This window comes from Staurois parvus, unplaced genomic scaffold, assembly GCF_062004578.1.
Source record: "Staurois parvus isolate SC_StPar_1 unplaced genomic scaffold, SC_StPar_1.0 ptg001181l, whole genome shotgun sequence".
Classification (NCBI taxonomy): Eukaryota; Metazoa; Chordata; class Amphibia; order Anura; family Ranidae; genus Staurois; species Staurois parvus.
In genome coordinates this window covers 507391-651569 of record NW_028318977.1, presented here as the reverse complement: position 1 = coordinate 651569, position 144179 = coordinate 507391, and the positions used below count along the sequence as shown (strand labels likewise).

At 46.2% G+C, this 144179-nt stretch overlaps 3 protein-coding genes and 1 pseudogene across 4 annotated transcripts; 3 read left to right on the top strand and 1 right to left on the bottom strand.

The window, feature by feature from the left end:
- Positions 1 to 16936: 16936 nt before the first annotated feature.
- Positions 16937 to 18710, top strand: LOC149438545 (E3 ubiquitin/ISG15 ligase TRIM25-like). The gene has a single exon (XM_089659707.1). The coding sequence runs from the start codon at positions 16957 to 16959 to the stop codon at positions 18505 to 18507; it is 1551 nt and encodes a 516-aa protein (XP_089515833.1). The 5' UTR covers positions 16937 to 16956; the 3' UTR covers positions 18508 to 18710.
- Positions 18711 to 56600: 37890 nt separating this feature from the next.
- LOC149438544 (antigen WC1.1-like) lies at positions 56601 to 107393 on the bottom strand. Of its 2 annotated transcripts, XM_089659668.1 has the most exons (7): positions 107329 to 107393; positions 105076 to 105636; positions 90323 to 90643; positions 89937 to 90248; positions 86304 to 86630; positions 62714 to 63028; positions 56601 to 57226 (listed from the first exon to the last, which is right to left on the bottom strand). In XM_089659668.1, the coding sequence occupies exons 1-7, from the start codon at positions 107384 to 107386 to the stop codon at positions 57210 to 57212; spliced, it is 1911 nt and encodes a 636-aa protein (XP_089515794.1). In that variant the 5' UTR covers positions 107387 to 107393; the 3' UTR covers positions 56601 to 57209. The 2 variants fall into 2 exon arrangements, with proteins under 2 accessions (XP_089515794.1, XP_089515795.1); XM_089659669.1 differs by lacking the exons at positions 105076 to 105636; positions 107329 to 107393 and adding an exon at positions 98275 to 98788.
- Positions 107394 to 119605: 12212 nt separating this feature from the next.
- LOC149438543 (E3 ubiquitin-protein ligase TRIM11-like) lies at positions 119606 to 121538 on the top strand. Its single transcript, XM_089659705.1, has one exon. It carries the CDS (start codon positions 119606 to 119608, stop codon positions 121172 to 121174), a length of 1569 nt encoding a protein of 522 aa, XP_089515831.1. The 3' UTR covers positions 121175 to 121538.
- A 12866-nt stretch (positions 121539 to 134404) lies between these two features.
- LOC149438542 (E3 ubiquitin-protein ligase TRIM11-like) lies at positions 134405 to 138440 on the top strand (annotated as a pseudogene).
- The last annotated feature ends 5739 nt before the right edge of the window (positions 138441 to 144179 follow it).

Sequence of the window (144179 nt, the reverse complement as noted above, 5' to 3'; positions counted from 1 at the left end):
TCTGTGTTATGACCTAGACTTTTTCATGACAGGACCAATGACCTCATCTTTTCTATGACATAACCTAGATATTTCCATAATATGACCACATTACATGAGGGCAGGGCACATTACCTGGGAACAGGGCACATTACATGGTAGCAGGGCACATTACAGGAGAGCACGGCACATTACATGAGGGAAAGGCATATTAAATGGGAGCAGGGCACATTAAAGGAAAGGAGGCCATATTACGTGGGATTAGGGCGCACTACAGGAGAGGAGGGCATATTACGTGGCAGCAGGGCACATTACAGGAGAGGAGGGTATAGTACGTGAGAACAGGGTACATTACATGAGGACAATGTACATTACATGAGAGCAGGGCACATTACAGGAGAACAGGACACATTACTTGAGAGCAGGGCACATTATAGGAGTCTATAGCACATTATGGTGGAGCAGGGTACATTATATGAGGGCAGGACACACTATGTAGGAGCAGGGCACATAAGAAGAGGAAAAAGAGCACATTACGTGGGAGCAGGGTGCATAAAAGGAGAGAAGGGCACATTACATGGAAGCAGTACACATTACTGGAGAGTAGGGCACATTATGTGGGAATAGGACACATCACAGGAGACTTTTCCATCATATGACCTTGATTTTTCCATGATATGACCAATGACCTAGAATGTTCTAAGATATGACCTAGACTTTTCCATGGTATGACCAGTAACCTAGACTTTTGTATGCTATGACCAATGACCTAGACTTTTCCATGATAAGACTGTTGACATGTACTTTTTTTATATGACCTAGATTTTTCCATGATATGGCCAATGACCTACTTTTCTATGTTACGACCTAGACTTTTCCATGATGTGCCTAATGAACTACACTTTTCTATGATATGACCAATAACTTAGATTTTTCTATGATAAAACCAATTACTTTGAATTTTCCATGATATGACCAATGACCTAGACCAGGGGTGTCAAACTGGCGGCCCTCCAGCTGTTGCAAAACTACAAGTCCCCACATGCCTTTGCATTCTTGTAACTGTCAATCTTGTAACGCCTCACGGGACTTGTAGTTTCGCAACAGCTGGAGGGCTGCCAGTTTGACAGCCATGACCTAGACTTTTCTGTGATATGACCTAGATTTTTCCGTAACATGACCGATGACCTACTCTTTTCCGTGACATAACCAATGGCCTAGACTTTTCCATGATAAGACCAGTGACCTAGACATTTTCATGATATGATCAATGACCTAGATTTTTCCATGATATGACTGATGACCAGTGGTGTATTTTGGTTTTGTGCTGCCCTAGGCAACACTTAATGGGTTGCCCTCCCCCCATCTAAATTGGAGCCAAAGGAGCAAAGGATGTATTGGAACGTAATAATATTTTATGAGAGAGAAAGACTTTGCCCATGCCATTCAATGTTTCAATGTAGAACAGCTGATGGAATGGTATAGGGCAGTATCCCTGGGCATTGGCAAAGATCTCCCAGCAGTGTGGATGATATTCCCAAAAAGGCCTATCTGGCACAGAAGAAATGCCGATTTTTTGCAGCCAGTGCTCCCCATCCCCAACACATACCCAGGGAGTGCCCATAAGGATGTGATAGGCAGGCCACATTGTCAGGGCTGGGCTCCTACTTAACGAGCAGATGTTTTCTTTCAGTGCTCAGAAGCTGCTCAGCTGTTGATTAATTCCAGCCACTTGTCTCTACAGTGACTCACTTGGATACCATTACTTGCCTCATTAGTCCAGCCTACAGCCAGCCTTTTTTACGATTTTAGAAGCTTAGCTCATTTCCTTATTGCTCTTGCATGGTCTGTGAACTCCAGTGTACAACTCGGTCTGGTTGACTTCTTTTTAGATTCCAGTTCCTCGTTTTTGCTCCTGGCTATGCTGACATCTGGCTTCCTGACCGTGGCTCGTCTGATTGCCCTCTCTGGCTTCTGTTTTTGACTTTGTTCCTGAACTGTGTTATTTTTGCTGTTAATTTCTTGAGCTCCAGAGGATTTACCCCCCTTAATGACCAGGCCTCTTTTTGCTACTCGGCGCTGCACTAATTCAACTGATAATTGCGCGGTCATGCAATGCTGCACCCAAACTAAATTTACGTCCTTTTTTTCACACAAATAGAGCTTTCTTTCGGTGTAATTTGATCACCTGTGCGCTTTTTATTTTTCACGCTATAAACAAAAAAAGGTCAAATATTTTGAAGAAAAACAATATTTTTTACTTTCAGCTATAAAAAATATATAGTAAACTCAAAGATGGTTATAAATTTAGGCCAAAATGTATTCTGCTCCATGTTTTTGGTAAATAAAATCCCAATAAGTGTATATTGATTGCTTTGTGTGAAGTTATAGCGTCTACAAACTATGGGATAGTTACTGCAATTTACGCCATTTTTTTGCTATACAGTGCTGCGCTAGTTTAACGGACAATTGCGCGATCATGCAATATGGTACATAAATGAAATTTACATCCTTTTTTTCCCCACAAATTGAGCTTTCTTTTGGTGGTATTTGATTGCCTGTGCGGTTTTTATTTTTTGCGCTATAAAAAAAAAGGCTGACAATTTTGAGAACAAAAAACAATATTTTGGACTTTTTCCTATAAAACATGTCCAGTAAAAAAAAAAATGCAAAAATCAAATTTAGTCATAAATTTCTGCCAAAATGCATTCTGCGACATGTCTTTGCTAAAAAAAAAACCCAATACGTGTAAATTAATTGGTTTACGTGAAAGTTATAGCGTTTACAAATGGCGGGAAAGATACTGGAATTTTTAGGGTTTTTTTATACTAATAATGGCGGCGATCAGCGAATTATGGTGGCGATCAGGGACTTATGGCAGCGACCAGCGACTTATGGCGGGACTGCGGCGGACATTCTGACATTGGGGGGTACTGACTTGGGGTCACTGACATCCCCAAAAACACTAATACAGTGATCAGTGCAAAAAAAAAAAAACACTGACACTGTACTAATGGCACTGGGGAGGAAGGGGTTAACTTTATTTTGCAGGGAAGGGTTATAGGAGTGAGGGGAGTGTTTTACTAGGGGGCGGGGTGTGTGCTGGGCGGGACAAGGCTGATCGAGAAAGAGAAACTGTTCTTTCTCGATCAGCTCATCCTCGAGCTGACAGGGAAGTGACAGACAGCACAGCTACTGCAGCTGTGCTGTCTGTCACTGTTTGCCGCCGATCGCCGGGAAACAGCCGCTAAGGAGCGGCTGTGACCCAGCGACTCACATCTGCGGCAGTGATCGGCGGGAGAGATAGGGCTGTGGCGCGCCTCGCGCGCGCCCCCTATTTGTTTACAAAACACGCGTTTTAAAACGTGGTTTTGCCTGCGAGTGCCGCCCTGCCACTGTATATGTACAGTGGCTGGGCGGCAAGTGGTTAAAGGTGTGATTTTAACTGTACTTTCTGTCCCGTCTTGTTTATGGTTCCTGACACACAGCCAACCTACTGGATCCTGTGCAAAATCTGCGATGGCCACTGATGCCCGCCTGCCTTACTCTGCTCAATTCATCACCTCTTGCTCCAAGCTGTGGCTCAGTCACCAGCCTCAGGATGTATGAGAGAGAGATATCACTGCTGCTGGTGCCACACTACTGAAAAATGCAACCCTAGGCAAATGCCTTGTTTGCCTCGCAGTAAATATGCCCCTGCCAATGACTTAAACACCCAGCTGAGGATGCGGAGATCACTCATGTGTGCAGAGTACAAACAGCAGGAGACAAAAGGAAATCCAAGAGACAAGCCAAGGTCAGGGTTGGCAGCAAACAGGCACAGATGGTAAACTAAGTCGGGGTCAGTACACAGGTAGTTAGGCACAGGCTACACATATAACAAGCAACCGGGAGCTCAGAGAACTATGAAGTTCCTCAGGCAATGTGGCCTGCAATGAGCATGTCTTATATAGGCAAGCAAACTAAGAGGCAGACCAAGAAGTGATGTAAGGGAAGGAAATAAAAGCCCACAGAATAGCAGGCGATGCCCAAAGGTGAGCACAGCTAACTACATGTGTTTAGGGACTAGGAAAAGCACTGCACCAAGGAGGTAGGAACACACAAGCAGAAAACTGCAATCTAACTTATGACACATGACCTAGACTATCCATGATATAACCAATGACCTAAATTTTTGTATGATATCACCAGTGACCTAAACTTTTCCATGATATGACCAATAACCTAGAATTTTCTATGATATGATCAAGACTTTTCTCCAGGATATGACTAATGACCTAGACTTTTCTTTCTTATAACCAATGACTTAGACTTTTCTATTATACCACCAATGACCTAGACTTCTCCGTGATATGACCAATGACCTAGATTTTTCTATTATACCACCAATGACCTATACTTTTATATTACACCACCAATGACCTAGACTTTCCCATGATATGACCAATGACCTTGACTTCCCCATGAGATGACCAATGACCTAGACATTTCTATTACACCACCAATGATCTAGACTTCTCCCTGATATGACCAATGACCTAGACTTTTCTATTATACAACCAATGACCTAGACTTTTCTATTATACCACCAATGACCTAGACTTCTCTGTGATATGACCAATGACCTAGACTTTTCTATTATACCACCAATGACCTATACTTTTATATTACACCACCAATGACCTAGACTTTCCCATGATATGACCAATGACCTAGACTTTTCTATTATACCACCAATGACCTATACTTTAATATTACACCACCAATGACCTAGACTTTCCCATGATATGACCAATGACCTAGACTTTTTTATTATACCACCAATGACCTAGACTTTTCTATTACACCACCAATGACCTAAACTTTTCTATTACACCACCAATGACCTAGACTTTCCCATGATATGACCAATGACCTAGACTTTTCTATTATACCACCAATGACCTAGACTTTTCTATTACACCACCAATGACCTAGACTTTTCTATTATACCACCAATGACCTAGACTTTTCTATTATACCACCAATGACCTAGACTTCCCCATGATATGACCAATGACCTAGACTTTTCTATTATACCACCAATGACCTAGACTTCCCCATGATATGACCAATGACCTAGACTTTTCTATTATATCACCAGTGACCTAGACTTCCCCATGATATGACCAATGACCTAGACTTTTCTATTACACCACCAATGACCTAGACTTTTCTATTATACCACCAATGACCTAGACTTTTCTATTATACCACCAATGACCTAGACTTCCCCATGATATGACCAATGACCTAGACTTTTCTATTATATCACCAGTGACCTAGACTTCCCCATGATAAGACCAATGACCTAGACTTTTCTATTATACCAGCAATCACCTAGACATTTCTATCATACCACCAATGACCTAGACTGTTCCATGATATGACCAATGACCTAGACTTTTCTATTATACCACCAATGACCTAGACTTTTCTATTATACCACCAATGACCTAGACTTCCCCATGATATGACCAATGACCTAGACTTTTCTATTATACCACCAGTGACCTAGACTTCCCCATGATAAGACCAATGACCTAGACTTTTCTATTATACCAGCAATGACCTAGACATTTCTATTATACCACCAATGACCTAGACTGTTCCATGATATGACCAATGACCTAGACTTTTCTATTATACCACCAATGACCTAGACTTCTTCGTGATATGACCAATGACCTAGACTTTTCTATGATATGAAGACTTTTCTGTGATATGACCTAGACTTTTCTATAATATGATTTTGACTGTCCTTGATATAACCAATGACCTAGAGTATTCTATATTATGACCTGGACTTTTTCCTGATATGGCCAATGACCTAGACTTTCCATGATATGACCAATGACCTAGTGAAGGGGAGTAGAGGAGAACTCTGGCTGCTATGGGAGCATCAGCTAAGTAAAACCATTTTTTCGTGGCCCCCTTGATCTAAATGAACATTGCAGTGGCAGCCCCAATGCAAGGGAGAAATGTGTATACCTACCCAGCAAAAACAAATAAATAATAAAATAAATAATCATGTAAAAAATTGAAAAGCACCCCCGTCATCCCATGCACACACTCACACAAGCATAGGGAGCACACATGTATGTAAACAGCAACTGCACAACACCTGTGAGGTATCACCGTGAAGGTTGAAGTGAGGTCAACAATTCTAGGGCCATCATTCACACTTAAATCTAAATTGGCAACCTGTGAAGGATTTGAAATTGTTACCTATGGACAATTTTGGGTACCATAGTTTTTTTTCCATTTCACAGGCATGTGCAGTTTTAAGGCTTGACATGTGTGTGGTATCTATTTCCTCAACCCAACCTAATCTTTTATATTATACCAAAAAATGAGGCATTATGTTGTGTTTACTAAATTTAATTTTAGTGTATTTTGTCCCTGAAAATATGTTTATGATAAAAAAAAAGTTGTGCAAATGTCATGTGACTGAGAAGATCTAAGTCCAAGGAACAACAAGGTACTGAAGCCTAGACTTTCCATGATATAACCAATGACCTAGATTTTTGTATGATATCACCAGTGACCTAGACTTTTCCATGATATGACCAATGACCAAGAATTTTCTAAGATACGATTAAGACTTTTCTCCAAGATATGACTAATGACCTAGACTTTTCTTATAACCAATGACCTAGACTTTTCTATTATACCGGCTGCGGACAGTACAAGAACAATGCTACAGTAAGCAATGGGCACATAAATGGAGTTAGAGCAAAACATGGTGTCAGGAATGGAAATTTTGTTTATTGATGATCTATCAACCAACAAACACAAAAAATTTTTCTAAAAAAGTACAAAAGTAGAAAAAGCAATAATATATGTAAAATTACATTACTCACATGTAACTGCAGAAATCAAACTCAAAGTGCAACAAAAAGTCCATAAGGTAAATATATACTTAGACCTATGTGGTCAATAAAGGACTTGCATACCTTAAATAATAGACTTTACAAGCACAAAGGGCCTTCATGGCCTCATCAGAAAAAAAACTGTGAAACATAGCATAGATACAAAACGTTACATAACAGAGACTAAGGAACATAGATCTTCAGGTCCATGTAGCCTTTCTTCAAAAAGCAGCTTCCAACAAACCTAGGGAGTGTCAGAGGAGAAACAAAGGATAGCCCCAGCACCCAGAGGTCAACAAGCAGCGACAACAGGCCTGATACTCCTCCACGCCTCTCGCCTCCACCTGTCTCTCTCAAGACCCCCAAATTTTACCCACCTCACCAAGGATGCCACACACCACCACCGGGACAGGAAGGACTTTCTGCCGCAGGGACACCTGGCACCGTGCATTCCACGTGAAGTAACGGACAACTAGGCTGGCTAAAAACAGAGTGTCCAAATCAAAAGCCTGGTGGTCTTGCAATGCCCCATACACCCACTCTGCATAAGACAAGCAGTGCAGGAAGGGGACATCAAGGGCCCTCCCCACCTCTTTATAGACTTCCACATTGAAGGGGCACCGAAGCAAGAAGTGGTCCATAGTTTCCACTTCACCCTGACACTCCGCCCTTGGACAACCACGGTCGTCCAGAGAGCGGTACTTCAGGTTCCCCCTCACGTACAGTCTACCATGAAAGCCGAGCCAGGCCTGGTCCCTAAACTTGAAGGGAATCCACTCAGAATTTATTAAACATAAGCCCTCCCGCATAGTATGGCCTGGGCAATCCCTCAAGGCCAGCGGTGCGTGGAAGATAGTGGACACAATCCTCTCGCCCAAGGACCTCCTGGGGAGGGACCTGATGTCCTCTGCCGACACACACCACCGCCTGAGTATTTTCAGACTCGGGGCAACGTAAGCCGGGAGCTTACCATGCTTAACCCTCAAGATTTTCACTGGCCCACCAATTTTCCCAACAGCACAGAAAAGGCCTAAACCAGTTCCGAAAGAGACTTACCCATGCAGACAGTCTCTCTGCCAGCAGATTACCAAAATTGTGCTTTAAGAACACCAGAGAGAAAAAAACCACTGGGTTGACCATACCTAGGCCAGCCTTCCGCCTGGATAGATATGTCACATCCTGCTTCACAAGGTTCAGCCTGTTTCCCCATAATAGCTGGAAAAAACAGCTGTAAATCCTCGTATAGAGAGATTCCGGTAAGATGCAGACAGTACTGACATACAAAAAAATGGGGATCAGGTAAGTCTTGATCAAATCCACCCTTTCCCTCAAGGAGAGCCGCCACCCCTTCCAGCACTTCACCTTGATCTCGGCATCAGACAACCTGGCCTCCCAATTTGATTTGCCATAATCAGCACAGCCAAAATCGATGCCTAACACTTTAACTGCCTGCTGGGGCTCCGGGAAGGTATCCGGAAGTGAGAAGCGATCACCCTCCCCACCTAGCCAGAGAACTTCAGACTTGTCCTGAATAACCTTGGATCCCGTCACCTCAGAATACTCTCCTATCTCCGAGACTACCACCTGTGCCTCTTCAGCCCCGGAGACAAAGACAGAAACGTCATCGGCGTAGGCAATGACCCTGAAAGGCGGCTCCCCAGGAATGCCCACCGGCACCCCACCCAATGCTCCGCCATCCAACCTCCTTACGAAGGGGGTCGACCGTGAAAACACAAAGTAAAGAGCTCAGAGGACATCCCTGGCGCACCCCTGACCCAACCTCAAAGGGCTGCCCAATCCAACCATTCACCAGCATGAAGCTCTCCGCCCCGCTATACAAGGTCTTAAGCCAGCCAATGAACCTCCCCTCCAGGCCACATTTATCAAGGAGAAGCCACAGGTACTCGTGGTCTACCCGATCAAAGGCCTTAGCCTGATCCAATGTCTGCAAGTACTTTCCCCAGCCTTCAGCCCCGCATCGCTCCAAGGCCGCCAGGACAGCTAACACCGCTGAGAATGTACTTCTGCCCTGAACCGAGCAGTGCTGCTGACGGGAAAGCAAAGTGTCTGCGACTCACACCAAGCGCCAAAAAAGAATCTTAGCCAGGATCTTCCTATCAACATTGAGAAGGCTGATGGGGCGCCAGTTCCCAATCATCGAAGGATCCTTACCCTTTGACAGCAGGATTACAGCAGATTTCCTCATGGAGGGAGGAAGCAAGCCTTCCTCCAGACAGCCATTAAAAACCTCCACCAGGTAAGGCACCAAGCTAGACTTAAAACATTTATAAAATTCTGCTGTCAACCCGTCCGGCCCAGGCGTCTTTTTAGGGGCCAGACTCTCTATGGCTTTGACCACCTCTGCCACTTTAATCCCGCCTGTCAAACTCGGAAGCGGAACATCACTCCCCAGACCTGGTGTAGAATCCAAGAAACCCAACATCCTCACTCGGTCAAGATGCTTCTTCCCAAGAAGTTCCTTATAAAAGGACCTTGAGACCTCCAAGATGCCCGATCTGGATTTCATCAGAGATCCTGTACTGTCTCTCAAGCCTAAGACCGTCTAAATCGCTACACCATGCTTGCATTTCTGGTAAGGGCCGGGCAAGTGGTACTTCCCGTAGTCCCTCTCCAGAACCAAGGAGGCATGCCGGTCATACTGATGCTTCCTGAGAAGAAGTTTCACCTCAGAGATCGCCCCAGGATCTCCACCACATGAGACAAGGCGGTCGAGCCTCCTTCGCAACCGCTGGTAGGCGACATACCTATCAAGCTGTTTCCTTTTCCCTAGGGCCTTTAAAAACATGCTGGTTCACTGCTTAGTAAGCTCCCACCACTCCAACTTACTGTTACAGAAATTCAGAAGAGTCACCTGAGCCTGGAAAATGTCCTCAAAGGATCGTCTCACATCCTCGTCTTCCAGTAAGGCCGGATTCATCTTCCAGACGCACCTCCCTTTCAGTGGCGCATCTGAAACACTCAAGACCACAGATAGCATAAGGTGATCGGAAAACTCCACCGCCTGACACTCAGGTGCCGAAAAAGCAGAGTCCCCCTTCAAAAAAAACTTATCTAACCTGCTCTCACTATTGCCACGCCTATACGTGTACCCCGTGCTGTCCGGGCTGAACTTAATCAGTGCGTCCACCAGACCTGCATCCCTAACCGCTGCATTAAGAAAAACGCTATCATAGCCCAGCCTGTCAGTGGTGCCTTTCATGTCTTTGGGCCTAGTGATGGTGTTAAAGTCACCTCCAAAGAAAACTTGCCGGGCCGTAAAAAGGAAAGGCTTAATCTTTGTAAAGAGGCATTTCCTTTCCCACTTGGACTGCGGGCCATACATGTTAATCAAATGCAGGTCTTGCCCCTTCACAGAGACGTCCAGGACCATGCACCTTCCAATCTCCACTTCAATAACCCGCCGGCACGTTACCATACCAGTAAAAAGGACCGCAACCCCACTGTAAGGCTCAGCCGCAAGAGACCAGAAGGAGGGGCCACGTCTCCACTCCCTCTTTGCCAGGTGGATATCAGCAAGGCTGTTCAGCCGGGTCTCCTGCAAAAATAAAATGTCAGCGTCAATTTAACTGAGAAAAAATAAAGCTATATTACAAGCACTCACAGACTTCAAGCTGGCAACATTAATGGTTGCCACTTTCATTGGGGTGGGAACTGCCATCAGGGCGATTAAGATGGGCATTCCTTAACCTGACATTCCACCACCTGGGACCCCTGCAAATCCTGGGGATCCTGGGTAAGGACTACAACCTCCTCTATCTGCTCCATGGAATCTGCAGAATCCTCACCATGGTCAGACAGAGTCCCAAAATAATTTCCTACAGAGATGTCTGACAGATCCAAAGAACTGGAAGACACTGCCGGAGAGAGGACCACTTTATTCCTCCTAACCTTTTTTCTCCCAGCCAGAACCCACCCCTCCGCACCCTCAACAGAAGGGGCCACCTTGCTCACCTCCTGAACCTGCGAGGACACCATCCTTTCCACCGCCCTACTCCCACTCATACTAGCCCCCCTCCATCCCACCGTCCTGGAACCCCTACCCACAGCCAGGGGGTGCTTGAACTCTGACACCTTAAAGCTGCACCCACCACCATCCGCCCCACGGGCGGCTTCCGCCAACAGAGAGCCCTTAATGGGTACAATACACACATGAGGATTAAGGTTGGACATTGACAAGGATGCAGGTAACACATTTGGCTGGACAGATGACACAGACAAGAGGGGCCCCGAGGAACCCACCGACACAGGGGAAGGCACACTAGACAAAACTGACACAGTAGGATCAGACACGGAAATAAGACTCTGTAACCTGAACTGGGGAACCTGTAGGGGGGGGAAACCAGGGCAGCCACCTGGCCAACAGAAGAAACCACAGGGGGGAGACAGAGTCCTCCGCCTCCATCCTCAGTAGCTCCTCCACCAGCTCCCCCTGGTTATGAAGGGCCTCCGGGCACAAGCTGTAAGGGTGCCCCAGCTCATTGCACAAATTACAACAAATGATGTTACAACTTTTAGCCTGGTGACCAAGGTCCTGACACAAGGAACATCTCTGGGTAGGGCACGAGGAAGAAAAATGGCCCTTATCACCACACCTGTGGCACAGCTTCGGCTATCCCTGATAAAAAATAACTATATGGTCTCTACCGATGAAAGCAGAGGATGGAATGTACTGTACTACATTCTCGTACACTCTAAGCTTAACATGGGCAGTCCACCCACCTGTCCATATGCCCTTCTCATCAAGCACTTTGCCCAAGGGACCCAACACCTCACCATACCTCTTAAACCATACCATCAAGTCTTCAGGGGGAATGGATTCATTTCCAACTAAAATAGTTATCTTTTTAGTAAGAGGCTGCCTAGATATCACTCTAGGGGACAGACCCTCCCACTCCTTGGACCGTTTGTAGATATGATCATATCTCTCCCAAAATAAATGGAGACTTTCCGGTTTAACAAAGGATAAATCAAACTCAACAGACCCAACTGGGTTAATCAGGGCAAAAATATCTGCTACTTTGAATCCCATTCCCAGAATTTTATCTGCCACAGAGGCCCTGGTGGGGGGAGTACCACCCCCCATCCACCTCAACTGAACTACATATCTTCCTGACAAAGGAGCCCCCCAACATTGGCCGGGCACCCAAAGGAGTACCCTGCAGGGGGGCCCCCCTCTTACCCCACCAAGAGCAGCCACATAACTAATCACGGGCTGTGCACCCCCTGACACCGCACCAGCGTATGAGGCCAAAGTAACCAGGGAACCCCCGGGAGCTACATTCCCCCCCCCACCACTAACTCCTGCTGCAGCTACACCTGGCTTAGCAGCCTTAGCACTCCCAGGCAGCACATCCAACCCACCACCCAGAGAACCAACGGCCAACACACCAACAGCCGCTGACACACCTGCATCCCCCCTTACTGACTTAGGGGGGTCAGATACCGGTGCGGGGACCGTATCCCCATTAGCACCTGAAACACCAGCATTAGATAAACATTCAATAGATGCAGATACAGTTCCATCCTTTATATCCACGCTCACGGCCTTCACTGCAGGCAGACAGGGAGCTGACTCACCCTGCTAGTCACACACATGTGTGGAAATGCCAACATCTGCAGCCTAGTCTGAACACAGTTTTTTCTTTAACCCTTTCCTTGGGCTTCCACAGGGTACTATCCATCCCTTCTTCATCTGAAGATTCCTCACTAAATTTGAATTTCCTTCCCCCCAATGGGGACTCCAACTCACGGATGAACTGCAGGGTCCCCACACCAGGTGTAAGTAAACCAGATCCGCTCACCTCCAGAGCTGATGCCACCGACACTTCCACTTGCGGTAAAGATTTTCCAGCAAGCTGGCCAACATCTCCTTCAGCAACATCCATGGATTCCCCTGAGCGGGACAAGCGCGCCTCAGCGTCAGGTGCCTCAGCATTTTTCCTCATTGCCATGAACCTGGCTTCATTGGAAAACTTTTCTTTAAAGCTGCCACTTGTTTCCTTCAAAGCTGTGACAAGCAACACTTGGTTCTTTACCTTCTCCTCCAAGCTGCTGACCTCCGGCTTGTGTAGAGATCTTTCGCTACTCCAAGCCTTGTCACAAGCGACATTTTTCTTCCTGAGATCCATCCTCAATTTGGCCAACTTCTCCTCCTCCTTTGCAATACACAGCAGCCTGGCCGCAATCTTGCTGTGATAAACCGACAGCGGTTCTCCCTTCTTGGGGCCACCACCAAGGTCTTCAAATGATGGCACCACCGGAGTCGCACCATGGCTAATGCCATCCAAAGTCTTAGACAGACTTTTCCCGGGACCTCCACCGGGGCCTCCTCCTGGGCCTCCCCCCAGGATCCTGCATGCTTTCTGGATTATAGCTGGGACTCTAGGTCCTGGCTTTGGGTCTACGCTTGGAGTTCAGCAGAGCACACTCCAATGCAACCACACCCACCGTCAGGAATGGACTCACCACTGGTGGTGCTGTGGCTCACTTGCTCTGTGGGCTGCAGTACCAGCTCCTACCAGAGGGTGCTTTCAGCAGCCAGGGTCTCACTCCTGCAATCAAGCCATCACCTGAGGCTGCAGGAGGTCTATTTAAGCAGGACCAGGCCTGCAATCAGTGTCTTGGTGTTTGTTTCCCATGAGCCCCTGTACCTGTTGTCTGCCTGCCTGGTTTCTCTGCTTGACCCTGACACTGATCGAACTCCGCCTGCACCGACCCCAGCTAATCCTGACCATTCTCCTGCCAGATCCTGTTGTACCTTGTCTGCCCGATTGTCCCTGACCCGGCCTGCCTGACCACTCCACCTCTCCAGCCCTGACGATACTTGTTCTTATTTATATTAGTTTAAGGTTTGGTTTTGTTTGCACTGCATTTGTTTATTTTGTTGCGGCTCTTAATAAATTCTATTATTATTTCATTTCTGAAGCCTGCTGTTCCCTGTGTCAGTCCACACATTTCTGGTCATACCTGGATCCCTAACACATGGGTTCATATAGCGGTCTAATCTCAGTTATGATGGGAAAGCAAACAAATACCAAGTAAGGGACATAAAAACTGAATGGAAGGCATTCCCAAAAAGTAGGGAGGATTGTATATAGAGGAGGAGAACAGGGAGAACAGGCTGAACTTATAGGAGCTTCCCAAGAAAAAGAAGGAAAAGAGAAAGGGGTGGTGACCCTCTTCTGGGTGATTGGCCAGGAGACAAGGAACTGACATCACTGAGTTTAGCCATATCCCTAAAGTAGGCATCTTTGTATATACACCGCGTTCCAAATTATTATGCAAATTCTAATTAAGTGTCACAAAGATGAAATATTTTGTTTTTTAGTGTAACTCATGGATGGCATTGTGTGTCAGGGCTCTTTTGATCACTGAAAACAATCTCGGACACCTGTGATAATTAGATTGGCCGGTGAGCCCAATTTAAGGAAAAACTACTAAAGGAGGGCGTTCCACATTATTAAGCAGAGCACCATTTTCAAGCAATATGGGGAAGAAAAAGGATCTCTCTGCTGCCGAAAAGAGTGAAATAGTTCAATGCCTTGGACGAGTTATGAAAACATTCGATATTTCACGAAAACTTAAGCGTGATCATCGCACTATTAAGAGATTTGTGGCTGATTCAGAGCACAGACGGGTTGGTGCAGATAAAGGCACATTGAGGAAGATTTCTGCCAGATTCATGCATCGGATCAAGAGAGCAGCTGCTAAAATACCATTACATAGCAGCAAACAGATATTTGAAGCTGCTGGTGCCTCTGGAGTCCCACGGACATCAAGGTGTAGAGTCCTCCAGAGTCTTGCAACTGTGCATAAACCTTCTATTCAGCCACAAATAACCAATGCTCACAAGCAGAAACGGTTGCATTGGGCAGAAAAATACATGAAGGCTAATTTTTAAACAGTCCTGTTCACTGATGAGTGCCGTACAAGCCTGGATGGTCCATATGGACGGAGTAGTGGATGGTTGGTGGATGGCCACCCTGTTCCAACAAGGCTGCGACGTCAGCAAGGCGGTGGTGGAGTCATGTTTTGGGCCGGAATTATGGGAACAGAGCTGGTCGACCCCTTTAGGGTCCCTGAAGGTGTAAAGATGACCTCTGCAAAGTATGTGGAGTTTATGACTGACCACTTTCTTCCCTGGTACAGAAGGAAGAACTAAGCTTTCCGTAATAACATCATCTTCTGCATGACAATGCACCATCCCATGCTGCAAAGAATACCTCTGCATCAATGGCTGCTATGGGGATAAAATTAGAGAAAGTCATGGTGTGGCCTCCATCCTCCCCTGACCTCAATCCTATTGAGAACCTTTGGAGCATCCTCAAGCAAAAGATCTATGAGGGTGGGAGGCAGTTTACATCCAAACAGCAGCTCTGGGAGGCTATTCTGACATCTTTCAAACAAATTCAAGCAGAAACTGTCCAAAAACTCACAAGTTCAATGGATGCAAGACTTGTGAAGCTGCTATCAAATAAGGGGTCCTATGTTACAATGTAACGTGACCTGGTAAAATGTTTAAAAAGTTAAAATGTTGTTAAAAGTTTGATTGAAATAGCTTTTGATTTCAGTAAATATGCTGCAAACAGAACAAATGACAATTTTCAGTTCTTTACAACCTATAAAGTGTTTTGAAACTTACTGTGCGGAATAATTTGGAACAAAAATCCTGTTATCATTAGGAGGTTTGTTCAATAAAATGTGAATTGTACTCTTAATAGTTGTAACCTGAGAATTATGCCGACTGTTATTTACATCAATTATTGAGGGAAATGAGAAAAATATAATTTGCATAATAATTTGGAACACGGTGTAAAATAGTGCCATGGCCTCCAAGTTTCAGTAAATACTTCTTCCGTGGCCGTAAGATCTTCCATGTCCCTGAGTTCATTAACTTTAGTGAACCATAATGCTTTCATTGGCGGGTAAACATCTCTCCATCGGAGTGGAATGCAAGCTTTAGCAGTATTCAAGAGTTGTATAGTGAGGGAGTGCCTATATTTTTTGGTGGGTCTCTCTGTCTGGTGCATATGTCAACATCAGTGAGTTGTTTAATGACGCTGAGCACTGCTTGCCAAAAGGGTGAATTAGTGGGCAACACCAAAAAATGTGGATCAAGGATCCCTCCCCCGTCCCACAGCGCCAGCAGGAGTCAGGAATCTGAGGGGAAATATGATCTACTGGGGACCCTATACCACCTGGTGAGTATTTTATAGCTGATCCCTAGAGGCAATTGAGGATTTATGGGAGAAATAAAGAATTTCCTCCCTCTGCTGCAGCGTGAGTCGTAGGTCCAGATCTGTCTCCCACTTAGTTAGAAAAGGCAGGACCTTGTTGGCACCTGGGTGGGTCAGGGAAGCAACTATCTCAGAGAGGGAATGGTGTACTGGTTCCCTCCTATGGCAAATGGCCTTGTATCGTGTAAGGGGTTTGGATACGCCGGGAATACGAGAGCAGTGGTGGAGAAAGAATCTCAACTAGAGCCCTCCCCAAAAGTTAAGGGGAGGATCCACGAGGCGAGAGAGGTCTGCGGAAATGAGAGTACCCCCTGAGGTCAAAAAGTCGGTCAGGTGAGTGTGGCCAGAGGTTTTAAGGTGAAGGAATCGGGAGTGACATAGACAAGGACCAAACTCTGGATTACCCAAGATAGGAATCATAGGGGAAGGCTGTGGGGAGACCCTGGAGGCAACCAGGGTCTCCCCACAGGGCCTCTCAATTCAGAAACTGTGTAATTGTTTGTGGAGAGCCTAAGTAATTTTCTAGAAAAAAAATGCAGATGTGTGCAACAAAATGAAAAATAGTCCCGGACACAAAATGGTTAAAGAGAACCAGTCAGTCTTAGTTTTAATTTTTTTGTTGTTGCTTTTTGGATATTTATGGGTATATTCATTATTTCTCACTTGGGTTTCAGTTGTGTTTGTGACTTTAAGTTTTCTTTGTGCTCGCACTGAACACATTCTTTGCCTCGCCCCGTGGAGGAAACTCCCTAACTGTAAAAACTAGTTTTGGAGAATAGGAAACTTCATTTCACTCTCTGCTGTCGGTGATGTCGTCCTCAGATCTCAGAGCGGATCTGGACTGTTCGCTCTGTCTGAACATTTATACGGATCCTGTGAACTTGAAATGTGGACACAGCTTCTGCCTGGTCTGCATTGACCGCGTGTTCGATACACAGGAGGAGTCTGGAGGTTATTCCTGTCCTCAATGCAATGAAGAGTTCCACGAGCGACCTGCACTGCACAGCAATTTATTTCTGCGTAACATCACACGGCGTTTCCTGTCTGCTCCACCAGATCCAGAGAAGACCGGCATCTCCTGTACTTACTGTATTCACACCTCTGTACCTGCTGTGAAGTCCTGTCTGCTTTGTGAGGCTTCTCTATGTGATGACCATCTGAAAGTCCACAGCAAGTCACCAGAACACGTCTTGTGTGATCCCACCACCACCCCAGAGAAGAGAAAATGCCCCGTCCATAAGAAGATCCTGGAGTATTGTTGCACCGAGGACTCTGCCTGTATCTGCATCTCCTGCAGTTTAACTGGAGAACATCGAGGACACCAGGTGGAGACTCTACAAGAGGCCTTCGTAAAGAAGAAGAGGAAACTAATAAATAATCTTCAGACAGTGATTACTAAGAGGAGGAAGACAGAAGAAGGAGTCCGGAGTCTGCAAGAAATCAGGAAAAAAGTACAAGGCAAAGCAGATGGTGAAACAAAGAAAGTCACTGCCCTGTTCAAAAGTCTGGAAGACCTGGAGAAGAAAGTCCTGAGTGAGATTTCTGGGCAGGCAGAGCAGATCTTAAGCCCCATCAATGATCTAAGCCAGCAGTTGGAATTAAAGATGGAGGAGCTGTCCAGGAAGATGCATCCATTAGAGGAGCTGTGTGCCATGACAGATCCATTGATCGTCCTACAGGAATCAGACACAGGTGATACTGAGGATGGAGATGAGGAGGACAGAAAGAAACATGATAAACTCCTCCATGATGGAGGACATCTGGATTTGACTAAAGTCTCACACACATTGAGACAAGGTTTATCTGATATAATAACTGGTGTAAAAGAGGGGATCTATTTTCAGAAAGCTGACATATTATTGGATGAGGACACAGCTCATGATTATGTATGTATCTCAAATGATAAGAAGACTGCATCCAGGTTGGGTAACTGCCAGTCTCATCCAGATACTTTTGAGAAATTTACAGATTATTATCAAGTTTTAGGCAATCAGAGTTTCTTTTCAGGGAGACATTACTGGGAAGTAGATGTCCGGAAATCCAATAACTGGAGAATCGGGATGTGTTATGACAGTATAGACAGGAAGGGGGATGACTCCTTGATTGGACGTAATGATGTGTCCTGGGGTTTGTGTAGGAAGGGTAAAAGGTATACAGCAATGCATGATGATGATAAGACCGAACTCCCTGACTATATTCCTGGTAGCCGAGTCCGGGTATATCTGGATTATGAGGAGGGGAACATCTCCTTCTATATGTGTGGTGACCCCATCTGCCACCTCCACACCTTCACCGCCACCTTCACCGAGCCCCTCTATCCTGTGTTGGGTGTATGGCATTCATCTATTTCATTACCTTAACCACTTGACCTCCAGAGGATTTACCCCCCTTAATGACCACGCCTCTTTTTGCTACTCGGCGCTGCACTAATTCAACTGATAATTGCGCGGTCATGCAATGCTGCACCCAAACGAAATTTACGTCCTTTTTTTCACGCAAATAGAGCTTTCTTTCTGTGTAATTTGATCACCTGTGCGCTTTTTATTTTTCACGCTATAAAAAAAAAAAGCCAAAAATTTTGAAGAAAAACAATATTTTTTATTTTCAGCTATAAAAAATATATAGTAAACTCAAAGTTGGTTATAAATTTAGGCCAAAATGTATTCTGCTCCATGTTTTTGGTAAAAAAAATTCCCAATAAGTGTCTATTGATTGCTTTGTGTGGAAGTTATAGCGTCTACAAACTATGGTATAGATACTGCAATTTACACCATTTTTCTGCTATACAGCGCTGCGCTTGTTTAACGGACAATTGCGCGGTCATGCAATACGGTACATAAATGAAATTTACATCCTTTTTTCCCCACAAATTGAGCTTTCTTTCGGTGGTATTTGATCGCCTGTGCAGTTTTTATTTTTTGCGCTATAAAAAAAAAAGCCTGACAATTTTGAGGAAAAAAAAACAATATTTTGGACTTTTTGCTATAAAACATGTCCAGTAAAAAAAAAAAATGCAAAAATCAAATTTAGTCATAAATTTCTGCCAAAATGTATTCTGCGACGTCTTTGCTAAAAAAAAAACCCAATACGTGTAAATTAATTGGTTTACGTGAAAGTTATAGCGTTTACAAATGGCGGGAAAGATACTGGGATTTTTAGTTTTTTTTTTATACTAATAATGGTGCCGATCAGTGAATTATGGCAGCGACCAGCGACTTATGGCGGGACTGCGGCGGACATTCTGACATTGGGGGGTACTGACTTGGGGTCACCGACATCCCCAAAAACACTAATACAGTGATCAGTGCAAAAAAAAAAACCACTGACACTGTACTAATGGCAATGGGGAGGAAGGGGTTAACGTTATTTTGCAGGGAAGGGTTATAGGAGTGAGGGGAGTGTTTTACTAGGGGGGTGTGTACTGGGCGGGACAAGGCTGATCGAGAAAGAGAAACTGTTCTTTCTCGATCAGCTCATCCTCGAGCTGACAGGGAAGTGACAGACAGCACAGCTACTGCAGCTGTGCTCTCTGTCACTGTTTGCCGCCGATCGCCGGGAGATAGCCAGTAAGGACCGGCTGTGACCCGGCGACTCACATCTGCGGCGGTGATCCGCGGGACAGATAGGGCGGCGGCACGCCTCGCGCGCGCCCCCGATTTGTTTACAAAACACACGTTTTAAAACGTGGTTTTGCCTGCGAGTGCCGCCCTGCCGCCGTATATGTACAGTGGCTGGGCGGCATGCGGTTAAGGGGAGACGTAAATAAATAGCTTAGACACTCATCATATCATTCTGAATGGTGGAATATTGTGCATATGTTTCTGATATTTTTCCATCTTCCTCCCTCCCTGATCCCAGTGATAGGCTGTACCACAGTCCTATACCCTGGATGCAAATAGTTCTGACCAATAGACCTCTCTGTTGACACTGACACCATGCTCAGCAGCTTTGGACGTTTGGTCCTAGCAAACCTCTAAGCCAGGGGTCTCCAAACTTTCTAAACAAAGGGCCAGTTTACTGTCCTTAAGGCTTTAGGGGGGCCAGACTATGGCCAATGAGAGTAGAAAATTCCCTGGCATCAGAGGGAGTAAACAATGCCCCATCACTGGTTGTAATGGGAGGCAAAATGACCCGTTGTATCAGGGGGAAGAATAGTCCTCATTGGTGGCAGTGGATGGAATGGTGCCCCATAATTGGTGTCAATCAATGGAATGCAAGTGTACAATCCAAACGCACACGTTCCTGCATTAAAAATGGCGGTGTGTATAAGTGGGTGCTGCAACGATCGTTGGCAGGAACCGAACAGCATCAGCAAGGGAGAAGGTCACCAGCACACCGAGGATCACCAATATGGGTCCGAAAGTTTTAATGAACTATCACATTGTTACAGCAAGGCAACGTTTCGGAGTCTCCCAGGACATGCCAGGTGAAGGGGTCCTACGAGACTCCGAAACGTTGCCTTGCTGTAACTATGTGATCGTTCATTATAACTTCTGGAAACATATTGGTGATCCTCGGTGTGCTGGTGACATTCTCCCTTAATCAATGGAATGCGTCCCATCATTGGTGGATTGGTGCTTCATCCTTGGTGTCAATGGATGGAATGGAGCTCCAGGGGCCAGCAAGCAAGGTCCACATCCGGCCCACGGGCCACAGTTTGGAGACCACTGCTCTGAGCATTGACCCCTTGGTGCCGGCGCCTCCCGGGAGGTGGGGCGGGGTCTAGGGTCATGTGTCGCATGATCGGTAAAGGTCCCGATTGAAAGAGGAGATCGGGACCTTTCCGTGAGTGTGTGCTGGGCACGCTCAGGGCGTGCGCTCTGAGCACATTTTTTTTTTAATAGAACGCAAATGTGCGGCTGCTCGGCATCTAGGCCCAAATGCCGGAAGGCCGTACATTTGCATTTGGCCGGCGCCAAGAGGTTAAAGGTAATTCAATTTTGTGTGGATCCTACTTGGTTAAATCCATTCTCATTGACTCCAGTAGTCTTAATGCATGGGCACAGCCCAAGGGCCCAAAGTGCATGGGGGCCCCATGATAATCTTGCATTACATCATATTTGCCAACTGTCCCGGATTTGCCTGGATAGTCATGCTTTTTTACTAAGCTGTCCTAGAGTGCCTTGGGAAGCGTCTCAAAACCTCTATTGTGCCCTCCTGATCCCAGTATTGTGACCACCCCCCTCCCTCCGGTACTGAGCCCTTCTGCCCCCCCTATTATGTGCCCTACTGATCCCAGTATTGTGACCACCCCCCTCCCTCCGGTACTGAGCCCTTCTGCCCCCCCTATTCTGTGCCCTCCTGATCCCAGTATTGTGACCACCCCCCTCCCTTCGCTACTGAGCCCTTCTTCCCCCCATACTGTGCCCTCCTGATCCCAGTATTGTGACCACCCCCCTCCCTCCAGTACTGAGCCCTTCTTCCCCCCATACTGTGCCCTCCTGATCCCAGTATTGTGACCACCCCCCTCCCTCCGGTACTGAGCCCTTCTGCCCCCCCTATTCTGTGCCCTCCTGATCCCAGTATTGTGACCACCCCCCTCCCTTTGGTACTGAGCCTTTCTTTCCCCCCCCATACTGTGCCCTCCTGATCCCATTATTGTGACCAACCCCCTCCCTCTGGTACTGAGCCTTTCTGCCCCCCCTACTGTGCCCTCCTGATCCCAGTATTGTGACCACCCCCCTCCCTTCGCTACTGAGCCCTTCTTCCCCCCATACTGTGCCCTCCTGATCCCAGTATTGTGACCACCCCCCTCCCTCCAGTACTGAGCCCTTCTTCCCCCCATACTGTGCCCTCCTGATCCCAGTATTGTGACCACCCCCCTCCCTCCGGTACTGAGCCCTTCTGCCCCCCTTATTCTGTGCCCTCCTGATCCCAGTATTGTGACCACCCCCCTCCCTTTGGTACTGAGCCTTTCTTTCCCCCCCCATACTGTGCCCTCCTGATCCCATTATTGTGACCAACCCCCTCCCTCTGGTACTGAGCCTTTCTGCCCCCCCTACTGTGCCCTCCTGATCCCAGTATTGTGACCACCCCCCTCCCTTCGCTACTGAACCCTTCTTCCCCCCATACTGTGCCCTCCTGATCCCAGTATTGTGACCACCCCCCTCCCTCCAGTACTGAGCCCTTCTTCCCCCCATACTGTGCCCTCCTGATCCCAGTATTGTGACCACCCCCCTCCCTCCGGTACTGAGCCCTTCTGCCCCCCCTATTCTGTGCCCTCCTGATCCCAGTATTGTGACCACCCCCCTCCCTTTGGTACTGAGCCTTTCTTTCCCCCCCCATACTGTGCTCTCCTGATCCCATTATAGTGACCACCCCCCTCCCTCCAGTACTGAGCCCTTCTACCCCCCATACTGTGCCCTCCTGATCCCAGTATTGTGGCCACCCCCCTCCCTTCGCTACTGAGCCCTTCTGCCCCCCCATACTGTACCCTCCTGATCCCATTATTGTGACCACCCCCCTCCCTCCGGTACTGAGCCCTTCTGCCCCCCCTATTCTGTGCCCTCCTGATCCCAGTATTGTGACCACCCCCCTCCCTTTGCTACTGAGCCCTTCTACCCCCCATACTGTGCCCTCCTGATCCCAGTATTGTGACCACCCCCCTCCCTTCGGTACTGAGCCCTTCTGCCCCCCCATACTGTGCCCTCCTGATCCCATTATTGTGACCACTCCCCTCCCTCCGATACTGAGCCTTTATGCCCCCCCTACTATGCCCTCCTGATCCCAGTAATGTGACCACCCCCCTCCCTCCGGTACTGAGCCTTTATGCCCCCCCCAAACTGTGCCCTTTGTGTTGATTAGTCTTTGATTCACGGCATGTTTTCTTATGATCTAATATCAATGTTATTGAGCGTACTATTAAACATGTTTCATTCTATCAGTTATATATACAGTCATGGCCGAAATTGTTGGCACCCTTGATATTTTTCCTGAAAATCAAGTATTTCACACAAAAAAGGTATTGCATTAACACATGTTTTGCTATACACATGTTTATTCCCTTTGTATGTATTGGAACAAATATAAAACAGAGGCAGAAAAGCAAATATGACATAATGTCACACAAAACCCCAAAAATGGGCTGGACAAAAGTATTGGCACCCTTAACTTAATATTTGGTTGCACACCCTTTGGAAAACATAACTGAAATCAGTCGCTTCCTATAACCATCAATAAGCTTCTGACACCTCTCACCCGGAATTTTGGACCACTCTTCCTTTGCAAACAGCTCCAGGTCTCTCTTATTGGAAGGACACCTTTTCCCAACAGCAATTTTAAGATCTCTCCACAGGTGTTCAATGGGATTTAGATCTGGGCTCATTGCTGGCCACTTCAGAACTCTCCAGCGCTTCTTTGCCATCCATTTCTGAGTGCTTTTTGACGTATGTTTGGGGTCATTGTCCTGCTGGAAGACCCAGGATCTTGGACGCAAACCCAGCTTTCTGACACTGGGCCCTACAGTGCGACCCAAAATCCTTTGGTAATCCTCAGATTTCATGATGCCTTGCACACAGTCAAGGCACCCAGTGCCAGAGGCAGCAAAACAACCCCAAAACATCATTGAACCTCCACCATATTTTACCGTAGGTACTGTGTTTTGTTCTTTGTAGGCCTCATTCCGTTTTCGGTAAACAGTAGAATGATGTGCTTTACCGAAAAGCTCTATCTTGGTCTCATCTGTCCACAAGACGTTTTCCCAGAAGGCTTTTGGCTTACTCAAGTACATTTTGGCAAACTGTAGTCTTGCTTTTTTATGTCTCTGTGTCAGCAGTGGGGTCCTCCTGGGTCTCCTGCCATAGCGTTTCATTTCATTTAAATGTCGACGGATAGTTCGCGCTGACACTGATGCTCCCTGAGCCTGCAGGACAGCTTGAATGTCTTTGGAACATGTTTGGGGCTGCTTATCCACCATCCGGACTATTCTGCGTTGCAATCTTTCATCAATTTTCCTCATCCGTCCACGACCAGGGAGATTAGCTACAGTGCCATGGGTTGCAAACTTCTTGATAATGTTGCGCACTGTGGACAAAGGCAAATCTAGTTCTCTGGAGATGGACTTGTAACCTTGAGATTGTTGATATTTTGCCACAATTTTGGTTCTCAGGTCCTCAGACAGTTCTCGTCTCCTCTTTCTGTTGTCCATGCTTAGTGTGGCACAGACAGACACACAATGCAAAGGTTAAGTGAACGTCTCTCCTTTTTATCTGCTTTCAGGTGTGATTTCTATATTGCCCACACCTGTTACTTGCCCCAGGTGAGTTTACAGGAGCATCACATGCTTGTAACATTCTTATTTATCCGCAGTTGTGAAAGGGTGCCAATACTTTTGTCCAGCCCATTTTTGGAGGTTTGTGTGACATTATGTCGAATTTGCTTTCTTTCCTCCCTTTTTTTGTTTTGTCCCAATACACACAAAGGGAATAAACATGTGTATAGCAAAACATGTGTTAATGCAATACGTTTCGTGAGAAATACATGATTTCCTGGAGAAATATCAAGGGTGCCAACAATTTCGGCCATGACTGTACTTTTATTCTTGAGAGTAAGTGTGTAAATTGGGGCAGGCTGGTAGGGGCCCCAGGGCATCACTTCACCCAGGGGCCAATGATGCTATCAAGACAGCCCTGGTTCTGTGTACCTGAGTTCCCAGCTCCGCCCACCTACTACGGAGATAAGAAGGAAGATCCATTCTGTCTTTATTCTATAGTATGGGAATGAGAATCCATCACTAGTAAAAGGATCTCTGGTATAATGGGGTTTATTTTTTGTTTTTTTAAAGGGTTTCTATTTTAATTTTTTCGTTATTTCAGTGTGTCAGTAATGGAATCTGTCCATCATTCAATGTATCCCAGCTATAAAGAATGGCTATGATGAGGTTCACTGCTTGATTGTATCCCTTCTATAAAGTGTCATGATGACAATGTATCGCTGGTATCAGATATCAATATACCCTCCTATTAACAATAGATTCTGCCCAGCAACAATATACCCTCTAATTAACAATAGATCCTGCCCAGAAACAATATACCCTCCAATTAACAATAGATCCCTCCCAGGAACAATATACTCTCCTATTAACAATAGATCCTGCCCAGCAACAATATACTCCCCTATTAACAATAGATCCTGCCCAGCAACAATATACCCTCCTATTAACAATAGATCCTCTACAGAAACAATATACCGTCTAATTAACAATAGATCTACCCCAGCAACAATATACCCTCTTATTAACAATAGATCCTCCCCAGCAACAATAGATCCCCCTAACAACAATATATCCTCCCCAGCAACAGTATACCCTCCCACTATCAATAGATCCTCCCCAGCAACAATATACCCTCCCACTATCAATAGATCCTCCCCAGCAACAATATACCCTCCTATTAACAATAGATCCTCCCCAGCAAAAATATACCCTCCAATTAACAATAGATCTACCCCAGCAACAATATACCCTCCAATTAACAATAGATCCTGCCCAGCAACAATTTACCCTCTTATTAACAATAGATTTTCACCAGCAACAATATACCCTCCAATTAACAATGAATCACCCCCAGCAACAATACACCCTCTAATTAACAATAGATCCTCCCCAGCAACAATGTACCCCCTAGCAACAATAGATTCCCCCCAGCAACAAAAGATCCTCCTATTAACAATTGATCTTCCCCAGCAACAATATACCCTCCTATTAACAATAGATCCTCCCCAGAAACAATATATCCTCCTATTAACAATTGATCTTCCCTAGCAACAATATACCCTTTAATTAACAATAGATTTACCCCAGCAACAATATACCCTCCAATTAACAATAGATCCTGCCCACCAACAATTTACCCTCCTTTTAACAATAGATTTTCCCCAGCAACAATATACCCTCCAATTAACAATAGATTTTCCGAGCAACAATATACCCTCCAATTAACAATTGATCACCCCCAGCAACAATATACCCTCTAATTAACAATAGATCCTCCCCAGCAACAATATACCCCCTAGCAACAATAGATCCTTCCCAGCAACAATATACCCTCCTACTAACAATAGATCCTCCCCAGCAACAATATACCCTCCAATTAACAATTGATCACCCCCAGCAACAATATACCCTCTAATTAACAATAGATCCTCCCCAGCAACAATATACCCCCTAGCAACAATAGATCCTTCCCAGCAACAATATACCCTCCTACTAACAATAGATCCTCCCCAGCAACAATATACCCCCCTACTAACAATAGATCCTCCCCAGCAACAATATACCCTCCTATTAACAATTGATCTTCCCCAGCAACAATATACCCTCCTATTAACAATAGATCCTCCACAGAAACAATATACCCTCTAATTAACAATAAATCCTCCCCAGCAACAATATACCCTCCAATTAACAATAGATCCTCCCCAGCAACAATATATCCTCCTATTAACAATTGATCTTCCCCAGCAACAATATACCCTCCTATTAACAATAGATCCTCTACAGAAACAATATACCCTCTAATTAACAATAGATCCTCCCCAGCAACAATATACCCTCAAACTATCAATAGATCCTCCCCAGCAACAATATACCCTCCTATTAACAATAGATCCTCCCCAGCAACAATATACCCTCCTATTAACAATTGATCCTCCATAGCAACAATATACCCTCCTATTAACAATATATCCTCCTATTAACAATTGATCTTCCCCAGCAGAAATATACCCTCTAATTAACAATAGATCTTCCAAGCAACAATAGATCCTTCCCAGCAACAATATACACTCCCACTAACAATAGATCCTCCCCAGCAACAATATACCCTCCTATTAACAATAGATCCTCCCCAGCAACAATATACCCTCCTATTAACAATATATCCTCCTATTAACAATATACCCTCCAATTAACAATGGATCACCCCCAGTAACAATATACCCTCTAATTAACAATAGATCCTCCCCAGCAACAATATACCCCCTAGCAACAATAGATCCTTCCCAGCAACAATATACCCTCCTATTAACAATAGATCATCCCCAGCAACAATATACCCTCTTATTAACAATAGATCCTCCACAGAAACAATATACCCTCTAATTAACAATAGATCTACCCCAGCAACACTATACCCTCCAATTAACAATAGATCCTGCCCAGCAACAATTTACCGTCTTATTAACAATAGATCCTCCCAGCAACAATATACCCTCCAATTAACAATGGATCACCCCCCGCAGAAATTTACCCTCTAATTAACAATAGATCTTCCAAGCAACAATAGATCCCCCTAACAACAATATATCCTCCCCAGCAACAATATACCCTGCCACTATCAATAGATCCTCCCCAGCAACAATATACCCTCCTATTAACAATAGATCCTCCCCAGCAACAATATACCCTCCTATTAACAATTGATCTTCCCCAGCAACAATATACCCTCCTATTAACAATAGATCCTCCCCAGCAACAATATACCCTCCTATTAACAATTGATCTTCCCCAGCAACAATATACCCTCCAATTAACAATAGACCCTGCCCAGCAACAATTTACCCTCTTATTAACAATAGATCCTCCTATTAACAATAGATCCTCCCCAGCAACAATATACCCTCCAATTAACAATAGACCCTGCCCGGGCAACAATTTACCCTCTAATTAACAATAGATTTTCCCCAGCAACAATATACCCTCCAATTAACAATGGATCACCCCCAGCAACAATATACCCTCTAATTAACAATAGATCCTCCCCAGCAACAATATACCCCCTAGCAACAATAGATCATCCCCAGCAACAATATACCCTCCTATTAACAATAGATCCTCCACAGAAACAATATACCCTCTAATTAACAATAGATCTACCCCAGCAACACTATACCCTGCAATTAACAATAGATCCTGCCCAGCAACAATTCACCCTCTTATTAACAATAGATCCTCCCAGCAACAATACACCCTCCAATTAACAATGTTCACCCCCAGCAGAAATATACCCTCTAATTAACAATAGATCTTCCAAGCAACAATAGATCCCCCTAACAACAATATATCCTCCCCAGCAACAAGATACCCTCCAACTATCAATAGATCCTCCCCAGCAACAATATACCCTCCAACTATCAATAGATCCTCCCCAGAAACAATATACCCTCCTATTAACAATAGATCCTCCCCAGCAACAATATATCCTCCTATTAACAATTGATCTTCCCCAGCAACAATATACCCTCCTATTAACAATAGACCCTGTCCAGCAACAATTTACCCTCTTATTAACAATAGATCCTCCCAGCAACAATATACCATCCAATTAACAATAGATCTTCCAAGCAACAATAGATACTTCCCAGCAACAATATACCCTCCCACTAACAATAGATCCTCCCCAGCAACAATATACCCTCCTATTAACAATAGATCCTCCCCAGCAACAATATACCCTCCTATTAACAATAGATCCTCCCCAGCAACAATATATCCTCCTATTAACAATTGATTTTCCCCAGCAACAATATACCCTCCAATTAACAATAGAGCCTCCCCAGCAACAATATACCCTCCAATTAACAATAGATCCTCCCCAGCAACAATGTACCCTCAAATTAACAATAGATTTCCCCCAGCAACAATAGATCCCCCTAACAACAATATATTCTCCCCAGCAACAATATACCCCCTAGCAACAATAGATCTTCCTCAGCAACAATATACCCTCCAATTAACAATTGATCACCCCCAGCAACAATATACCCTCTAATTAACAATAGATCTTCTTAAGCGACAATAGATCTCCCTAACAACAATATATCCTCCCCAGTAACAATATGCCCCCCTAGCAACAATAGATCCTCCCCAGCAACAATATTCCTGCCCAGCAACAATATTCCCTCTTATTTACAATAGATCCCTCCCAGCAACAATATACCCTCCTATTTACAATAGATCCTGCCAAGCAACAATTTACCCTCTTATTAACAATAGATCCTCCCCAGCAACAGTGTACCCTCAAATTAACAATAGATCCTCCCCAGCAACAATATACCCTCCAATTAACAATTGATCTTCCCCAGCAACAATAGATCTCTCTAGTAACAATAGATCCTCCCCAGCAACAATATACCCCCTTGAAACAAAAGATCCTCCCCAGTAACAATAAACCCCCCTAGAAACAATAGATCCTCCCACAAGGGTCATAGGACATCATTCATAGTGCACTGGTGAGATCGAGGCTGCAAAAACATGGCGGAGGTAAGCATTAGAGGTACCCTGAAGATGACCTATTGGCTGAAACACTTTGGAGAGGGGACTCTGTGCTGACGTCATGCCGCTGCACTGTCCTGGTCAGCAGCAGGTATTAATGTGAGTTATACTGACCGGTCCTTTCATGTGGCATACTATGTATGTGTGATAAATGTTATAATTAAATACTACACTATTACTGTATCTGTTGGCTCTGGTGTGCAACTCAAATTGAGTCTGAGGACTTGAGAGGAAAGGACTGTGGATGGATGCATGTGGATGTATTACCTGTGATGATCCTAACCTGAGATGTCATGCTATCTAATAATTATACTTTAGGGGTTAAAGTGTTACTAAACCCACAACAGTAAGATCAGTCTGTATATGCAACACTGTCATACCCTCCACACTCCTCTCCTGTACATACATCCCACTGTCATACCCTCCACACTCCTCTCCTGTACATACATCCCACTGTCATACCCTCCACACTCCTCTCCTGTCCATACTGCCCACTGTCATACCCTCCACACTACTCTCCTGTACATACATCCCACTGTCATACCCTCCACACTCCTCTCCTGTCCATACTGCCCACTGTCATACCCTCCACACTCCTCTCCTGTACATACATCCCACTGTCATACCCTCCACACTCCTCTCCTGTACATACATCCCACTGTCATACCCTCCACACTCCTCTCCTGTACATACATCCCACTGTCATACCCTCCACACTCCTCTCTTGTACATACTACCCACTGTCATACCCTCCACACTCCTCTCCTGTACACACTGCCCACTGTCATACCCTCCACACTCCTCTCCTGTACATACTGCCCACTGTCATACCCTCCACACTCCTCTCCTGTACATACTGTATAGAGATGAGCGAAGTATTCAAAAATTCGATTCGGCTGATTCGGCGAATTCCAGGAAGAAATTCGATTCGATGCGAATTTATTCGCTACGAAGATGACTTATAAAAAGGGTTTCTAGGCTTCAGAGAGCCTTTAAATTAGTGCAGAACACTGTACCTTTAATTTAAATGCCCTTGGAGATGAGGAAGGAGAAGGAGAAGGAGAAGGAGAAGGAGAAGGATGAGAAGAAGGAGAAAGAGAAGGATGAGAAAAAGGAGAAGGAGAAGGATGAGAAGAAGGAGAAGGAGAAGGATGAGAAGAAGGAGAAGGATGAGAAGAAGGAGAAGGAGAAGGATGAGAAGAAGGAGAAGGAGAAGGATGAGAAGAAGGAGAAGGATGAGAAGAAGGAGAAGGAGAAGGATGAGAAGAAGGAGAAGGAGAAGGATGAGAAGAAGGAGAAGGAGAAGGATGAGAAGAAGGAGAAGGAGAAGGATGAGAAGATGGAGAAGGAGAAGGATGAGAAGAAGGAGAAGGATGAGAAGAAGGAGAAGGAGAAGGATGAGAAGAAGGAGAAGGATGAGAAGAAGGAGAAGGAGAAGGATGAGAAGAAGGAGAAGGATGAGAAGAAGGAGAAGGATGAGAAGAAGGATGAGAAGAAGGAGAAGGATGAGAAGAAGGATGAGAAGAAGGAGAAGGATGAGAAGAAGGAGAAGGAGAAGGATGAGAAGAAGGAGAAGGATGAGAAGAAGGAGAAGGATGAGAAGAAGGAGAAGGAGAAGCAGAAGGAGAAGGATGAGAAGAAGGAGAAGGAGAAGGATGAGAAGATGGAGAAGGAGAAGGATGAGAAGAAGGAGAAGGATGAGAAGAAGGAGAAGGAGAAGGATGAGAAGAAGGAGAAGGATGAGAAGAAGGAGAAGGAGAAGGATGAGAAGAAGGAGAAGGATGAGAAGAAGGAGAAGGATGAGAAGAAGGATGAGAAGAAGGAGAAGGATGAGAAGAAGGAGAAGGATGAGAAGAAGGAGAAGGATGAGAAGAAGGAGAAGGATGAGAAGAAGGATGAGAAGAAGGAGAAGGATGAGAAGAAGGACAGTTCTGTGACAGTTTCTGTCTATTTCTGACAGTTCTGGGACATTCACTCCATACAGCGGTTTCAACCGCTGTATGGAGGGAATGTCATAGAACTGTCAGAAATAGACTATTTCTGACAGTTCTGGGACATTCACTCCATACAGCGGTTGAAACATTGTATCTATTTTTTTCCATAAATGACATTCTGCAAATACACTTAGAGGAGCTCTGCACATACACTTTTTGCCGGCTTGGAATTAATCTTATTTTCATCCTACTTCTTCTTCTTCTTCTTCTTCATCCTCATCCTCAGAAGAAGAAGAGGATGAGGATGAGGATGAAGAAGAAGAAGAAGAAGAAGTAGGATGAAAATAAGAATAATTCCAAGCCGGCAAAAAGCGTATGTGCAGAGTTCCTCTATTTCTGACAGTTCTCTGACAGCTTCTTCACATGTACAGCGGTTGAAACATCTGTATCCTAAATGGAAACTAATAGATACAATGTTTCAACCGCTGTACATGTGAAGGAACTGTCTTAGAAATGTCAGAAATAGCGGAGCTCTCTGCAGGGACACTTTTGCCGGCTGATCGGGAAACTTTCGATTCGCGCACCCGAAGTAGGCAAAATTTCGGATTCGCCGCGAATCGAAAATTTTCTGAAATTCGTATCGAATTCCGGTTCGCCTGGTTCGATTCGCTCATCTCTAATACTGATCACTGTCATACCCTCCACACTCCTCTCCTGTACATACTGCCCACTGTCATACCCTCCACACTCCTCTCCTGTACATACATCCCACTGTCATACCCTCCACACTCCTCTCCTGTACATACTGCCCACTGTCATACCCTCCACACTCCTCTCCTGTACATACTGCCCACTGTCATACCCTCCACACTCCTCTCCTGTACATACATCCCACTGTCATACCCTCCACACTCCTCTCCTGTACACACTGCCCACTGTCATACCCTCCACACTCCTCTCCTGTACATACTGCCCACTGTCATACCCTCCACACTCCTCTCCTGTACATACATCCCACTGTCATACCCTCCACACTCCTCTCCTGTACATACTGATCACTGTCATACCCTCCACACTCCTATCCTGTACATACTGATCACTGTCATACCCTCCACACTCCTCTCCTGTACATACTGATCACTGTCATACCCTCCACACTCCTCTCCTGTACATACTGATCACTGTCATACCCTCCACACTCCTCTCCTGTACATACATCCCACTGTCATACCCTCCACACTCCTCTCCTGTACACACTGCCCACTGTCATACCCTCCACACTCCTCTCCTGTACATACTGCACACTGTCATACCCTCCACACTCCTCTCCTGTACATACTGCCCACTGTCATACCCTCCACACTCCTCTCCTGTACATACTGATCACTGTCATACCCTCCACACTCCCCTTCTGTACATACTGATCACTGTCATACCCTCCACACTCCCCTCCTGTACATACTGATCACTGTCATACCCTCCACACTCCTCTCCTGTACATACATCCCACTGTCATACCCTCCACACTCCTCTCCTGTACATACTGATCACTGTCATACCCTCCACACTCCTCTCCTGTACATACATCCCACTGTCATACCCTCCACACTCCTCTCCTGTACATACTGCACACTGTCATACCCTCCACACTCCTCTCCTGTACTTACTGCCCACTGTCATACCCTCCACACTCCTCTCCTGTACATACTGATCACTGTCATACCCTCCACACTCCCCTTCTGTACATACTGATCACTGTCATACCCTCCACACTCCCCTCCTGTACATACTGATCACTGTCATACCCTCCACACTCCTCTCCTGTACATACTGATCACTGTCATACCCTCCACACTCCTCTCCTGTACACACTGCCCACTGTCATACCCTCCACACTCCCCTCCTGTACACACTGCCCACTGTCATACCCTCCACACGCCTCTCCTGTACATACTGCCCACTTTCATTGTAAGGAGATATATCTTTAAGCTGGCATCCATTCTTTATAATGCCTTCATTTCTAGATGTGTAAACAGTTAACAATGTAAACAATTTCAGTTTTGAGTTTTGTTTTTTGTGTCAGATGTTTGGGACAAAGGCTCGGCTGATCAGTTAAGCTGAGAATGAGTCTTAGTCTTTACCTTGATTGTCCACCTTTGAAACCCGGGTATAGTAGCCAAATCGCTGGGTCTCTTGAGGAGTTTTTGAAGTTTAGAACCTCAAAGGGAAGTCAGATATTTGGAACCTCTGGGGAAAAATTGCCTAGGCAGAAATAATGTTGTGAATTCACAGGAGTCCTTGTTTATCTTTGCCATTTCAGAAGTATAAGTGCTTGCCCTCCAGAGGATCCCCCCCCCCCCCTTCCTGACAGGCCATTTTCTGTGTTATGGCGCTGCTTACTTTAACTGACAATTGCGCGGTCATGCAACGCTGTACCTAAATGAAACATATGTCCTTTTTTCCCACAAATAAAGCTTTCTTTAGGTGGCATTTGATCGCCTGTGTGTCTTTTATTTTTTGCGCTATAAAATTTTTTTGTTTAGAAAAAACAATATTTTTGACTTTTTGCTATTAAACATGTCCAGTAAAAAAACTTAAAAAAACAAATTTTGTCATAAATTTAGGCTAAAATGTACTGTGCTCCATGTCTTTGCTGAAAAAAAATCCCCATATCTGTAAATTAATTGGTTTATGTGAAAATTATAGCATTTACAAATGGCGGTATAGATACTGGGTTTTTATTTTTATTTTACTAGTGATGGCGGCGATCAGTGACTTATAGCGGGACTTTGGAACTGCGGCAGGCATTCTGACACTGGGGGCAATGACTTGGTGTCACTGAAAATCCCCAGTGACACCAATACAGTGATCAGTGCTAATAAAAAGCACTGACACTGTACTAATGACACTGGGCAGGAAGGGGTTATCATCTGGGACGATCAAAGTGTTAACTGTGTGCTGTTTTACTATGTGTGCTGTGTGTTAGCGCTTTACTGTAAGCACACTGCTTTGTACAAGCTGACAGGGGAGAGAACTATATTGTTTACAAGCAGTTCTCCCCCCTGTTGGAGATGCTCGGCAATCACCGGGTGCCGGCAAGTAATCACAGTGTGGGATGATTGACAGCCAAGGCTGCAAACGGCGTTGCAGGTAGGGCTCTGTCAGGGATCCGGGTATGACCAGAGATGTGTGGACTGACACAGGGAAACGCAGGCTTCAAGTAAGGTGTAAACAATATAATTTATTAAAAGGTTATACAATACACAAAACGCAGTGCAAACAAACCAAACCTAAACTAATATGAATATGTACAACGAAGTGCAAACAAAACCCAAACCTTAACTGATATAAATATGTATGGAGCACAAACGTAGTCAGGCAGGCCGGGTCGGTAGCTAATGGACAGACAAGGTACAACGGAGCAGGCAGAAGAGTGGTCAGGAATAGCCGGGATTGGTACAGGCACAGTTCAAGCAGTGTCAGAGTCCAGCAGGAGCGTCAGGCAGGAGGCAGGGCACAAGGGAGCAATACACCAAGGCACTGACTGCAGGCCTGGTCCTGCTTTAATACACCTCCTGCAATCAGCCTCAGGTGATGGCCTGATTGCAGGAGTGAGACACTGGCTGCTGAGAGCACCCGCTGGCCAGCACTGGTACTGCAGCCCACAAGGCAGGTAAGCCCCAGCACTACCAGAGATAAGACCATTCCTGACAGTACCCCCCTTCAAGGAGCGGCCTCAGGACGCTCCAAACAGTCCGTAATGGCCGAAATGTTCCACCGCCTGGGTCCGGTAACTGGCTGGACATCCCACTGCCGGAATCAAGCGATTGGCTGGGTCTCCTGCTGATAGGCCTATCTTTTTGCAGGAGACCGCAGGAAGGCAGGTTGCTGGACACAGGATTTCCAGAAGCAGGCTGAGCATCAGGAGCCGGCACGTCAGGCTGGGCAGCGGGCGGAGGCACGTCAGACTGGGCAGCGGGCGGAGGCACGTCAGGCTGGGCAGCGGGCAGAGGCACGTCAGGCTGGGCAGCGGGCGGAGGCACATCAGGCTGGGCAGCGGGCGGAGGCATGTCAGGCTGGGCAGGGGGCGGAGGCAAGTCAGGCTGGGCAGCGGGCGGAGGCACGTCAGGCTGGGCAGCAGACGGAGGCACGTCAGACTGGGCAGCGGACGGAGGCACGTCAGACTGGGCAGCGGACGGAGGCACGTCTGGCTGGGCAGCGGGCAGAGGCACATCAGGCTAGGCAGCAGGCACCGGGCCATCAGGCGAGGCAGCGGGCACCGGGCCATAAGGCGAGGCAGCGGGCACCGGGCCATCAGGCACGACAGCAGGCACCGAGTCACCTGGCATGACATCAGGCACCGAGTCACCTGGCACGACAGCGGGCACCAAGCCATCTGGCAGAACAGCGGGCACCGGGTCACCAAGCTCGACAGCGGGCACCGAGTCATCTGGCACGACAGCGGGCGTCGAGTCATCTGGCACGACAGCGGGCACCAGGACATCAGGCTGGACCACGGGCACCGGGTCATCTGGCACGACAGTGGGTACCGAGTCATCTGGCACGACAGCCTGCACCGGGTCATCTGGCTTGACAGCGGGCACCGGGTCATTCAGCTCGACAGCGGCCACCGGGTCATTCGGCCTGACTGCGGGCACCGGGTCATCCAGCAGGACAGATAAGACAGCAGGCACCGGGTCATCAGGCAGGACAGACAAGACAGCGGGCACCGGATCATCAGGCAGGACAGCGGGCACTGGGTCATCAGGCAGGACAGCGGGCACCGGGTCATCAGACAGGACAGCAGGCACCGGGTCATCAGACAGGACAGCGGGCACCGGGTCATCAGGCAGGACAGACAAGACAGCGGGCACCAGGTCATCAGACAGGACAGCGGACACCGGGTCATCAGACAGGACAGCCGACATCGGTTCCTCAGGCTGGACAGCAGACATTGGTTTCTCAGGCTGGACAGCGGAAGGTGGGTTCTCAGACAGCAGGCTGACCGGTTTGGATACTGGCAGGATGGTACTGGTTGGAAAGAATTTTTGCTTATTCTTGGGTTTAATTACTGAAGCATTGCAAGTAAATGCAGGGGTGTAAATGGAGGGAGCAGCTAAAAACAGAGAAGAGCTGAAGGATGGAACAGAGAAGGGAACAGTTTCTACAGAGGGATTCTTTACAGGGTTAAAGGCAGGATAGGTGCAGCGAGTGGGAACAGGGTACTGACATGTGGTTGATAGCAGGGTATACTGGGCTGTAACTGGGGGTGCTGTGGGAAATGGAGGAAGAGAGCTTTGAGCTGATTAGTAATAATTAGTGCTTTGCCTAACAGCTGTTTTGCTTCAAGATGGGCATAATCCATGATAAGGGACCTCTGCCCAACATTCCTAAGCCTCCACGGAAAGTGTTAGGTGATATTGCTAAGAGAAAGAAAAAAAAATAAAGACAATAGAATCCTGAATTGTCTAGATTAACTTGTAAGGAATATTTGATAAGGGTATCTCCTTGGGATGACTATTATGTGGTTCTTTTCATAGAGAATATTGCCAAGTGGTCCCTGGGTATGAAAAACAGTAGTCCCTTTCCTAGAGATGGGTCTAATGATAAGTTTCATATGAACATGATAAGAGGACTGTGTTTGAGAGATAAGGAAGTTTTCCCTGTGGTTTTCAGGAGACCCTAAAAACCAAATAGTCAGCAATATATACATAAGCTAAGCAAGTTTTAGGGAAAAAAAATTCTATTTCCTCATTTCCCTAGTTCTATTCTGGCCCTTTGTTGTTATTTGCAGGTAAACAATCTCTGCCCCTCCCCCCCTACAAAGGGGGTGAATACAAGTGCTGCTCTGAGTGAATATATGAAGATCATGAAAATATGAAGACCATGGTTGGCAAGTGTGTGGGGACTTGAAGGTCTTGTGCATGCTGCTCAGGCAACAAACTGGGTATACCAAATACCCTTGTTTTCTGTGTCTATGGGACAGTCGACATCGACAAAATCACTGGACCAAGAAGAGTTGGCAGCCGAGGGTGCTAATAGTCAGTGAAAAAAATGTCCTCCGAGAAACTTTGGTACCTTCCCATAAAGTTCTTCTACCACCTCTCCACATAAAATTGGGATTGATGAAGCAATTCGTAAAATCACTTCCAAGAGATGGAGAATGCTTCAAATACTTGGTCACCAAGTTTCCAGGGCTGTCGGAGGCAAAATTGAAGGAAGGTGTGTTCGTCGGACCAGACATTAGAAGGCTTATAGTTGATCAAGAGTTTGTCAATACCATGATGGATCCTCAAGAGAAGGGTGGATTGCATTGAAAGAAGTCCTACAGAAATTTTTAAGCAATAACAAAGATCCTCACTACAAAAAGATTGTCGGACGAATGCTGAAAGCATTTCAAGCTTTAGGTTGCCTGATAAGTTTGAAAGTACATTTCCTCCAGTCCCACCTTGACTACTTTCCTGAAAATTTGGGAGCTGTGAGTGAGGAACAAGGTGAACAATTCCACCAAGACATTAAAGAGATGGAAAGGAGATACCAGGGAAAATGGAGCATTACAATGATGGCAGACTACTGTTGGATGCTTCAGAGAGACATTCCAGATGCTACTCACAAGCGTAAATGCACCAAGAGGAGCCTCACAGGGAAGAAGAATCGAGTTTAGAGTGTGTAGGTGAGCTCATTTTATAAGTCTATTTCCATTTATTTTGGGGTATTGCCTTATTTAACATAGTTACCTAAATTGTCAGGAAACGTGATGTCCTATGACAAAATGGAGGTCATTTTCGGATTCAGCGCACCAAAAAACATAAAGATTACATGGAATAACCAAAACAGTTCTTGAAAAAAATTTTTTTGCAGACCTGTGTGTTGAAAGAGAGCCACACAAGGCAGTCAGTACTCACAGCAGGACATGAAGTTATTAATTGACGTAATTTTGTGATATGACATGGGCTCAAGGTTTGAACTCAGACTGGACAAAGGTATGGAAGGAGGTGACAGCTGAGATAAAGCGAATGTAGAAGAGTAGAACATTTTTAGCAACTGCTGTAGCTTGTAAGCAGGGAACAAAGAATACAGCGACAGAGTGTAAAAAGATTTAGAAAAGACTGGAAGGAAGAGGATGGCTATGAATAGTGCAGAAATGTGCGCCATATATATTCAACCCTCGATGACAGGATTCAGACCTGAAATCTTGCTGTTAATAAGACAGCTTATTTCAAACTGGACAGAGATGGACGCAGGTACGTTTGAAAAAACAAGTGATGGAGAAAGAGGTCACTGGATGTTTTGAGGTCTACAGATCTACCAACAAAGCACATTTTCAGGGGTTACAACAAAGTAATCCTGGAGAAAGAGGTAGTACCAGAAATATTGGAAGAGGAGGATAGCACCTATTGTCCCAGATGTGCCCTCGTTGATTACCTCCATTCCACACGATACACAATATTATACTGTGATCGATTTAAGCAAAGCTTTTTTATTTCATCCCAGTTGATGAAGAGACACAACTACTGTTAAGTTTAATTCTGGCCAACAAACAGTTAACCTGGGCCAGATTGCCCTAAGGCTACGTGAATTCTCAGGCTGTAAATCCCATGGCCCTCCGAGAATGTATATCCCATGGCCCTCCGAGAATCCTTAAAGGGTTGGGCACCCCGCCATGGTTCCACATTGCTCCAGTACGTGGATGACCCATTACTTTGTTCACCCAGCAGTAGGCAGGGCAGTATATCTCTGTTAGACTCTCTGAGTACAGAGGGACACAAGGAGGCAAGGCATAAGGCACAATATTGTCAAATTGTGGTGGATTACTTGGGTTTCACTCTGTCGCAAGGGCTAGTTGAGGATCCAGGGCTGCTGATAGAAACTACGGGGCCCCATAGAGCCAACCTCACAGCCCCCCCCCCTTAAAAAAACACTGTTTACTATGCTTTAGTTATAATTGAACACAGTGAGTGATCGGTACCAAACACCCATTGTGTTCATTCAGGAAACAAAGGGGCTGGTAAATGTGACATATTTACTGGGCCCTTCCCCCACTCTCCATCCTCTTGGATCCTATTGTGCGCTGCCAGTGGAAAGGAGAAGTGGAAGATGGTAGCACTGTGGGGGTGGTGGCACACAGTGGGGCCTTGGCAGCAGGGGAAAACGTATGGTTCACAGGGAGGGTGATGGGTGTGGAACAATTACTGGAACCGAGCCCCTGTATGGCTCTCTGCAGCAGCTGCCAGTGGGAGGGAGGGGAGAAGAATCCAGATTTCAGCCGCTGCAGAAGAGAGCCATACAGGGGATCGGTTCCAGTAATTGCCTCCTACACCGTGCTGATCACCCTCCCTGCCAACACCAGATTCACCCAGCTGCTTGGCCGCCCCTGCTAGCCTGGGCCTCGTACAGGAGGACTGGTGGTACCCCTTTATCCACGGCCCTGCGAGGATCCAACCCATTACGGGTTTGCCCACCCAAAAACTGAGAAGGAATGCTCTCCTTCCTTGGTATGGTTAACTATTGTCGCCAATGGATACCTGATTGATCCCATTATGACAACATACTCAGGCAGCACACTAAAACTGAGGCTCCATACCTCATTAAGTGGGACCAAGATTCCATCAATGCCTACCAAACCTTGAAGTCCTCACTAGTTTCCTCTCCTGCCCTGGCTTTAGCAAAGTACAATGTTGATTTTCATGTGTATGCTCGTGACAATTGTAAAACCAGGGGGCGGCTGTGGTTGCTTAGGATCTTGAAGGACATATGAGGCCAGTAACCTATTTTTCAAAAGTAGTGCCAAGGGCATGTTGGCATGTCTGAGAGCCCTGGATGTCTGTGCCATGGTGGTGGAGGACTCAATGAGTGTGACTCTGAGACATAAAACCATTCTTCACATCGCCCATCATGTACTGCATTTCCTTAAGAATTTTACTACGCAGCACATGACAGTACAAAGGGCAAGTGGTTATGAAGTGATTTTGACATCAACTGTTAATTTGGAAATGAAATTTGTAGGTTCTAACTCGGGTCCCTTAGCTATGCTAAATTCTTTGCTATGGATAAAGGGTGAAGCTGATAACCCACCGGAAGAACATGGTTGTGTTCAGGTAATACATGAGGACATCACTGCCAGAATAGACATGCAACAAAAGGGGTTAACATTAGATGCAAATGGTCCAATGTCAAAAGGGAGGTATAACAGGACTCCCACCTCACAGTGCACAGTTCCATGGCATAGGACATCGGGGTTGGCAGGTAGTGAGAAATGAAATAAAGAAAAGATTTTTAGCAAAGAAAATCATCCCTCGATGGAGATGTCCGGTAAGTATAGACTTGGACATAGGACCAACATTTACCTCAAAGGTTACACAACAGGTAGCCAAACTGATGAGCATTGACTGGAAGTTCCACATACCCTACCACCCACAGAGTTCTGCTCCGGTAGAATGGACAAATAGGACCCCAAAGGAAAAATCTAAGGAAGGCAACAGGTGGAACATTTAAGGGATGGGAGGTGTGCCTGCCAGCTGTTTTGGCTGAGATGAGGATGGCATCTAATAAAGTCACTAAATTTTCCCCTTAGTAATCCTTATGGGCAGGCCATTCCCTGGACAAGAGGCCCTTTGGTAGTTATGCCAGGAGATTTAGAATTCATCCAGGAAAGAAGTGTCTAGGAATTGATTAGGGTGTCGAATGGTGTATACAGTGATGTCTTTCTCTCTGGTTTTCTTTTTCCACAGATGATCCAACCCACCCATACAAGCTAGGAGATCAGGTAGTGGTTAACCACTTGCCGCCCAGCCACCGCATATAAACGGTGGCAGGGCGGCGCTCGTAGGCAAAAGCACGTTTTAAAACGGCTGCCTTCAAAACAGGTATGGGGCACGCGCGAGGCACGCGCCCGCCCTACCTGTCCCGCGGGTGTCAGCAGCGGGTGTCAGCTGACGGGTCACGGCCGGTTTTTACCGGCCGTTTTCCCGCGATTGCCGGTGATCGCTAACACAGAGCAGGGCTGCATTGTTTACACAGAGCCCTGTTCTGTGTCAGTTCTCTGACAGCTTGTGAGAAGCTGCAGAGTTTCTCTCCCTGGATCAGCTCCCTCCTCCCTCCCCCCCCCATCCAGTACACACCCCCGCCCCCTAGTAAAACACTCCCCTTACACTGCAAATTCTAAAAATGTTAACCCCTTCCTCCCCAGTGACATTAGTACAGTTTCAGTGGTTTTTTTTCACTGATCACTGTATTGGTGTCACTGGGGATGTCAGTGACCCCAAGTCTGTTCCCCCCCAGTGTCAAAATGTCTGCCGCTGTCGTGCAGTCCTGCCATAAGTCGCTGGTCGCCGCCATATGTCGCTGATTGCCGCCAAAAGTCGCTGATCGCAGCCATTATTAGTATAAATAAAAATTAAAAATCCCAGTATCTTTCCCGCCATTTGTAAACGCTATAACTTTCACGTAAACCAATTAATTTACACGTATTGGGTTTTTTTTTAGCAAAGACATGTCGCAGAATGCATTTTGGCAGAAATTTATGACTAAATTTGATTTTTGCATTTTTTTTTACTGGACATGTTTTATAGCAAAAAGTCCAAAATATTGTTTTTTTTTCCTCAAAATTGTCAGCCTTTTTTTTATAGCACAAAAAATAAAAACTGCACAGGCGATCAAATACCACCAAAAGAAAGCTCAATTTGTGGGGAAAAAAGGATGTAAATTTTATTTATGTACCGTATTGCATGACCGCGCAATTGTCCGTTAAACTAGCGCAGCGCTGTATAGCAGAAAAATGGCGTAAATTGCAGTATTTATACCATAGTTTGTAGACGCTATAACTTCACACAAAGCAATCAATATACACTTATTGGGATTTTTTTACCAAAAACATGGAGCAGAATACATTTTGGCCTAAATTTATAACCAACTTTGAGTTTACTATATATTTTTTATAGCTGAAAGTAAAAAATATTGTTTTTCTTCAAAAGTTTTGGCCTTTTTTTGTTTATAGCGTGAAAAATAAAAAGCGCAGAGGTGATCAAATTACACCGAAAGAAAGCTCTATTTGTGTGAAAAAAAGGACGTAAATTTCGTTTGGGTGCAGCATTGCATGACTGCGCAATTATCAGTTGAATTAGTGCAGCGCCGAGTAGCAAAAAGAGGCGTGGTCATTAAGGGGGGTAAATCCTCAGGTGCTCAAGTGGTTAAGGAACTTCATAGACACAAGACCATAGATCCACCATACGGGGAACCCAACATACTCATGGCTGTGATGAGAACCACAGTTCTGACTGCTTTTTTTTTTTTTTTTAATTTAAATATTTATTAATTTTTCACATTATTACAAAAATTCCATTAGAAGAGACACTATACATATAAAATATCCATACATTTCTACTCTGTCCCTTCTATTTACCTCTTTTCTTTCCCTTCCCTCCCGACCCACACCTTCCCCCCCCCCCCTCTCCCTCCCCTCTGCAAGATCTCCACTCTCTCTAGGCCCAGTAACTTCAAATAACTTCCTAGTTTAGAGTTTTCTATATTTCTCTTTCAATCCGGATTTTTCCCATTTTTCCCATCGTGAATAGTATATTTTCATCCTGTCTTCCTGAATATGATAAGATTTTTCCATTCTGCTAATCTGGTTGACCCTATTGATCCAATCCTCCTCCGTTGGAACCTCTGTCTTCCGCCAAAACATGGGGATCAACCCTTTTGCAGCACTTAAGTAGTACCATACACCTGATTCTTTATATTTTTTTACTGTTGTCTCAACACTATGTAGGAGACATATGGTTGGGTTTAATCCTATGCAGGGCTTTTTTTCTCAGAGGAAAGGTGGTGGAACTCCCCCACCCAAACCTGGCCACGCCCCCATCAAACCCTAGGACCACCCCTTTAGAGAACAGGAATGCAAGTAAAATTTGGGAGGGGCTTCCGATGACATCATTTCCCGTACATACCATATAAGGGAAATGATGTCATCGGACCCCCGGCTGCCTCTTGCATGATCTGCATGAAACACATGCATAGATATAAAATGACTAATGTACTGACACCAGAAACACATGCATAGATATAAAATGACTAATGTACTGACACCAGAAACACATGCATAGATATAAAATGAATACCGTACTGACACCAGAAACACACGCATAGATATAAAATCAGTACCGTACTGACACCAGAAACACATGCATAGATATAAAATGACTAATGTACTGACACCAGAAACACATGCATAGATATAAAATCAGTACCGTACTGACACCAGAAACACACGCATAGATATAAAATCAGTACCGTACTGACACCAGAAACACATGCATAGATATAAAATCAGTACCGTACTGACACCAGAAACACACGCATAGATATAAAATCAGTACCGTACTGACACCAGGAACACATGCATAGATATAAAATCATGGCAGGCCGTTTGTAAACGTCCAGCATAGATATAAAATCAGTCTAGCATGCATGTGTACCCTGTCTGGTAGATGTGCCTGCTCCTACAGGCTCCCCTAGGGTTGCCACCTTTTCCTCCAAAAAATACCGTCCATCACTGAATTTATCTTTCCTGTTCCTCATGCACAGGAGGGGCGCTCTCGATCGGCGCCGCTGAGCGCTGAGCAATTGCGTTCTGAAATAGTTTAGGTGGGCTCAGGTGGGTGAGGATAGTTTAGGTGGGCTCAGATAGTTTAGGTGGGCACAGGTGGTTGGGATAGTTTAGGTGGGCACAGGCTGGGGAGAGAGTAAAAATTTAGAGCAATACATGATACTGCAGTCAGTGACAGGGAGCCGAGCGCAGCTTACCTACTCCAAGCTGTACGGCCCCTGCGTCCACGCTGTCACTGCCGTTGATGTCGCCGCGCCGCCCCCGATGTTTACACGCCGGCGGGGGGGGGCGGTGAAGCGTGCATAGTGTCCTCGCCCATCGTCCGCGCCCCCGATGTTTACACGCTGGCGGTAGAGGGGGGGGGGTGAAGCGTGCATGTCCCCGCTCACCGGCTGTGAGCAGCGGCAGTGACAGGTGCCGGGCACGCGCAAGCATGACATAAACAAGCCGCGTCCGGCACCTGTCACTTTCGCTGCTCTGCATAGCTTGTCAGCTCTGCAGAGGCAGTCGGTGAGCGGGGACAAGAAGAAAAAGGTGGCGGAACGCAGTACCGCCGCGTTCCGGCAGAAAGAAAGCCCTGATCCTATGTCATTTCCAGTTATTATTTCTATTAATTTAACTATTGTCTTCCAGAAAACCTGAATTTTTGGACATTGCCACCATATGTGAAACACCGTGCCCTCTTCCCCACATCCTCTCCAACACATTTTTGAATTCTCCCCCCTCATCCTGTGCTCAGTGCTCGGTGTAATATGCCATCGTGTCAAACATTTATAATTAATCTCAACGTCTCTCATACTAACACTCTCGTGAACTAATCTAAATATCTTATTCTGTTGGTCTTCATCTATCTCCACCCCCATATCTCTTTCCCAGTTTGTTATAAAAATTAACTTTGTGTCTGTGTCTAGTTCTGTAAGTATTCTATACATTTTTGTAACTCCGTGTTTCCCATCTCTACGTGTTTCTAATAGCCTTTCGAACATATTCCACTCCTTTTTTAATCTCAAAGGTTTTGGGAGAGTTCCTATAAAACATTTTAATTGATGATATTTCCACTCATCTATTTTAGTAAACAAGTCTCCTCCCATCTCTTTTAATTCTTTAAATGTTCTCAATTCTCCCTCTACCAATAGGTCTCTCAATTGGATATCTTCCTTTTTAAACCATCTCCCTGATATCTCATCTTTTCCTGGAGGGAAAAATTCCGTGTTTGCAAGAGGCATTAATATAGAGTTAAATTCCCATTTCATGTGTTTATGTAAATTATCCCATATCCTTAAAACAATTAAAGTGTAAGTGCTTGTGCCCTCTTTAATTCTTCTATAATGTGCTGGAACCCAGATCATCTTACTCAAATTAATTCCACTCAGATCATTCTCTATTTTTACCCAACTTTTCCCCTTATGATTAAAAGTCCAATCATAAATTCTTGCTAACATTACTGCTTTGTAATATCTCTTGACATCAGGTAGTCCCATCCCCCCTTTCTCTTTAGTCCTACTCAGTGTTTCATATGATACTCTTGGTTTTTTATTCCTCCATATATATCTTGTTAACATTTTTCTCATTATCTTAAAAAAAGACCTCTGGGAGTTTGATCGGGATCATTTGAAATCTATAGAGTATTTTAGGTATAATTACCATTTTAATTAGGTTTATTCGTCCTAACCATGATGGATTCCCTCCTTCTAATCTTTTTAGTTCGTCCTTAATCTCATTTATCAGAGAAATATAGTTTAATCTATACAGTTGTTTATATGAGGTAGCAAGTTTTATTCCTAGGTATTTTATATCTTTTTCTCTCCAGATAAAGGGGAATTCTTTTTGTAGCCTTTCTTTTTCGCTCTTTGGTATATTAATGTTCAAAATCTCCGTTTTTGTTGGGCTAATTTTTAGATTAGATAGTTCACCGTATTCCTTCAGGATCTTCATTATATTTGGTAGTGTTATTCGGGGGTTGCCTACATAAAACAGTAGGTCGTCCGCAAAGGCCGCTACTTTGTGTTCTATATTTTCTATCTGGATTCCCTTTTACCGCTCCACTATTCCTTATTATTGATAGGAGGGGTTCCAATGTCAATACATACAGCAAAGGGGACAATGGGCATCCTTGCCTTGTTCCATTGGACATCCCAATGGATTCCGACCTCTCCCCATTTACCGTGATGATTGCGGTGGGCTCCTTATATAGTTTACCTATCCATTCACGCATTCTCTGTCCCATCCCCAACATTTCCAAGTTGTCCATCATAAAGCCCCAGTCCACTCTATCAAACGCCTTTTCGGCATCAATTGACAAGAGCACCACCGGGGCTTTCCCTTTTCTACTTTTCTGGATAAGCATCAGAGTTCTCAAACCATTATCTCTACCCTCTCTCCCCTGGACAAAGCCCACCTGGTCTCCATGGATCCATTCGGGCATTAAATCTTTCAGCCTGTTTGCTAGAACCTTTGCGTACAGCTTAGTATCAGTGTTTAATAATGAAATTGGTCTGTAACTAGAGCACTGAGAGGGATCTTTTCCCTCCTTATGGATGAGAACTACATGGGCCTGAAGGGATTCCCTCCTCCCCTCCATCCCACCTCCCAAATCATTCATATATTTCTTTAACTTTGGTAACAGTACTTCACTAAATTTTTTATAGTACTTAACAGTATAACCATCCGGACCTGGGCTTTTCCCTCCCTCTGTACTTCTTAGTGCTACTTCTATTTCTTCCTGAGAAATTTCTGCATCCAAAGAGTTCAGTTGTGTTTCACTAAGCTTTGGCATTCCCGCATTTTTTAAATATATCCTCCTTTTTTCGTTAATACCTTCTCTAATTTCTTTTGGTGTTCCTTGGTGGCTGATGTTATACAACTTTCTATAATACTCCGTAAATACTTTAATGATTTCTTTAGTTGAGTGGACCATCTCCCCCTTAGGGCTTTTTATCTTTTCTATATAATTCCTGTTCTTCTTCTTATTCAGGGCTCTCATTAAGTATTTTCCTGGCCTATCACCCCATCTATATCTTTCACTTAATACTTTATTATATACTCTTCTCCTCTCCTCTTCCATCAATCTCTCTAATTCATCTTTTTTATCCCTTAACTTCTGTCTTGTTTCTATTGTTATTTTTTTCTTATGTGTCTGCTCCAATTCCAGGATTTTCTTTAAGAGTCCACTAACCCTCTCTCTTCTTTCTTTTTTCTTCCTTGCTCCCATCGCAATCAGGATTCCTCTTATATATACCTTATGACTTTCCCATACTGTAGCTGTCGATACTTCCTCTGTTTCATTCTCCTGGAAATATACCTTAATCTCTTCACTGATCTTCTGCACAATATCCTCATCCAATAGAAGAGCCTCATTTAACCTCCATCCTAAACCTCCCGTCCACCTTTTTCCCCATCCCATTTTCATTATGACTGGGGCGTGGTCCGAAAAAGTTCTTGTCTCTATTTCTATTTTAACCAGCATTTCAATGAGTTGATGATCTATTAAAATGTAATCCAGTCTCGAGTATATCTCATGTGCATTAGAGAAGAAGGTATAGTCTCTGTCCTTCATATGCATTATTCTCCAGGTGTCCACCAGCTGGTACTCGTGGATCACCTTCCTCAAAGCTCTCAGGGACCTACCCCCCTCTCTCTGCACAAGGGAGGTTGCATCCATTTGTGGGTCCATACAGAGATTCAAATCTCCTGCTATTATCAAGCGCCCTTTTTTAAAGTCTATCAATTTTTTTAGCAAACCCTTTAGAAAGATCTCTGGTTTCTTATTGGGGCAATATATGTTGGCTAGTGTACATTCAATTCCCTGTAGTTTACCTTTCAAAAACAGGAATCTCCCTTCTGGGTCTGTCTTTCTATCTTCCAACTCAAATCTCATATTCTTTGCCAATCCTATTGCCACCCCTTTTGCTCTTTTAATTGGAGAGTCAGCATAAAACCATGTTGGATAGTATTTAGATTTTAATTTCACATTTGATTCTATCTCAAAATGTGTCTCCTGCAAAAATACCACTGACGTTGCCCTGTGATGTAACTCTTTAAACAACTTAAATCTTTTCCCAGGACAATTCAACCCATTCACATTATATGTTATAAACTGTATTTCTTCCATCCTTCTTGATTTTATCTTTCTCTCTTCTAGTCCATCTCCTTCTATTAGGCCCGGATATCTTGCAGAACATTAACCCCACACCCCCCCCCCTCTCTCTGCCCTCCCCATCTCCCCCCCCCGTAGCTCCCCCCGACCGCCCCCCCCCCCCCAAGGCCTCCTTTGCCTTTGGATCATAATCCACCTCTGATCCCTACCTTGGAGGTTCGGCTCCGCTCATGACCGCACCCCTTCCCCCCCCCTCCCCGAGGTCCCTTTATCTAATAACTCTCTATTTACTCTTCCAACCAGCTGCCACTTTCCTTCCCTACTGGTGTATAAATCATCAGTTCTGACTGCTGATTCCAATGCCTGGATACATGTTTCTAGAGCAAAGAGGATCCCAGAACCACAAAAAAAACAGGAGCAACAGACGGAACAAGGAAAGGAGACAGATCTATCAACACCTTCCAACCTTCAGGATGCTCTTTTATCCAGAGATGGCCTGAAAGAACTTTCTTTTGATCAGTTGTCTCTCAGTGACAACTTTTTCAGTGATTTACTGGGCTAGCCACTGCTACTATGACTAGAATGGCCGCCAATTTGTGGCCACAACAATGAGACTTTGAATGACACTGAAATAATAAAAAAGGAGCAGAAAAGATCATTGACTGAAAATATGTCACTGTTGACATTTAAATACAGGTATGCCAAGCTCTCGGGATTCGAGAGTTATTGGGTTTGCAGTATGCTCCACCCTGAAACCATGAACATTCCTTTGTATGCTGCACCAAAAAATGTGACATCAATGTTTATTGGTAATCTGAGTATTATCCTTACAAATCTTACTACAAGGCCGAAATTTGAAGTATTGGGAGCTATGATGAAATCTGAAGTATTGGGAGCTATGATGAAATCTGAAGTATTGGGAGCTATGATGAAATCTGAAGTATTGGGAGCTATGATGAAATCTGAAGTATTGGGAGCTATGGTGAAATCTGAAGTATTGGGAGCTTTGATGAAATCTGAAGTATTGGGAGCTTTGATGATGAAATCTGAAGTATTGGGAGCTATGGTGAAATCTGAAGTATTGGGAGCTTTGATGAAATCTGAAGTATTGGGAGCTATGATGAAATCTGAAGTATTGGGAGCTATGATGAAATCTGAAGTATTGGGAGCTATGATGAAATCTGAAGTATTGGGAGCTATGATGAAATCTGAAGTATTGGGAGCTTTGATGATGAAATCTGAAGTATTGGGAGCTATGGTGAAATCTGAAGTATTGGGAGCTTTGATGAAATCTGAGGTATTGGGAGCTATGGTGAAATCTGAAGTATTGGGAGCTTTGATGAAATCTGAAGTATTGGGAGCTTTGATGATGAAATCTGAAGTATTGGGAGCTATGGTGAAATCTGAAGTATTGGGAGCTTTGATGAAATCTGAGGTATTGGGAGCTATGATGAAATCTGAAGCTTGTTTTCATTTAGGCAACTAATCAAATGAAGGAAAAGTTTGTAGCAAGTCTAAACCTAATATTACTGGGAAGGTACCTGGAGATGGTAATTTTATACAAGTAAATACCACCATACCGTATTTTTCGCTCCATAAGACGCACCTGACCATGAGACGCGCCTAGGTTTTAGAGGAGAAAAACAAGAAAAAAAATATTCTGAACCAATGGACTGCAGACACAGTACAGGGGATGACCAGAGACTGCGGACACAGTACAGGGGATGACCAGAGACTGCGGACACAGTACAGGGATGACCAGAGACTGCAGACAGTACAGGAGATGACCAGAGACTGCGGACACAGTACAGGAGATGACCAGAGACTGCGGACACAGTACAGGAGATGACCAGAGACTGCGGACACAGTACAGGGGATGACCGGAGACTGCGGACACAGTACAGGAGATGACCGGAGACTGCGGACACAGTACAGGGGATGACCGGAGACTGCGGACACAGTACAGGGGATGACCGGAGACTGCGGACACAGTACAGGAGATGACCAGAGACTGCGGACACAGTACAGGGGATGACCAGAGACTGCGGACATAGTACAGGGAATGACCAGAGACTGTGGACATAGTACAGATGACCAGAGACTGCAGACAGTGCAGGGGATGACCAGAGACTGCAGACAGTAAAGGAGATTACCAGAGACTGCGGACCTTTGGGGAGGGAGGAGTAACAGGTACCTGAATTTGACAGGTACCCGCTCCCACTTCCATGGAGTTGTCCTTCCTTCTTCTTCCCGTGGCGGCTTCTGTGACAGCCGGGTGCCCACTGCGCATGCGCTTTGTGAATGGCCCGGAGCCTTCTGGGACCTGTCATGTGTCCCAGAAGACACCGGACCATTCACAAAGCGCAGCGCTTCTCGCGCATGCGCAGTGGGCACCCGGCTGTCACATAAGCCGCCGCGGGAAGACTACAGCGCTGGAGCGAGGAACAGGTAAGGTCCTGCAGGAGAGAAGAGCTGAGTGGCCGGCCCGATATTCTGACATGGTGGCGGCAGAAATACCGGACCGGCCACTTTACATTCGCTCCATAAGACGCACTGACATTTTCCCCCCTTTTTTTGGGGGGAAAAAGTGCGTCTTATGGAGCGAAAAATACGGTACATAGGAAACATGACTAGAGCTGTTCTTTTTAATGTTTTTTGAATGTTCCATTGAGGAAACAGGTGCTTATGAAAATGGAACAAATGAGTGTTGTACATGGATACATGCAAGTGTACAATCCAAACGCACACGTTCCTGCGTTAAAAATGGCGGTGTGTATAAGTGGGTGCTGCAGTGACCACCGGCTGGAACCGAACAGAATCGGCAAGAAAGAATGTCACCAGCACACCGAGGATCACCAATATGGGTCCAAAAGTTTTAATAAACGATCACATAGTTCCAGCAATTCAACATTTCGGAGTCTCACAGGACCCCTTCATCAGCCATGTGGTAGTCACATGCCTGATGAAGGGTCCTGCGAGACTCCGAAACGTTGCCTTGCTGGAACTATGTGATCGTTTATCAAAACGTTTGGACCCATATCGGTGATCCTCGGTGTGCTGGTGACATTCTCCCATACATGGATACATAACACATCTGCTGAGATTTACTATGAAGTCACTGAGAGTCATAGAACCCAGGTAAATGCTTTATAGGCTCGAGCTCGATCCATAGCTGAGGATGGCTGGAACCCTTTGAAAGGGTTGGGAAGTTTCGGAGATTGCTTGGATGGTTTAAGATTTTGTTTTTTGTTTTTTTACTAATATTTGTGCTCTATGTTGTTACTAAACTTTGCATGTTTATTTTTGACAAGTTTTTAAAGAATCTGGATGCATATTGGAAACCAGAACTGTGAAATTTGATGTGTTGTCACTTTGTGACAAAAGGAACTGTAAGGAGATATATCTTTAAACTGGTTTTGAGTTTCGTTTTGTAACTTTTCTCTCGTTTCCTGAGAATAGATTCTATTTCACTGTAAATGGAAGGACCTTATATAATATCCCTCAGCTATTTGCAGATTCTGTTGTTCACGTAACCATACTGATAGGAGAGGAATATTTCATTGGTTCTCATGAATTAAGCAATGCCTATTGATTTCTGTATCACAGTTCTTGTCCTGCATTAAACTTTCAGAGTTACAGCTTTTACACTTCGGTGTCTGGAGCTTTATTTCTCCTGGATCCAGAGTTTCAGGTAATCGAGGACAAGTTGGGCTACAGACAGAAACTGATCCTACCAGTCATACCCTCCACACTCCTCTCTTATACATACTGCCCGCTGTCATACCCTCCACACTCCTCTCCTGTACTTACTGCCCGCTGTCATACCCTCCACACTCCTCTCCTGTACATACTGCCCGCTGTCATACCCTCCACACTCCTCTCCTGTACTTACTGCCCGCTGTCATACCCTCCACACTCCTCTCCTGTACTTACTGCCCGCTGTCATACCCTCCACACTCCTCTCCTGTACTTACTGCCCGCTGTCATACCCTCCACACTCCTCTCCTGTACATACTGCCCGCTGTCATACCCTGCACACTCCTCTCCTGTACATACTGCCCACTGTCATACCCTCCACACTCCTCTCCTGTACATACTGCCCACTGTCATACCCTCCACACTCCTCTCCTGTACATACTGCCCGCTGTCATACCCTCCACACTCCTCTCCTGTACATACTGCCCGCTGTCATACCCTCCACACTCCTCTCCTGTACATACTGCCCACTGTCATACCCTCCACACTCCTCTCCTGTACATACTGCCCACTGTCATACCCTCCACACTCCTCTCCTGTACATACTGCCCGCTGTCATACCCTCCACACTCCTCTCCTGTACATACTGCCCGCTGTCATACCCTCCACACTCCTCTCCTGTACATACTGCCCACTGTCATACCCTCCACACTCCTCTCCAGTACACAATGCCCGCTGTCATACCCTTCACACTACTCTCCTGTACATACATCCCACTGTCATACCCTTCACACTCCTCTCCTGTACACAATGCCCGCTGTCATACCCTCCACACTCCTCTCCTGTACATACTGCCCGCTGTCATGCTCTCCACACTCCTCTCCTGTACACACTGCCCATTGTCATACCCTCTACACTCCTCCTCTGTACATACTGCCCACTGTCATACCCTCCACACTCCTCTCCTGTACATACTGCCCACTGTCATACCCTCCACACTCCTTTCCAGTACACAATGCCCGCTGTCATACCCTTCACACTCCTCTCCTGTACACAATGCCCGCTGTCATACCCTCCACACTCCTCTCCTGTACATACTGCCCGCTGTCATACCCTTCACACTCCTCTCCTGTACACAATGCCCGCTGTCATACCCTCCACACTCCTCTCCTGTACATACTGCCCGCTGTCATACCCTCCACACTCCCCTCCTGTACATACTGCCCACTGTCATACCCTCCACACTCCTCTCCTGTACATACTGCCCACTGTCATACCCTCCACACTCCTCTCCTGTACACACTGCCCGCTGTCATGCTCTCCACACTCCTCTCCTGTACACACTGCCCGCTGTCATGCTCTCCACACCCCTCTCCTGTACATACTGCCCACTGTCATACCCTTCACACTCCTCTCCTGTACACAATGCCCGCTGTCATACCCTTCACACTCCTCTCCTGTACACAATGCCCGCTGTCATACCCTCCACACTCCTCTCCTGTACATACTGCCCACTGTCATGCTCTCCACACTCCTCTCCTGTACACAGTGCCCGCTGTCATACCCTCTACACTCCTCCTCTGTACATACTGCCCACTGTCATACCCTCCACACTCCTCTCCTGTACATACTGCACACTGTCATACCCTCCACACCCCTCTCCTGTACATACTGCCCACTGTCATACCCTTCACACTCCTCTCCTGTACACAATGCCCGCTGTCATACCCTCCACACTCCACTCCTATACATACTGCCCGCTGTCATACCCTTCACACTCCTCTCCTGTACACAATGCCCGCTGTCATACCCTCCACACTCCTCTCCTGTACATACTGCCCGCTGTCATGCTCTCCACACTCCTCCTCTGTACACACTGCCCACTGTCATACCCTCCACACTCCTCTCCTGTACATACTGCCTACTGTCATACCCTCCACACTCCTCTCCTGTACATACTGATCACTGTCATACCCTCCACACTCCTCTCCTGTACATACTGATCACTGTCATACCCTCCACACTCCTCTCCTGTACATACTGCCCACTGTCATACCCTCCACACTCCTCTCCTGTACATACTACCCACTGTCATACCCTCCACACTCCTCTCCTGTACATACTACCCACTGTCATACCCTCCACACTCCTCTCCTGTACATACTGATCACTGTCATACCCTCCACACTCCTCTCCTGTACATACATCCCACTGTCATACCCTCCACACTCCTCTCCTGTAAATTCTGCTCACTGTCATACCCTGTACACTCCTCTCCTGTACATACTACCCACTGTCATACTCTCCACACTCCTCTCCTGTACATACTGCCCACTGTCATACCCTCCACACTCCTCTCCTGTACACACTGCCCATTGTCATACCCTCCACACTCCACCTCACAGAAGTGTAAGAAAACCAACAGTATGATCAGATGTGGGGGAGGGGGTGACTTCCCTAAGTCCAAAATGCAGTTAAGGAACGCACCCTGGTCCAGGACCTGCCTCCAGCTTAGTGATTGACAAACAAAGAATAAGTAGGCCACTGTTGAGGTCACCCCCCCCCCCCACACACACACACACCCTGCAGAAGGCACTGAATAGCTCCCAGAAGGGCCAGGACTAAGGGAGCAGGAGGGGCAGCTGCCCTGGGCACAATGGTTTACTGTAGGGATGGGGGCGCATTCCTTCTGTTACAAGGCTAACAGGAGTAGTGATAGCGGCATCATGAGTAGAGAGCCGGGAGAGGTGCTGGCTGTGTTCTTTCTCCCCCGCCTTCCTGCCAGTGGAACACTCCAGTTTTGAGAAGCCAGCAAACATTATCAAAATGTCATACAATGACATTTCATTCAGCCCTATTGACCGCAGCACAATGCAAGATGATAGATTGCCTCACACTGCACTGAAAAAAGCAGTACAAGCAGTACTTTTTTCAGTACACACCACAATACGGTGGAGTGAACCAGCCAAACAGGAGGCAAGGCATTTGACCTTGTCTTGTGGTGGGACTGCATTGGAATAGCCACCCAATGCAGTTCTACCGCATCTGGTGTGAATCTACCCTCACAAATTGTTGCAAATAACAAACTTTTAAAATGTAACCAGTTCCCTACCACGCTATAGCCGATGGACGGCTACAGCGCGGTTGTCTGGTTCTGAGACGATGTCCATGGACGTCATTCCAGAACACATCCCCTGTGTGCCTCCAGCGGCACGCACCCTACACTGCCGGGGATCGCTGTATCCTATGGACACAGCCAGGGGCGGACTGACCATTTGAAAACTCGGGCAATGCCTGAGGGCCCGGGGTCAGTAGGGGACCCCATGAGATGCCCCTGGTACCTTTTTCATAGGATTTTTTGAGTTTGGGCAAGGAAACAGGGGCCCCATGATCCCCTGTTGCCAGGGGGCCCCATGAGTTGTCAGTCCGCCCCTGGACACAGCTGATCACGGGATATGGTAAACAGCTAATCACGGTGGCCTTTTACCATGTGATCAGCTGGGTCCACTGACACTGCAGATCACCGGGTAAATACAGTTGCCGGTTATCGGCTGCACTTTCCTCACGCTGCCGGAAATTGTCAGAGAAGTGATCGGCACTGATCATCAGGGCACTGATGATCAGTGCCCTGATGATCACTACCCAGCAGTGCCACCCACCTGTGCCACCTACCTATGCCCAGCAGTGTTGCCCACCTGTACCCATCAGTGCCACCTCCCTGTGTCCTGCAGTGCCACCCACCTGTACCCATCAGTGCCACCTACCTGTGCCCTGCAGTGCCACCCACCTGTGGCCATAAATTTCATCCACCTGTGCCCAGCAGTGCCACCCACCTGTGCCTAACAGTGCCACCCACCTGTATCCATCAGTGCCACCCAGCAATGCTGCCCATCAGTGCCGCCTATCAGTGCCTCCTATCAGTGTCCATCAGTGCTGCCTATCCGTGCCACCTCATCAGTGCTGCCTATCAGTGTTCATCAGTGCTGCCCAGGGGCAGACTGACAACTCATGGGGCCCCCGGGCAATAAGGGATCATGGGGCCCCTGTGTCCTCACCCATACTCAAACTACACTCAAAAAAGCCTATGAAAGGTACCAGGGGCATCTCATGGGGCCCCCTATTGACCCCGGGCCCTCGGGCAGTGCCCAAGTTTACAAATGGTCAGTCCGCCCCTGGTGCTGCCTATCAGTGCAGCCTCATCAACGCACATCAGTAAAGGGGAAAAATTACCTGTTTGCAAAATTTTATAATAGAAACAAAGAAACACTTTTTTTTTTAATCTTTTGGGTTTTTTTTAAAGAGCAAAAAATAAAACCCCCAGCGGCAATTAAATACCACCAAAAGAAAGCTCTATTTGTGTGAAAAAATTGATAAAGATTTCATATGGGTACAGTGTTGCATGAATGCGCAATTGTCATTCAAAGTGCAACCGGGCTGAAAGCTGAAAATTGGCCTGGGCAGCAAGGGGGTAGAAGTGCCCGGTAGGCAAGGGGTTAAAGAGATATCAACACTCTGCATCCCCACCCAGGGGCGGACTGACCATTTGGAAACTCGGGCACTGCCCGAGGGCCCGGAGTCAGTAGGGGGCCCCATGAGATGCCCCTGGTACCTTTTTCATAGGCTTTTTTGAGTTTGGGCAAGGACACAGGGGCCCCATGATCCCCTATTGCCTGGGGGCCCCATGAGTTGTCAGTCTGCCCCTGTCCCCACCCCACCCATCTGATTGACACATTGGGGACTCCATGCCTCATATATATCATGAGAAGGATGGCAATTAACCCTTTCCTCACCCCAAAACCTTGCAATGCTGCAACTGCAGAGAGGACAATAATACGAGTCGTACAGAAAGCGACCATCCAATGGCTTTTAATGTGGAAGAGTTTTCCCCAAAAATTGCCCCCAAGAGTTCCTTCTGCAGGAATTTTATTTTAGTTGGGTGGCTGTAAGTTTGTAGATGGAATAGCAGCGCCGATCGCCTTCCGGATACTGGAGAACAATAAGTCCCATCATGTCCATTGGCCTCTAGGTGTTACAGCATTTTCCATCCTCCAGAAAGACTGCAGATTGCCTGGTAGTGTCCCATCATTGTGTGATTGTATTTGGGAACCATTATTGATGAGTTCAGATGACAGATAAGAATAGAATTGAGAACATTGATCATAATTCTGTAAATATCCAGCATGCTGGAAGACACTTGCTGCTCAGGAGAGTGCTGGACAGAAATGCGGGGAGCACACGGTGACCTATGAGAAGCAGGTAAAGGTGAAGCTGGGGTGACAGAAAGACGTATAAGTCATCAGATGGTCAGCTATTTCCTGGAGAATTTCGGATATTTTGTTTTCTGTGGCCTGGTAGCCAGCTGTTGCTGAGCCAGGTGTACGGGGTGGAACAATGTGTAGAAGAGATGGGACAATGCTGCCAGGAACACGGAAGACGAGATTCATCTACCTCCCTCTCCGCTAGACCTGCTCCTTTTCTGTGAAAACATTAAAAAAAATATATCTATATATATACGTATATATAAAGAGCAAAATAATTAATCATTATTTCATTCAATTTCCAATCCCAAATGAACAACCTCCTCTGTCCTGAGACCAACACCCAAAAGACCTAATGTGCTACTATTACCACAATCCATTTCTGGGCTTCTCTGGGCGAAACAATGGCATTTGTATGGATGGATTTGTAAGCCCCCCCCCCCAAAAAAATTAGCCCTTTGTGTCTATGGAAGGACCAGAGTGTCACATCAAACATGACAGGTTAACCTGTTAAGAAGGTTGTTACAGCAGTAGTTGATTCTCAGGTGCTGAAGGCTCCTAGGGGGTGGAGCCTGGCTTACAGCCTGTTAATGGCCTGACTCCTCATGGCTAAATATTGCTTTATTAGCAGGTTCAGCAAGGTAAATATGTTCCACTCCCCTGTTTGCACTCTGGCACTGTCTGGTAAAAGGTATGATCTTCCCTGTATCACACAACTGCCACCTTTTTTGGCTGAACTTCTCCTATGGATCACAGGCAGGGGCGGACTGACCATTTGGAAACTCGGGCACTGCCTGAGGGCCCGGGGTCAGTAGGGGGCCCCATGAGATGCCCCTGGTACCTTTTTCATAGGCTTTTTTGAGTTTGGGCAAGGACGCAGGGGCCCCATGATCTCCTATTGCCCGGGGGCCCCATGAGTTGTCAGTCTGCCCCTGGTCACAGGAGTGCAGTTCATTCTTCACTCCTGTGACCAGTTTTCAGCTGATAGCGGGCTAAAGCTCATTGTTGGCTGCAGGGGAGTATTTACTGCAAGGCAAACAAGGCACCTGCCTATGGTGGCATTTTTCAGGGGGGCAGCACCTCTCCCCAGATGAAGGGATGAAAGAAGGGATACGTGCTCCATGGGAACCAAGTGGGATCCGAGAGAGGCTGTGGGCTGCTTAATGGTGTATGTAAAGCCTGACTCTCATTTCCGGGGATGTACGGAAATGAAGATTAGTGTCTTTCTCTCTATGGCCCGGAGGGTAGTGGAAGGCTCTCCCAGGTGGGGGGCAGGGGTGTTGTTGGTCAATGTCAGCTTTTCTCCATGAGAGGGGCAGGGGTGTTGGTTGGTGTCCGTTGGGGCAGACGATTTTTGTCTTGCCTAGGGCAGCCCAAAACCTAAATACACCAATGGTTGCCTGACATCACAAAGCCGACCCAGGCCTGGGAAAGATCCCGACTTTACAGTCGGGATCCACCCAGATGCCTGGACTGGAAGCTGGCTCGCTGAGGGCCTAATCCAGCTGCTTCCACCTCCTGCACAGCCCAGCGCTCCAGTGACTATGGTCAACAGCTGTCTGCAGCCTGAAGACTGAGAGCTGAGCAATCAGCGGTGTTTGATCGCTCAGTTCTTGGTCTGGAGCCAGCGTGGGACAGATGCAGCATCAGACCGATGCTGCATCCATTCACCTAGATGAGTGTCTTTTTTTTGTTGTTTTTTCAGGAATTCTGAACTTCTCTTAAAAAGCCATTCAATTTCCAGATTGCACTTGGCCCACTGACTCACTGGGTTCAAATGTGAGTTTTCCACTATTAGATGTAGGGGTGACAGGACCTCTCTACAGGCAGATCAGGCAGATGTGTAGGTTTAGGAGGCAAACATGTGGGTTTTGCAGGATTTCCTCAGGGGAAGGTGGATTGGAAGCTCAGGGGTGGAGCCGAGTCTGGAAGTCAGAAGCTTCAATGCAAATCCTTGCTGCAAAGGAGAGAGGGAAAGGGGAGCAAGGAGTACACTTGAATGGAGCTGAGCGCAACCCCCATGCTTTGAAATTGGAGATGATGTCCAGTTTAGGGACATCCTCCAATGCCCACCAGCATCTCTATAAGCCGGGGTCTGGGCGGGTGTCTTTATTCAACCTCCTGCTACACCAATACATTATTTTATAAAGGAAATATAATCTGCATAGAAAAATAAAATACAGAAGAAGAAAAGACATAACATTCCCTCCAGTCACCTCATCTTAAAAGAAAAAAACACCTCCCTGGAAGAATTTGAGAAACTGAAACCCACAAGGAGAATGGAGCAGATCTCTTCTTTAACCACTTCCAGTCCGGACACTTTCACCCCCTTCCTGTCCAGGGCAATTTTCAGCTTTCAGCGCTATCACACTTTAAATGACAATTGCGCGGTCATGCAACACTGTACCCATATGAATTTTTTACCATTTTTTTGAGACAGATAAAGCTTTATTTTGGTGGTATTTATTCACCGCTGGGATTTTATTTTTTTTGCTATGTAAATGGAAAAGTCCCAAAAAAATTTTTATAAAATTTTGCAAATAAATAATATTCCATCATAAATCTTGGCCAAAATTCATTCTGTTATCTTTTTAGTAAAAAAAAAAAAATCCAAGTTAGTTTATAACCAAAAATGTATCATTTTTAAACATTTTTTTTTACATTTTTATTTTATTTTTTTTTATTATTATTTTTTATTTTTTTTATTTTTTTTTTTACATACTGTCACCCTAGCAGTACAGTGTCACCATGGTGACACTGTACTACTTGTGGGGGGTGATGAGGATTTTTTTTTTTTTTTTTTACACTGATTGCTTTTACATCCATATAGGATGTAAAAGCAATCATTTCTCCTTCTCTCTGTCTGCATTCTTGCACTCATTGAGAAGTACAGAGTGAGCTGTGATTGGTCACAGCTTGTCACCATGTGACCATGTCACCATGTGACCTCTGTGATCATTCACAGATTTCACACATAGTAAGCAATGATGTCACAAGTGACATCTTGCTTACTACTTTGCATGTGATCACTGATTGGCCAATCAGTGATCACATGATCGGGACCTCGCACAGAGGTCCCGTCCGACGATCGGTGTTTCACTGTGTCCGGAGGACACAGCGGGCACCGGATCGCGGTGCTGTGCGCTCCCAGGGAGCGCGCACAAGCAGGGTGCGGGGAGGCCATTTATAAACGGTCACCTGACCCTGCACTGCCACCGTCTGGCCGTTTATATGCAACGGTCGGTCAGGAAGTGGTTAAGGCCCCGAAAAAGTTAAGGTTGAAATAAAACTTAAATTTCACCTTTTTTTATCATTTTTCCAAAGTGGGGTTTCTCTCCCGCTGGGTTTGTACTGTAAACTATTACCCCAGCAGGGAGATCCTTCCATCCCCAGTCCCACTGTGCCTTCCTTCATTCCCGTATTCTCCATATATTACTACACAGCAGCCACCAGGGGCAGAGATGCCTGATGTGCAGATTGACCAGCTGATCAAATTTAACTTCCACTAGTTAAAAAAAACCCACTTTGGATACAATTCTGATATAATGATTGAAATTTTAGATTTGTATTGATATTAGTTTCTATTCCCAACATGTTTGGAGGCCTCCTGTGTACAATTGACTGAGCAAGAGAGAGGCATGTGTCCCCCCTGTATAACGCACTCTGAAGCCTGGTTAATCTCATATGCATTGTAAACCCATCTCCAACCAAATCTATTTGTATTTATTGATATTTATTTATTTCAGGTACTTATATAGCTTTATCAATTTACGCAGCACTTTACATATATATTGTACATTCACATCAGTCCCTAACCCTCAAGGGGTGTACAATCTAAGGTCCCTAACTCACATTCATACATACACATACTAGGGACAATTTAGACAGGAGCCAATTCACCTTCCAGCATGTCTTTGGCGTGTGGGAGGAAACCAGAGTACCCAGAGGAAACCCATGCAGGCACAGGGAGAACATGCAAACTCCAGGCAGGAGGTGCTGTAGTTGGGATTTAAACCAGCGACCCCAGTACTGCCAGGCAAACGTGCTAACCACTTAGCCACTGTGCCACCCAGATGACATAATCAGATCAAGCTTTAGTTGCTATCACCAGGATGGGACCCTATTTTTAATCATATATATATATATATATATATATATATATATATAAATATATATATGATGATATATATATATATATATATGATTAAAAAAAAATATATATATATATATATATACACTATATTGCCAAAGGTATCCTGCCGCCTGCCTTTCCACACACATGACCTTTAATGGCCCCCCAGTCTTAGTCCGTAGGGTTCAATATTGAGTTGGCCCCGCCCTTTGCAGCTATAACAGCTTCAACTCTTCTGGGAAGGCCGTCCACAAGGTTTAGGAGGGTGTCTATGGGAAGGTTGGACCATTCTTCCAGAAGCACATTTGTGAGGTCAGGCACTGGTGTCGGGGGAGGAGGCCTGGCTCACAGTCTCCGCTCTAATTCATCCCAAAGGTGTTCTATGGGGTTGAGGTCAGGACTCTGTGCAGCCAGTCAAGTTCCTCCACCCCAAACTGGCTCCTCCATGTCTTTATGGACCTTGCTTTGTGCACTGGTGCACAGTCATGTTCGAACAAGAAGGGGCCATCCCCAAACTATTCCTATAAAGTTAGGAGCATGAAATTTCCCAAAATGTCTTGGTATGCTTACGCCTTAAGAGTTCCCTTCACTGGAACTAGGGGTTCAAGCTCAACCCCTGAAAAACAACCCTACACCATAATCCCCCCTCCACCAAACTTTACACTTGGCACAATACAGTCAGGCAAGTACCGTTCTCCTGGCAACCACCAAACCCAGACAAGTCCATCAGATTGCCAGTCAGAGAAGCGTGATTGGTTACTCCAGAGAACACGTCTCCACTGCTCTAGAGTCCAGTGGCAGCGTGCTTTACACCACGGCATCCAACGCTTTGGACTGCAATTGGCGATGTAAGGTTTGGATGCAGCTGCTTGGCCATGGAAACCCATTCCATTAAGTTCTTTACCCACTGTTGTGCTAATCTGAAGGCCACATGGAGTTTGTAGATTTTAGCTATTGACTCTGCAGAGAGTTGGCAACTTCTGCGCACTGTGCGCTTCAGCATGCACTGACCCCGCTCTGTCATTTTATGTGGTCTACCATTTGGTGGCTGAGTTGCTGTTGTTCCCAGTTGCTTCCACTTTGTTATAATCCCACTAACAGTTGAGCGTGGAATATTTAGTAGCCAGGAAATGTCACGGATGGATTTATTGCACAGGTGACAACCTATCACGGGACCACGCTTGGAGTCACTGAGCTCCTGAGAGCGACCCATTCTTTCACCAATGTTTGTAGAAGCAGTCTGCATGCCTAGGGGCTTGATATTTTACACCTGTGTCCATGGAGGGGATTGGAACACCTGAATCACATGATTTGGAGGGCTGGCTTAATACTTTTGGCAATTTAGTGTGAATATATATATAGTATATATGTATGTGCAGTATATTTATATATACGCTTCTATGAAGGAGAGAGTCACACAATTCACCTTTGTGAAAAAGTAAAGTGATAATAAAACAACAAAATTCCAGAGACATGCAGGAGAGGAGAGCTGACACGTTAGTAGATGAAAATGACTCTCAGGAAATTCGAGGTAGAGGATGAGTTTCACGTACAATGTCTAGAATTCACTGACCTTTACATATGACGGAAGCATCCTGGGAGTGGACACAGAGGTTCTTCTTTGACATCACAGCCCCACAATGTGATAGCTCAGTCTCTGTACCACTGCAGAACACCTTCTCCAGCCAAATGTCTCCAGTTCCTGGGCCAAATTGTGCTCCACCAGGTGCCTGCACTGCAGGACCACAGCCAACCTGTCTACACACCACCTCTGCATCAGACAGGTCCCACTCTTGGTCACACACCGTGCCCCATTTCTTCTTATACCAGACCTCCACCCGTCCAGAGCAGGAATGAGGCCCATCCACCAACCTCACATCCGTCACCCCTGCAACAATAATGACATCAACCTTTGACAATGAATGGATAATACCCTCTCCCCAAACAGAGCCAGGTACTATGGTAAGTTCTGGTGAACAATGGTGTGGCTGGTGCAGGAACACATGAATATTTGGCTGTAACGTGCTTTGCACCTCTCCCCTAACCTTCACTGTAATTCCTAACCCTAACAAACTAATCCCTTAACCCAAACCCTTATCCTTAACAACATGACCCCTAACCCTCACCCCAACAACCTATCCCCTAACCTTCACTCTAATCCCTAACCCTAACAAACTAACCCCTTAACCCAAACCCTTATCCTTAACAACATGGCCCCTAACCTTCACCCCAACAACCTATCCCCTAACCTTCACTCTAATCCCTAACTCTAACAAACTAACCCCTTAACCAAAACCCTTATCCTTAACAACATGGCCCCTAACCCTCACCCCAACAACCTATCTCCTAATTTTCACTCTAATCCCTAACCCTAACAAACTAACCCCTTACCAAAACCCTTATCTTTAACAACATGGCCCTTAACCCTCACCCCAACAACCTATCCCCTAACCTTCACTGTAATCTCTAACCCTAAAAAACTAACCCCTTACCAAAACCCTTATCCTTAACAACATGGCCCCTAACCCTCACCCCAACAACCTATCCCCTAACCTTCACTGTAATCCCTAACTCTAAAAAACTAACCCCTTAACCAAAACCCTTATCCTTAGCAACATGGCCCCTAACCCTCACCCCAACAACCTATCCCCTAACCTTCACTCTAATCTCTAACCGTAACAAACTAACCCCTTAACCAACACCCTTATCCTTAACACATGGCCTCTAACCCTCACCCCAACAACCTATCCCCTAACCTTCACTGTAATCTCTAACTCTAACAAACTAACCCCTTAACCAAAACCCTTATCCTTAACAACATGGCCCCTAACCCTCACCCCAACAACCTATCTCCTAATTTTCACTCTAATCCCTAACCCTAACAAACTAACCCCTTAACCCAAACCCTTATCCTTAACAACATGGCCCCTAACCCTCAGCCCAACAACCTATCCCCTAATCTTCACTCTAATCCCTAACCCTAACAAACTAACCCCTTACCAAAACCCTTATCTTTAACAACATGGCCCCTAACCCTCACCCCAATAACCTATCCCCTAACCTTCACTCTAATCCCTAACCCTAACAAACTAACCCCTTAACCAAAACCCTTATCCTTAACAACATGGCCCCTAACCCTCACCCCAACAACCTATCTCCTAATTTTCACTCTAATCCCTAACCCTAACAAACTAACCCCTTAACCCAAACCCTTATCCTTAACAACATGGCCCCTCACCCCAACAACCTATCCCCTAACCTTCACTGTAATCTCTAACCCTAAAAAACTAACCCCTTACCAAAACCCTTATCCTTAACAACATGGCCACTAACCCTCACCCCAACAACCTATCCCCTAACCTTCACTCTAATCCCTAACCCTAACAAACTAACCCCTTAACCCAAACCCTTATCCTTAACAACATGACCCCTAACCTTCACCCCAACAACCTATCCCCTAACCTTCACTGTAATCCCTAACCCTAAAAAACTAACCCCTTAACCAAAACCCTTATCCTTAGCAACATGGCCCCTAACCCTCACCCCAACAACCTATCCCCTAACCTTCACTCTAATCTCTAACCGTAACAAACTAAACCCTTAACCAACACCCTTATCCTTAACAACATGGCCCCTAACTAGAGATGAGCGAAGAAATGAAAAATTCGATTCGACTGATTCGGCGAATTCGTGGACAATATTCGATTCGAGTCGAATAAATTCGCTGTGAATTTAACTTAAAAAAGGGTGTTTCTAGGCTTCAGAGAGACTTAATATTAGTGCAGAACACTGTACCTTTAATTTAAATGCCCTTGGAGTCTGCTGGGGAAGAGAAATAATACTGTCACTCAGTATGACATGCAGATGAGTGCCGTCGATCTTAGAATCACCGCACACTTCACTCATTTGGCCAGTCACGGGGCCAAAACCAGTGTTTGGAGCCACAGTGTGGCGGTGGAGGCAGCAGCAATGGGAGGCCATACAGCAACCTATGACAAAATGGAAACCAGCAGGAGTGTGAGGAGACCTGAAAGTGGCACATGGCAGAGTGGGAGCAATGGGAGGCGGTACAAGGACCCATGTCACACTGTGGACCCAGCAGCAGCGTGACGAGGCGGTACGGGGGCCCATGGCAGATTTGGGGCCTGGCAGCACCTATGGGAGACCTGTAATCTGCCAGCAACCTATGACAAAATGGAAACCAGCAGGAGTGTGAGGAGACCTGAAAGTGGCACATGGCAGAGTGGGAGCAATGGGAGGCGGTACAGGGACCCATGTCACACTGTGGACCCAGCAGCAGCGTGACCAGGCGGTACGGGGGCCCATGGCAGATTACAGGCCTGGCAGCAGCAATGGGAGGCCCGTAATCTGCCAGCACCCTATGACAAAAAATGGAACACACCAGCAGTGTGTGAGGAGACCTGAAAGTGGCACATGGCAGAGTGTGGCGATGGAGACAGCAGCAATGGGAGGCCGTACAGGGACCCATGAGAGACTGTGGACCTGGCAGCAGCATGAGGAGGAGGTATAGGGGCCCATGGCAGATTAGGGGCCTGGTAGCAGCTATAGGAGGCCCGTAATCTGGCAGCACCCTATGACAAAAAATTGAACACACCAGCAGTGTGTGAGGAGACCTGAAAGTGGCACATGGCATGAGAGACTCTGGACCTGGCAGCAGCATGAGGAGGCGGTATATAGGGGCCCATGGCAGATTAGGGGCCTGGCAGCAGCTATGGGAGGCCCGTAATCTGCCAGCACCCTATGTCAAAAAATTGAAAACACAAGCAGTGTGTGAGGAGACCTGAAAGTGGCACATGTTTGGGGCATGATTCATGGCGGATTTAGTCAGTTGTGTCAGGAACTGGTGGTTTGAAATCCAGACTAATCCACGCCTGATTCATTTTCACAAACGTGAGTCTCTCCACACTTTGGGTGGACAGTCGTGTCCTCCGCGGAGTTGCAATACCTCCTGCCGCACTAAACACGCGCTCCGATGCCACGCTACTGGCCGGGCATGACAGCCTTTCAAGGGCAAATTCAGCTAGTTGGGGCCAAAGGTCAAGTTTCGTTGCCCAGTAGTCAAGGGGATTGTCTACCTCGGTTGGCAGGGTGCTGTCCAAGTAGGCCCAAGCCTGTTGTTTGAGCTCCTGCTCCAGGTCCACCTGATGCTGCTGCTGCTGCTGCGGCTGGTTAGTAGTTTCCTCACTGCGCTGGTGAAGAAAGCTACTCATCATCGACTGCAGACTGAGGCAGCCGCTGCTGGTGGAGCTGCCACTGCTCCTACCACCCCACCCCTCCCCTGCTGCCATGCCAGCGGAACGCGAGCGCACAGGGCCCACAGTGTCTGAGGATGGACGTTGGCGCACAAAGGCAGAGACCAACTGACTACATAGGTGGTTTTTATAGTACGTAATTTTGGCCTCCCTCTCAGCAGGTGTGAAAAAGGCCACCATTTTGGACCGGTAGCGAGGGTCCAACAAGGTGGACAGCCAAAAGTCATCCCTCTGTCTGATGGTTATTATTCGGCTGTCGCTACGCAAGCAACCGAGCATGCTATGGGCCATTTGTGCCAAGGAATGCGAGGGACTCCCTGCCTCCATCTCCACAGCATACTGCCACGGTGCGTCTGGGTCCTCTGTCTCCTCCTCCTCCTCCTCTACCAGATGCTCCTGCTCCTCCACTCCTGTCCGCTGAGTGGAAAAACCACCCATTTCACTCAATAATTCCTGAGCACCAATGTCCTCCTCTACCTCCTCCTCTTCTTCCTGTCCTGCCCCCACAGGGGTCATGTGGCGTTGAGATCTGTGCGCCACGTCTACCGCACCCTGACCAGCCATTGTTAACAGCATTTGTTCCAGGACGTGCAACAGAGGAATGACGTCGTTCATCCCATAGTCCTGCCGACTCACGAATAGCGTGGCCTCCTCAAAGGGCCTGAGCAAGCGGCAGGTGTCACGCATGAGCTGCCAATGGCTGACATCTAAGTTACACAGGGAGTACCTTTATCCGCTTTTAACATCAGGAAATCTGTGATGGCCTTTCGCTGTTCGTAAAGGCGGTCTAACATATGTAGGATTGAATTCCACCTTGTTGCAACGTCACAGCATGAGGAGTCGGTACGGGGGCCCATGGCAGATTACGTGCCTGGCAGCAGCAATGGGAGGCCCGTAATCTGCCAGCACCCTATGTCAAAAAATTGAACACACCAGCAGTGTGAGGAGACCTGAAAGTGGCACATGGCAGAGTGTGGCTATGGAGACAGCAGCAATGGGAGGCCGTACAGGGACCCATGACACACTCTGGACTTGGCAGCAGCATGAGGAGGCGGTATAGGGGCCCATGGCAGATTAGGGGCCTGGCAGCAGCTATGGGAGGCCCGTAATCTGCCAGCACCCTATGACAAAAAATGTAACACACCAGCAGTGTGAGGAGACCTGAAAGTGGCACAAGGCAGAGTGTGGCGATGGAGACAGATGCAATGGGAGGCCGTACAGGGACCCATGAGAGACTCTGCACCTGGCAGCAGCATGAGGAGGCGGTATATAGGGGCCTATGGCAGATTAGGGGCCTGGCAGCAGCTATAGGAGGCCCGTAATCTGACAGCACCCTATGTCAAAAAATTCAACACACCAGCAGTGTGTGAGGAGACCTGAAAGTGGCACATGGCAGAGTGTGGCGATGGAGACAGATGCAATGGGAGGCCGTACAGGGACCCATGAGAGACTCTGGAACTGGCAGCAGCATGAGGAGGCGGTATATAGGGGCCCATGGCAGATTAGGGGCCTGGCAGCAGCTATAGGAGGCCCGTAATCTGCCAGCACCCTATGTCAAAAAATTCAACACACCAGCAGTGTGAAGAGACCTGAATGTGGCACATGGCAGAGTGTGGCGATGGAGACAGCAGCAATGGGAGGCCGTACAGGGACCCATGAGAGACTCTGGAACTGGCAGCAGCATGAGGAGGCGGTATATAGGGGCCTATGGCAGATTAGGGGCCTGGCAGCAGCTATAGGAGGCCCGTAATCTGCCAGCACCCTATGTCAAAAAATTCTACACACCAGCAGTGTGTGAGGAGACCTGAAAGTGGCACATGGCAGAGTGTGGCGATGGAGACAGATGCAATGGGAGGCCGTACAGGGACCCATGAGAGACTCTGGACCTGGCAGCAGCATGAGGAGGCGGTATATAGGGACCCATGGCAGATTAGGGGCCTGGCAGCAGCTATAGGGGGCCCGTAAACTGGCAGCACCCTATGTCAAAAAATTCAACACACCAGCAGTGTGTGAGGAGACCTGAAAGTGGCACATGGCAGAGTGTGGCGATGGAGACAGATGCAATGGGAGGCCGTACAGGGACCCATGAGAGACTCTGGAACTGGCAGCAGCATGAGGAGGCGGTATATAGGGGCCCATGGCAGATTAGGGGCCTGGCAGCAGCTATAGGAGGCCCGTAATCTGCCAGCACCCTATGTCAAAAAATTCTACACACCAGCAGTGTGTGAGGAGACCTGAAAGTGGCACATGGCAGAGTGTGGCGATGGAGACAGCAGCAATGGGAGGCCGTACAGGGACCCATGAGAGACTCTGGAACTGGCAGCAGCATGAGGAGGCGGTATATAGGGGCCTATGGCAGATTAGGGGCCTGGCAGCAGCTATAGGAGGCCCGTAATCTGCCAGCACCCTATGTCAAAAAATTCAACACACCAGCAGTGTGAGGAGACCTGAAAGTGGCACATGGCAGAGTGTGGCGATGGAGACAGCAGCAATGGGAGGCCGTACAGGGTCCCATGAGAGACTCTGCACCTGGCAGCAGCATGAGGAGGCGGTATATAGGGGCCTATGGCAGATTAGGGGCCTGGCAGCAGCTATAGGAGGCCCGTAATCTGCCAGCACCCTATGTCAAAAAATTCAACACACCAGCAGTGTGAAGAGACCTGAATGTGGCACATGGCAGAGTGTGGCGATGGAGACAGCAGCAATGGGAGGCCGTACAGGGACCCATGAGAGACTCTGGAACTGGCAGCAGCATGAGGAGGCGGTATATAGGGGCCTATGGCAGATTAGGGGCCTGGCAGCAGCTATAGGAGGCCCGTAATCTGCCAGCACCCTATGTCAAAAAATTCTACACACCAGCAGTGTGTGAGGAGACCTGAAAGTGGCACATGGCAGAGTGTGGCGATGGAGACAGATGCAATGGGAGGCCGTACAGGGACCCATGAGAGACTCTGGACCTGGCAGCAGCATGAGGAGGCGGTATATAGGGGCCCATGGCAGATTAGGGGCCTGGCAGCAGCTATAGGAGGCCCGTAATCTGCCAGCACCCTATGTCAAAAAATTCAACACACCAGCAGTGTGAAGAGACCTGAATGTGGCACATGGCAGAGTGTGGCGATGGAGACAGCAGCAATGGGAGGCCGTACAGGGACCCATGAGAGACTCTGGAACTGGCAGCAGCATGAGGAGGCGGTATATAGGGGCCTATGGCAGATTAGGGGCCTGGCAGCAGCTATAGGAGGCCCGTAATCTGCCAGCACCCTATGTCAAAAAATTCTACACACCAGCAGTGTGTGAGGAGACCTGAAAGTGGCACATGGCAGAGTGTGGCGATGGAGACAGCAGCAATGGGAGGCCGTACAGGGACCCATGAGAGACTCTGGAACTGGCAGCAGCATGAGGAGGCGGTATATAGGGACCCATGGCAGATTAGGGGCCTGGCAACAGCTATAGGGGGCCCGTAAACTGGCAGCACCCTATGTCAAAAAATTCAACACACCAGCAGTGTGTGAGGAGACCTGAAAGTGGCACATGGCAGAGTGTGGCGATGGAGACAGATGCAATGGGAGGCCGTACAGGGACCCATGAGAGACTCTGGAACTGGCAGCAGCATGAGGAGGCGGTATATAGGGGCCCATGGCAGATTAGGGGCCTGGCAGTAGCTATAGGAGGCCCGTAATCTGCCAGCACCCTATGTCAAAAAATTCTACACACCAGCAGTGTGTGAGGAGACCTGAAAGTGGCACATGGCAGAGTGTGGCGATGGAGACAGCAGCAATGGGAGGCCGTACAGGGACCCATGAGAGACTCTGGAACTGGCAGCAGCATGAGGAGGCGGTATATAGGGGCCTATGGCAGATTAGGGGCCTGGCAGCAGCTATGGGAGGCCCGTAATCTGCCAGCACCCTATGTCAAAAAATTCAACACACCAGCAGTGTGAGGAGACCTGAAAGTGGCACATGGCAGAGTGTGGCGATGGAGACAGCAGCAATGGGAGGCCGTACAGGGTCCCATGAGAGACTCTGCACCTGGCAGCAGCATGAGGAGGCGGTATATAGGGGCCTATGGCAGATTAGGGGCCTGGCAGCAGCTATAGGAGGCCCGTAATCTGCCAGCACCCTATGTCAAAAAATTCTACACACCAGCAGTGTGTGAGGAGACCTGAAAGTGGCACATGGCAGAGTGTGGCGATGGAGACAGCAGCAATGGGAGGCCGTACAGGGACCCATGAGAGACTCTGCACCTGGCAGCAGCATGAGGAGGCGGTATATGGGGGCCTATGGCAGATTAGGGGCCTGGCAGCAGCTATAGGAGGCCCGTAATCTGCCAGCACCCTATGTCAAAAAATTCAACACACCAGCAGTGTGAGGAGACCTGAAAGTGGCACATGGCAGAGTGTGGCGATGGAGACAGCAGCAATGGGAGGCCATACAGGGACCCATGAGAGACTCTGGACCTAGCAGCAGCATGAGGAGGCGGTATATAGGGGCCTATGGCAGATTAGGGGCCTGGCAGCAGCTATAGGAGGCCCGTAATCTGCCAGCACCCTATGTCAAAAAATTCAACACACCAGCAGTGTGAGGAGACCTGAAAGTGGCACATGGCAGAGTGTGGCAATGGAGACAGATGCAATGGGAGGCCGTACAGGGACCCATGAGAGACTCTGGACCTGGCAGCAGCATGAGGAGGCGGTATATAGGGGCCCATGGCAGATTAGGGGCCTGGCAGCAGCTATAGGAGGCCCGTAATCTGCCAGCACCCTATGTCAAAAAATTCAACACACCAGCAGTGTGAAGAGACCTGAATGTGGCACATGGCAGAGTGTGGCGATGGAGACAGCAGCAATGGGAGGCCGTACAGGGACCCATGAGAGACTCTGGAACTGGCAGCAGCATGAGGAGGCGGTATATAGGGGCCTATGGCAGATTAGGGGCCTGGCAGCAGCTATAGGAGGCCCGTAATCTGCCAGCACCCTATGTCAAAAAATTCTACACACCAGCAGTGTGTGAGGAGACCTGAAAGTGGCACATGGCAGAGTGTGGCGATGGAGACAGATGCAATGGGAGGCCGTACAGGGACCCATGAGAGACTCTGGACCTGGCAGCAGCATGAGGAGGCGGTATATAGGGGCCCATGGCAGATTAGGGGCCTGGCAGCAGCTATAGGAGGCCCGTAATCTGCCAGCACCCTATGTCAAAAAATTCAACACACCAGCAGTGTGAAGAGACCTGAATGTGGCACATGGCAGAGTGTGGCGATGGAGACAGCAGCAATGGGAGGCCGTACAGGGACCCATGAGAGACTCTGGAACTGGCAGCAGCATGAGGAGGCGGTATATAGGGGCCTATGGCAGATTAGGGGCCTGGCAGCAGCTATAGGAGGCCCGTAATCTGCCAGCACCCTATGTCAAAAAATTCTACACACCAGCAGTGTGTGAGGAGACCTGAAAGTGGCACATGGCAGAGTGTGGCGATGGAGACAGCAGCAATGGGAGGCCGTACAGGGACCCATGAGAGACTCTGGAACTGGCAGCAGCATGAGGAGGCGGTATATAGGGACCCATGGCAGATTAGGGGCCTGGCAGCAGCTATAGGGGGCCCGTAAACTGGCAGCACCCTATGTCAAAAAATTCAACACACCAGCAGTGTGTGAGGAGACCTGAAAGTGGCACATGGCAGAGTGTGGCGATGGAGACAGATGCAATGGGAGGCCGTACAGGGACCCATGAGAGACTCTGGAACTGGCAGCAGCATGAGGAGGCGGTATATAGGGGCCCATGGCAGATTAGGGGCCTGGCAGCAGCTATAGGAGGCCCGTAATCTGCCAGCACCCTATGTCAAAAAATTCTACACACCAGCAGTGTGTGAGGAGACCTGAAAGTGGCACATGGCAGAGTGTGGCGATGGAGACAGCAGCAATGGGAGGCCGTACAGGGACCCATGAGAGACTCTGGACCTGGCAGCAGCATGAGGAGGCGGTATATAGGGGCCTATGGCAGATTAGGGGCCTGGCAGCAGCTATGGGAGGCCCGTAATCTGCCAGCACCCTATGTCAAAAAATTCAACACACCAGCAGTGTGAGGAGACCTGAAAGTGGCACATGGCAGAGTGTGGCGATGGAGACAGCAGCAATGGGAGGCCGTACAGGGACCCATGAGAGACTCTGCACCTGGCAGCAGCATGAGGAGGCGGTATATAGGGGCCTATGGCAGATTAGGGGCCTGGCAGCAGCTATAGGAGGCCCGTAATCTGCCAGCACCCTATGTCAAAAAATTCTACACACCAGCAGTGTGTGAGGAGACCTGAAAGTGGCACATGGCAGAGTGTGGCGATGGAGACAGCAGCAATGGGAGGCCGTACAGGGACCCATGAGAGACTCTGGAACTGGCAGCAGCATGAGGAGGCGGTATATAGGGACCCATGGCAGATTAGGGGCCTGGCAGCAGCTATAGGGGGCCCGTAAACTGGCAGCACCCTATGTCAAAAAATTCAACACACCAGCAGTGTGTGAGGAGACCTGAAAGTGGCACATGGCAGAGTGTGGCGATGGAGACAGATGCAATGGGAGGCCGTACAGGGACCCATGAGAGACTCTGGAACTGGCAGCAGCATGAGGAGGCGGTATATAGGGGCCCATGGCAGATTAGGGGCCTGGCAGCAGCTATAGGAGGCCCGTAATCTGCCAGCACCCTATGTCAAAAAATTCTACACACCAGCAGTGTGTGAGGAGACCTGAAAGTGGCACATGGCAGAGTGTGGCGATGGAGACAGCAGCAATGGGAGGCCGTACAGGGACCCATGAGAGACTCTGGACCTGGCAGCAGCATGAGGAGGCGGTATATAGGGACCCATGGCAGATTAGGGGCCTGGCAGCAGCTATAGGGGGCCCGTAAACTGGCAGCACCCTATGTCAAAAAATTCAACACACCAGCAGTGTGTGAGGAGACCTGAAAGTGGCACATGGCAGAGTGTGGCGATGGAGACAGATGCAATGGGAGGCCGTACAGGGACCCATGAGAGACTCTGGAACTGGCAGCAGCATGAGGAGGCGGTATATAGGGGCCCATGGCAGATTAGGGGCCTGGCAGCAGCTATAGGAGGCCCGTAATCTGCCAGCACCCTATGTCAAAAAATTCTACACACCAGCAGTGTGTGAGGAGACCTGAAAGTGGCACATGGCAGAGTGTGGCGATGGAGACAGCAGCAATGGGAGGCCGTACAGGGACCCATGAGAGACTCTGGACCTGGCAGCAGCATGAGGAGGCGGTATATAGGGGCCTATGGCAGATTAGGGGCCTGGCAGCAGCTATGGGAGGCCCGTAATCTGCCAGCACCCTATGTCAAAAAATTCAACACACCAGCAGTGTGAGGAGACCTGAAAGTGGCACATGGCAGAGTGTGGCGATGGAGACAGCAGCAATGGGAGGCCGTACAGGGACCCATGAGAGACTCTGCACCTGGCAGCAGCATGAGGAGGCGGTATATAGGGGCCTATGGCAGATTAGGGGCCTGGCAGCAGCTATAGGAGGCCCGTAATCTGCCAGCACCCTATGTCAAAAAATTCTACACACCAGCAGTGTGTGAGGAGACCTGAAAGTGGCACATGGCAGAGTGTGGCGATGGAGACAGCAGCAATGGGAGGCCGTACAGGGACCCATGAGAGACTCTGGAACTGGCAGCAGCATGAGGAGGCGGTATATAGGGACCCATGGCAGATTAGGGGCCTGGCAGCAGCTATAGGGGGCCCGTAAACTGGCAGCACCCTATGTCAAAAAATTCAACACACCAGCAGTGTGTGAGGAGACCTGAAAGTGGCACATGGCAGAGTGTGGCGATGGAGACAGATGCAATGGGAGGCCGTACAGGGACCCATGAGAGACTCTGGAACTGGCAGCAGCATGAGGAGGCGGTATATAGGGGCCCATGGCAGATTAGGGGCCTGGCAGCAGCTATAGGAGGCCCGTAATCTGCCAGCACCCTATGTCAAAAAATTCTACACACCAGCAGTGTGTGAGGAGACCTGAAAGTGGCACATGGCAGAGTGTGGCGATGGAGACAGCAGCAATGGGAGGCCGTACAGGGACCCATGAGAGACTCTGGACCTGGCAGCAGCATGAGGAGGCGGTATATAGGGGCCTATGGCAGATTAGGGGCCTGGCAGCAGCTATGGGAGGCCCGTAATCTGCCAGCACCCTATGTCAAAAAATTCAACACACCAGCAGTGTGAGGAGACCTGAAAGTGGCACATGGCAGAGTGTGGCGATGGAGACAGATGCAATGGGAGGCCGTACAGGGACCCATGAGAGACTCTGGAACTGGCAGCAGCATGAAGAGGCGGTATATAGGGGCCCATGGCAGATTAGGGGCCTGGCAGCAGCTATAGGAGGCCCGTAATCTGCCAGCACCCTATGTCAAAAAATTCTACACACCAGCAGTGTGTGAGGAGACCTGAAAGTGGCACATGGCAGAGTGTGGCGATGGAGACAGCAGCAATGGGAGGCCGTACAGGGACCCATGAGAGACTCTGGACCTGGCAGCAGCATGAGGAGGCGGTATATAGGGGCCTATGGCAGATTAGGGGCCTGGCAGCAGCTATGGGAGGCCCGTAATCTGCCAGCACCCTATGTCAAAAAATTCAACACACCAGCAGTGTGAGGAGACCTGAAAGTGGCACATGGCAGAGTGTGGCGATGGAGACAGCAGCAATGGGAGGCCGTACAGGGACCTATGAGAGACTCTGGACCTAGCAGCAGCATGAGGAGGCGGTATATAGGGGCCTATGGCAGATTAGGGGCCTGGCAGCAGCTATGGGAGGCCCGTAATCTGCCAGCACCCTATGTCAAAAAATTCAACACACCAGCAGTGTGAGGAGACCTGAAAGTGGCACATGGCAGAGTGTGGCGATGGAGACAGCAGCAATGGGAGGCCGTACAGGGACCCATGACACACTCTGGACTTGGCAGCAGCATGAGGAGGCGGTATAGGGGCCCATGGCAGATTAGGGGCCTGGCAGCAGCTATGGGAGGCCCGTAATCTGCCAGCACCCTATGACAAAAAATGTAACACACCAGCAGTGTGAGGAGACCTGAAAGTGGCACATGGCAGAGTGTGGCGATGGAGACAGCAGCAATGGGAGGCCGTACAGGGACCCATGAGAGACTCTGGACCTAGCAGCAGCATGAGGAGGCGGTATATAGGGGCCCATGGCAGATTAGGGGCCTGGCAGCAGCTATAGGAGGCCCGTTATCTGGCAGCACCCTATGTCCAAAAATTCAACACACCAGCAGTGTGAGGAGACCTGAAAGTGGCACATGTTTGATGCATGATTCATGGCGGATTTAGTCAGTTGTGTCAGGAACTGGTGGTTTGAAATCCAGACTAATCCACGCCTGATTCATTTTCACAAACGTGAGTCTCTCCACACTTTGGGTGGACAGTCGTGTCCTCCGCGGAGTTACAATACCTCCTGCCGCACTAAACACGCGCTCCGATGCCACGCTACTGGCCGGGCATGACAGCCTTTCAAGGGCAAATTCAGCTAGTTGGGGCCAAAGGTCAAGTTTCGTTGCCCAGTAGTCAAGGGGATTGTCTACCTCGGTTGGCAGGGTGCTGTCCAAGTAGGCCCAAGCCTGTTGTTTGAGCTCCTGCTCCAGGTCCACCTGATGCTGCTGCTGCTGCTGCGGCTGGTTAGTAGTTTCCTCACTGCGCTGGTGAAGAAAGCTACTCATCATCGACTGCAGACTGAGGCAGCCGCTGCTGGTGGAGCTGCCACTGCTCCTACCACCCCACCCCTCCCCTGCTGCCATGCCAGCGGAACGCGAGCGCACAGGGCCCACAGTGTCTGAGGATGGCCGTTGGCGCACAAAGGCAGAGACCAACTGACTACATAGGTGGTTTTTATAGTACGTAATTTTGGCCTCCCTCTCAGCAGGTGTGAAAAAGGCCACCATTTTGGACCGGTAGCGAGGGTCCAACAAGGTGGACAGCCAAAAGTCATCCCTCTGTCTGATGGTTATTATTCGGCTGTCGCTACGCAAGCAACCGAGCATGCTATGGGCCATTTGTGCCAAGGAATGCGAGGGACTCCCTGCCTCCATCTCCACAGCATACTGCCACGGTGCGTCTGGGTCCTCTGTCTCCTCCTCCTCCTCCTCTACCAGATGCTCCTGCTCCTCCACTCCTGTCCGCTGAGTGGAAAAACCACCCATTTCACTCAATAATTCCTGAGCACAAATGTCCTCCTCTACCTCCTCCTCTTCTTCCTGTCCTGCCCCCACAGGGGTCATGTGGCGTTGAGATCTGTGCGCCACGTCTACCGCACCCTGACCAGCCATTGTTAACAGCATTTGTTCCAGGACGTGCAACAGAGGAATGACGTCGTTCATCCCATAGTCCTGCCGACTCACGAATAGCGTGGCCTCCTCAAAGGGCCTGAGCAAGCGGCAGGTGTCACGCATGAGCTGCCAATGGCTGACATCTAAGTTACACAGGGGAGTACCTTTATCCACTTGTAACATCAGGAAATCGGTGATGGCCTTTCGCTGCTCGTAAAGGCGGTCTAACATGTGTAGGGTTGAATTCCACCTTGTTGCAATGTCGCAGATCAGGCGATGCTGTGGAATTCCGTTCTGCCGCTGCAGCTCAATGAGGGTGTTCTTTGCGGTGTAGGAATGGCTGAAATGCATGCACAGTTTACGTGACATTTTAAGGATGTCTTGCAGTGGGATGGTGGATTTTAGGAACCGCTTGACAACCAGATTGAACACGTGAGCCATGCATGGCGCATGGCACAACCTTCCTTGACGCAGAGCAGACACCATGTTCTTTCCGTTGTCGGTCAACATGGTTCCGATTTTCAGTTTGCGCGGAGACAGCCATCTGTCGATTTCTCTGTTCATTACACTCAGCAGTTCCTCCCCTGTGTGACTACGTTCGCCAAGGCATACCAGGTGCAGCACAGCGTGACACCGTTGCGCCCTGCACATGTGATATGCCGGTCGGGTAATGGGACTTGGCACGGGGGTGGCGGCTGAGGACACGGCGGAAAAAGAGGTGGTAGAGGCGGACATGTTTGCTGGACCAAGGACGTGCAAACGTGGAGGCAAAAGCGTCGTGACCTGTCCAAGTTGCTGGTGCGGCTGTGCCGGCACCACGTTCACCCAGTGGGCCGTAAATGACATGTACTGTCCCTGACCGTAGTTACAGCTCCACACGTCGGCGCTGCCGTGCACTTTGGCAGAGACCGACATGCTCAAAGACTTGCCCACCATCTCTTCTACATGTGAATGCAGGGCTGGCACTGCCTTTTGGGCAAAGAAATGACGGCTTGGCACTCTCCACCGCGGCGCGGCACAAGCCATCATTTCTCGGAAAGGTGCTGAGTCCACCAGTTGGAAAGGGAGGGACTGCAGCACCAGCAACTTGGACAGGAGGACGTTCAGCTTTTGCACCGTCGGGTGCGTGCTCGCAAACTGTTGTCTCTTGGAAACGGATTCCAAGAAAGACTGTTGACGGAATCCGAGAAGAGGAGTAGCAGGAGAAGGAGCATCTGAACGAGCGGAAGATGCCAACGAGCGACAACTCCCCTCAGCAGAGGTGTTGGAGCCTTGACTGGCTGATAGAGGGTGATTGACGACGTCGGGTGACGGAGCAAGTAACGGAGCGGGTGATGGAGCGGGGGCTGGGGCAGGCAGAACCGCCGTATCTTTATCACGGTTTTCCCAGGCCAACGAATGGTGACGCTGCATATGCTGACGCAACGCTGTAGTCCCAACATGGGCCCCCTGGCCACGCTTGCATTTCTGGCCACATAGTCGACATACGGCTACGTTTACTTCCTCGGGCGGCTTGACGAAAAATTGCCACACCACCGAGTAGGAAACTTTGCCCCCGCTACTCCTCACTGGCTGACTGCTACTTCCTCCGTGCGCACCGGCACCACTACTGGCCGTGGTGGTAGGCTGCAGTGGAGCTGGTGCTCTACTCCGTGGCCGTTTGGCTCCACTGACACTGATGCGACCCTGCTGCCTCCTGGGCAACCCACCGACTGTTTCGCTCGCTGCCAAGCTGGCACCCTCTTCTCCTGATGATGCGGAAGAAATTGCCTGATGACGACGAGGCAGCCAAGTGCGATCAACCTCCTCATCATCAGGTACGGTCTCCGCCTCACTACTAGCCCCCTCGGCTGCGTCTGGGTCAGGAGACAGACCTGTCTCTAGACCGGCTACAGAGCCACTCTCCTCGCCAGTACTTCTTCGCCTGGCTGCTGAAAAGGCCGATGTCTCCCCCCGTTCCTGACCGCCCTCTGTTAGCTCTTCCTCACTGTACAGTGGGGCTGAGCCCACAGCATGCGATACTTCGCTTGGTGAGGGAACAGCAAAGGACAGGGGCAGGTAGAGGACATGTGATTTCAGTGGGCTTGCTCCCGGGCCATGCCAACTAACGGTTGTGTCTGACGTACCCACCGACCGTTGGCTGTAGGTGTCAGAGGTGACCTGGGAAGAGGAAGACGACCGAGCCAACCAATCAATGACGGCAGGGTTCTCGGTGGAGACACGACCGCTCGATGACACCGGGAGCACTGGCCTCTGGCTGCGAATAGTGCTGCCTCGACCCCTTCCTCTGCTGCCACGTCTGCTCGCTCCTAAAAAATTGCCTCCTCTGCCACTCCTCTGCATGTTGTCTGACATACTCTTTAATTCAACGATTATGTGTCCCTGAGTAACAATTCTCTGGCACTCAGTAACAATTCTGTCTGTCCCTGAGTAACAATTCTCTGGCACTCAGTAACAATTCTGTCTGTCCCTGAGTAAAAATTCTGTGGCCCTAAGTAAAGTTTCTGTGGCCCTGAGTAACAATTCTCTGGCACTCTGTAACAATTCTGTCTGTCCCTGAGTAACAATTCTCTGGCACTCAGTAACAATTCTGTCTGTCCCTGAGTAAAAATTCTGTGGCCCTAATTAAAGTTTCTGTGGCCCTAAGTAACAATTCTCTGGCACTCAGTAACAATTCTGTCTGTTCCTGAGTAACAATTCTCTGGCACTCCGTAACAATTCTGTCTGTCCCTGAGTAACAATTCTCTGGCACTCAGTAACAATTCTGTCTGTCCCTGAGTAACAATTCTCTGGCACTCAGTAACAATTCTGTCTGTCCCTGAGTAAAAATTCTGTGGCCCTAAGTAAAGTTTCTGTGGCCCTGAGTAACAATTCTCTGGCACTCCGTAACAATTCTGTCTGTCCCTGAGTAACAATTCTCTGGCACTCAGTAACAATTCTGTCTGTCCCTGAGTAACAATTCTCTGGCCCTAAGTAAAGTTTCTGTGGCCCTGAGTAACAATTCTCTGGCACTCCGTAACAATTCTGTCTGTCCCTGAGTATGAATTCTGTGGCCCTAACTAGCGTTTCTTTGTCCCTAAGTAACAGTTCTGTGGCCCTGAGTAACAATTCTGTGTCTGTGCGAGTAACAATTCTGTGGCCCTAAGTAACAGTTCTGTGGCCCTCAGTAACAGTTCTGTGTCTGTGCGAGTAACAATTCTGTGTCTGTGCGAGTAACAATTCTGTGGCCCTAAGTAAAGTTTCTGTGGCCCTCAGTAACAGTTCTGTGTCTGTGCGAGTAACAATTCTGTGTCTGTGCGAGTAACAATTCTGTGGCCCTAAGTAAAGTTTCTGTGGCCCTAAGTAACAATTCTCTGGCACTCAGTAACAATTCTGTCTGTCCCTGAGTAACAATTCTCTGGCACTCAGTAACAATTCTGTCTGTCCCTGAGTAAAAATTCTGTGGCCCTAAGTAAAGTTTCTGTGGCCCTGAGTAACAATTCTCTGGCACTCCGTAACAATTCTGTCTGTCCCTGAGTAACAATTCTCTGGCACTCAGTAACAATTCTGTCTGTCCCTGAGTAAAAATTCTGTGGCCCTAATTAAAGTTTCTGTGGCCCTAAGTAACAATTCTCTGGCACTCAGTAACAATTCTGTCTGTCCCTGAGTAACAATTCTCTGGCACTCAGTAACAATTCTGTCTGTCCCTGAGTAACAATTCTCTGGCACTCAGTAACAATTCTGTCTGTCCCTGAGTAAAAATTCTGTGGCCCTAAGTAAAGTTTCTGTGGCCCTGAGTAACAATTCTCTGGCACTCAGTAACAATTCTGTCTGTCCCTGAGTAACAATTCTCTGGCACTCAGTAACAATTCTGTCTGTCCCTGAGTAAAAATTCTGTGGCCCTAAGTAAAGTTTCTGTGGCCCTGAGTAACAATTCTCTGGCACTCCGTAACAATTCTGTCTGTCCCTGAGTATGAATTCTGTGGCCCTAACTAGCGTTTCTTTGTCCCTAAGTAACAGTTCTGTGGCCCTGAGTAACAATTCTGTGTCTGTGCGAGTAACAATTCTGTGGCCCTAAGTAACAGTTCTGTGGCCCTCAGTAACAGTTCTGTGTCTGTGCGAGTAACAATTCTGTGTCTGTGCGAGTAACAATTCTGTGGCCCTAAGTAAAGTTTCTGTGGCCCTCAGTAACAGTTCTGTGTCTGTGCGAGTAACAATTCTGTGTCTGTGCGAGTAACAATTCTGTGGCCCTAAGTAAAGTTTCTGTGGCCCTAAGTAACAATTCTCTGGCACTCAGTAACAATTCTGTCTGTCCCTGAGTAACAATTCTCTGGCACTCAGTAACAATTCTGTCTGTCCCTGAGTAAAAATTCTGTGGCCCTAAGTAAAGTTTCTGTGGCCCTGAGTAACAATTCTCTGGCACTCCGTAACAATTCTGTCTGTCCCTGAGTAACAATTCTCTGGCACTCAGTAACAATTCTGTCTGTCCCTGAGTAAAAATTCTGTGGCCCTAAGTAAAGTTTCTGTGGCCCTGAGTAACAATTCTCTGGCACTCCGTAACAATTCTGTCTGTCCCTGAGTATGAATTCTGTGGCCCTAACTAGCGTTTCTTTGTCCCTAAGTAACAGTTCTGTGGCCCTGAGTAACAATTCTGTGTCTGTGCGAGTAACAATTCTGTGTCTGTGCGAGTAACAATTCTGTGGCCCTAAGTAACAGTTCTGTGGCCTTCAGTAACAATTCTGTGTCTGTGCGAGTAACAATTCTGTGTCTGTGCGAGTAACAATTCTGTGGCCCTAAGTAAAGTTTCTGTGGCCCTAAGTAACAATTCTCTGGCACTCAGTAACAATTCTGTCTGTCCCTGAGTAACAATTCTCTGGCACTCAGTAACAATTCTGTCTGTCCCTGAGTAAAAATTCTGTGGCCCTAAGTAAAGTTTCTGGGGCCCTGAGTAACAATTCTCTGGCACTCAGTAACAATTCTGTCTGTCCCTGAGTAACAATTCTCTGGCACTCAGTAACAATTCTGTCTGTCCCTGAGTAAAAATTCTGTGGCCCTAAGTAAAGTTTCTGTGGCCCTAAGTAACAATTCTCTGGCACTCAGTAACAATTCTGTCTGTCCCTGAGTAACAATTCTCTGGCACTCAGTAACAATTCTGTCTGTCCCTGAGTAAAAATTCTGTGGCCCTAATAACGTTTCTGTGGCCCTAAGTAACAATTCTCTGGCACTGAGTAACAATTCTGTCTGTCCCTGAATATGAATTCTGTGGCCCTAACTAGCGTTTCTTTGTCCCTAAATAACGATTCTGTGGCCCTCATTAACAAGTCTGTGTCCCTGAGTAATGGTTCTCTGTCCCTAAGTAACTTTTCTCTGTCCCCAATTATCGTTTCTGTGGCCCTAACTCTGTCCCTGTCCCTAGTACAGAGCGGTCTGCCTCTGTTCAATGACTGCAGGCAAATGAAGAATTCCAAAATGGCCGCTATTTATAGCTCGACCATTACACAGTGCTGGCTGGCTGGCTGCTGATTGGCTGATGCGATCACATGTCGTTGAGGAATGCATTATGGGTCAGCGCGCCTTGTCTGCGCGCCTTCCCAGGCATCCCCGCTCCGTCGCCGCACATGTCAGCCGCCATTTTCTGAAAAATTTCGATTCGCGCGTCCGAATTAGGCTATTTTTCGGATTCGGCACGAATCGAAATTTTTCCGATATTTGACTCGAATTCCACTTCGGATACTTCGATTCGCTCATCTCTACCCCTAACCTTCACCCCAACAACCTATCCCCTAACCTTCACTCTAATCCCTAACTCTAACAAACTAACCCCTTAACCAAAACCCTTATCCTTAACAACATGGAACCTAACCCTCACCCCAACAACCTATCCCCTAACCTTCACTCTAATCTCTAACCGTAACAAACTAACCCCTTAACCAACACCCTTATCCTTAACACATGGCCTCTAACCCTCACCCCAACAACCTATCCCCTAACCTTCACTGTAATCTCTAACTCTAACAAACTAACCCCTTAACCAAAACCCTTATCCTTAACAACATGGCCCCTAACCCTCACCCCAACAACCTATCCCCTAACCTTCACTCTAATCTCTAACCGTAACAAACTAACCCCTTAACCAAAACCCTTATCCTTAACAACATGGCCCCTAACCCTCACCCCAACAACCTATCCCCTAACCTTCACTCTAATCTCTAACCGTAACAAACTAACCCCTTAACCAACACCCTTATCCTTAACACATGGCCCCTAACCCTCAGCCCAACAACCTATCCCCTAATCTTCACTCTAATCCCTAACCCTAACAAACTAACCCCTTACCAAAACCCTTATCTTTAACAACATGGCCCCTAACCCTCACCCCAATAACCTATCCCCTAACCTTCACTCTAATCCCTAACCCTAACAAACTAACCCCTTAACCAAAACCCTTATCCTTAACAACATGGCCCCTAACCCTCACCCCAACAACCTATCTCCTAATTTTCACTCTAATCCCTAACCCTAACAAACTAACCCCTTAACCCAAACCCTTATCCTTAACAACATGGCCCCTAACCCTCAGCCCAACAACCTATCCCCTAATCTTCACTCTAATCCATAACCCTAACAAACTAACCCCTTACCAAAACCCTTATCTTTAACAACATGGCCCCTAACCCTCACCCCAATAACCTATCCCCTAACCTTCACTCTAATCCCTAACCCTAACAAACTAACCCCTTAACCCAAACCCTTATCCTTAACAACATGACCCCTAACCTTCACCCCAACAACCTATCCCCTAACCTTCACTCTAATCTCTAACCGTAACAAACTAACCCCTTAACCAACACCCTTATCCTTAACACATGGCCTCTAACCCTCACCCCAACAACCTATCCCCTAACCTTCACTGTAATCTCTAACTCTAACAAACTAACCCCTTAACCAAAACCCTTATCCTTAACAACATGGCCCCTAACCCTCACCCCAACAACCTATCTCCTAATTTTCACTCTAATCCCTAACCCTAACAAACTAACCCCTTACCAAAACCCTTATCCTTAACAACATGGCCCCTAACCTTCACCCCAACAACCTATCCCCTAACCTTCACTCTAATCCCTAACTCTAACAAACTAACCCCTTAACCAAAACCCTTATCCTTAACAACATGGCCCCTAACCCTCACCCCAACAACCTATCCCCTAACCTTCACTGTAATCTCTAACTCTAAAAAACTAACCCCTTACCAAAACCCTTATCCTTAACAACATGGCCCCTAACCCTCACCCCAACAACCTATCCCCTAACCTTCACTCTAATCCCTAACCCTAACAAACTAACCCCTTAACCCAAACCCTTATCCTTAACAACATGACCCTTGACCTTCACCCCAACAACCTCTCCCCTAACTTTCACTCTAATCCCTAACTCTAACAAACTAACCCCTTAACCCAAACCCTTATCCTTAACAACATGGCCCCTCACCCCAACAACCTATCCCCTAACCTTCACTCTAATCCCTAACTCTAACAAACTAACCCCTTAACCAAAACCCTTATCCTTAACAACATGGCCCTAACCCTCACCCCAACAACCTATCTCCTAATTTTCACTCTAATCCCTAACCCTAACAAACTAACAACTTAACCCAAACCCTTATCCTTAACAACATGGCCCCTAACCCTCACCCCAACAACCTATCCCCTAATCTTCACTCTAATCCCTAACCCTAACAAACTAACCCCTTACCAAAACCCTTATCTTTAACAACATGGCCCCTAACCCTCACCCCAACAACCTATCCCCTAACCTTCACTCTAATCCCTAACCCTAACAAACTAACCCCTTAACCCAAACCCTTATCCTTAACAACATGACCCTTAACCTTCACCCCAACAACCTCTCCCCTAACTTTCACTCTAATCCCTAACTCTAACAAACTAACCCCTTAACCCAAACCCTTATCCTTAACAACATGGCCCCTCACCCCAACAACCTATCCCCTAACCTTCACTCTAATCCCTAACTCTAACAAACTAACCCCTTAACCAAAACCCTTATCCTTAACAACATGGCCCTAACCCTCACCCCAACAACCTATCTCCTAATTTTCACTCTAATCCCTAACCCTAACAAACTAACAACTTAACCCAAACCCTTATCCTTAACAACATGGCCCCTAACCCTCACCCCAATAACCTATCCCCTAACCTTCACTCTAATCCCTAACCCTAACAAACTAACCCCTTAACCCAAACCCTTATCCTTAGCAACATGGCCCCTAACCCTCACCCCAACAACCTAGGGGTGGACTTGTTACACTTCAAAGGGTGATAAAATGCAGATTGCTCAGTCAGACTTGAAAGGAGTTGGCCATTGGAGGTATTCAGTATGGTAAATAACATTCTTATGATAACGAATGTGATTTGACCATACAAAAAGTATTTATTGATGGTAATTAGACTCCAGGGGGCAATTCATGGAAAATGGTGAAAGGGTTACTTGTTTACCTGGGAAAAAACTATAGTGACCCTAATTGTTATTTATAGTAAGTCTTTTCATGTAAGATCAAAGTGGCCAATCAGAGGGCTTGCCATTGTACTGAATGGGGATTCACATTATTTGCATGCATGGAAGCTACCTAGGTGCATATTATTGATCAGACGTACAGTGGGGCAAAAAAGTATTTAGTCAGCCACCAATTGTGCAAGTTCTCCCACTTAAAAAGATGAGAGAGGCCTGTAATTGGCATCATAGGTAGACCTCAACTATGAGAGACAAAATGAGAAAAAATCCAGACAATCACATTGGCTGATTTGGAAAGAATTTATTTGCAAATTATGGTGGAAAGTAAGTATTTGGTCAATATGAAAAGTTCATCTCAATAATAGCGGAGTGTCCCTGCAGAGAGCTCCGCTATTATTTTTGACATTTAAAAGTATTGCAGTTGCAACATTGTATCTATTTGTATCCAAATAGAAACATCTGTATCCGAAATGGATATAAATAGATACAATGTATCAATACAACTTTGCTATACTTTAAAATGTCAAATATAATAGCGGAGCTCTCTGCAGGGACATTGCTATTATATTTGCCGGCCGTAGACGGGACGAAAATCAGCCGATTTTTTTTCACCAATGGTGGTAACGTCGGCCAATTGAACGACCAATTTTTCGTTTTTTTTTTTAAAAAACGGCCGGTTTTCGCCCCGTCTATGGCCTGCTTAACTTTAAAAGCATCCTCTTTGTTCTCCTTTGTGATACATAATGTGAGCCCTTAATGGCTCCATCCTGCTAGATTCATTTCCAGGTCCCCTACAGGAGTAGAAGTTTGCTTAAATGTCAACAACATTAACACCAACACTCCTCCTAATTGTTTAAAACAATTTCTAACCTTCAGTCTGAAACCTAATCTCATTCTGATCCCCAACCAACTGCCTAACCCCTAACTCCCCTTTTTTAACCTTACCAGTAATCTTGTTCCTTACCAGCCATAACTGGACGCCAAGCTTAACTCTTGGGCCTGTCTCTATATTTCTTGTATCACTGTTGTTACTGGTCATTTAATGTTACCTGATAGTGAACACGAGACCATGGCCTCCCCAGAGTAACATTTATATCCTGTGGACATGACGGCGCTGCATTGCGACAGATGCGTCTCGGAGCCACTGCAGTGCACGTTGCGGAAATTTGTATGTGGAGTTGCACTCCTTGACAGATCCACCTTCTTGACATCAACCAGCTCCAGCGCTGGGCCGCACCCCTGTTGCTTACAAAGTACTGCTTCTTCGGCGGAACTCCATTCTATGGCACAGACTGTGCTCCACAGATCATTGGAGAAGATTTTCACCTTTCCGGAACACTGACCACTCTCCCCAGCTACTGACGCCTTGGAAATTGCTGAAAAAAGATGGAGAAAGAGTCTGTAAGTTTGACCCCAACATCCAACACTTGGGGATCCATCAGCAATGGATGTTGAAGCCAATGCTTTGTAGTTCATCAGAGACCCTAACCTTGCTGTAAATAGCTACAGTCAAAGGCAGCCCCTCTACAGTTCATGATTGGGCCACTGAACCCGGTCAGCATCCAGGAGCGAGAAGCTCAGGTCCAGACATTTCCCTTTAGAATGTACATTATATTTTTTCATGTTTTGTGATGGCCCATATGAGGTGATTTTAGGGATGAACTAGATTTGGATGGAAATTCCAATATTTCAACAACATTTTGCTATTTTGGTATAAGGTGTCACTGGAAAAGAAGAATTTAAGAGGAACAGATATAGATGGAGAGAGATGGAAGGGTATAGATGGAGGAACATGGAGTGGTATAAATGGAGAAAAATGGTGGAGTATAAGGAAATAGAGAGAGATGGAGGGATATAGAGGAAAAGAGAAGGAAGGGTATAGTGGAAGAGTTAGAAATGGGGAAAGATGGAGAGTTATAAAGCAAGAGGGATGGAGAGGTATAGAGGGAGATAAATGGAAAGATATAGAGGGAGAAAGATGGAAGGGTATAGAGGGAGAGGGATGGAAGGGTATAGCAGAAGAAAGATGGAAGGGGCATAGAAGGAGAGAGATGGAGAGATATAGAGGGAGAGATGCAGGATTATAGATGGAGAAATTGAGGGTTATAGTGGGAGAGAAATGGACGGATATAGAGGGTGAGAGATGAAGGGGTATAAAGGGGGAGAGATGGAAGGGTATAGAGGGTGAGAGATGAAGGGGTATAAAGGGAGAGAGATGGAAGGATATAGAGGGAGAGAGATGGAGGGGTATAAAGGGGGAGAGATGAAAGGGTATAGAGGGAGAGAGATTGAGGGGTATAAAGGGAGAGAGATGGAGGGGTATAGAAGGAGAGAGATAGAGGGTTGTTGATGGAGAGATAGAGGGTTATAGCAGGAGAGAGATGGAGGGGTATAGAAGGAGAGAGATAGATGGTTGTTGATGGAGAGATAGAGGGTTATAGCAGGAGAGAGATGGAGGGGTATAGAGAAAATGAGATGAAGGACTATAGATGAAGAGAGATGGAAGGTTATAGATGGAGAGATGGAGGGATATAGAGGGAGAGATGCAGGGTTGTAGATGGAGAAATGCAGGGTTATAGTGGGAGAGAGATGGAGGGCTATATAGGGAGAGAGATAGGAGGGTATAGAGAGGGAGAGATGAAGGAGTATAGAGGGAGAGAGATGGAAGGGTATAAAGGGAGAGAGATGGAAGGGTATAAAGGGAGAGAGATGGAAGGGTATAGAGGGAGTGAGATGAAGGGGTATAGAGAGAGGGAGATGGAAGGCTATAGAGGGAGAAAGATGGAAGGGTATAAAGGGAGAGGGATGGAAGGTTATAGAGGGAGAGGGATGGAAAGGGCATAGAAGGAGAGAGATGGAGGGATATAGAGGGAGTGAAATGAAAGGGTACGAAGGGGAAGAGATGGAAGGGTATAGAGGGAGAGAGATGGAAGGGTATAGAGGGAGAGAGATGGAGGGATATAGAGGGAGAGAGATGGAAGGGTATAGAGGGAGAGAGATGGAGCGGTACAGAGAAAGTGAGATGGAAGGTTATAGATGGAGAGAGATGGAAGCTTGTAGATGGAGAGAGATGGAGGACTATAGAGATAAAATGGTGGACTATAAGGAAATAGAGAAAGATGGAGGGATATAAAGGAAAAGAGATGGAAGAGTATAGTGGAAGAAAGCTGAAGAGTTAGAGATAGGGAGAGGTTGAGGGATATAAAGTAGGAGAGATGGAGGGGTATAGAGGGAGAGAAATGAAAAGGTATAGAGGGAGAAAGATGGAAGGGTATAGAGGGAGAGGGATGGAACGGTATAGAGGGAGAGGGATGGAAGGGTATAGTGGGAGAAAGATGGAAGGGGCAAAGAAGGAGAGAGATGGAGGGATATAGAGGGAGAGATGCAGGATTATAGATGGAGAAATTGAGGGTTATAGTGGGAGAGAGATGGAGGGATGTAGAGGGTGAGAGATGAAGGGGTATAAAGGGGGAGAGATGGAAGAGTATAGAGGGAGAGAGATGGAGGGGTATAGAAGGAGAGAGATAGAGGGTTGTCGATGGAGAGATAGAGGGTATAGCAGGAGAGCGATGGAGGGGTATAGAGAAAGTGAGATGAAGGGCTATAGCTGGAGAGAGATGGAAGATTATAGATGGAGAGAGATGGAAGGTTATAGATGGAGAGAGATGGAAGGTTATAGATGGAGAGAGATGGAGGACTATACATGGAGAGAGATGGAGGACTATAGATGGAGAAACATAGAAGTTCATAGATGAAGAGATGGAGGGTTATAAATGGACAGATGGAGGGTTATAGATAGAGAGATGGAGGGTTTTAGATGAAGGGACATGGAGTGGTAGAGGAGAAAGATGGAGGGGTATAGATGGAGAGATGGAGGGGTATACAGGGAAAGAGAAGGAATCGAATAGATGGAGAGATGAAGGGTTATAGATGGAGGGAAACTGAGTGATATAGTGATGAAGTGGAGAAAGATAAATGGGTATAGATGGAGAGATTTAGGGTTATAGGTACAGGGACATGGGGCAGTAAAGGTAGAGAGAGATGAAGGGGTATAGGGAGATAAAGAGAGATGGAGGGGCACAAAGGGACAAGGAAAGAGAAAGTAAAAACAGATAGATGGTGGGATGGATAAAGCAAAGGCAACAAAAGAGGCTGGAATGGAATAGAGAGCAAGGAGAAAGATAAGAGATGGAAGAGGAGAAGGAAAAAGAGGGAGAAAATTGGATAAAAAGTCAAGAAAAAGAAAGTTTGAGAAAAAGATAAATGAAGAGAGTAAGTGAAAAAGAGCCAGCCTTTTTCTCACAAGAATTTTTTTTTTGTTTCTCTTTTTATTCTTCTTTAGACTCAGATCTAGTTTAGGTAGAATCTACCCCAGTTCTATATACCGGTAGACTGCACAAACCCTCATCAAGCAGCCAGGTAGATCTTAGCGCTCACATCTTCCACCATGGCTGGTTGCTGTATTGGTAAGTCTTACCAGAAGATAAGTGCCAAGAATATGAAGGATTCATCACACAACTTGGAAGTGTGGAAGATGTCACCCTTAGTTTAATAAATGGCACAGGAAATAGCCATACACATTTAAAGTTACAATTTAATAAAAATATTTTCCACAGTCGGTTGTGTGGTGATTCTTTCATATTCTCGTTACACGTCAAATACAGGTTCTCAGGGGTGTCTACCTGTCTCTGAACACACTACGGCAGCATGTACATCCGGCAGTTGATTATCAGCCTTCCAAAGACCGATTCTGCACTCTGAAAACTGTGACTCAGACCCAAAACATCGGGATCTCTCCACAGACTTGGTACCAGAAGTGGAAAAGACCTCCTGCACCTTCACCAGTGGTCCACAGCCCATCTCTCGGCAAATGACCGCTCCCTCCCTCAAGTCAAAGTTCCATAGGGAGATCCTCCTCCATACATTGTCCACAGACACCTCGACAGTCCCGTTGCAGTGACCTGATCCATTCACCAGCCTGACACTGCTGACACCTGCAAGGCAAAGGCCGCCATTATTGCAATGACCATAAAACATATCATTGAGTGGAGGATTCATATGGACTCACCAGAGGATAGGCAGGTGACCCCAGCACTGTGCTCACTTCTTACATTGTCTCTCTCAGTCCAGGCTTCCAGTAAGCACTGTGATATGTCACCCTCATCCCCAGTACAATCCACCTTTTCTAGGACATGGCCAACACCGGCCCCAAATGTGTCTCCTTTCAGAGCCTCCACCGAGGGGCCACACTTCAGCTGTCTACAGATGACATCAGCAGCTTGTCTGCCCCAGTGTTCATCACTCAGTGTGCCCCATGTCTGGTTGTAGAACACCTCCACCCTACCTTGACAAGGTCCATTTCCACCAACCAGACGAACCTCAGACAGAACTGCATAGAAAAGGAGAAAATAGTTATTACAAAATTTCAGCTCTGGAATGCATCTAATAATAATTCATGATAATCAAGCTGAATTAGGCACCCTGCGGGGGCATGTAGAGGGTCTTTGTTGGTGGGCTTTGGGCTTGTTTTATGGGCAAATGTAGTGTGCACCTGAGTTTTAGACTCTCTTGAGATTATTCTGAAGTTAGTGAAAGGTGCATTTGACCTGCAGTTGACCTTCTTCTGTTCTGCTGTTGACCTTGTTCTGACCTGCATTTAACATGTAGTTGGTCTTCTTCCTGCCTATTTTTGATCTGCAGTTCATCTTCTTCAGATTGACCTCCTTCTGACCTGTATTTGATATGCATTCGACCCCCCCCCCCCATCATGACCCATTTTTGACCTGCAGTTGACCTCCTTCTGACCTGTTTTTGAACTCCTTTTGACCTCCTTCCAGCAGGTTTTGCAAACTGTTAGACTTGTGAAGTGAGATAAGTGGCTCTGTTTGCAAACAAAAGCCCATTTATATTAGTCCTTACTCTGATGCTTCTACAGCTTACCATAGAGCTGATTTGGAACCGAATTTCCCCCGATCATCTTTATGGTGTACCAAATGGTAAGCAACGAGTATTTTGTCACTTCTAGTTTCTCTAGAATGTTAACAACCCATTTTTGGCTCGGGAAAGCATCTGTTCAAACCAATCTTGGTTTGATCAGATGATTTTAAGGGCAGAGGAGAGATCTGGGGTCTAATAGACCCCAGATCTCTCCATAGAGAGGACCTGTCACTGCCCATGCTATTACAAGGGATGTTGTTCAACTCTTGTGATAGCAATAAAAGTGATTATAAAACAACTTAAAGAGACAGTGTAAAATAAATAAATAAATAAATATATATAATTTTTTTTTAAAGTGCCCCCATCCCACCACGGTTGCGTAAGGCATCGTCACGAATGTCACGGCAAGGCCAATAATTCTATCACCAGTTCTGCTGTGTGATTCTAAACTGGTAATCTGTAAAGGCTTTTATAGCTTCACCTATGGAGATTTTTAAGTACGGTAGTTTGTCGCCATTCCTTGAGCGTTTGCAATTTTAATGCTTGGCATCTTAGGTATCTATTTACTCTGTGCATCATCATATTTTACCAAACAATTTGGTATTATATTGTGCTTTTGGGCATTAAAATTCATTAAAGTGTATTTTTCCAAAAAACTTCCGTTTGAAACAGTGAGTGACGTAAAAAAAATGCAACACCCACCATTTTATTCTCTAGGGCCACTGCTTAAAAAAATATATAATGTTGGAGGTTCCAAGTAATCTTCTAGCATAGTGGTCTGCAAACTGTGGCCCTGAGGCCGAATGCTGCCTTTTGCTTGCTTTTATCCGACCCTTGGGCCATTATTACCCCCACTGTCAGCAGCAGTGGGGCATAGTTCCTGCCACTAACATCAACGAGGCAGTATTCAATGACACAAATGATGGGGCACTATTCCTCCCACTGACACTAATGAGAGGGCACTATTCCTCCAGCTGACACCAATGATGGGGCACTATTCCTCCCACTGATACCAATGATGGGACACTATTCCTCCCACTGATACCAATGATGGGGCACTATTCCTCCCACTGATACCAATGATGGGGCACTATTCCTCCCACTGATACCAATGATGGGGCACTATTCCTCCAGCTGACACCAATGATGGGGCACTATTCCTCCAGCTGACACCAACATGATGGGGCACTATTACTCCAGCTGACACCAATGATGGGGCACTATTCCTGCAGCTGACACCAATGATGGGACACTATAACTCCAGCTGACACCAATGATGGGGCACTATTCCTGCAGCTGACACAAATGATGCGGTACTATTCCTCCAGCTGACACCAACGATGGGGCACTATATGCCCCACTGAAACCAATGATTGTGCACTAGTCCTCCAGCTGACACCAATGATAGGGCACTATTCCTCCAGCTGACACCAATGGTGGGGCACTATTCTTCCAGCTGACACCAACGATGGGGCACTATATGCCCCACTGAAACCAATGATTGTGCACTAGTCCTCCAGCTGACACCAATGATGGGGCACTATTCCTCCCACTGACACTAATGAGAGGGCACTATTCCTCCAGCTGACACCAATGATGGGGCACTATTTCTCCAGATGACACCAACGCGATGGGGCACTATTACTCCAGCTGACACCAATGATGGGGCACTATTCCTCCAGCTGACACCAATGATGGGGTACTATTCCTCCAGCTGACACCAACGATGTGGCACTATTCCTCCAGCTGACACCAATGATTGTGCACTATTCCTCCAGCTGACACCAATGATGGGGCACTATTCCTTCAGCTGACACCAATGATGGGGTACTACTCCTCCAGCTGACACAAACGATGCGGTACTATTCCTCCAGCTGACACCAAAGATGAGGCACTATTCCTCCAGCTGACACCAACGATGGGGCACTATTCCTTCAGCTGACACTAATGATGGGGCACTATTCCTCCAGCTGACACCAATGATGGGGCACTATTCCTCCAGCTGACACCAATGATAGGGCACTATTTGTCCCACAGAAACCAATGATTGGGCACTAGTCCTCCAGCTGACACCGATGATGCACTATTCCTCCACCTGGGGCACTGTTAACTACCACTGACACCAAGACATTTTCTACTCCCACTGGCCACACTTCAGCTCTACTAAAGTTTGAAGGAGATTTAACTGGCTCTTCATTTAGAAAGTTTGCCCTACTGAAACCAATGATGGGGCACTATTCCTCCACTTGACAACAACAATGGGGCACTATTTGCCCCACTGAAACCAATGATGGGGCACTATTCCTGCAGCTGACACCAATGATGGAGCACTATTTACCCCACTGAAACCAATGATGGGGCACTATTCCTCCACTGATACCAATGATGGGGCACTATTCCTCCCACTGATACCAATGATGGGGCACTATTCCTTCCACTGATACCAATGATGGGGCACTATTCCTCCCACTGATACCAATGATGGGGCACTATTCCTCCACTGATACCAATGATGGGGCACTATTCCTCCCACTGATACCAATGATGGGACACTATTCCTCCCACTGATACCAATGATGGGGCGCTATTCCTCCCACTGATACCAATGATGGGGCACTATTCCTCCCACTGATACCAATGATGGGCACTATTCCTCCCACTGACACCAATGATGGGGCACTATTACTCCAGCTGACACCAATGATGGAGCACTATTTACCCCACTGAAACCAATGATGGGGCACTATTCCTCTAGCTGACACCAACGATAGGACACTATTCCTCCATTTGACACCAATGATGAGGCACTGTTAACTACCACTGACACCAAGACATTTTCTACTCCCACTGGCCACAGTCCGGCTCTCCTAAAGTTTGAAGGACATTAAACTGGCTCTTCATTTAGAAAGTTTGGAGACCCCTGTTTATAGCCAAAAAATACAAATTTTTACAGTGTCAGAATAGTCCTGGTCTTAAAGTGGTTAGATTAAGCAATATTTTTGTATATTTATTTTTGTATATATACAGTTGTGCTTAAAAGTTTGTATCCCCTGGCAGAAATTTGGAAATTTTGGTATTGATATTGAAAATATGACTGATCATGCCAAAAAATGCTCTTTTATTGAAGGATGATGGTCATATGAAGCCATTTATTATCAAATAGTTGTTTGGCTCCTTTTTAAATCATGATAACAGAAATAACCTAAAAATGTTAAATATGCAAAGAAGCAGTGCCATCTTATTAGCATCATGGGCCCCTGGTCTAAGTAATGCATTGGGGCTCCTGCCAGGGAGATGGTAACCTGCCAAGCGCGCTGCAGAAAAAAAAGTGGGTGTGCTTAAATTGTTACCTATTGGGCGTGGCATTTTAGTCTGATTGGAAACAAAAAATAAACCCAACCAGGGAATTATCTCAAATTGAGTTCACCCCTTGTACACACTGTCCCACCATCTCTACACACTGCTCCCCCCCTCCCTATACACACTGACCCTCTTTTACCTGTTTTAATTTTTTTAAAACACTTTTACATTTTTTTATTTTTTTTTTGTTTTTATTTTTTTTTACAATTCTTTAAATGATTATTTTTTACATCTTTTTTCACACTTATGGGCTCCTTCTCCATTTACTTTCAGCAATTTTCAAGGTGTCAGTGGCTGAGCAGCGTGGTCAGTGTTCGGGGAAGGTCTTTTCCAAGCAGCAGGGGTGCGGCAGCACTGGAGCCAAATGATGCCAAGAAGGTGGATCTGCGCAGGGGTAGGACGCCACGTACAAATTTCCACAATTTGCACTGCAGTGGCTCAGAGACGCATCTGTCACAATGTAGCACTGCCATGTATAGAGGATACAAATGTTACTCTGGGGAAGCCTTGGTATTGTGTTTTTCTTGTCTACCCAGCATTCAGCCTTAAAGAGAAGTCTGGCATAAAGGACAATGGAAAGACCTTTGGTTGCTAAATACGATTTCTACATCCTTTACACCGAAAAACAGGCCCAGTTGGGGAAAACACAGAAACAGAGGGGATGTACTGTACATAGGATGGACAGTTGGTGCCTGTGGGAACATTCCCAAGGTTTTTTCCCTTTAAAAATGCTGTACAGCGAATACTGGTACCCTCTACCAGTTCAGCGGAGTGAGGGTACCCCTCTACCAATTCAGAAGAGTGATGACACCCCTCTACCAGATCAGTGGAGTGATGATACCCCTCTACCAGTTCAATTGAGTAAAGGAGCCCCTTTACCAGTTCAGCGAAATGAAGGTACCCCTCTACTAGTTCATTGGAGTGAGGGTACCCCTTTACCAGTTCAGCGGAGTGATGGTACCCCTCTACCAGCGGTGGACTGACCATTTGGAAACTCGGGCACTGCCCGAGGGTCCGGGGTCAGTAGGGGCCCCATGAGATGCCCCTGGTACCTTTTTCATAGGCTTTTGTGAGTTTGGGCAAGGACACAGGGGCCCCATGATCCCCTATTGCCCGGAGGCCCCAGGAGTTGTCAGTCCGCCCCTGGTCCAGAGACTCCTCAATGCGACACAATGAAAATGCAAGCCATGGGTTCCAGGGTTCCAAGCATTGCTCTTAGGGAATCCAGCCTGTACTATATGTGCATCAGGCAAAGCTAAGGGTTCCAAAGGTTCTGTACTCCAAGTTCTAGGCTTCTGTCAATCAACAACTCAACAAGACAGTATAAATAGACATCATATACAGGATCTTCAGAATTGATCCATGGATTATTACTATTATTAATATTATACAGTATTTATATAGTGCCAATAATTTGCTCAGCGCTGTACATTATAGCGGGAGACAGTACAGTAACAATACAATGCGATACACGAGGGGTTCGAGGGCCCTGCTCCTTGGAGCTTACAATCTAGGAGGGAGGGGGTAGAGGTACAGAAGGAAATAGCTGTGGGGGATGGAGTGGTGGGAAGAGCGGAGGAGATCAGCAATTAGGTGAGGGCTGGGTAGGCTTCTCTGAAGAGATGTGTTTTCAGGGGGCCCCATGAGTTGTCAGTCTGCCCCTGCTTATAGATCTGACAAAAATCCAGTGAACTCCAAGAGCCTTCTTTTGAGCTCTGGCTCTGCTGCACTGAAATACCAAACAGTGTTGTCAGCCTTGCCCAATTCACCCTTGCTGGACACCTTCCATTTATGATATGGGGATGAAAGGAGAGGGGTTATGGAGATGGGAAGAAGGGAGCTAATAGCGGACAGTTGATGAATTCATCAAAACTCATTGCCAACTAGTGGCCTTGATTCCTGATAGCTCAGTGGTTGGTTACAGTTGTTTGCCATGTTAGCATGCTGTTTAACCACTTGCCGCCCAGCCACTGTACATATACGGCGGCAGGGCGGCACTCGCAGGCAAAACCACATTTTAAAACGTGTGTTTTGTAAACAAATAGGGGGTGCGCGCGAGGCACGCCGCCGCCCTATCTGTCCCGCCGATCACCGCCGCAGATGTGAGTCGCCGGGTCACAGCCGTTCCTTAGTGGCTGTTTCCCGGCGATCGGCGGCAAACAGTGACAGAGAGCACAGCTGCAGTAGCTGTGCTGTCTGTGACTTCCCTGTCAGCTCGAGGATGAGCTGATCGAGAAAGAACAGTTTCTCTTTCTCGATCAGCCTTGTCCCACCCAGTACACACCCCGCCCCCTAGTAAAACACTCCCCTCACTCCTATAACCCTTCCCTGAAAAATAAAGTTAACCCCTTCCTCCCCAGTGCCATTAGTACAGTGTCAGTGTTTTTTTTTTTGCACTGATCACTGTATTAGTGTTTTTGGGGATGTCAGTGACCCCAAGTCAGTACCCCCCAATGTCAGAATGTCCGCCGCAGTCCCGCCATAAGTCGCTGGTCGCTGCCATAAGTCCCTGATCGCCGCCATAATTCGCTGATCGCCGCCATTATTAGTATAAAAAAAACCCTAAAAATCCCAGTATCTTTCCCGCCATTTGTAAACGCTATAACTTTCACGTAAACCAATTAATTTACACGTATTGGGTTTTTTTTAGCAAAGACATGTCGCAGAATGCATTTTGGCAGAAATTTATGACTAAATTTGATTTTTGCATTTTTTTTTACTGGACATGTTTTATAGCAAAAAAGTCCAAAATATTGTTTTTTTTTCCTCAAAATTGTCAGCTTTTTTTTTTATAGCACAAAAAATAAAAACCGCACAGGCGATCAAATACCACCAAAAGAAAGCCCAATTTGTGGGGAAAAAAAGGATGTAAATTTCATTTATGTACCGTATTGCATGACCGCGCAATTGTCCGTTAAACTAGCGCAGCGCTGTATAGCAGAAAAATGGCGTAAATTGCAGTATTTATACCATAGTTTGTAGACGCTATAACTTCCACACAAAGCAATCAATATACACTTATTGGGATTTTTTTACCAAAAACATGTAGCAGAATACATTTTGGCCTAAATTTATAACCAACTTTGAGTTTACTATATATTTTTTATAGCTGAAAGTAAAAAATATTGTTTTTCTTCAAAATTTTTGGCCTTTTTTTGTTTATAGCGTGAAAAATAAAAAGTGCACAGGTGATCAAATTACACCGAAAGAAAGCTCTATTTGTGTGAAAAAAATGACGTAAATTTCGTTTGGGTGCAGCATTGCATGACCGCGCAATTATCAGTTGAATTAGTGCAGCACCGAGTAGCAAAAAGAGGCGTGGTCATTAAGGGGGGTAAATCCTCTGGAGGGCAAGTGGTTAAACAGACATACTGTAGGTGCAACAACCATTCTCATATCTTATACTGTGATTATCAGTTCTGCCACTAGGGGGTAGAGTTGTGTTTGTTGCTTTCCTAATGGAACTACATGGTTCTGAGGTTTTGTCATGTCCCTGTGTTCTTGTTGTGTTCCAATAAAACAAGAAGAGCTCAAACATGGTAAGAATCATATCTGAAGCAGCTTTCCAATATGGACCTGTCCTGCAGAAGTAGCTCACATCATACTAGATACCATTATTGTAAGTCAGATGGAACTGAGAGGAACAAATAATGCAATCCTGGTGCAGAACCCGCCATCTTGTGTATTTACAGAGAAGAAATATTAGCACACATGTGTACTCACGCTCTTTCTTTGCTACGTGTTCCTTTGCCTCAATACTTCGACACACGGATCTCACAAGGGCATCGGCAGCACTATCACTGCTCTGGAAGTTCATCCGGCTGTACGAATGCCACTCTGCTGGGTATGAGGCCACTTCCTCCAGCTCAAATTCTCTCAGTGCACCATAGACCAGCGTGAAGACCTGGAACCCAGCCCTCTTCAGCTTGTGGATTTTAGGCTTCATGAATATGTGCGGATAAATGCTCTTCAAAATCAAGATAAGGATATGTGACTTGCGCTTGGTGGTGGCCGATGGCTGCCACGTCATGGAGTTTATATATGTTATGATGTAATCATTAGTCACAGAGTAAACAGCTGTTCCAAGGGCCTGATTCTCACTGACCCATTTTCCCAGCTTTTTGGGGTCATATGAATAAAGCTCAATCTTGACTTCATTGGAGGAACTGTTGAAAGCTTCCGCCAACTTTTGGATAATCTGAAAGTCACCTAGATGGCTCATGTATTCGAAAACATCAGCATATATGATGATGTGAGCAGAAGAGGGCACTCCGTTGGAACAGCCTGGAATGCCAACAGGACAGTTAATCTCCACCCATAACCACCTGAATGTTACCATATAATCCACACGTGTCTAAAACATCAGACACCACATCAGTGGTAATGTCTATACCACTACAGGCTGAGTTCATCTGTGGAGACCATGAGATTATCTCAAGAACATACATTTCTCCACCAAACAAATCACCTCTAGAACATCAACTCTGATCATTTCTAGAACACTAGATTTTTTCCACCAAAACCCACTTCTAGAACACCAGATACCCCACCACTGATTACCTTTAGAACACATGATACTCCACAAAAACTCACTTCTAGAACATCAGATACCCCACCATTGATCACCTCTAGAACTCCAGGTACTTTAACAAAACTCACTTCTAGAACATCATATAATCACATCAATGATTACATTTGGAATCCCAGATACTCCACCAAAACCTATTTCTAGAACATCAGCTACCCCGCAACTGATCATCTTTGTAATACAAGATACTCCACCAAAATGCACTTTTAGAACATCAGACACACCACCACTGATCACCTCTGGAACACCAGATACTCCCCCAAAATTTTACTTCTAGAACATCAAATACCACACTGCTAGATCACCTCTAGAACTCCAGGTACTTTAACAAAACTCACTTCTAGAACATCATATAATCACATCAATGATTACATCTGGAATGCCAGATACTCCACCAAAACCTATTTCTAGAACATCAGCTACCCTGCAACTAATCATCTTTGTAACACAAGATACACCACCAAAACTCACTTCTAGAACATCAGATACCCCACCACTGATCATCTCTTGAGATATGGGAATAGTGGCTGCTTGTAGAGCACAAGATATCCTAACATAACTAGAAAAGTGGGTAAGTTATCACTGCTTTCCAGATCACCAGTTATACTCCTACTGCCCACAAGAACACCAGTTCTCAATGGTGATCACACCGACAGCAGTGGATTTACCCACCAGTGACAACCTCTAGAGGAGCAGATTTCTCTACCAGTGTAGAACATATGGGTGATTTTCTGTTATCTACACAGTCTGTCTTTTTTTTGTCTATGCAAAGGACTATCTACCAATTACCTGACAAGTTGATCTGCTGACACAAGACTTACCTAGAGCACTTACTGACAAGCAGGATGCAGCGGTGACCAGGAAGATAAGAAGTGACATGATTGAGGATCACAGAGTGACTGTGGAGGGTCATCTCCTGTCACAGGTATTTTTATTGAAGGGGACAGAGGTTCTGTTTATCATCTGGTTAAGGGGAAACTTTGAGCTTAGCTCTGATATTTGTTTGACCTAAATGCCACATGAACCTGCACTGCAAATACTATAACCTTCCAGGAAACTTACGTGGAAAAAACCTCTCAGCCTCTTCACACCAACTGAGGCTCTGCTTCTGCTAAATCCCTCTGGTTGTCCATAGCCATGTCTTCTGATTGATCCAGAGACTCCTCGATCTGAGACAATAAAAATGCAAGCCATATGTTCTAGAGTTCCAAGCACTACCTTTGAGAAATGCAGCCTGTAAGTGCCTGTAAGAGTCAAAACTTGGAGGTCCAAAAGTTCTGTACTCCAAGTTCTAGGTCTCTGTCACTCAACAATTTAAGTTCGTCAATGCTTGGACACCATAACCAGACATCACATCCAGGATCTTCACAGGTGATCAATGGCTTACTGGCAGTAGATAATTTCAGGTTGAAGACACAGAATCTCATATGTTTGTCACTGGTAGAAATGTGGTGGAATTGTCAAGGAGTCCGTCTGAGCATTTCAACACAAAGTCCACTCACCATTTGGCACAGATGACCTTCAGTATGGATACCATCATTTATAAAGGGAATCTCAAATATGTGATGGACAAAGTAATTCTTCAGGGTCAGGTGACAATGGTACTACACAACAGTTTTCATTGTCTATCACAATCCACATACCAGTACACACCATGAAAGGTCCCTCTTGTCTTTGTTATAATACACCTTTTCCAGGATGTGTTGAACCCCGGCCCAAATGTGTCTGCTGCCAAAGTCTCTAGTACAGGGCTGAACTTCAGTTGTCTATCCCAGTGAATATTACATATATGATGGAGTGTTCCTTGAAAGAGCTAACAGGTACATTTAAAGGTGCTGTATGTTTCACAAAAATTACAAAATCATATTGAACACATTCACAATCAGATACCCTATTATTAAAGGCCAGTTGAATGTTCAGTTAAAATCAGCTGAATAGGTTTTAGGTGCATCAAACAAAAAAGATGTGCAAAGCCTTACAATTTAACCAGAGCCTAAGTAATAAGGCATGTTCCCTGCCAGCATGAGAAGGACCCTTGTTGAGCCCTATTGACCAACTGCTTGGAATATCCCCACTGTAAGAACTGGTTGTACATTGGCAAATTGCGCCTGAAAGTCTTCCTGGCTACTACAAATCCTACGGAGCCCAAGGAATTGTCCCACAGGGATCCCTTTAATGACATTCTTTGGGGGGGTCCCAAATTTGCTCATAGAATAATCCCCCCAATAAAGGCTTCCTGTACAAATTCATCACAACTCGTTCATTACAGGTCGAAAGAGTGTTGTTCTAGACTGCCATCATCTCTGTGCTGCTTTGTTCAAATTATTATCATTCAAAACATTTTCAAAACTCCAGAGCCCACTGGAACAAACAAACAACAGGTCATCAATTTAGCGCTGGAGGAACTTTATTCAAGACTGAAAGAAATTTCCCCTTCCTGGAGCAGTATCCACTTGTTTCTTCTGGAATAAATGCTGTTGCCTGGTGACATGGTGGCATCTCCACAAGGAAAGGGTTTTCAACAAGACCAGTAGGCTTCTGGCCTAGACTACAGCTTTGGGTCATTCATGGAAGAGGCACCATGGAGGATCATAAGATGACAGATTCTGTTAAAAAAAAAGGGGCCTGGAATCTATTTCTAATTGTGAATGGGTTGCACTAGGGTGGAAGGAAGGGATGGGGATGTCAGTTTTTCCCGGAAATGGAATAGCTCTTATCACGCAAGCCTGACAGTCCCTGCCCACCCATTTCATTTCAATCATGGAGACTTAGCATCACATGTGGGCATTGCTTATGGCAGTCTGCATGCAAGTACAGCCTGCCTGGGAACACCCACTCCTCCAGACTGACACCCATCAAGGCAATTCAATATTTGCATTATACCTCCAATGTGACAGCCCACTGCTTGCATCAGGACTGGGGGATCTTGAGAGTACTGAGGTGACATGTTGTGATGTTCTCAGGAAGCTATGTGCAGCTCCCACCAGCCATAATTTGCTTGCATTTCATAGAAATGTACAGAGATCCAGTGAGGATATCAATGAATCTAACATAAACTATATCATGAAATAGAAAGGTTTTATGTAACAATCGCATTCGAATGTTGATAAGGGGGAGGGAGAAACACAGGAAACCTCAGAATTCTCTATTCTTGACTTATTCTGTATGTATGTATAATGACAAGGGTTTGTTTTTAAACAAAGCCACGTGATCACCATGTCAGCGTGCCATCCCAAGCCTAAAACTAATCTTAACATGGCTTTGTAAGGTTATCGTAAGTATTAGGGTTGGATCCATGATAGATAAAAGTAACTTCTGTAACCTTCTAGAGTCATTTAAGCCACCACAAATACCATCATTTAGCCATTTCCAGAAACTTCAATGCATTTACGTGAAATTTTTGTCAAAATTTTCCAATATTCAGAGAAATTTTGGTAGTGCAAAGTTGCAGTGCAGATGGCAACATACAGCCTGCCAAACAGAGCCATGGGGAGAAAGAGACACAGTGCAAAGCCAAGAAAAGAAGGAGACATAGTAGAGGAGGGTGTTAGCAGGTACAGTTAGTTTTCCTGCCAGTATGTGGTTCTGCTCCCATTATAGTATGGTAAAGGGAAAGTTAGAACCAGGTGTTAGTTCCCCTTTTATAGGAGGCCTTCTGCTAGTGATGTAACAGGTCAAGTTAGTGCCCACATATACTGTATGCTAGTGATGAGAGAAGCCTAGTTGGATGTGGCATGGGACCTAGTCTCCAGTGAAGCCCATCTACAGTCCTTCACAGTGCTGAAGTCCCAGGCAAGGGGGACAAGTCATCTGTGTAGTGAGCAGTGGTGGAAACTTGGAAGTGCATGTGCCCAGTACATCTGGGCGTGTGCCCGGCTGGGAAAGCTATAGAAGGGCTGTTGGGAACAGACCAAGGCACTATAGAAGGTACGTTGATCCTCTCTGCTTTTTATGTGTGCGCATTCCTTTATTTTATAAATATTAAGGCCTATGGTTGAGAATGGGCCTCAGGCTAAGAGTAGGACACAATATGGTGGAGAGGTAACCCTACAACAGGTGGGTAATTGTCTTATCCAAGAAAACATGGGGTGGGGACTGTACAAGTTGGCATCAACACCTACCCAATCATAATCCTTATAAGGGAAACAGTGCAGGTGGCCTCACAGAGCAAGGAAGATGGAGACACAGTGGAGGAGAGGAACAGTACAGATGGCTACACAGACCCAGGGGGAGAAGGAGACATGGTGGACGAGAGGAACAGTACAGATGGCCACACAGAGCCAGGGGAAAAAGGAGACTTAGTGGATGAGAGGAACAATGCAGATGGCCACACAGACCCATGGGGAGAAGGAGAAATGGTGGACAAGAGGAACAGTGCAGATGGCTACAAAGACCCAGGGGGAAAAGGAGACATGGTGGACGAGAGCAACAGTGCAGATGGCCACACAGACCCAGGGGGAGAAGGAGACATGGTGGACGAGAGGAACAGTACAGATGGCCAGGGGGAGAAGGAGAAATGGTGGACGAGAGGAACAGTGCAGATGACCACACAGACCCAGGGGGAGAAGGAGACTTGGTGGATCAGTGGAACAGTGCAAATGACCACACAAACCCAGGGGGAGAAGGAGATATAGTGGACGAGAGGAACAGTACAGATGGCCACACAGACCCAGGGGAGGAGGAGACATGGTGGACAAGAGGAACAATGCAGGTGGCCACATAGACCCAGGGGGAGAAAGAAACATGGTGGAGGAGAGGAACAGTGCAGGTGGCATCACAGAGCCAGGGAGAGAAGTAGACACAGTGGTGGAGTAGAACAGTGCAGGTGGCAGCACAGAATCAGGGGGAGAAGGAGAAACAGTGGAGGATGGGAACAATGCAGATTACAGCCTGGAACCAGGATGAGAAGGAGAAGGCAAAACAGTGGGGAAGGGGAACAGTGCAGATGGCAACACAGACTCAGGGGGAGAAGGAGACACCGTGGACAAGAAGAATGGTGCAGATGGCCACACAGACCCAGGGGGAGAAGGAGACACAGTAGACAAGAAGAACAGTACAGAGGGCGACACAGACCCTTGGGGAGGAGGAGACACGGTGGAGGAGAGGAACAGTGCAGGTGGCATCACAGAGCCAGGGAGAGAAGTAGACACAGTGGTGGAATAGAACAGTGCAGGTGGCATCAGGGCAGAAGGAGGAGAAGGGGAGAAGGAGAAACAGTGGAGGATGGGAAAAATGCAGATGGCAACACAGAGCCAGGGAGAGAATTGACACAGTGGTGGAGGACATTGTAGATAGCCATACAGAGACAGAGAATAAGGAGATGGGAGAGAAGGAGACATGGCGGAGGAGGGGAACAGTGCATTTGTTGACACAGAGCCAGAGAGAGAAGGAGTCACATTGGTGGAGGTGAATAGTGTTGTTGGCAGCACAGAGCCAGAGGGAGGATAAAGAAAAAGTGGAGGAGGAGAACAGTGCAGATGGCTGCACAGAGCCAGTGAGAAAAGGAGACACAATTAAGAAGGAGTCAGTGCAGGAGGCAACACAGAGCCTCTGGAGAAGGAGACACAGTGGAGGAGAAGAACAGTACAGGTGGCAGCACAGGGCCAGGGAGAGAAGGAGACACAGTGGAGGACAGGGGCGGACTGACAACTCATTGGGCCCCCGGGCAATAGGGGATAATGGGGCCCCTGTGTCCTCACCCACGCCCAAAAAAGCCTATGAAAAAGCCAATGAAAGGTACCAGGAGCATCTCATGGGGCCCCCCACTGACCCCAGGCCCTCGGGCAGTGCCTGAGTGCTCAAATGGTCAGTCCGCCCCTGGTGGAGGAGTAGAACAGTGCAGATGGCAGCCATAGAAAGTCTGGGGGAGATAATACACAGTGGAGAAGGAAGAAAACTAAGCTAAAGTAATACAATTTTTGGATTGGTGTACTCACGTGCTTTCTTTGCCATGCGTTCCTTCTCCTCAATACTCCGACACACGGATCTTGTGAGGACATCGGCAGCACTATCACTGCTCTGGAAGTTCATCCGACTGTATGAGTGCCACCCTGATGGGTATGATGCCACTTCATCCATCTCATGAAGTTTAAGTACACCATACACCAATGTGAAGATCTCCACCCCGGCTCTCTTCAGTTTTTGGATTTTGGGGTACATGAATATGTGTGGATAGTATTTGTCTAAGAGCAGGATGAGGATATGAGACGTGCGCTCGGTGTTGGTTGGTGGCTGCCATATCATGGAGTTTATATACGTTATGATGTAATCCTTTGTCGCAGAAAAATGAGCTGCTCCAAGGGCCTGATTCTCACGGACATAATTCCGCAGCATCCCCGGGTCATAGGAGTAAAGGTCAATATTGACTACATTGGATGGGCTGTTAAAATTTTCCACCAACTTTCGGATGAGTTTAAAGTCATCTAGATTTTTCAAATACTGAAAAATTTCAGCAAACACAGTGATGTGAGCAGAAGAATGCACACCGGTGGAACATCCTGAAATGGTTGAAATCAGCATTTAGAGACTCTAATGGTAATACCAGGTCGCAATCTCTAACAGTGATTTCCTAAACAATTAGCCACAATTACCCACCCTCCAATGCTGACCTCAGATTATCCAAAGATACTCCATCAAAACTAATTTCTAGAACATCAGATATCCCACCACAGATTACCTCTAGAACACCATGTACTCCACTAAAACCCACTTCTAAAACAACAGATGCCCCCCCATCCCCAATGATCACCTCTAGAACATCAACTTCCCCACCGAAACGTACTTTCAGAACATCAGATACCCCATCACTGCTCACCTCCAGAACACCAGATATTACACCAAAACCCATTTCTAGAACATCAGATACCCTACCACTGATCATCTCTAGAACAACAACCCCACCAAAACATTCTTCTAAATCATCAGATACCCCACCACTGCTCACCTCCAGAGCACCAGATATTACACCAAAACCCATTTCTAGAACATCAGATACCCTACCACTGATCATCTCTAGAACAACAACTCCACCAAAACACACTTCTAGATCATCAGATACCCCACCACTGCTCACATCCAGAATTCCAGATAATACACCAAAACCCATTTCTAGAACATCAGATACCCTACCACTGATCAACTCTAGAACATTAACAACCCCACCAAAACACACTTCGAGAATATCAGATACCCCACCACTGCTCACCTTCAGAACACCAGATATTAAACCAAAACCCATTTCTAGAACATCAGATATCCCACCACCAGTTGCAAGACAAGGTCATCTAAAGCCCAGGACATCCCCTCCCCCTCAAAATGTATGAGCATTATGTGTCAGCAAAAATCCCCTCCTTCCCCACAAAAAAATGTGAGCATTATTCTTCACACTTACTGTACCTCGTAAATTCCATTCGCAAGCCAAAATCCTCCCCAAACCAAAATTTTCCTTCTTCCAGTACAAATTCCGCCTCCCAGCTCAAATCATCTACCTCCCCAAATCCCCCCTCCTAACACAAATCCTCTACCTTTCAAATTTCCCCTCTGAGCATAAATTCTCTCCCACTCCAAATCCCCCATTCCCAGCACATATCCCCCCAAATCCCCTATCCTAGAACTAACACCCCTCCCCAAATGTCCCCTCCTAGCACAAATCCCCTCCCCAATCATCCCTACTAGCACAACTCCTCCCCCCCAAATTCCCCTTCCTAACAGAAATGCACCCTCCTAGTCTAAATCCACCCTCCAAAACACCCCTCCTAGCACAACCCTCTAAATCCCCACTTCGCCCGGGGCAGCCGCCCCTCCTGCCCAATCCTTGTACCAGCCCAGCCCACCACTAGTCATCTCTAGAACAGCACATACGCCACCAAAACTCACTTCTTAGGTACTCCACCACTGATAATCTCCAGAGAATGAGATGTGGTAACAGTTGCAGAACACAACAAAACACAACAATGATAACTAGAAGGTAGGGCAGCCTATCACTGCTCTCTAGAACATCAGTTCTCAAAAGTGATCATAGCTAGACCAATGGATTTACCTATCAGTGACAACCTTTGGAGAAAATGTACCTACCAGCTTAGAACACTGAATTACTCACACACAGCATGACTCTTTTTTTATCTATGCTGACGACTATCTACCAATCACCTTGCAAATAGATCTCCTGATACCTGAAACACAAGACTTACCCAAAGCACTCACTGACAGGAAGGACGTGGCGGTGATCAGGAGGATAAGAAGTGACATGATTGAGGATCACAGAGTGACTGTGGAGGGCGAACTCCAGTGTTTTTTTTTTGGAGGGATCAGAGGTTCTGTTTATCATCTGGTTAATAGGAAAACTTAAATGAAACGTAGACTTAGGTTTGAAGCACATCAATATTTGTTCAACGTACAGGACCCTGATCTGCAAACATTAAAACCCTTCAGAGGACTTGTGTTGAAAATAACTTTTCAGCCTCTGTACTCCAGCTGAGCCTCTGCTTCCTCCAAATCCCTCTGGCTGTCCATAGTTATGTCTTCCGAGTGGTCCAGAGACTCCTCAATGCAAATCCAAGCCATAGGTTCCAGGGTTCCAAGCATTGCTCTTAGGGAATCCAGCATGTACTGTACGTGCATCAGGCAAAGCTAAGGGTTCCAAAGGTTCTGTACTCCAAGTTCTAGGCTTCTGTCAATCAACAACTCAACAAGACAGTATAAATAGACATCACAAACAGGATCTTCAGAATTGATCCATGGAATATTATTATTTTGATGAAGGTTGCCGCTGTTTGACACCTCTGCAGTCTGACAGTTCTTTAATAACAAAGGGGTGGGGATCACCTGATGACATCGTTGGGTGACACGCCCTCTTGTGACATCATCGCCCCAGCATGTCCAGGTAGATGTCACAAGGGGGCGGGGTCACCCAGCAATGTTGTCTGGTGGCCCCGCCGCTTTGGTATTTAAGAACTGTCAGACTGCGGAGGTGTCAAACAGTGGGAGCCTTCGTCGAATGTGGAGCTTTTTTTTTATGATCTGTGGTCGGCGGTGGTAATCGTGATTGACGTTGGATCTACTTTGGGGACATTTATATTTTGTTTTACAGGCCTTGCGCTCCACTATTAAACCTAGGTGGCCAGACCAGTTTTGCAATATTTTCCATTGCTTTTTAATTTTTCACTTTCAGAGTTTGTAAAAAACCCCAAAACCATAAATTTCCTGAAAGCACATGACCTGTAGATTAAAAATAAGGTTTTTCTGATTTTCAGAGCCCCATGGTATTTGCACAAATATTTATCAAAATAATAATTTTCACTAAAAATACACTCAAGTCTTTATTGGCAGATACAAACACAATTTTTACAAAATTCACTGTAAATTACTACTAAATATAAAAGTTTAACCTGCATTGAGTTAATACATAAATATTTCTACTTTTTAAATTGCACCTTTTTGCGAAATGGTGAAAATCAAATGTACGCAAAAATTTCTCTAAATATCTGGAGATTTTCATTTTTCACTTACAGCTTTCAGAGTTTGTAAAAGATCCTCCAAACCATATATTTATGCTACTGATTTTTTTAGGCCCCACAATAGTTGCGCAAATGTTTATCAAACCGCTATTTTCACAAAACAAATAAAATAAAATCCTTATTTGCACACAAAAACTACAACATAACTTACAAAATTCCTGCTAAATTCTTACTAAAGCCTCATTCAATGGGGTGTGCTAAAGTGTACGCCCATGGAGGACCTTGTTTACCCGCACGGGAATTCAAAGGCGTTCTGTTCATTCCTGTGCAGGCAATCCTATTCATGTCAACTGGGATGCAGCAGCTGCAAGGACAGATTTGACATCTGTGCGGGTGTAGGTCCATGACCCCAAACTCAGACAGTATGAGTTCAGGGACATGCCCCCATATGGATGTCAAGTTGGAAATAGTGTCGATGCAGACACTGCATCCCAATTGATATGTATGGGGCTGCCTGTATGGGGATGCATGAAACACCTATGCATCCCTGTGCAGCTAAACATGGCACCACTGTAGTATGCCCTGCATGAACGAGGCCTTATGCCTTGTTTAGACTTGTGATTGGGGGAAGCAAAAATGCACAATTGAGGTGTGCTGTTGCCACCTGCCAACCCCCCCCTCAAGTAGTGTCCAATCTTCTCCAGGAGAGTCAAACAGCTCCTCTGGGACTCCATCCTGTGTCTAGTCTTCTCCAGGAGAGTCAACCAGCTCCTTTGGGACTCCATCCTGTGTCCAGTCTGCTCCAGGAGAGTCAACCAGCTCCTCTGGGACTCCATCCTGGGTCCACTGTTCTCCAGGAGAGTTAACCAGCTCCTCTTGGACTCCATTCTCTATCCAGTCTTCTTCAGGAGAGTCAACCAGCTCTTTTGGGACTCCATTCTGTGTCCAGTCTTCTACAGGAAAGTCAACCAGATGCTCTGGGACTGTATACCGTATCCAGTCTTCTCCAGCAGAGTCAACCAGATGCTCTGGGACTCCATACTGTGTCCAGTCTTCTCCAGAAAAGTCAACCAGCTCCTCTGGGACTCCATCCTGTGTCCTTTGTTCTCCAGGATAGTCAACCAGCTCCTCTGGGACTCCATCCTGTGTCCAGTATTCTTTAGGAGAGTAAACCAGCTCCTCTGGCACTCCTTCCTGTGTCCAGTATTCTCTAGGAGAGTCAACTAGATCCTCTGGGACTCCATTCTGTGTCCAGTATTCTCCTGGGGAGTCAACCAGCTCCTCTGGGACTCTATACTGTATCCAGTCTTCTCCACAAGAGTCAACCAGCTCCTCTGGGACTCCATCCTGTGTTCAGTCTTCTCCACGAGAGTCAAACAGCTCCTCTGGGATGCCATCCTGTGTCCAGTCTTCTCCAGGAGAGTCAACCAGCTCTTCTGGCACTCCATCCTGTGTCCAGTATTCTCTAGGAGAGTCAATCAGCTCCTCTGGGACTCCATTCTGTGTCCAGTCTTCAGTGTTCTCTAGAAGAGTCAATCATCTCCTTTGGGACTCCACCTGTGCCCAGTCTTCTCCAGGAAAGTCAAACAGCTGCTCTGGGACTCTATACTGTATCCAGTCTTCTCCAGGGGAATCAACCAGCTCCTCTGGGACTCCTTTCTCTATCCAGTCTTCTGCAAGAGAGTCAACCAGTTCCTTCGGGACTCCATACTGTGCCCAGTCTTCTCCAGGAAAGTCAACCAGCTCCTGTAATGGACCACCTGACAGCACCTCTATCAGTCCCCTGATAGAGCCTCCCCAGAGTGCGGAGTCTAAGTACCGGAGCACTTGTTCACCAGGGCCCCTGATGGTGGGGATGGACTTGGAGCGCTCCGGGACCAGGTCACAGCTACCGGGTATCTCTACCAGAGGTAGAGGAGTCTGCCAGAGGCTCCTGTGGGTTAAGAGTCTGATGTGAGGGAGCCCGGGGATCCCTGAGGGATGGATGAGCAAGATCAAACAGGCCGTGTCGGTAACTAGCGGGTCAGTGCGGTACAAGACGATAGGCAAAGGATAGTCGGGTCACATGCAGGGTCAATACCAGAAGATCAGATCTATAAGGGAGCATCCAGGAGCAGAGTCAGGCAAGCCAAGGGGTCAGGACAGGAGAAGGCAACAAGGTCAGACAATCCAGATCAGAGTACTCACAACACAGGAAACAGGATACGCAAAGACCATTCGGCAACAAGTGTCTGTTCAGGGCTGGTTTAAGTAGCCCGCCCTGCACCTGACAGGGGCAGCCTAGGTCCTAGTGCCTGCCCAGTACTGTCATAGACGACGGGTGCACCTGGGTCCTAGTGCCCTGTGCCTGCATGTCTTGACAGACACCTACGCATGTGTAGACCCATGCGTCGCGATGGTCCCTGACAGCTCCTTTCGGACTCCATCCTGTGCCCAGCCTTCTCCAGGAGAATCAACCAGCCAGCTCCTCTGGGACTATATCCTGTGTTTAGTGTTCTCCAGGAGAGTCAACCAGCTGCTCTGGGACTCTATACTGTATCCAGTCTTCTCCAGAAAAGTCAACCAGCTCCTTTCGGACTCCATCCTGTGCCCAGCCTTCTCCGGGAGAATCAACCAGCCAGCTCCTCTGGGACTTTATCCTGTGTTTAGTGTTCTCCAGGAGAGTCAACCAGCTGCTATGGGACTCTATACTGTATCCAGTCTTCTCCAGGAGAGTCAACCACCTCCTCTGGGACTCCATTCTGTGTCAAGTCTTTAGTGTTCTCTAGGAGAGTTAATCAGTTCCTTTGGGACTCCATCCTTTGCCCAGTCTTCTACATGAAAGTCAAACAGCTGCTCTGGGACTCTATGCTGTATCCAGTCTTCTCCAGGAGAGTCAACCAGCTCTTCCGGGACTTCATTCTCTATCCAGTCTTCTGCAGGAGAGTCAACCAGCTCCTCTGGGACTTTATCCTGTGTCCATTCTTCTTCAGTGTTCTCTAGGAGAGTCAATCAGCTCCTTTGGGACTCCATCATGTGCCCAGTGTTCTCCAGGAAAGTCAACCAGCTCCTTTGGGACTCTATCCTGTGTCCAGTCTTCTCTAGGAGAGTCAACCAGCTCCTCTGGGACTCCATTCTCTATCCAGTCTTCCCCAGGAGAGTCAACCCCCTCCTTTGGGACTCCATTCTGTGTCCAGTCTCCAGTGTTCTCTAGGAGAGTCAATCAGCTCTTTTGGGACTCCATCCTGTGCCCAGTCTTCTCCAGGAAAGTCAACCAGCTCCTTTGGGACTCCATCCTGTGTCCAGTCTTCTCCAGGAAAGTCAACCAGCTCCTTTGGGACTCCATCCTGTGTCCAGTCTTCTCCAGGAAAGTCAACCAGCTCCTTTGGGACTCCATCCTGTGTCCAGTCTTCTCCAGGAGAGTCAACCAGCTCCTCTGGGACTCCATTCTCTATCTTGTCTTCTCCAGGAGAGTCAACTAGCTCTTCTGGGACTCCATTCTCTATCCAGTCTTCTCGAGGAGAGTCAGCCAGCTCCTCTGGGACTTTATCCTGTGTCTAGTGTTCTCCAGGAGAGTCAACCAGCTGCTATGGGACTCTATACTGTATCCAGTCTTCTCCAGGAGAGTCAATCACCTCCTCTGAGACTCCATTCTCTATCCAGTCTTCCCCAGGAGAGTCAACCACCTCCTCTGAGACTCCATTCTGTGTCCAGTCTTCAGTGTTCTCTAGGAGAGTTAATCAGTTCCTTTGAGACTGCATTCTCTATCCAGTCTTCTGCAGGAGAGTCAACCAGATCCTCTGGGACTCCATTCGGTGTCCAGTCTTCTCCTCTCTAGGAGAGTCAATCAGCTCCTTTGGGACTCCATCCTGTGCCCAGTCTTCTCCGGGAAAGTCAACCAGCTCCTTTGGGACTCCATCCTGTGTCCAGTCTTCTCCAGGAGAGTCAACCAGCTCCTCTGGGAATCCATTTCTATCCTGTCTTCTCCAGGAGATTCAACCAGCTTCTCTGGGACTCCGTTCTCTATCCTGTCTTCTCCAGGAGATTCAACCAACTCCTCTGGGACCCCATTCTCTATCCTGTCTTCTCCAGGAGAGTCAACCAGCTCCTCTGTTGCTCCATTCTCTTTCCAGTCTTCTCCAGGAGAGTCAACCAGCTACTCTGGGACTTTAGTCTGTGTCTAGTGTTTTCCAGGAGAGTCAACCTGCTCCTTTGGCCTAGTTACATAAAGGCTTTATTAGGCAGGCAGGCAACAGAGATACCGCTGGACAGCAGCATTGTCATTTTGGGGGGAGTGGATTGTTAGATATAACAGAAGATTTAGATACACTAACAAATCGAAGCCAAACTCCAGCTCATTTTGCAGTTACACAAACAATTATAGCAAATCTTTTTTGGGGGGGATAAAGGTTTCATATGAATACATAAAAGCTGATCATTGTAACCACCTCTGTATATGGTTAGTCTCTAACTGCTACATTTACAATAGAGCTTGTTCTGTTGAAAAACAAGAGATGTACGGGCCAGATCACCGGGTGAAAATAGAAGAAAGAAAACCTAAATAAAAGAAAACGAATACAGCCAACACATCTAAGAATTGGTAAGGTGCAATATAATAAATGTTTGTTTTTGGGTTTAATAATGCTTTCACCACTTCTGGACCGCCTGCCTGCAATTTACTGCGGATGGGCGGCCTGTGAATGCAAAGCAACATACTGGTACATCGCTGACTTATTCCATGTTTAGGGCATGTGCCTGCGCTGCCCCCCTCTCCCCCATCAACACCCGCTGTGATTGTACACAGGAGGAGCCTGTCAACAAGCTTCAGCCAATGATTCACCGCCGGGCCTGCTGATCGGCAGTGTCCAATCACAGCCCAGAGCCCTGTGTTGGCAATCAACAAAGGGCTCTGAACAGAGGGCATGATCTCTCTGTTTTATATCCCTGCAAATTGCAGCAACAACTATTTTATTCTTGAGGTTCTCTGCCAAAAAAAATGTATCATGTTTCTGGGGTTGTAAGTAATTTTCTAGCAAAAAAAAAATGCTGATTTTCACAGGATTGACAGAAACGTCAGAGAAATGTCTTGGCTAACATTGCAGTCCAAAGCAAAAAGTTGCAACACTTGGTTGTAGATCTCTTCATCTGCAGAGGGAACAAGAGAGACGGAGCAGCAGCATCACTGAATCAAGGATGAGGCCACACTTATGTGGGATACCCCCCCAACACAAACATATTACCTCCCATATGAAGATTCATAACCCAGGCCCACACTAATGGCACAGGTATGAGTGCCACCTACTGGCTGGAAGGAGAACTGACAGCCAGGCTGAACCTCCAGGGAACCGAAGACAGCCAGACTACGAATTAGCACCGACCGACTCCAGCGAAGCAGTGTTGCCAACCGTCAGTAAATTTACAGTTTGTAAAAAACATGTGTCATCGGGAACTCTCCTTGGTGCCCCCCTTCACCTCACATGATACTAGCGCCCAGGGCAGCTGCCCTTCCTGCCCACCCCTTGTCCCAGCCCTGGTCACACCTCCTTAGCATCCCATGTGTTGCATATAAGAAAGAGTTTGCTATGAAGGGGTTAATACGTGTTGACACCTCTTAAGGCCAGGTTCACATATGTGCGGCTGTGCGTGCCGCAATTTTTCCTTTGAATGGACTCACGTGACCCGGGACACGCAGGGAAGAAGTCACTGCGCTTCTTTGGAAATTGCAGACTGAGGGACCCAGTACAGTTGAAATTTCCAGTGCGGGTGATGTGCCATTAGATTTAATGGCACCTGCCCGTGGGTCCCGCATTCCTCTGTGTGGGTGATGCAGCTGCAGGTATTTGTGCGGGTCCGACAGCGGCACAAATACCCTTAGTATCCCATCTGTTGCATATAAGAAAGAGTTTGCTATGATATAATAAGTGATGACCAGGGATGGACAGACCATTTGGAAACTCGGGCACTGCCCGAGGGCCCGGGGTCAGAAGGGGGCCCCATGAGATGCCCCTGGTACCTTTTTCATAGGCTTTTTTTGAGTTTGGGCAAGGACACAGGGGCCCCATGATCCCCTATTGCCCGGGGGCCCCATGAGTTGTCAGTCCGCCCCTGGTGATGACACCTCTTTGGTATCCCATGGGTTTGTTACAGAGCTTTTTAGGTGCCGGAACTCACCCTTTCTCAGTCACCGCCTATCTCTGCCCTGTACCTACCTCTGAGTACTATTCTTTGGTTCCATCCTCCACCCACCTTCCACTACCACCCTTCTAGAGTATACAGAATCATTTTGGGTTGCTAAGTAATTTGTATGGAAATTGTTAATGATAGCAAGAAAAGCAGTAAAATAGATCTCATGCAGCCAGCAACAATAGATCCCCCACCCAGTGACAATAGATTCCCCAGCACATAATAGATCACCTGCAACAAAATACCAAAATACCACCCCAGCAATGCTAGACCACCTGCAGCAACAACATACACTATATTGCACAAGTATTGGGCCAGCCCTCCAAATCAATGGATTCAGGTATTCCAATCCCCTCCATGGCCTCAGGTGTATAAAATCAAGTCCCTAGGCATGCAGACTGCTTCTACAAACATTGGTGAAAGAATGGGTCGCTCTCAGGAGCTCAGTGACTCCAAGCGTGGTCCCGTGATAGGTTGTCACCTGTGCAATAAGTCCATCCGTGACATTTCCTGGCTACTAAATATTCCACGCTCAACTGTTAGTGGGATTATAACAAAGTGGAAGCAACTGGGAACAGCAGCAACTCAGCCACCAAGTGGTAGGCCACGTCACATGACAGAGCGGGGTCAGCGCATGCTGAAGCGCACAGTGCGCAGAAGTCACCAACTGTCTGCAGAGTCAATAGCTAATGACCTCCAAACTTGGTGTAGCCTTCAGATGAGCCCAACAACAGTGCGTAGAGAGCTTCATGGAATGGGTTTCCATGGCCGAGCAGCTGCATCCAAGCCTTACATCACCAAGTGCAGTGCAAAGCGACGGATGACGTGGTGTAAAGCATGCCACCACTGGACTCTAAAGCAGTGGAGATGTGTTCTCTGGAGTGACCAATCTCGCTTCTCCATCTGGCAATCCGATGACTGTGTCTGGGTTTGGCAGTTGCCAGCGGGAGCGGTACTTGCCTGACTGCATTGTGCCAAGTGTAAAGGTTGGTGGAGGGGGGATTATGGTGTGGGGTTGTTGTTCAGGGGTTGGGCTTGGCCCCCTAGTTCCAGTAATGGTAATTCTTAAAGCATACCAAGACATTTTGGACAATTTCATGCTCCCAACTTTGTGGGAAGAGTTTGGGGATGGCCCCTTCCTGTTCCAACATGACTGCACACCAGTGCACAAAGCAAGGTCCATAAAGACATGGAGGAGCCAGTTTGGGGTGGAGGAACTTGACTGGCCTGCACAGAGTCCTGACCTCAACCCCATAGAACCCCTTTGGGATGAACTAGAGTGGAGACTGTGAGCCAGGCCTCCTCCCCCGACATCAGTGCCTGAGCTGACAAATGTGCTTCTGGAAGAATGGTCCGACCTTCCCATAGACACCCTCCTAAACCTTGTGGACGGCCTTCCCAAAAGAGTTGAAGCTGTTATAGCTGCAAAGGGCGGGGCCAACTCAATATTAAACCCTACGTACTAAGACTGGGAGGCCATTATAGTTCATGTGCGTGGAAAGGCCGGCCAACCAATACTTTTGGAAATATAGTGTATCTCCCTGCAACCAGTAGACCCTCCAGCAGCCAGGAACAATAGACCCCTCCCTCTCCCTCAAAAGTAGATCTCTCCCGTTAACAACTGATCCCTCAGCAATAATAGATCCCCCATCAGTAACAATAGGCCTCCCTGGAAAATAGATGCCCACCATGAACGATTAGGGTTGCCACCTCATCCCTTTAAACCCGAGCACAGGTTTTTACACAGGTTCTGGGGCTAACGTAATGCAGATAAGGCACTCAGTGAGTTTAATGGCCACCTTCATCAGCCCCAGAACTTGTGTCATTAACATGTGTTTGGGTTTAAAGGGATGAGGTGGCAACTCTATGTACAATAGATCCTTCAGCACAACCCAGCACCCCTTGCTATTACATACATTCAGTGGTGGAGGTGGCGTTCCCACTGAAAAAAAAGCCTTAGTTGTATATAAGGAAGGGTTTGCTATGGAGGGGTTAATAGGTGGTGACACCTCTAGTATCCCATGCGTCGCGCATAAGGAAGGGTTTGCTATGGAGGGGTTAAAAGGTGGTGACACCTCTAGTATCCCATGCGTCGTGTATAAGGAAGGGCTTGCTATGGAGGGGTTAATAGGTGGTGACACCTCTAGTATCCCATGCGTCGCGTATAAGGAAGGGTTTGCTATGGAGGGGTTAATAGGTGGTGACACTTCTAGTATCCCATGCGTTGCGTATAAGGAAGGGTTTGCTATGGAGGGGTTAATAGGTGGTGACACTTCTAGTATCCCATGCGTTGCGTATAAGGAAGGGTTTGCTATGGAGGGGTTAATAGGTGGTGACACTTCTAGTATCCCATGCGTTGCGTATAAGGAAGGGTTTGCTATGGAGGGGTTAATAGGTGGTGACCCCTCTAGTATCCCATGCCTTGCGTATAAGGAAGGGTTTGCTATGGAGGGGTTAATAGGTGGTGACACCTCTAGTTGCATATAAGGAAGGGTTTGCTATGGAGGGGTTAATAGGTGGTGACACCTCTAGTATCCCATGTGTTGAGTAGAAGGAAGGGCTTTCTATGGAGGGGTTAATAGGTGGGGGCACCTCTAGTATCCCATGTGTTGAGTAGAAGGAAGGGCTTTCTATGGAGGGGTTAATAGGTGGGGGCACCTCTAGTATCCCATGTGTTGAGTAGAAGGAAGGGCTTTCTATGGAGGGGTTAATAGGTGGTGACACCTCTAGTATCCCATGTGTTGAGTAGAAGGAAGGGCTTTCTATGGAGGGGTTAATAGGTGGGGGCACCTCTAGTATCCCATGTGTTGCGCATAAGGAAGGGTTTGCTATGGAGGGGTTAATAGGTGGTGACACCTCTAGTATCCCATGTGTTATATATAAGGAAGGGTTTGCTATGGAGGGGTTAATAGGTGGTGACACCTCTAGTATCCCATGTGTTGTATATAAGGAAGGGCTTGCTATGGAGGGGTTAATAGGTGGTGGCACCTCCTCAGTATCCCATGTGTTGTATATCAGAAGATATTTAGGCCCTGACCTCTTATCTCTATTCCCTGTGCAGGTCAGTGATCAGAGAGGTGGGATGGCTGAGCTCATAGGTCTGCTGGGACCCCTTTCTATTGGATTTTATTTATTTGGGGGGTTTGTTTGGGTATACACTTGGTTGCATGTATAGGTGGTTGTTGGCACTGTCCACCCTCCTACACTTTGTGTGGGTATATGTATGGTTTGGTTCATCCCTCTAACTGCTACATCTGCAGGACAGATTGGTCTGTTTAAAAAACACTTACTGGCAGGTTCACAAGGTGAACATAAAGGGAAGTAAGCCTAAAAAAAGAAACTAATGAAGCTGTTCCCTCTAAAAATTGGCAAGCTGCAATAGAATGTTTTTTGGGGGTTTGATACTGCTTTAAATGTGAAGATTTATTGGGTGAAGCCTCAGACTCTGGACTCTATTTCAAAAATCTCTTCAGTGTTGTGTGGTGTTTTTTTTTGTTATTTTTTTGGAATATTGGCCCCATTTCCCCTCATCTGTCTACTTTTACTGAACAGTCTGACTTATTGTTAATTTTTTTTTATTTTTGGTGTTTTTGTTTTGTTTTTGCTCTTTATTTTGGTGCATGTGCTTTGTTTTTTGTGGGTTTTTTTTGCTGTTTTTTGTTTTGGGGGTGTGTATTATTATTATTATTATTATTATTATTATTATTATTATTATTATTATTTATTTTTTGTGTGTGGTGTTTTTGGGTTTTTTTTTTTTTTTGTTTTGTTTTTTATATATTTTTCCCTGAAACACATGGATGACCTCTTCTTGGTCTCCACATTCAAGGGCATCCTGCTCAAGGAGGCAGCTTTTCCATACTGGATATTACTTGGTAGCCTCCATTTAGGTTGGGGAGGCTGCAGAATCCCAGTAGCACATCCAAACCGCATTGCCACCCCTGGGTTTGATAGGGCTAGTGCTGTGGAAGGGATCAGGCATCATTGGATCAATCTTACACCGGCCTGAACCAGCAGGCATGTATGGCACGATTTCTTGAAGCCTGGGATCTTCTGCACCCACTTATAGGTATCTTTGGTGGCCCTAGTATTGTATTTTTGGATCAGGACATTTTTGGGGGAGTCTTGAACAGCAGTATGATTTTAAGTACATTACACATTATTCTTTCTATAGGAGGGACCACGTGGGGTATATTTAGATGTCCTTGCCCATCCCCCACACATTTTTTTTTTTTTTTTTTTTTTTTTTTTTCCTGGTAATGATATATCCTTTTTCTTTGTCCGTTTCTATTTATGCTCCATAGAGGTGAATTTTGGCCTTTGTGTTCAGATTAATGATTTTCTGTTGCTGTTTTTGTTTTTACAGTATCCCACCCCTAAGGAAGCACTGAGTGAAACCCGTTTTGAGTTTTGGACTCACCCCTAACCATCACATCATTGGCTGCTTGCTCTATGTATTTGTGATTTTATAGGTATTATACTGAATTTTTGATGTGGTATGTTACTAGGCCCATTTGGCTTAAAATGCAGATATGGATCGGCCATTAGGGGTGCTAATGTGATCATATTGGGATCTTTGCTACACATGGTTTTTATACTTGCTCCATCATCCTTTGTTGGGACACATAAAAACCTGTACATTCAGCATTGTATTTTATAAGTGTTTGAGAGACAACACCTTTAGAGTCCCACTCCTTGTCTTCATTTTGTGTTGTATTTATGGGGATGTTTTGTTGCTTCCATCCACTGATCACCTGATATTCCTGACCCTACATAGGAATTTGTCTAACTCTACATCTTGTTTAATGAGTTCCAGAAACCTTTTTGTTTGTTTCTCTTGCAGTTAGCGATGGCGTCTTCAGACCTGAGAGCGGAGCTGGATTGTTCCATCTGCCTGAACATGTATACGGATCCCATCATGTTGAAATGTGGGCACAACTTCTGCCGTGTCTGCATTGGCCGCGCGTTGGATACACAGGAGGGGTCTGGAAGTTATTCCTGTCCTCAGTGCAGGGAGAAGCTCCCACAGCGGCTGCCACTGTACAGAAATATATTTCTGCGCAACATCACTCGGCGTTTCCTGTCTTCTCCTCAAGACCCGGAGAAGACCGGCATCTCCTGTACTTGCTGTGTTCACACCTCTGTACCTGCTGTGAAGTCCTGTCTACATTGTGAGGCTTCTCTATGTGATGACCACCTGAGAGTCCACAGCAAGTCACCAGACCACGTCTTATGTGACCCCACCACCACCCTGGAGAACAGGAAATGCTCCGTTCATAAGAAGATCCTGGAGTTTTACTGCACTGAGGACTCTACTTGTATCTGTGCCTCCTGCTTTATAGTTGGAGAACATCGGGGACACCAGGTGGAGACATTGGAAGAGGCCTTGCAAAAGAAGCATCAGAAACTGACAGTCCATCTTCAGAAACGGATTAATAAGAGAGAGAAGACCAAAGAAAGAGTAAAGAGTCTGCAGGAACACAGGGGAAAAGTACAAGGAAAAGTAGACTGCGTAACCGAGGGAGTCAATGTCATGTTCAAAGATTTCAGAGAACGTCAGGAAGACCTGGAGAAGAGGGTGCTGAGTGAAATCTCTGGGCAGGCAGAGCGGGTCTTGAGCCCAGTCGATGATCTGATTCAGCAGATGGAATTAAAAATGGATGAACTGTCCAGGAAGATGCATCCCTTAGAGGAGCTGTGTGCCATGATGGATCCATTGACAGTCTTGCGGGACTCAAACACGGGTGACTTGTGCGATACTGAGGATGGAGATGAGGACACGGAGAGACACGAGGAACGCCTACATGATGGAGGGGATCTGGATATGACTGGGGCCACACATGTGTTCCGCACAGGCATCTCTGATCTAATAACTGGTGCAAATGGGGGGATCTATATACAGAAAGCTGTAGACCTATCATTGGATGAGGACACCGCTTCTAATGATGTATGTATCTCCAGTGACAAGAAGACTGCATCCAGGTCAGGTACTAACCAGAATCGCCCAGCTACTAAGCAGAGATTTTTGCATTATCGTCAAGTTTTAGGCAGTCAGAGTTTCTCTTCAGGGAGGCATTATTGGGAAGTAGATGTCCATGCATCCAATAACTGGAGAATCGGGATGTGTTACAACCGTATAGACAGGGAGGGGGATGACTCCTTGATTGGATGTAATGACGTCTCCTGGGGTTTGGACAGGAGGGGTAAAAGGTATACAGTAGTGCATGACAATTGTGAGACTGATCTCCCTGACAATGTTCCTGGTAGTCGAGTCCGGGTATATGTGGATTATGAGGCCGGGCAGATCACCTTCTATATGTATGACCCCATCCGCCACCTCCACACCTTCACTGCCACCTTCACCGAGCCCCTCTATGCTGTGCTGGGTGTTTGGCATTCTTATATATCATTGGCTTAAAGGGACATGTGAAAAATCTGCCGAGACATTGGTGGCCTCATTATGAATGGGGGAATATTGTGAATGTGTCTGATTTCTTTCATCTTCCTCTTTTTGATCAGTGATTGGCTGGGACCCCTGTCCCTTACCTTGGGGCCACCAATCTGTATAGCTCTGGCCAAAAGAACTGACCCCATGCTTTGCAGCTTTGGACTCTTGGCTTCAGTCAAGCAATACGCATTACAAGTAATTCAATATTGTGTGGGTCGGCCAAATCCCTCTCTAGTAGGTTTCCCATTGACTCCAGCACTGGGTTCTCTGTACCAGAGTTCCCAGCTCTGCCCATAATGAGGAATATCCATTATTTTTAATTTTGTATTTTATATTCTGGAGTTTACAACGGGAGGAGTGAGACTGTCACCATTTCAGTCTCGCTAGTATACAGTGTCTTTTTTATAATGTATCTTTTGTTCTAAAGAGTCGTAGTAATGAACAAATGTGTTAGAGGGGTACTTTTAGCGTGTGGTGTGTTTTTTTTTTTTTTTTTTTTTTTTTTTTTTTTTTTCGTTTTTTTTTAACATTACAAACTATTATGTGCCACTAATTGAATCTACAGTATTAATATAATGTATTGTGTCTGTATTTTGAATCATTAAAACTTCAGTTTTTAAAGAATTGCTATTAGAGGATCACTAATCTATTGTATCCCTTTTTTTATATAAAGTGTAATGATGACCATTTATCGCTGGCAGGGGTGGACTGACCATTTGGAAACTCAAGCACTGCCCGAGGGCCCGGGGTCAGTAGGGGGCCCCATGAGATGCCCCTGGTACCTTTTTCATAGGCTTTTTTGTTTGGGCAAGGACACGGGCCCCATGATCTCCTATTGCCCGGGGGCCCCATGAGTTGTCAGTCCACCCCTGATCGCTGGTATAAGATATCAGGCAGGATGGAGGGGGTGTAGGACCGGACTGCAGTGCAGCACTGTATCAGTCTAGCATTGCACAGGTGAAGCTTCTTCTTAAAGAAAATCTAACCCATTCCTTACTAGAGAACCAGTCACTAGAAATCGAGGGAATTCACACCCTTCTAGCACAATGACTGCTGATCTCTTAGATACTACAGCTAATATGTCGGTGCTGGTGATATTCCATGTCCCTAACCAATAGGTCGGCGCTGGTGATATTCCATGTCCCTAACCAATAGGTCGGCGCTGGTGATATTCCATGTCCCTAACCAATAGGTCGGCGCTGGTGATATTCCATGTCCCTAACCAATAGGTCGGCGCTGGTGATATTCCATGTCCCTAACCAGTTCATCTCTACCACCTTTAGTCCCCTATCACATGGGTGTTCCGTATGTCCGTTTTACGGATGAAAAACAAACACCCATGTATTTCTATGGACTAGTGGATGTAAACGGATGGTCATCTGTTTACATCCATTAATGTCTGCATCTGTGTGTGGTGGGTTTGTTTTTTTGGTTTTTTTTGTTCTGAAAGGAAATCCATTTTCTTCCAAATAAATAAATTGGAGGGGATGGATAAGAAAGTGACAAACGAATGCAAAAAAAAAAAACTGATGTGAACTAACTAATATATATTAGTTGGGTCCATAAATATTGGGACATCGACACAATTCTAACATTTTTGGCTCTATACACCACCACAATGGATTTGAAATGAAACAAACAAGATGTGCTTTAACTGAAGACTGTCAGCTTTAATTTGAGGGTATTTACATCCAAATCAGGTGAACGGTGTAGGAATTACAACAGTTTGCATTTGTGCCTCCCACTTGTTAAGGGACCAAAAGTAATGGGACAATTGGCTTCTCAGCTGTTCCATGGCCAGGTGTGTTATTCCCTCATTATCCCAATTACAATGAGCAGATAAAAGGTCCAGAGTTCATTTCAAGTGTGCTATTTGCATTTGGAATCTGTTGCTGTCAACTCTCAAGATGAGATCCAAAGAGCTGTCACTATCAGTGAAGCAAGCCATCATTAGGCTGAAAAAACAAAACAAACCCATCAGAGAGATAGCAAAAACATTAGGTGTGGCCAAAACAACTGTTTTTGGAACATTCTTAAAAAGAAGGAACGCACCGGTGAGCTCAGCAACGCCACAAGACCCGGAAGTCCACGGAAAACTGTGGTGGATGACCGAAGAATTCTTTCCCTGGTGAAGAAAACACCCTTCACAACAGTTGGCCAGATCAAGAACACTCTCCAGGAGGTAGGTGTATGTGTGTCAAAGTCACCAATCAAGAGAAGACTTCACCAGAGTGAATACAGAGGGTTCACCACAAGATGGAAACCATTGGTGAGCCTCAAAAACAGGAAGGCCAGATTAGAGTTTGCCAAACGACATCTAAAAAAGCCTTCACAGTTCTGGAACAACATCCTATGGACAGATGAGACCGAGATCAACTTGTACCAGAGTGATGGGAAGAGAAGAGTATGGAGAAGGAAAGGAACTGCTCATGATCCTAAGCATACCACCTCATCAGTGAAGCATGGTGGTGGTAGTGTCATGGCGTGGGCATGTATGGCTGCCAATGGAACTGGTTCTCTTGTATTTATTGATGATGTGACTGCTGACAAAAGCAGCCGGATGAATTCTGAAGTGTTTCGGGAATATTATCTGCTCATATTCAGCCAAATGCTTCACAACTCATTGGACGCCGCTTCACAGTGCCAATGGCCAAGTCAATCACCTGACCTGAATCCGATTGAGCATTTCACTTGCTGAAGACAAAACTGAAGGGAAAATGCCCCAAGAACAAGCAGGAACTGAAGACAGTTGTAGTAGAGGCCTGGCAGAGCATCACCAGGGATGGAACTCAGCGTCTGGTGATGTCTATGCGTTCCACACTTCAGGCTGTAATTGACTGCAAAGGATTTGCAACCAAGTATTAAAAAGTGAAAGTCTGATTTATGATGATTATTCTGTCCCATTACTTTTGGTCCCTTAACAAGTGGAAGGCACATATGCAAACTGTTATAATTCCTACACCGTTCACCTGATTTGGATGTAAATACCCCCAAATTAAAGCTGACAGTCTGCAGTTAAAGCACATCTTGTTCTTTTCATTTCAAATCCATTGTGGTGGTGTATAGAGCCAAAAATGTTAGACTTGTGTCGATGTCCCAATATTTATGCACCTGACTGTGGACTGTGTATGTATATGTGTGTAATATGTAAAAAAAAAAATTTATATATATATATTTTTTTTTTCTCCAGTTGATTTCTTGCAACCCCCCCCCCCCCCTTTCATACAATGCATGAAAGTAAAAACCTTGTGTGTGTTTGGTTTTTTTTTTTTTAATTTGGTTACATTGATACTCTTTAGAATGTTTGTTTTTATTAACAGAGGGAAATGACAACCTAAACATAACTATTGATAGCATTTTTTTTAATTCCTTCTAGCAGAGAGGGATGTACATTGAGATTCATTGGATCAATGGCTATTCACAAACATCCTAGGAGTCTGCAGGAGGGGTTTTCTTGGCTAAGCACAATCTCCTCCTGCCTGTATTTGATAAAAATGCGCACTCCCAGATGCGCATAGTAAAAGCGCAATGTATTGAATCCTATAATGACCAAAGATCTGCAGGAAGCCCCCTTGAGGTGGACCAGACAGCATAGGAAGAAACTCCCTCCTTTGGATCTGAGACTACTCTCCAACTGTTTTCCAGCTGGAGTCCTGGGGGCTGTCTAACAAAGCCATCTCCAACAGCATCTTTTACTATGCGCATCTGATCAGTGTGCATTTTTATCAAACTCCCTGCAGGGATTCAAAGTCGCATGGAATATTTTAATACCACCTGTGCAACAGGATCTGTATGCGGCATATTTCTCTGACCAGTTTGTCAGACCCTCACCATCATATGAATGCATTTTTTGTTTTATGACTTTTTTTCACAGCCACACTTTTTTGTTTGCGCTCATTGTAGCTCTTCATTCACTCCCATGTTATCACTTGTGTTTAATGTTTTATATCAATAATATCTTTAATAGTGATATATATTAATTTCTTCAGTGCTGCACCAATTTTTGTGTTTTTTTTTTTTTTGTGTGTGTATGTGTAACATACATACATACATACATACATACATACATACATATGTGTATGTATATATGTGTGTGTGTGTGTGTGTGTGTGTGTGTATATTCTGGTTTCTTTTTTATGTGCATTTGCTGCTGACCTCAGAGTCTTGAGCGCTCGCCGATCTTGTATTCAACTTTATGTAATGCACCAGCCACCATCTGGGAATTTTATCAATGGCATTTTTCATCAGTTGTTTGGTCAGATTGTCCTAGTGTACCTAGATAATATCTTGATATAGTCCTCCTCCCTGAGTAAACACTGTAATCATGCCTGTGGTGTACTGGCCAAATTCCAAGATCACTCTTTTGTATACAAAATTGCTATAGACTCTTCCATTGTGAATTCCATCCCCCCTTCGACCTGCCCTAAGGACCTGAAAACATTCTAGTTCTTCTTGGGCTATGCAAACGTCTATAGAAGGTTCATAAAAACAAGCTTCCCACCATTGTGGCACCAATTACAGCCATTATTAAGAAGGGAGGTAATACTGCTCCCTCTTCCAAAGGCCATCTCTCAAAAACTTAGATCTGTACCCTGACTTTTTTTTTTTCCTGTCAATTGTTAAGTTGATGCTTCAGATGTTGGTGTAATCCCCTCAACATTTTCCCTTCTTGATTCTTTGCACCCTTGCACAGAAGTCCATTAGAACACTGAATATCATGAACTTTTGGCTGTTAAATAGGTGTTGGAGAAATATTCAAAAATGCATGCTCCCACCAACAAAGTCTGCTTGTGGCTTTTGATGTGGATAATGCTGCCAACACTCTATGTAGCCTTGACATGTGTTCACTATTATCATGGTGTTTGTGTGGTGCTTGGTCCGCTTTTGTGTTCAGTATTATCATGGTGTTCATGTGGCATTTGGTCCTCTTTGTGGACAATATTATGGAATTTGTGTGGCGCTTGGGCCTCCTTTTTTGTGTTCAATATTATCATGGTGCTTGTGTGGCACTTGGTCTTCTTTGTGGACAATATTATCATGGCGTTCGTGTGGCGCTTGGGCCTCTTTTGTGTTCAGTATTATTGTGGTGTTCGTGTGGCGCTTGGGCCTCTTTTGCGTTCAGTATTATCGTGGCGTTCTTGTGGCGCTTGGGCCTCTTTTGCGTTCAGTATTATCGTGGTGTTCGTGTGGCGCTTGGGCCTCTTTTTTGTTTTCAGTATTATCGTGGCGCTTGGGCCTCTTTTGCGTTCAGTATTATCGTGGTGTTCGTGTGGCGCTTGGGCCTCTTTTTTGTGTTCAGTATTATCGTGGCGCTTGGGCCTCTTTTGCGTTCAGTATTATCGTGGTGTTCGTGTGGCGCTTGGGCCTCCTTCTTTTTTGTTTGTGTGTGGTGTTTTTTTTTTTTTTGTTTACAATAAAGTAAATGTGTGTATGGATATCAAAAACTTGATATCCTTAACCCTGATCCCTGAGGAAGTCACAAGATGAGGGACGTAACGCATACGATGGAGCCGGGTGACCTCATGGATGAGACTGTAAGTTCAGCAATAGCCGTCAGACAAAACTGCCTGGACTGTGAATGAGGGAATTTCCAGTCGTTATTCAAGAGTAATATAAAACGAGAGAGGGATTTTAATAAATGTTTTTTAGTTGCCATACAACACTATGGAGGATGGTCTCTTTTTGCATAGGATTGGTAGAAGCTGGGGAAAGCCGTTTTAAGGACACTGGGTGCAGAAAGACCGAGAGGGCACACAGGCCAAGTGCATTACCTTTTTTAAAAGTTGGTTTTGATATACTCACAAAGGAATAAAAGTCAAAGGCACATAAGAATTACAGCAAGCTCCAATCTCACTGAAAGGTGTTTGGTCGGGGACTATAGACCTCTAAATGCTGGCGCGTTTCTGAGACTGTTGGTAGCGGCTCTGAGGAAGAGGCATTGCCTCGAAACACATCAACCATTTGGTGGGCTATAGTTCCTGCTCAGACACCTTCCAGGGAGATTGGACCTTGCTGTGATTCTGATGTGACTTTTGTTACTTTAATATCGCATTTTATACAATAAACCAACTTTTATAGGTAATGCACTAGGCCTCTGTGTTCCTTTTTTTTTTTTTTTGTCTTTTTTTTTTTTTTTTACATGCAGTTTATTTTGGATTTCCTTGGTCCATTGGGGGCAGCAAGGTGTGTATTCCATAGGCTATCCATGTATGGTTAGTCACTGCGGTGTCCAGTAGTACAAGCATTTGTTCACTTTTCTTTAAGGACACTGATACCTGGGGTTGACCTGCTTGGACAGCATAGTATTAGACCTGTATGGAAATAGAGTGACCATTTCTAACATTGCCAGGTCCGGGGTGTGTATATACAATCTGGTGGTTTTGTGTCTAAAACTGGCAGCCAGACTCCAAAAATTCCAAAGCAGATGTTCTTTCTGCAGCTTAAAACCTAGTTCCAAAGATTTCTTGGAGACAGTATTTTCATCCAGCTCAGATCCTGGCCATTATTTCCTTGGATCTGATCCCTTCTAGATCTGAGGAACAGATTATCATCCTACTTCTTTTGGTCAAGTTCTTCGTTCCCCTGCACCTCAGGCATCAAGATCAGAAGCTCATGATGCCTGGATGTCAAGGTATCGTGAAGACTTTTAATCTGGTGTTTCATATCCACTGGTGGCCTACCCTCTGCATGGATGTCCATTCTTTTGTGAAAGCTTGTGAGCCTTGTGCCCATTCCAAGTCCTATAGGTCCAAGCCCTTTTTGTTTACTCCTTTACCTGCCAGTCTCTGAATGTTCCTGGACCAGGGGCAGACTGACAACTCATGGGGCCCCCGGCAATAGTGGATCATGGGGCCCCTGTGTCCTTGCCCAAACTAAAAAAAAAAAAGCCTATGAAAAGGGTACCAGGGGCATCTCATGGGGCTCCCTACTGACTTCGGGCGGTGCCCGAGTTTCCAAATGGTCAGTCTGCCCCTGCCCTGGACTCATCTGGCTGTGGACTTCATTGAAGACCTTTCTCTGTCAAATGGGCATGTGCTTTTTTTGGGTCACTGTGGATCAAGTAAGCAAAATGTCCCCCTTAATTTCATTATTTCCTGCTTTCATGACAAATCTTCTGAAGTCAGTTCATTGGGATACTATAGGTTCTTCTCAAGTTCATTGTAATGCCAGTCACTTTTAATGATAAAGAGGAATATAAAATGGCCCACATCTTGGACTACCAGAAATATTGAGAATTCTTTTCAGTGCAAGGGGCTTTGACCCCTAAGGAAAATTCCCATGTCCCTGCCTACGTTGTCCATGCATGCACCCTAACAAGTCAGTCTCAAAGGGTGCTGGGGGCCTTCCTCGGGGAACCCAGGACCCATTGCACTAGCGTAGGGTCTGATGAGTCCAAGGATTCAGCCCGATACCTAATGGCTGTCGGTGCCATAGTCTAGCCTGTAGAGATCTGTGTGTCCTTCCATGGATATGCCTCCCCAGACCATTGCTGACCCACCACCAAAACTATCATGCTAAACGATATTACAGGCAGCAGAACCTTCTCCAGGTCTTTCACATCTGTCACATGTGCTCAGAATGAAATTGCTCATCTGTGAAAAGCACAGGGCGCCAGTGGTGGACATGCCAATCGAGCTCTACGGTGCCAGGAAGTGAGCAGAGGGCCCACTAGAAGGTCGGGCCCTCAGGCCACCTTCATGAAGTCTGTTTCTGATTGTTTGGTTAGAGACATTCACACCAGTGGCCTGCTGAAGGTCATTTTGTAGGGCTCTGGCAGTGCACATCCTGTTCCTCTTTGCACAAAGGAGCAGATACCGGTCTGCTGATGGGTTAAGGACCTTCTATGGTCCTGTCCAGCTCTCCTAGAGTAACTGCTTGTCTCCTGGAATCTCCTCCATGCTCTTGAGACTGTGCTGGGAGACACAGCAAACCTTCTGACAATGGCACGTATTTATATGCCATCCTGGAGGAGTTGGACTGCCTGTACAACCTCTGTAGGGTCCAAGTATGGCCTCATGCTACAAGTAGTGACACTGACCCTAGCCAAATGCAAAACTAGTGAAAACCAGTCAGAAAAGATAAGTAGGGAAAAAAATGACAGTGGCCTCCACCTGTAAAACCATTCCTGTTTTGGGGGCTCATCTCAGTGTTGCCCATCTAGTGCACCTTTTAATTTCATTAACACCTAAGCAGCTGAAACTGAACAACCCCCTCTGCTACTTACCTGACCAGATCCATATCCCAGGAGTTTCATTGACGTGATGCTAGACTTTATTTGTATTATCCATCAGTTTGAGTTTAAAAAATCTGGTGCAATATTTTAATTATGTTTTTATATTTAATTGGTAATCTGTCATGGACTTAAGTTGGTGCTGGCAGTCAGTCCTCAATATGGCGCCGAAAGTTTATGCATGCTTTTTGGCTTTTGAATTTTGGCCTTTTTTAAAAAAAAAAAAAAAAAAATCAATCCGATCACTTAGTTAACATCAAGTTAGGGGTGGCTGGTCTTCAACATGGTGCCCATATTATAATAGTGTATGGGGATACACTATTATAATATGGGCACCAATATATGTCTCCAATATGGCGCCTTGGTTGTAAGAGTGTATGGACTATGGAAATTGGTCTCTACAGTAATTACCGTATTTTTTTGCTCCATAAGATGCACTTTTTTTTTTTTTTTCCCCAAAAAAAGGGGGAAAAAAATGTCAGTGCGTCTTATGGAGCGAATGTAAAGCGGGCAGTCTGGTATTTCTGCCGTCACCATGTCAGAATACCGGGCCGGCCGCTCAGCTCTTCACTCCTTACCTGTTCCTCGCTCCAGCGCTGCAGTCTTCCCGCGGCGGGTTCTGTGACAGCCGAGTGCCCACTGCGCATGCGCGAGAAGCGCTGCGCTTTGTGAATGGTCCGGTGTCTTCTGGGACACATGACTTCTCCTCCTTCTCCTTCCTGCATGGCAGCACCAGGGTCGTTGGTTCAAATCCCAACCAGAGCACCAGCTGCCTGGAGCCTACATGGCCCCCCCACACACATGCCACTAGGCCAATTGGATCCTGCCCACATTGGCCCTAGTATGAATGTAGGTTAGGGACCCTAGACTGTACACCCCCTGAGGGTTAGGTACTGATGTGAATTTTTATATATATAATAGCAAGCGCTGCGTAAATTAACAGCGCTATTGAAGTACCTGAAATAGTAAGTGTATTTTTTAATCACTTCCCACCCAGGTAATGTACACATAGCCAGATGGGTGCTCTCCTCCAGTTCCGGGAGGAGGATGTACAAGGACGTCTTCATGTGCACTCCCTGGGGCAGGAAGTGGCGTGATTCTGTGAATGTATACAAGCATAATGTGATCACTTTGGCCAATCGTATGATGACAAGTAAACACAACTGTCATGAATGTCTTTCATACACAACAGCTTGTTTACTGTTTTTGTTGTTTTTGATCGGTCACAGTGATTACACGGTACAGAGCCATTCACAGTGGTCCTGTACCATGTGATAGCTGTAGCCAATGACTGCAAACACAATGGTAAATATGCTGTCGCATATGAAAGACATTCATAAACCCTACACGCTGCCTGAGACTGAGGCATGTGTGATGTCAGTGCCACAAACTGCGCCGAAGCGGTTTTTTTGTACAGTGACATCTTCAGGGAAACTGTCCACTGAAGATGTCTTTGGACGACACGCGTCAGAGCTTGTAGTACTGAAATCATCACAAACAGCTGCAGTTTTGGGTGGCGTGCAGTGTTTATGACATTTGTATTTTGCTATTCTATGTTTTCTTGTAAGGAATTCCTTTTTGTTATAAAGCAGCTCTCCTCAGTCTGAGGACTGATTGGCATCTATGTTGGTGAGATAAAGGAGGGGAGGTGGACTCGGAGGCGTGCATAAAACCTGAAGGGCTCTGGAGCAAGGTCTGAGGGAGGAAGGGGAGCTGAAAGGTCTATAAGGGCTGGTCGGCTCTCATTGCTGGTGGTTGATAGGTGGTGAGGGGGCCATATGTCGCCACCACCTGTTTTGACCCTGAAAATGCTGACCACTGTGCCTCTACTGTGAGACGTTTCAATTTTTCCATGTGTCCATCCCTGAGTGGCAGCATCTCCTTCTTCAGATGGGCAGTTGGGCACTAAAACTGCAGCTCTGCCTTCTGCTTTACCTCCCTCCCACCACCCATGGGGATGAGACCCTTGCGCTTACACGGGTGGGTGGGGTAAAATTCAGTCGGTTGAGCTACAGTGTCTGCACCCTTTTTTTTTTTTTTTTTTTTTTTTTTTTTACTACTGAAAACGGTCTCTAATTTGATTGAAAGGATACATTTATACAATTTTTTTTTCTTGAGTTTTTTGCTTTAGATTTACCAAAAACAATATACTATGTCAAATCCAAACACTTTTTCAGTTGTATCCAATTAGCAAGCCATTGCACTACATAGTTGAAGGTAAATCTAAAGGAAATTGGACAGAAAATTGTATAGTGTATGGCCACCTAAACTCTTTCAGCTTCCTCATGCTGTGCCTACTTTCCAGGTGAGTTTTTATGCAGGCCATACACGGGTCCAATTACAAACAAATATTCTTTAGAAAATTTTTGTGCGTCCTTTTTTTTTTTTTTTTTTTTTTTTGTAATGCGACGGCGCCATCATTGATTTCGAAATTCGACCAGCCAAGCCTTCCATTTCACCTCATGTTGCCACAGAAAATAATTTGTGGCCAAGAATTTTCTTTTCTTTCCAGGTCCCAGCTAATTTCTTTTTCATTTTACATTTCTCATCACTGATTAGAAATTTGTTCGTCTTTCAAAAAATTTGCCTGATCGCTCAAATTCGATTGTCACATGAAAATTGGCTGTTTCTCTAAACCCACTAATGGTGTGAAATTTGAACAAAAATTCTTGGGAAAGATTTTCTAAAGCAAATTCTTTTGGAATTTGACCCATGGATGGCTGGCTTTAGACAAATTTCTCCATAGTTCTAGAAGTCAACAGTGTCTCCTTATCCTGACAAACAGTCCTTCCAAGGTATTGGGGTTGGTTTCCTAAAACTGGATCCCTCAGAATCTGGTGCAGCTATGATTGGGAGCAGGGGTGGACTGACAATTCATGGGGCCCCCAGGCAATAGGGGATCATGGGGCCCCTGTGTCCTTGCCCAAACTCAAAAAAAACCCTATGAAAAAGGTACCAGGGGCATCTCATGGGGCCCCCTACTGACCCTGGGCCCTTGGGCAGTGCCCTAGTTTCCAAATGGTCAGTCCACCCCTGCTTCGGAGCCAATCAGCTTCTACCTTCAGCTTGTTTTAAATAAAGCCTTGCCCATAAAACCTGGAAGGTGATTGGTTTCTATGCAGAACTGCAATAGATTTTGCACCATGCAGTTTTAGTAAATAACCCCCACTGTATCATTAACTTAGAGAGGAGTTCATGTGAACCTAGTCTTCAGAAATTAAAATAAAAAAATATTGTTTTTCTTACATAAGTTCTGATATTGTGATCGCAATAATGTTAATAAAAAAAACTAATTTAAAGGGAAAGGTTTTTTTACATGACTTTATTAATTTTATTACATCAATAAATATCAATTAAATTAACTTTTTAAGGAGAGATATGGAGTCTAGTATAGCCTAGACAGGGGGCAGTGTAAACAAAAATTAAAATAAATAAAAACCATGTAAATTCTAAAATTGTTGAGTTCATGGATGATACCAACTGCTCCATCCTAAGAAATGTAATGGGTCCTGTTTGTGAGGGAGATATACTGATGCTGTTGGAATCGGAACGTGTAGCTAGAATATTATGTTAGCAGGCCTTATAAACTTGCATCAATGGACCTTGCAGCAGCTTTGTATTTTGGTTGAAAATAAAACCTGAATGTAAAAAAAATACATAAATCATGTTTGGGGGTTAAGCTACATAGTCTGGCTGAAAAAAGACAAAAGTTCAACCATTAAAAGAAAAAAAAAAAAATCATGTTTGGGGTTTGATTGTTTTAACTGGATGGACTTTTGTTGTTGTGTGGTTTTTTTTTTGTTCTTTCTTTCTTCCCAGACTAACTATGTAACTACTCTGTAACATAACCCCCAAACGTGATTCTTTTTTTATATGCTACATCGTAGTTGCATAGTTTGGCTGAAAAGACAAAAGTCCATCCAGTTCAACCATTTAAAAAAAAAAAAAAAAGTTATAATCCTACACCCCCAGTTGCTCCAGAGGAATTTTCTAGCAAAAAAAATGCAGATTTTTACAGGTATGAATGAAATGTCAGAACTGGCAAAAGTGTATAGTGTCAACCCTCCTGTACAGCTCCCCCCCAGATCTTATGGGATCCTTTTCTCAGGCAGGGGGGAGCTGATGGCTTTGAAATCTGGGGGGGGAGCAGTTCACCCTGGCACCCTCCTAGATCTGGCCATGATGGAAAAGGAGGAAAGATACAATATTACAATCGGGTGGAATGACAACTCATGGGGCCCCTGTGTCCTTGCCCAAACTCAAAAAAGCCTATAAAAAAGTACCAGGGGCATCTCATGGGGCCCCTACTGACCCCGGGCCCTCAGGCAGTGCCCTAGTTTCCAAATGGTTAGTCTGCCCCTGATTACACTATATATATATATATATATATATATATATATATCCCAGTGATACATAGACAAAATTTACACTTTGCTAGCATAATAGGCACATTTTTGCTGTAATCCCCAGCAAATGTCACACCTCTTCACAGATCTCTTCATATTCAGAGGGAACAAAAGACGGGACAGCAATGCCATTGTAACAAGGATGGAGGCCCCACTCACCAAGGTGGGATATATCCTCCAGAACACAAACCTATTACCACCCATAGGAATATTCATACCCAAGCCTACTTTGTATCCTCATACTAATACCAGAGGTACCAGTGCCACCTACTGACAGAATGGAGAACAGACAGCGAGGCAGAACTTCCAAGGAACTGAGCAAAGCCAGACTAGGAACTGACTGTGGCCAAGCAGTCTAAATTTGAGGAGACACCCCTGCTAATGACAAGGTGGTTACATTTGTTTATTGGGGGAGATTGTTGACTTTTCAGTTCTGTTTTCAGCTGTTTGACCTTTTTAATCTCCCTGTACAAACCCTTTCTTAGCCTCGCCCTCTGCAGGAAATTGCCTAACCGGATAAACTGGTTTTGGCAAATAACCAAGTTGGATGTTCATTTCTCTTTTTTGCGGTTTGCGATGGCGTCTGCAGATCTGAGAGCTGAGCTGGATTGTTCCATCTGCCTGAACATTTATGCGGATCCCGTCATGTTGAAATGTGGGCACAACTTCTGCCGGGTCTGCATTGACCGCGTGTTGGATACGCAGGAGGGGTCCGGAGTTTATTCCTGTCCTCAGTGCAGGGAAGAGTTCCAGGAGCGACCCCCGCTGCAAAGAAATATAACTCTGCGTAATATAACTCAGAGTTTCCTGTCTGCTCCTCCAGATCCAGAGAAGACCGGCATCTCCTGTACTTACTGTATTCACACCTCTGTACCTGCTGTGAAGTCCTGTCTGCTTTGTGAGGCTTCTCTATGTGAAAACCATCTGAGAGTCCACAGTAAGTCACCAGAACATGTCTTGTGTGACCCCACCACCACCCCAGAGAACATGAAATGCTCCGTCCATAAGAAGATCCTGGAGTATTGCTGCACCGAGGACTCTGCTTGTATTTGCATCTCCTGCAGTTTAACTGGAGAACATCGAGGACACCAGGTGGAGACTCTACAAGAGGCCTTCATAAAGAAGAAGAAGAAACTAATAAATAATCTTCAGAAAGTGATTACTAGGAGGGAGAAGACAGAAAAAAGAGTCCTGAGTCTGCAGGAACACGGGGAAAGAGTAAAAGGCAAAGCAGATGGTGAAACCGGGAGAGTCACTGCCCTGTTCCAAGATCTCCGGAGGCGTCTGGAAGACCTGGAGAAGAGAATGTTGAGCGAGATTTCTGGGCAGGCAGAGCGGATCTTAAGCCCAGTCAACAATCTGATCCAGCAGTTGGAATTAAAGATGGAGGAGCTGTCCAAGAAGATGCATCTGTTAGAGGAACTGTGTGCCATGACAGATCCATTGACCGTCCTACAGGAATCGGACACAGGTGACTTGTATGATACAGGGTTTGGAGATGGGGAGGACACAGAGAGACATGATAAACTCCTCTATGATGGAGGGGATCTGCATGTGGCCAGGGTCTCCAATATGTTCCGCACTGGTTTATCAGATATAATCACTGGTGTCATTGGGGGGATCTATATCCAGAAAGTTGTAGATATGGTTTTGGATGAGGACACAGCTTCTAATTATGTATGCATCTCCTATGATAAGAAGACTCTGTCCAGGTCAGGTACTCATCAGTATCACCCAGAGACTGAGGAAAGATTTGTAGATTATTTCCAGGTTTTAGGTGATCAGTATTTCTATTCAGGGCGACATTATTGGGAAGTAGATGTCCATGCATCCAATAACTGGATTATTGGGATGTGTTATGACTGTATAGACAGGGACGGGTCTTATTGGACAAAATGATGTCTCCTGGGGTTTGGACAGGAAGGGTAAAAAGTATAAAGCCGTGCATGACAATACTGTGACTGAACTCCCTGACTATATTTCTGGTAGCCGAGTCCGGGTATATCTGGATTATGAGGCCGGGCAGATCTCCTTCTATATGTGTGACCCCTTCCGCCACCTCCACACTTTCACAGCCTACTTCACCGAGCCCCTCTATCCTGTGTTGGGTGTATGGCATTCATCTATTTCATTATCTTAAAGGGAGATGGGATAAATCTGCCACTGATGATATTATTTTAAAATATTGTCAAATTTTGCCAGATATCTTTTCCATCTTTCTCCCTCATTGATCACAGTAATTGGCTGCAACCACCTTTCCTCTACCCTGGTGCCAACCAACCCATATAGCTCTGCCCAATGGGAACTGCTGTTGCCACTGACACCATGCCGAGCAGTTGGCACTTTTGCTCCCATCCAACTCATAAGCCTTACAGGTGATACAAATTTGTGTGGATCCTCCTGGCTAAATCCCTCTCTGGGTTGGTAGGTTTCCTGTTGACTCCAGTAGTGAGTTCTCAGCTTCACTCACCTACTGCAGAAAAAAGATCGATTCTCTCTTTTATTGTATATTGGGCAGCATAGTGGCTAATAGCAATAGGCAAGAACACCCCCCTGTTTGGTTCGTGGTCGAACATCCGAACCTACAGAATGTTCGACCGTGAACTTCGAACAAGGGCCGAACAACTGAGCGGTATCTTACTGCGTCTGAGTATGTGGTAGGATCCCACTCAGTTACTAATATCCGGCATGAGTTCTATTATTGAGTCATGTGGTATTTTAGTAGTGAGACATTAATTCATGTTTCAGCTGTCCGGTGGGGTTTCCCACCGGACAGCTGAATGTCAAAAGAATTGTCGGCATTGCCCAACATTAAAAATTTGTTTAAAAAAAAAAAAAGATGTGGGGTCCCCCCTACCATCCATACCAAGCCCTTTGGGTCTGGTATGGATTTCAAGGGGAACCCCTCAAAATCCATACCAGTCCCTTATCTAAGCATGCAGCCCGGTAGGTCAAGAAAGGGAGGGCGAGCGAGCGCCCCCCTTCTGAACTATACCAGTCCACATGCTCTCAACATGAGGGGTACTCTGGGTCAGGGGGGCTTCCCCTAAAGCTCTTTGTCCCCATGTTGATGGGCACGAGAGCCTCTGCCCTACAACCATGCCCATTGGTTGTGGGGGTCTGTGGGCGGGAGGCATATTAGAATCTGGAAGCCCCCTTTAACAAGGGGGACTCCCAGATCTTGACCCCCCCCCCCCCATGTGAATGAGGAATGTGAAAAACATGATATTCTCCCCCCTCCCATCCATACCAAGCCCTTTAGGGCTGGTATAGACTTTGAAGGGAACACCCGTGACTTTTTTTTTTTAAATGGTGTGGGGGTCCCCTCCAAACTCCATACCAGACCCTTATCCAAGCATGCAGGTCAGGAAAGTGGGGGATGCGCAAGCGCCCCCCCCCCCCCCCCCCGAACCATGCCAGGCTACATGCCCACAATATGGGGGGGTGCTTAGAGCAGGGGGGCACCATGTTGATGTGGACAAGGGCCTCTTCCTCACAATCATGGCTGGTGGTTGTGGGGGGTCTGTGGGCAGGAGGCTTATTGGAATCTGGAAACTCCCTTTAACAAGGGGGCCCCCAGATCCTGCCCCCCATGTGAATGAGTATGGGGTACCCATTTACAAAAAAAAGTGTAGTATATAAAAAGACAGGAGCTAGTCTTTGACAAGTCCTTTATTAAAAATAAAAATTTAAAAAATGGCCCCCGGAGTAGATCCAACATCAATCACGATGCCAGCAGTCGCCGCGATCTGAAATTTAAAAAAAAAACTCCACTGTGCTAGCGATGTTGGCTCCCGCCATCTGACAGCTGTGCCTGCGATGACAGGTCTTATATACTATCATGACGTCACAAGGGGCCCCTTGTGATGTCATCATATGCTGTGATTGGTCAAAGCAATGCACCTGACCTGTGATCAGGTGCATTGCTTTGACCAATCCCAATGTACTATCAAGGCGCAGTGCATTGTGGTGCCCATCATGTTCGCGTGTTCAACTCAAACATGCGGCCCATCCCTAGTGGCTAAGTGGTTAGGACTTCTGCCTGGCCGTACTAGAGTCATCGGTTCAAATCCCAACCACAGCACCACCTGCCTGGAGTTTGCATGTTCTCCCTGTGCCTGTATGGGTTTCCTCCAGGTTCCTACCACACTACAAAGACCTGCTGGTAGGAGAATTGGCTCCTGTCTACATTGGCCCTAGTATGTGTATGTGAGTTAGGGACCTTAGATTGTACACCCCTTGAGGGAAGTACCTGTAATAAATACAATATCAATAATATTAGGGAGCTTACAACAGGAGAAGTGAGACTCACCATTTCAATCTATCACTAGTAGACACTGCCTCTGTTTTTGTAATGCATTTTTATTCTAAAGGGTCTCTCAATTTTTTTATTTTTTTTTTTAACTATTACATCATGTCAGTACTTCAACCCAACAGTAATATCACGTATTGCCCTTCTAAAGAATTACTGTGGCTATGTTCATACTGTGGCGGGTGCAAATCCACGTGGAAGAAAAATATTTAAAAAAATATTCTTCCCAAATATATTGACCTATATTTGAAATGCTACAATTTTGGCCATATTCAATATAGAAATATATATATAATACAGTTGTGTTCACAATAATAGCAGTGTGTTGAAAAAAAGTGAATAAAGCTCAAAATCCTTCAAACAGCTTTTATTTCCATCCACACAAGTGCATTGGGAACACGACACATTCTATTCCAAATCAAAACATTGTTTCTCTAAAAAAAAAAATTGAAGAAAAGTGAATATTAGACGGTTCAAAAAAAATCGCAGTGTTTGTATTCTTCTTTACAAACTCAAACATTCACTATATAAACTGAGAAATGTTTGAAGATTTTGCTTTCCTTTGAATGACTTCATGAATATTTGGTTGTAGTCGCACTGTTTCTGAGAACTGCTGTACATCTGTGTTGCATGGAGTCACCCAACTTCTGGCCCCTGTGATCAGGTATTCCAGCCCAGGATGATTGGACGACATTCCACAGTTCAAAGAATGAATGACCTCACTAATAGAACTCCACACTGCTATTATTTTGAACATGCCCCTTTCAATGAGTGATTCAATGACACAGAATCAGCAGCATGCATGTCATGACGGTTGGGTCTGTTGGATTTCTATTACTCTACTACACCTGCTAGTAAATTATTTGCCATGTAGAAATATCATTTCTACCAAAAACAGTGATTGATCCGGTTAGTGATGTCTGACTGCTATTATTTTGAACACAACTGTATATAGTTGAAATGCTTTTTATATATTTTAAAAATACATTTTCAAATATATTTTGTTCTTTTGAACATACATTTAGTCTACATTTTTTTTTGGGATGCATTTCCAAATATATATTAAAATGACTTTTTTTGTATGTTAAAAAAATTCTGAAGAAAATATCTTTTATATATATATATATATATATATATATATATATATACACACACTTTTAGAAAATATATTTACATTTTTTTAGAACACATGTTAAAATATATTAGCGTAGGCCAATATATTATAAATATCTCACATATATCATTTTTTTTTTTTCTAAATATATTGGAAATATATTTCTCTTCTGTGTGGGAAAGCACCATGCGATTTCCCTGTGGCTGCTTTTTGAAAATGACGCAAGAACCTCATTTTTGTGGAAAAAGCAGGCAAAGCAGCCCATTTAAAGGAATGGCTGCTGTGTCCGCGCAAACGCAGGGCGCAAAACCGCTATGGTATGAGCCTGGCCTGAATTAGAAGATCCACTGTATCACTTATATAGAGTGTAATTATAACAATGTATCACTGTAAGAAAATATCAGGGGGGGGGTATAGAAAGATGTATAGAAATAGAAATTGAGGGAATTCACACTCCTCCAGCACAATGACTGATCTCATAGATCCTACAACTGATATGTCAGTGATGATGGCAATCAATTTCCTTCACCATTTCACCTCTCCACCCTATATACCCCCCTCCCATGGAGAGCAAATGTTACATTTTTACTAGGGACTGGTTAATTTAGTCCATAATTAACATAGTAAAGTAACAAATATATAGTATTAAAACAATGTTTTTAGTTTTTTTGGGGGGGGGATATTGTATTGTAGAAATGATTTTATGTTTTAATGAAATCCATAGACTAAAAAAGAAAAAATGTTAAAAAAAATGTAAGTAAAACACTTTTTTCTATTTGATTTAGTTCAGTTTAAAAAAAAATATTGATGCAGTAGATAAGGATACAAATTTTTTTTCTTTTTCCTAAAATTGTCATATGTCTTATCTGATCGATTGTTTATAAACAATGTTACTTTGTATCTCTCTATCTTCCATCTGATCAATGTTTCTAAACAATGTTACTTTGTATCTCTCTATCTCCCATATGATTGATGTTTATAAACTATGTTACTGTGTATCTCTCTATGGCCCCATTCACATGGGTCGACCAATAGGGTCCACCGGCCCATTTTTCAGGCAAACCTATTTGGACCATCCATTGTTCTCTATGGGGAGGTGCATGTAAACTGACATATCTGTTTATTCCCGCCTGCATCACATCCAACCTGCTAAAAATAGACAGGTGGGGGAATACATTCTCCATCCATCTAGTGAATCAGATAATAGCCAGATGTAAATGGGCAGGCAGTCCATTTATATCCAACTACCCCATAGAGAACAGTGGACTGTGTCATCCACCTACTCAGCAGGGATCAGCAGACAGATTCCCAGCTGACCAGGCTGAAAGGGCCCTAGGTCCCTGGAATTACTTTGTGTCTCTCTAGCTCCGACGTGCTCAATGCTTATAAACAATGTTGCACGTTTGTATTTTATTTTCACTGTTTCCGATAAAGCTTCTACCGAACTTCAGGTTGAACTTGATGGACCAGTGTCTTTATTCAAACTTACCAACTATGTAACCTCCACTCCCCATATGACTGTCCTATGGACCACCAGCCAGGTAACCTTCCTCCTAGAGGATCAGTCTACCTTTGTTTGGACCTCAGACTCAAGCTATGGTATCTTTCATTCAAAAGAATCTAGGGGAGGGTTTCACTCCCCCCATCCCTTTCCTGATTACTCTTTGGACAAAACCTTACAGGTCTATGTAGACCATAGTGGCCAGAATAAGATCACCATTCTCAACAAATATCCAATTCTTCTTATTCCAGAACTCCCCTGCCTGATCCAGGAGGCATAGATATTGGCCAAGCTAGATTCAGTATTCAGATGGCTTACAACCTGGTATGAATTTGTGAAGGCAATAAGAGGAAGCCAGCATTCAGCACATGTGAGGGACATCCCTAGTACCTGGCATGTAATGCACCAGCCACCATCCAGGAATTTATTAATGACATTCTTCTTCAGTTCCTTGGTCAGTTTATCCTAGTCTACCTGGAAGATATCGTAATCTATTCCTCCTCCCTAAATAAACACTGCAATCATGTCTGTGGTGTACTAGCCAAGCTCCTGAGAGTATTCTTTGTATGCTAAATTGTTATGGACCCTACCGTTGCAGATCCCATCATCCAATGGACCCTACCGTTGCAGATCCCATCACCCGATGGACCCGCCCTAAGGATCTGAAACCTGTCCAGTCTTTCTTGGGCCTTGAAAACATCTACAGAAGGTTCATAAAAACTTTTCCATCATTACATAGTTACTTTGTTACATAGTTAGTCTGACCGAAAAAAGACAAAAGTTCATCCAGTTCACCCATTAAAAGAAAAAAAAAAAAGTTCTAATCCTACACTCACAGTTCATCCCCCCTTATGTATTATATAGTGAATGCAAGGTCCGGGGAGAGCGGATATAGTGGATGCAAGGGCCTGGGATAGCAGATATAGTGGATGCAGGGTCCGGGGAGAGCGGATACAGTGAATGCAGGGTCCGGGGAGAGCGGATATAGTGAATGCGGGGTCCGGGGAGAGCGGATATAATGAATGCGGGGTCCGGGGAGACCGGATATAGTGAATGCGGGGTTTGGGGAGACCGGATATAGTGAATGCGGGGTCCATGGAGAGGGGATATAGTGAATGCAGGGTCCGGGGAGACCGGATCTAGTGAATGCAGGGTCTGGAGGGACCGGATATAGTGAATGCAGGGTCCTGGGTTTAGTAACACTTTAAGATGGACATCACAATAAAACTGAATTGTGATCATATCAGTCCACAGACCCGATTCAGCATATGCCTGTGTTCTCTGCTGCAATGGCCAGGTGTAGATACTGTATGAGGATATAATGCATTTTATGCAAGCATGCCAGATCTGGGGTCAAACTGTGTAAGCTCTGTGAGATGGCCACAGGCTATACCTACCATTTTTAGAATTTATGAGGGAAAAGACAGTTAGGTGGAGCCCCCCAGATGCCCAGTCTACATGGTGAGCAGTGGTAAAATAGTGTGGAACTTGTCACCCTTGTTCCCTATGGAATACCATATTTACATGAGAACTTTTATACAACCATGCCACTTTTTTATACATTTGTTCAATCTTGGAATTGACTGATGTGGCACCATGTGACCTAATTACAGGGGCTTCCCCCCATAGCTTGTTCATACCCCAATGAGAAAGGAGGAGACAACCTGCTTGCGAAATGAAGAACTACTAGCAGTAAAACTGGACCAAAAGGACTGACATACTATATTCATCCTGTTCTCCATTCATCAAGACACGACGGTCTAAATTCACATGGCATTTGGTTTAGCTGAAAAGCCTCTCAACGTCCATAATAATAATCTAAATATAAGAGGCGAACACTTCAATGACCAGATGATGAAGCTATATTTAGCCTCCCATAGAGCTAGACACTGGTACAAAAAAGAGTCTATACATTTATTTCAATTCACTCTAAACAATGCATTTTGTTATTTACAAAGCCACTGGGAAAGCTGGGTCCTTCCTAAAATTCCAGGAAGCAATCATCTCAGCCATTTTGTATCCAGAAGGCACAGTGGCCCAAAGTCCAAATCCACACGCAGGTAGCCTGCTGCATGACAAGCATTTTTCCAGATGTCTTGCAAAGTACCCCAACATAAAGTTCACCCCGAAAAGATAATGTGTCTGTGGTAAATGTGGAATTAGGCTCGACACCTGTTGACTTTTTTGGAGGGTTTTTTGTTGTCCATTCTGTCTTTGCCAACCTGGCCTCTGCCTCAAGGACTTCTTCCGTCACTTCCACATTTTAGTGGGCTATTACTCTAAGACATTGATGATGAACCTTTAAGAGGCTGAATGCCCAAAGTGCAACCCAAAACCCACTTATTTATCCCAAAGTGCCAACACAGCAATTATACCTGAAAACTGAGGTTTTAGTTTAGAAAAAGCTATTCATACATTAATGTATTTTGTCTTAAGAAAAACACATTAACAGAGGGGGCAAAGTTCTACTGACCACCAGGACAAAGGGTCAAAGTTCCACTGACCACCACCAGAAAGGGGCAAAGTTCAACTGTCCACCAGCACAAGGGGCAAAGTTCCACTGACCACCAGCATGAAGGAAAAAGTTCCACTGACCACCAGCACAAGGGGCAAAGTTCCACTGACCACCAACACAAGGGAGAAAAGTTCCACTGACCACCAACAAAAGGGGGCAAAGTTCTGCTGACCACAAGCACAGAGAAGCAAAGTTCCACTGACCACACAAACAGAGGGGCAAAGTTCCACTGACCACCAGCACAAGGGGCAAAGTTCCACTGACCACCAACACAAGGGAGAAAAGTTCCACTGACCACCAACAAAAGGGGGCAAAGTTCTGCTGACCACAAGCACAGAGAAGCAAAGTTCCACTGACCACAAGCACAGAGGGGCAAAGTTCCACTGACCACCAGCACAAGGGGGAAAAGTTCAATTTACCACCAGCACAGGGGGGCAATGTTCCACTGACCACCAGCACAGGGGGGCAAAGTTCCACTGACCACAAGCACAGAGGGGCAAAGTTCCACTGACCTCCAGCACAGAGGGGCAAAGTTCCACTGATCACCAGCTTTGGCCTGCCCTGAAAAAGGCTTCTCAGTGCTTTTCCTTCCTTGTGGGTCTGTGGGGGCTTCTCCTACAAATCACAGTTCACTGATCTCAGTCCAAGTAAATATATATATATAATTTTCTTGACAGCGCACTGACCTACTGATGGCTAATGAGTCGCGTCTAGTGACATCATCACCTGGCGCTGCTACTCCTTTCCGAGCATGCGCATTGGCCCCTATGTGTACTGTTATCAGATGATCGGCTGCCGGGGCGACTTGGCTAGGGTGCCGACAGAGAGGGCTCTGCGTTCCCACTGCAGCTCACGTGCCATAGGTTCACCACTACTGGTCCAGGGCATAGGCATGTA

What these genes read in the sequence shown, in the direction of transcription:
- LOC149438543 (XM_089659705.1), top strand. Translation starts at nt 119,606, where the DNA reads ATGGCGTCTTCAGACCTGAGAGCGGAGCTGGATTGTTCCATCTGCCTG.
- LOC149438544 (XM_089659668.1), bottom strand. Translation starts at nt 107,386, where the DNA reads ATGTCACTTCTTATCCTCCTGATCACCGCCACGTCCTTCCTGTCAGTG. An exon ending in CCTGTCAGTGAGTGCTTTGG is followed by an intron (nt 105,637 to 107,328) that starts GTAAGTCTTGTG and finishes CAACCATTTCAG; the next exon opens with GATGTTCCACCGGTGTGCAT. An exon ending in ACGCATGGCAAAGAAAGCAC is followed by an intron (nt 90,644 to 105,075) that starts GTGAGTACACCA and finishes TTTTCTATGCAG; the next exon opens with TTCTGTCTGAGGTTCGTCTG.
- LOC149438545 (XM_089659707.1), top strand. Translation starts at nt 16,957, where the DNA reads ATGTCGTCCTCAGATCTCAGAGCGGATCTGGACTGTTCGCTCTGTCTG.